Source organism: Tamandua tetradactyla, chromosome 11, assembly GCF_023851605.1.
Source record: "Tamandua tetradactyla isolate mTamTet1 chromosome 11, mTamTet1.pri, whole genome shotgun sequence".
Classification (NCBI taxonomy): domain Eukaryota; kingdom Metazoa; phylum Chordata; class Mammalia; order Pilosa; family Myrmecophagidae; genus Tamandua; species Tamandua tetradactyla.
The window spans coordinates 22783887-22897221 of record NC_135337.1 but is presented as its reverse complement, the minus strand read 5'-3'; the positions used below and the strand labels follow the sequence as shown (position 1 = coordinate 22897221).

The 113335-nt window shown below is 38.0% G+C and overlaps 1 protein-coding gene across 2 annotated transcripts; it reads right to left on the bottom strand.

Moving 5' to 3' along the window:
* Window positions 1–28729: 28729 nt before the first annotated feature.
* DBT (dihydrolipoamide branched chain transacylase E2) lies at window positions 28730–99424 on the bottom strand. 2 transcript variants are annotated; one of them, XM_077120128.1, is made up of 11 exons: window positions 99323–99424; window positions 92752–92872; window positions 80619–80694; window positions 63024–63205; window positions 50715–50836; window positions 47818–48034; window positions 46984–47150; window positions 42746–42823; window positions 40508–40699; window positions 40301–40372; window positions 28730–30284 (listed from the first exon to the last, which is right to left on the bottom strand). In XM_077120128.1, exons 1-11 carry the CDS (start codon window positions 99371–99373, stop codon window positions 30117–30119), a joined length of 1446 nt encoding a protein of 481 aa, XP_076976243.1. In that variant the 5' UTR covers window positions 99374–99424; the 3' UTR covers window positions 28730–30116. The 2 variants fall into 2 exon arrangements, with proteins under 2 accessions (XP_076976243.1, XP_076976242.1); XM_077120127.1 differs by lacking the exons at window positions 63024–63205; window positions 92752–92872; window positions 99323–99424 and having other exon boundaries at window positions 80619–80684.
* Window positions 99425–113335: the final 13911 nt, after the last annotated feature.

Here is a 113335-nt window from a genome sequence, read left to right as displayed (position 1 = left end):
ATACTTGTAATATTTTTAAATGTTAACTCAGGGACTTATTCCCTTAGATGTCTGTTTCTTATTCTGTGTCCAGCTAGTGATACGACATTCTTTTTTTTTTTTTTTATTAATTAAAAAAAGAATTAACAAAACAATTAGAAATCATTCCAATCTACATGTACAATCAGTAATTCTTAATAACATCACATAGTTGCATATTCATCATTTCTTAGTACATTTGCATCAATTTAGAAAAAGAAATAAAAAGACAACAGAATAAGAATTAAAACAATAATAGAAAGAAAAAAAAACAAAAAAAACAAAAACAAAAAACCTATACCTCACATGCACCTTCATTCAGTGTTTTAACATAATTGCATTACAATTGGGTAGTATTGTGTTGTCCATTTCTGAGTTTTTATATCCAGTCCCGTTGTACAGTCTGTATCCCTTCAGCTCCAATTATCCCTTCTCTTTTTTTTTTTTTAATTAACGGAAAAAAAGAAATTAACCCAACATTTAGAGATCATACCATTCTACACATGCAATCATTAATTCTTAACATCATCACATAGATGCATGATCATCATTTCTTAGTACATTTGCATTGGTTTAGAAGAACTAGCAACATAACCGAAAAAGATATAGAATGTTAATATAGAGAAAAAAATAAAAGTAATAATAGTAAAATCAAAACAAAACAAAACAAAACAAAACAAAAACCTATAGCTCAGATGCAGCTTCATTCAGTGTTTTAACATGATTACTTTACAATTAGGTATTATTGTGCTGTCCATTTTTGAGTTTTTGTATCTAGTCCTGTTGCACAGTCTATATCCCTTCAGCTTCAATTACCCATTGTCTTACCCTGTTTCTAACTCCTGCTGAACTCTGTTACCAATGACATATTTCAAGTTTATTCTCGAATGTCCGTTCACATCAGTGGGACCATACAGTATTTGTCCTTTAGTTTTTGGCTGGATTCACTCAGCATAATATTCTCTAGGTCCATCCATGTTATTACATGGTTCATAAGTTTATCTTGTCTTAAAGCTGCATAATATTCCATCGTATGTATATAGCACAGTTTGTTTAGCCACTCTTCTGTTGATGGAGATTTTGGCTGTTTCCATCTCTTTGCAATTGTAAATAATGCTGCTATACACATTGGTGTGCAAATGTCCGTTTGTGTCTTTGCCCTTAAGTCCTTTGAGTAGATACCTAGCAATGGTATTGCTGGGTCGTATGGCAATTCTATATTCAGCTTTTTGAGGAACTGCCAAACTGCCTTCCACAGTGGTTGCACCCTTTGACATTCCCACCAACAGTGGATAAGTGTGCTTCTTTCTCCGCATCCTCTCCAGCACTTGTCATTTTCTGTTTTGTTGATAATGGCCATTCTGGTGGGTGTGAGATGATATCTCATTGTGGTTTTGATTTGCATTTCTCTAATGGCCAGGGACATTGAGCATCTCTTCATGTGCCTTTTGGCCATCCGTATTTCCTCTCCTGAGAGGTGTCTGTTCAAGTCTTTTTCCCATTTTGTAATTGGGTTGGCTGTCTTTTTGTTGTTGAGATGAACAATCTCTTTATAAATTCTGGATACTAGACCTTTATCTGATATATCATTTCCAAATATTGTCTCCCATTGTGAAGGCTGTCTTTCTACTTTCTTGATGAAGTTCTTTGATGCACAAAAGTGTTTAATTTTGAGGAGCTCCCATTTATTTATTTCCTTCTTCAGTGCTCTTGCTTTAGGTTTAAGGTCCATAAAACCGCCTCCAGTTGTAAGATCCATAAGATATCTCCCAACATTTTCCTCTAACTGTTTTATGGTCTTAGACCTAATGTTTAGATCTTTGATCCATTTTGAGTTAACTTTTGTATAGGGTGTGAGAGATGGGTCTTCTTTCATTCTTTTGCATATGGATATCCAGTTCTCTAGGCACCATTTATTGAAGAGACTGCTCTGTCCCAGGTGAGTTGGCTTGACTGCCTTATCAAAGATCAAATGTCCATAGATGAGAGGGTCTATATCTGAGCACTCTATTCGATTCCATTGGTCGATATATCTATCTTTATGCCAATACCATGCTGTTTTGACCACTGTGGCTTCATAATATGCCTTAAAGTCAGGCAGCGCGAGACCTCCAGCTTCGTTTTTTTTCCTCAAGATGTTTTTAGCAATTCGGGGCACCCTGCCCTTCCAGATAAATTTGCTTATTGGTTTTTCTATTTCTGAAAAATAAGTTGTTGGGATTTTGATTGGTATTGCATTGAATCTGTAAATCAATTTAGGTAGGATTGACATCTTAACTATATTTAGTCTTCCAATCCATGAACACGGTATGCCCTTCCATCTATTTAGGTCTTCTGTGATTTCTTTTAGCAGTTTTTTGTAGTTTTCTTTATATAGGTTTTTTGTCTCTTTAGTTAAATTTATTCCTAGGTATTTTATTCTTTTAGTTGCAATTGTAAATGGGATTCGTTTCTTGATTTCCCCCTCAGCTTGTTCCTTACTAGTGTATAGAAATGCTACAGATTTTTGAATGTTGATCTTGTAACGTGCTACTTTGCTGTACTCATTTATTAGCTCTAGTAGTTTTGTTGTGGATTTTTCTGGGTTTTCGACGTATAGTATCATATCATCTGCAAACAGTGATAGTTTTACTTCTTCCTTTCCAATTTTGATGCCTTGTATTTCTTTTTCTTGTCTAATTGCTCTGGCTAGAACCTCCAACACAATGTTGAATAATAGTGGTGATAGTGGACATCCTTGTCTTGTTCCTGATCTTAGGGGGAAAGTTTTCAATTTTTCCCCATTGAGGATGATATTAGCTGTGGGTTTTTCATATATTCCCTCTATCATTTTAAGGAAGTTCCCTTGTATTCCTATCTTTTGAAGTGTTTTCAACAGGAAAGAATGTTGAATCTTGTCGAATGCCTTCTCTGCATCAATTGAGATGATCATGTGATTTTTCTGCTTTGATTTGTTGGTATGGTGTATTACATTAATTGATTTTCTTATGTTGAACCATCCTTGCATACCTGGGATGAATCCTACTTGGTCATGATGTATAATTCTTTTAATGTGTTGTTGGATACGATTTGCTAGAATTTTATTGAGGATTTTTGCATCTGTATTCATTAGAGAGATTGGTCTGTAGTTTTCTTTTTTTGTAATATCTTTGCCTGGTTTTGGTATGAGGGTGATGTTGGCTTCATAGAATGAATTAGGTAGTTTTCCCTCCACTTCAATTTTTTTGAAGAGTTTGAAGAGAATTGGTACTAATTCTTTCTGGAACGTTTGGTAGAATTCACATGTGAAGCCATCTGGTCCTGGACTTTTCTTTTTAGGAAGCTTTTGAATGACTAATTCAATTTCTTTACTTGTGATTGGTTTGTTGAGGTCATCTATGTCTTCTTGAGTCAAAGTTGGTTGTTCATGTCTTTCCAGGAACCCGTCCATTTCCTCTAAATTGTTGTATTTATTAGCGTAAAGTTATTCATAGTATCCTGTTATTACCTCCTTTATTTCTGTGAGGTCAGTAGTTATGTCTCCTCTTCCATTTCTGATCTTATTTATTTGCATCCTCTCTCTTCTTCTTTTTGTCAATCTTGCTAAGGGCCCATCAATCTTATTGATTTTCTCATAGAACCAACTTCTGGCCTTATTGATTTTCTCTATTGTTTTCATGTTTTCAATTTCATTTATTTGTGCTCTAATCTTTGTTATTTCTTTCCTTTTGCTTGCTTTGGGGTTAGCTTGCTGTTCTTTCTCCAGTTCTTCCAAATGGATAGTTAATTCCTGAATTTTTGCCTTTTCTTCTTTTCTGATATAGGCATTTAGAGCAATAAATTTCCCTCTTAGCACTGCCTTTGCTGCGTCCCATAAGTTTTGATATGTTGTGTTTTCATTTTCATTCGCCTCGAGGTATTTGCTAATTTCTCTTGCAATTTCTTCTTTGACCCAGTCGTTGTTTAGGAGTGTGTTGTTGAGCCTCCACGTATTTGTGAATTTTCTGGCGCTCTGCCTATTATTGATTTCCAACATCATTCCTTTATGGTCCGAGAAAGTGTTGTGTAAGATTTCAATCTTTTTAAATTTGTTAAGACTTGCTTTGTGACCCAGCATATGGTCTATCTTTGAGAATGATCCATGAGCACTTGAGAAAAAGGTGTATCCTGCTGTTGTGGGATGTAATGTCCTATAAATGTCTATTAAGTCTAGTTCATTTATAGTAATATTCAGATTCTCTATTTCTTTGTTGATCCTCTGTCTAGATGTTCTGTCCCTTGATGAGAGTGGTGAGTTGAAGTCTCCAACTATTATGGTATATGAGTCTATTTCCCTTTTCAGTGTTTGCAGTATATTCCTCACGTATTTTGGGGCATTCTGATTCGGTGCGTAAATATTTATGATTGTTATGTCTTCTTGTTTAATTGTTCCTTTTATTAGTATATAGTGTCCTTCTTTGTCTCTTTTAACTGTTTTACATTTGAAGTCTAATTTGTTGGATATTAGTATAGCCACTCCTGCTCTTTTCTGGTTGTTATTTGCATGAAATATCTTTTCCCAACCTTTCACTTTCAACCTATGTTTATCTTTGGGTCTAAGATGTGTTTCCTGTAGACAGCATATAGAAGGATCCTGTTTTTTAATCCATTCTGCCAATCTATGTCTTTTGATTGGGGAATTCAGTCCATTGACATTTAGTGTTATTACTGTTTGAATAATATTTTCCTCTAACATTTTGCCTTTTGTATTATATATATCATATCTGATTTTCCTTCTTTCTACACTCTTTTCCATATCTCTCTCTTCTGTCTTTTTGTATCTGACTCTAGTGCTCCCTTTAGTATTTCTTGCAGAGCTGGTCTCTTGGTCACAAATTCTTTCAGTGACTTTTTGTCTGAGAATGTTTTAATTTCTCCCTCATTTTTGAAGGATAATTTTGCTGGATATAGGAGTCTTGGTTGGCAGTTTTTCTCTTTTAGTATTTTAAATATATCATCCCACTGTCTTCTAGCTTCCATGGTTTCTGCTGAGAAATCTACACAAAGTCTTATTGGGTTTCCCTTGTATGTAATGTATTGTTTTTCTCTTGCTGCTTTCAAGATCTTCTCTTTCTCTTTGACCTCTGACATTCTAACTAGTAAGTGTCTTGGAGAGCGCCTATTTGGGTCTAATCTCTTTGGGGTGCGCTGCACTTCTTGGATCTGTAATTTTAGGTCTTTCATAAGAGTTGGGAAATTTTCAGTGATAATTTCTTCCATTAGTTTTTCTCCTCCTTTTCCCTTCTCTTCTCCTTCTGGGACACCCACAACACGTATATTTGTGCGGTTCATATTGTCCTTGAGTTCCCTGATACCCTGTTCAAATTTTTCCATTCTTTTCCCTATAGTTTCTGTTTCTTTTTGGAATTCAGATGTTCCATCCTCCAAATCACTAATTCTATCTTCTGTCTCTTTAAATCTATCATTGTAGCTATCCATTATTTTTTCTATGTTTGCTACTTTATCCTTCACTTCCATAAGTTCTGCGATTTGTTTTTTCAGTTTTTCTATTTCTTCTTTATGTTCAGCCCATGTCCTCTTCATGTCCTCCCTCAATTTATCGATTTCATTTTTGAAGAGGTTTTCCATTTCTGTTCGTATATTCAGCATTAGTTGTCTCAGCTCTTGTGTCTCATTTGAGCTATTGGTTTGTTCCTTTGACTGAGCCATATTCTCAATCTTTTGAGCGTGGACAGTTATCTTCTGCTGCTGGCGTCTGGGCATTTATTCAGATTTCTCTTGGTGTTGGACCCAGCAAGGTTGTAATATTTTTCTGTGAAATCTCTGGGTTCTGTTTTTCTTATCCTGCCCAGTAGGTGGCGCTCGTGGCACACGTTTGTCTGCGGGTCCCACCAGTAAAAGGTGCTGTGGGACCTTAAACTTTCGCCGTCCTGGGGGTTCGCTAGCCGAAGCGGCTTGAGCCGGCCCGGGGTCCGAACGCAGGGAGGGTTGCTGGTCGCCGCAGCCAGGGAAAGAGCCCGTCTGAATTTCCTAGTCGGCCCTGGGCAACACGCGTGGCGGGAGGGCGCCAGCGGCAGCGGCCCGCCCGAGAGAGTGCACGTTCCCCGGGAGTCACGGGTTTGGAAGGGGCCTCCCCCACCCGTCACCGTTCTCCGCGGCCTGGGGGTTTCTGATCCAATTCTCTCAGTTGGTCCGGGGGCTGCGCGTGGTGTGGGCGCCAGCCACGGCGGTTTCAGGGGACCGCCTCTCCAATTCTCCCAGCCGGCCCGGGAAGGGGGAAGGGAGTAACTCCGGCCGCTTGCCACCCCGCCCGGTAACGCCCGCGCGCCTCGGCGATCTCACCCGAGCTGCTTCTCTCAGCCAGCCAGCCGTTCCAGGATGGGGTACGCTGTCTTTTTTATCTCTGTTGTGGCTTTGGGCGCTTTCTGTATCGTTTCTACTCCCCTAGTAGGTGTCCTGGAGAAGAAACTAAGATCCGCGCGTCTTACTAAGCCGCCATCTTCCAGTAACTTCCCGACAGATTCTCTTGAGTGTCAGGAGCTAACAAAACCAAGGAGATATAAGCAAAACAACAACCAAAAAAAAAAAAAAACCCGTCCACAGACTTGCAAACTGGCTTTGTGTTAGCTGGTGCTCTCCTTCTGAGGTCATCCCTCTGATCAAGACAGTACAAAGCGCTGTCTTTCTAGGCTTGTGTCTCGTCCTGGGGCTTGTGTTTGCTAGTGACCTCAGGAGACTCTCTATTTACAGGAATCTGAATACCCCCTTCACTCTCCAAGAAACAGAACTCCTTGCTCTCTTGGGTGGTACTCTGCATGTCTTAAAGAAGGTAAGCCTTTGCCCCAGCTCACCTGACACAATCGTTTCTTACACTGCTTTCCTTACCTGAAGGTGCTTTTGCCTGGAGTGCAATTTGTGAGAAAAGGAGAACAGTGGAGAGAAGTCTCCCAGTCACACTTTCCCAGCTAGAACAAAGCCAGTGATCCACAAAAGGAGCCCTGGCCAACTCCAAATTGGAAGGGGATAAGGGAGGAGCCAGGGAGGACATCAGGATCTTTCCCTATGGCTCCCCAAAGCTGCACTTTCTTGTCTCAACACCTATCCAATAAATGAAGCTCAACTCTTCTCTGCTGCCCTGAGGAAGCATACCAGCTTTAAGTCTCCTCCACCACCTTGTCTGAGGCAGATTGGAACAATGGCTAGCCTCAGAGACAAGTCCCCAGCAATTTAAAGTTTCTAATCAAAAGTAGTGATCAGTGCTTGGACAGTATCCCCCCATATCTTGGGTCTTCATGTCTTTCTCAACACAAGCAAGCTGTGCCAGTACCTTACTGCTTCCTGCCAAATGGTTGGGAGATGGGGGATTGTTGCTGCCATGTGGAGAGAGCAAATCACTGGCATTTACTGCAGTTTATCAGCCTCTTTCTCCCACTGTTCACTGGATACATCAGAGCTCTTCTGGACTCTAGCATTTCAAAGTGGTTGATTCAGACCATTTCTGCCCATTTAATACTTAGTCTCATGGAGAGACTGATTCCTTGAGCCACCATCTTCCTTCAGTTCTCTACAGTTAAATCCTAATTTGACAGTATTAATAAGGAGCCCATTAATTTCAAAGTATTTCTTTCCTTACTCTTAGTAGTTTATCTAGCCTCTTATTTCCCATCTCCAGACCTAAGAAAAAACATGGCAGGAAATGGCAGGGAAAATGGAGAAAAGCCAATAGACTGATGAACTATTGATGGGGGACATTTGTCAGAATTCTGGAGGGACACAGAAGGTGAGAGAAGGAATAGACAAGGGAATAAATAGTAAATATTTGTCATACATGGCTGTGAAAACTCTTTTGGACATTCTGTAAGACTAAAATTAAGTTTAGCTTTCACACAAGATGGTGCAGCAATGGGCTGCAGGACGGCTCACGCCGGTCTTGCAGGCAGGAAAAGGAGAGAGCCTTTGACGCAAGCCTAGAATTGGCGCCAAATAGGTAGAAATCAGTTTAAATGAGTAACGGCCAGGGTCACTGAAATGTAAAGTGTAATCAAAAGCAGGAACCTTTGGTAGGAAATTTGAATTAGTTAGACTATCTGGATAGGCTGTAACCTCTGGAGTATCCAATCAGTGGAGAAACAGGGGAAGGACCTGCGTGCTAGGTTTAGGGAATAAATACTACTGCTTTCAGTTGCTCAGGGTGCCAGCCATCATTTTTTTCAGTTGAGCACCCATTCTTGCAAGATCATGAGTAAATTCTTTTCTTCTCCACAATCAGATGAGCATTTGTTCTTTTTCAGGTATGGCTTTCTTTCTAACAACTCTCTCCACATTTCAATAATCCCCTACATTGTGAATCCCATCTTACCAAGGAAGAATTAAAAAAAATAAAAACATAAGTCTCCCTTCCTACTGAGTTGGGGAATGTGACTAAGAGTCCACTAATCATGTACTCAATATCTTTATACTGGGATTATATTAAATATACAGATTTGCATTGTTTTCTTTCATGTAAACATATTATAAACATTTTCTCATATTATTAAAAATTCTTTGAAGGAGTTATTTTTAATAGCGTCTATGCTCCATCAATAGAAAATCACAATTTATTTCATTTCTCTTTTAGGCCCTGAGATCACTTATTTTTCACCGTTACAAATAACACTGAGATCAGTATTCTTGAACACAAGTATTTGATAACATTCCAGGTTATATATGTGTGGTTTAATATATAAACATATTGGGTGTGCCTATGCAGGAAGCATGAATTGATGCAAACTGAATTTAGACTACAATTAAATAAAATGGGGAAGATGTAGAGTAAGGTAGGCGGGTTACACCCTTGCTTCATGGGGCAACAAGAGGGGGGACAGAAAACACAAAAGGGACTGCAGTCCCAGGGTGTGAGCGACCAAAGGAGGTCTTCAGCATTTCCTGGGGAGGACCTGGTAGAGAAAGTTGGGGCAATTGGGATGGGGAGAGCAGGGTGAGTCTGTTCGGCTGTGACTCCACTGGGGTTGGGGAGGGGTGCATGGGAAAGTGTGGATCCGAGAGAACTGACTGTACCTCTGATCCAGCACACCCTCAGCAGCTAGCCAAGGAGACCTCCCCATGAAGCTCCACAGCCCGCAGCTTCCAGGGGGAGCCCAGCGGCATGCTGGGACTGATTGCTCTACCAGTTGCTGTGAATAGCTGTCCCATTGGGCGCACCGGATTCTGGGCGCTCTAATCAGCTGACCTGTTATGTGCACTGGGAGCGCCACCCCTCCTCCCCCCGACCTGTCATCTTGCCCAGAGGTGCCACAGGTCCGGGAGAGGTGGGCCTGAAGAGAGAAAGGGGGCTTGAGAGCACCATCTGCTGGAAAGAAGCGGTAAGTGCAGCCTGGCAAACACCCTATTTGCCTAGTTAATTATTTTCTTTATTTTAATTTTAATTTTTTATTTTAATTACTTTTTTTCTCTCTTTTTTTTCTGTGGGCACCAGTCTGATTTCATTCCCAATATATCTTGGGGTGTCTTCTGCCATTGATTGTAAGCCAGATTTATCAATAAAAATATTTTAAAAAATGCAAATGGCTAAAAGGCACGTGAAGACATGCTCACATAGGCCTGGTATTGCGGAGGTGTTCTTTATTTTTTATTTTGGGTTCATGGGAGAGGAGTTGAGTCCAGTCTCCCAGTAGTGTTCTGCCACTGAACTACCCATACTCTCCTGCCTAACCACTTTTTTTATTGTGAAAAAGAACATATATATATAAAAGCAATAAATTTCGAAGCACATTGCAAAAATTAATTATAGAACAGATTTCAGAGTTGGTTATGGGTTACAGTTCCACAATTTAGTTTTTTCCTACTAGCTGCCCTAGGACATTGGAAACTAAAAAAAATATCAATATAATGATTCAGCAATCATACTCATTTCTTAAATCCTATCTTCTTGGTTATAACTCCACATTCTCCTTTGATCTTTCTCCCAATGTTTAGGAGTATTTGGGCTATGCCCATTCTAACTTCCTCATGTTGGAAAGGGTTGTCAATGCAATACCAATTAAATTCCAACCTACTTTAAGACTTGGGAGAAAAGCTAGTTGTAGAATTTATCTGAAAGGGAAAGAGACCTTGAATAGCTAAAGATATCCTAAAACAGAAGAGCAAAGTGGGATGACTAAAACTTCCTAACTAAACCTTGCTATAAAACCACATGGTACTGGCATACCGATGGTTAGGTTCCGGTGTCAACTTGGCCAAATGATTAGGCCCAGTTGTCTGGTCCGGTGAGCACTGGCCTGACCATTACTGCAAGGGTATTTCGTGGCTGGTTGATAAACTGGAAGGCTGGTAGATTAAGTCATCAGTCAGTTAATTGCATCTATGGCTGATTATATCTGCGATCATCTAAGGCACTTCTCCCACAATGAGATAACCCAATCAGTTGGGGTTTTAAGGAAGAAGAGAGACTTTCACAGCTTCTTTAGCTGGCAAGCCTCTTTGTGGCATTCATCCAGACCTTTCATTGGAGCCATCAGCTTTGCAGCCTGCCCTACGGGTTCTGGACTCTTCTATTTCCATGGTTGCTTGAGACACCTTTATATATCTCATATTTACAGATCTCTCCAGTTGGTTTCTCTAGAGAATCCTGACTAACACAGGCACAAAGATAGAAGTATTGGCCAATGGAATTGAATCAAGTGTACAGAGATAGACCACCAAATCTATGGTCAAATGATCTATGATAAAGACCTCAAATCCACTGAACTGGGACAGAATAGTCTTTTCAATAAATGGGCATGGGAGAATTGGACAGCAATAGCCGAAAGAATGAAAGAGGACCCTTACCTTACACCCTATGCAAAAATTAACTCAAAGTGGATCAAAGACCTAAATATAAGCCAGTACCATAGACTCCTAGAAGAAAATATAGAGAAAAATCTTCAAGACCTAGTAATGGGAGGTAGTTTCTTAAACTTTACACCCAATGCAGAAGCAACAAAAGAAAAAGTTTATACATGGGAACTCCTTAAAATCAAAAGCTTCTGTGCCTCAGAGGACTTCATCAAAAGGTTTGAGACACAGCCAACTCAATGGGAAAAAATGTTTGGAAACCACATACCAGATTAAGGTTTGATATCCTGTGTACATAAAAAAATATATAAGTCAACAACAAGAGAAAAACAGCCCAGTTATAAATTGGGCAAAGGATATTTGCTCTTTTCTGAAGAGCAAATACAAATGACTGATGGCAACATGGGATAGAAATCCCAGGTGAGCTGGGACCCAGTATCAAGGGATTGAGAGAGCCTTCTCGATCAAAAGGAGAAAGAGAGAAATGACATAAAGTTTAAGTGCCTGAGAGATTTCAAACGAAGTTGAGAGCTTATCCTAGAGGTTATTCTTACACATTATACAGATACCCCTTTTTGGATTATGGTGTATTAGAGTGGCTAGAGGGAAGTACCTGAAACTGTTGAATGGTACTCCAGTAGCCCTGATTCTTAAAGATGACTGTATAATAATGTGGCTTTTATAATGTGACTGTGTGGTTGTGAAAACCTGTGTCTGATGCTGCTTTCATCTAGGGTATGGACATATGAGTAAAAAGTATGGACAGAAAATGAAAAAACAATAGGGGGGACAGAGGTTAAAATAAATTGGATAGATGAAAATACTAGTGGTAAATTAGAGGAAGGGGTATGGGGTATTGCATGTATGAGTTTTTTCTTTTTTCTTTTTATTTCTTTTCCTGGAGTGATGCAAATGTTCTGAAAAATGATCGTGGTGATGAATGCACAACTATGTGATGATATTGTGAGCCATTGATTGTAAACCATGTATGGGATGTTTGTAAGTTAAGATTTATCAATAAAAATATTAAAAAAAATACAAATGGCTAAAAAGCACTTGAAGACATGCTCACATTTATTAGCTTTAAGGGAAATGCATATCAAGATGACAAAGAGATATCGTCTCACGCCTATAAGAATGGCTGCTGTTAAATAAACAGAAAACTGCAAGTGTTGGAGAGGATGTGGAAAAATGAGAACACATTCACTACTGGTGGGAATGTGTAATGGGACAGGTGCTGTGGACGATGGTTTGGTGGCTTCTTTTTTGGAAAACTAAATATTGAGTTGTCTTATGACCCAGCAACACCAATAGTTGGTATGTACCCAGAAGAGCTGAAAGTGGTGCCGCAGACAGACATTTGCACACAGCGTTTCACAGCGGCAGTATTCACAATTGCCAAAAGATGAAAACAATCCAAGTGCCCATCAACAGACGAGTGGATTAACAAATGTGGTATATACATACAATGGAATATTATGCAGCAGTAAGATGAAATGATGTCCTGGGCACATGACAACATGGATGAACCTTGAGGACGTAATGCTGAGTGAAATGACAGACACAAAAAGATAGACACTATATGATTTTGCAATTATAACTCTGTTAAAGGTAATCTCGGAGGTTTACAGTGTAGAATATAGGAGTACATAGAAGCTAGAGAAGGTCTGCCCAATGAGGTTGAACTTCAGTGTAAGGGAGCGGATAGAAGTGATGGTAGCTGATTAGTGGGGTTATAAGTGACATTGCCATATTGAAGATGAATATGAAAGAGGCTGTATAGTACCATGTATCCCATTGATTAACTCCATAATTACATATGTGTTCACATGAACTCCTTCAAAGGTTTGATCTTGTACAAGAAGTCAATAATAGAGGGGTATGGGGGGAAACCAGTATTGCATGCTGCGGCCTGTAGTTAACAGGAAGACAGTAACAGTACCACAGTAATACCAGGAGTAAATAATTGTGGGGTGGGGAGAGACAAGTGATAAAGGGTAGTTTTGATTTGATTTACCAGATCAATAATTTTTCAATGTTAAGAATTATGTCTTACAAATGGCTCTGAAATTGCATTGCAAGTATTTTAAAGATTTAAATGAGAATAGGTTTTTTTTTTGCTTTAGGTTGCTTATTATTATTATAATATATATATATATATATTTGTGTATGCTGTATGGCAGGGTCACATCTCATTATTTTTCATGTGACTATCCCATTATTGCAGCACCATTTGTTGAATTTTTGTTTGTTTTGCTTGCTTGTTTGTTTTTGGGAAGTGCATGGACCAGGAATCGAACCAGGGTCTCCCATATGGCAGGCGAGAATTCTACCTCTGAAATACCCTTGCACCACACTTATTATTTTTTTAAATGCAGTTTTATTGAAATATATTCACATACCATATAATCATCCAAAGTATACGATCAGTGGTTCGAAGTATTATCATATAGTTGTACATTCATCACCATTGATTTTTGAACGTTTTCACCACTCAGAAAAACAACAAAAATAAGAATAAAAATAAAAGCAAAAAAAGAGCACCAAAATCCCATCCCCCATCCCCCGCCCCCATTCTTTGTTGTTTGTCTTTATTTTCTCATCTGTCCATACGCTGGATAAAGGGAATATCGGTCACAAGGTTTTCAATCACATGGTCACACCATAAAGGCTATCCAGTTACACCCTCATCTTCAAGAATCAAAGGTATTGGATTACAGTTCAACATAAACAAGAATATTTCCAAAGAGTTTTTTTTTTTCAGCTGCAGAACGTTTAGGAACACATCTGTTATGTGGAAATCTTCCAGTAAGATTGGGTGTATGTGTATCTGCAAGGGATGTCCCTAAATAGGAGATGACACACTTGCCAAAATATTGGTGGGCCATTCTTCTCCACATTTTGAGACCTATATTGGAATGTGAAAGTACAGACTCACTTGTGTCATTTAGTCTCACAAAACAGGGGCCATTCCTCAGGAGATGGTGATAAGTACCACCAGCTACCAAATGCCTTTCCCCTGGAGATGGGGCTTTGGACTTCAGCCCTTGGATTCCAATCAGTCTCAGGTACTTACATCACCCTTCCCTTGAAGTTCAATATTTTAGTAACTTTAATATGTAGGTTACTAAAATAAATTTGGAAATATTTCATTTTAAGTGCTAATTATTTCCTTTTCTCTCTTTTTTTCTATTATTTAATATGTGTTTTATGACTGTTGGCACCGGCCTTACCTGGCCGGCCAGCCTGGTCCTTGACTCCCCAAGACAAAGAATTGGAGGTTGGGTGAGCAAGGTGACTTACTAAAAGCAGTGAGTAAAGAAAGAGAGGAAGAAAACCTGGCCAGTAGTCTTGGTAAACTCAAGTCGAAGTTGGGAGAGCAAGGTGATTAGTTAAAAGCAGCGAGTAAAGAGAGGAAGGAATATATCCTGAGCAAGGACGGGCTCAGGTGGGGAAAAATCAGACTGGCCTTGATTACGGTTTAGTTCAGGGTTTTTTGGGGCGAGCTGATGGTTGTATTGTGCACGTGTTACTAGGAGGCTGTCTTGGGGATTTTCTTTGTGGTTTTGTGTCTTGCTTTAACAGTGTGTTCTGTTTAACCATTTAACTATCCGTTAAAGGTGGAATGTTCTGACTGCAGTTTGCGCAATTTAACCCTCCATTAAAGGTGGTTCTAGCCCCTTGGGCTGGCCTGGCAGTGGTCCCCTTTTCCCATGAGGTGCTCATGACTTCCTAACTTCCTAACATGACCAAACAGTTAATGTATTTAACTAGGAAATAAAATGCACTTCTGAACTTTAGGTTTTGTATTAGTTGTTGTTTTCACACACATACGTACATACCCTTTCCTTTAACTTCTCAACGATGGAAAAACACAAGAGAATATTATAGAGAAAACATTTATTAATAGCCTAAAGGGAATTGGCCAGAAATTAGGTCATTGACAATGATTTTTAAAACTTCCTTTGAGAAAAGCATGCTATGAATCTAAGTAACCAACATGATATTTAGCAAATGAAATGCAAGTGAACAAAATATAATTTCTCTGATGAATTAAGCAGTTGCTATAGTTTTTCCCCACATGTAAAGGTACATTTCATTGAACTACAGATTCTAAACAGTAGTAATTAAAATATTATGGAAATCTTCTAAGGAAATTTAAATCTGTAATCAGATGAGCCCAGAATAACAAGCATTATAAGTTTTGCCACAAAAGAAAGCAATACCCCTTGCACTCACCAAGTAATGATATAGTAATGGCACTGTACTTCCCATATGTTGAATGAGGCATTTTGGGTCACAAACAGATTAAAATTTGGAAAAATTCCAGGAGAGAGCCACAAAAACAGTTGAAGCATAATTTTATTTTATTATTTTTTTGGTTTTTGTTTTTTTTATAATTTTATTTTTATGTACTTGTTCTAAGATATAAAAAGCATACTGAATTTAAAACTCTTCCCCTTGATATTTCTCTATAAATGTCAACATACTTTGTTTCTAGAATATTGATCTTTGAGAAGTATATTTTCTTTACAACCTTTCAAATAGCAGCTACAAAAATTAGTTTTCCAGGATACTCACATGGAAAAAGTATGAAATGTGATCCCACCATACCAAAAAAAAAAATAGGTTTTCCACATTTCCACAAATATTATGAAGAACCTTTAATTATTTGGCAAAAGCAGAAACTCTCAGGATTTTTACATAAAAGGTATTACAAATTAAAAAGAAACATCCTTTATGCATTAAGTAGATATCACCTTGTTATTCAAGATGTAATGGAGAGGCTGGAGGGAACTGCCTGAATGGAGAGCTGTGTTCCAGTAGCCACGTTTCTTGAACATGACTGTATAATGATATAGCTTTCACAATGTGACTGTGTGATTGTGAAAACCTTGTGTCTGATGCTCCTTTTATCTGCCTTGTCAACAGACGAGTAGAACATATGGAATAAAAATTAAAAATAGGAGAGAAAAAAAGAAACATCTTATGCAAATAATGCCATTCCATTGAAATTACAGAGCATTACATTTATATGTTGATTTTTTTTATTACACAATATATTATAAAAGCAAGTGTAGTAAAGGATCATGGTTGTGGGTGCACAGGTGTGTGGTAGAATGCTCACCCATGCAGGAGACTCGGGTACAATGCCCGGCCTGTTGGTCTAATCTTGTGCCAATGGGACAAAGGCCTGGTTCTCTTCCAACTTTTTTATGAAGCCCTTGGATTGCAGAGGTCTTAGCATGGTGGCTCAACTCACCAAATTTTCTCTCTGTCGCATGTGAATATCTAATGTGTCCAATTATTAGTCATGTTCCAATTTATAGTCATCAGTGCAGTTTCCATTCACTTTATTGCACCTCCCATTAAGTTAGTTAACTTGCCTTTGTTAACACAGTATGACTAGGTGTATTTTTCCAAGAAATTAAATTGCTAGGTTTTTATAGCTGAATGCCTTTCCAATCTCTATACAGACTTTATAATTTGAGTCTTTTGGACTTTCCTTTTTATCTCATTTTTAGAATTATTATGAAGTTTTCTTGCAGCAGACTTCAAGTTAAATAGGTTTTCTGCATGTTCAACTCAATCCGATGGCTTCTTAGGGTACAGATAGGTGGAGACTGTGATACTGCCTGTGAGAAAAGATTCTGACTCCCACTTAGGTTGAGATGAACATTAATCTCTTTCTTTGACAGTCCTGACTTTCCCCCCAACATCTAACCTAAATTCTGTATCTCCCACCTGTCCTCATTTCTTCTGTCCTGTCTCTTGTTAAGACCCACAACAGCTGTTCCCCATGCTTTGCATTGCAACATTCCACCTGATACTCAGTAAAAGCCTGATATAGATGGCCTCAATAATAGAACTGCAATTATTCTCGTCATGCTTCCAGGGCTTTTATGGCTCTCTTCTGGACTTTTTCCAAATTCCTCTGCAAGCTTTTAGCAAGCTGGGCTTACTTTCTCTCTCAAAGGTCTGACTGGCATGTGAATTGGCACGTGGTTAAAGGCTCAGTAACGGGACTGCCTCATGATGAATTCATTTTCATTTCCATATAATTCTTAATTTACAAACATTAGGAATTTATGCTCCCATCATGTTCATGTGAATGGTATGACCTTCTGTAACATAAAAGAGCCAGTGGTTATTTTGATGGGATGACAATGATAGCATGAACCATCTCAAGCTTGGCACAAACATTTCAGAATTGACCTGGTGTGTCAGGTGAGATTTCAAGGAAACGTGTGGTGACCTTGAGTTGAAGAGTTGGAAATGAGGGCCTGAAGCTTAGGAGAGAGGTTGGATCCTGAGAGAAGTATTTAGGAGTCATCTGGGAGAATGATATGGTCAAATCTTTTGCCAAACACATTGTGGTTGCCTGTGAGTTGTAGGGAAGGAAGCCAGACTGCAAGCAATTAAGACCATCCATTCAAGAAGGTTAGCCAAGGCAGGGAGGAAAAAGATAGGAGGTTATTCATGAGTCTTCTTTTGGGCAGAAGTAAATTAGTTACTAGAGAAGAAGAGATTCTTTTTTTTTTTAGAAGTTATAAAAAAAAAGCCAAAAACCAAAAGCAATTCTCTAGAAGTATTTTATTTTATTATTTAGGGCAGCACTGTCCAATGGAATTTTCTGCAATGTTGGAAATGTTCTCATCTGTGCTGCCCAGTGTGGTAGCAGAACATGGAGCTGCTGAGCAATTGAAAGGTGATAGCATGATGAGAAACTGATTTTTAATTTTATATTATTTTAACTAATTAAACTTTAAATTTAAATAACTATAGGTGGTTAGTGGCTTCCGTATTGGATGCCATATAGCTCAGAGGTAGGGTATTATTAGCAAAGAGAGCAAACTAACCTCAGAATATCAGTGTCTTAAAACAATAAAAGTTTATTGTTCCCCTGCATTACATTCAGGCTAATCAGTGCTGGGGTAGGGGTGGGGGGAGTCTCTGCCCTGCCGAGTCTCTGGGAACTCTGGGTCCCTCCATTTTATGTGGCTGTCATTGTCAACATTTGGCATTCAAGTCTGCTATGGAAGGGAGAGAGTATGGAGGCTCTCCTGGGAGGCTTCATGGGCTAAATCTAGAATTGGTCTACATGATTTCTACCCATACTCTAATGACTAGAAATCATTTACATGGACCTGCCTACCTGCAAGTGAGGCTATAAAATATTTAACTATGTGTTCAGAGGAAAAAGAAATTGGTTTCTGAACATATAGCATTGTCCATGTCACATTTATCAACAGTAATTCTAAAAAAATTTAATTTGCAGAAAGTTCTGGAAATTAGTCTTAATACCTCTTCCCTGAGGAACCAGAAATGGAAAATCTTTACCAGTGTGCTAGGGGAGAAAATCTGAATGAGAGGAAGAGATTGCAAGATCAAAACGGACCAATGAGGGTGAACAATGGAGGAATCAGGAGGAAGGGATGGAATTAATAACAGAGGGTAGAAAGTTTGTTTTTTGTGATGGAGAACCTCTTTTTCCTCAGAAAAAAGAAAATGTGAAAATGCATAGAGTTTGAGGTGAAAAGAAGAGAAATTAAAGAGCAGAATTGAATCCCTTGTCTTCTCAGTAAGATAGCCCATGAGGTTTTTGGCCTAGTATGGGAGAGCTAGGGAGATATTCAGGTAGGTGCTTAAGGAGAGCAGAAAAAATTTGGAACAGGAATTGTGAAGAATGACTGGGGAATTTGCTTTAGAATTTGGAAGAGATCTGTTTCAGCCTTATATAGCATGCTGGTTTGAAGCTATTATGTACCCCAGAAAAGCCATGTCCATTAATCCTCATTCAGTATTGCTGGATGAGAGCTTTCTGCTTATTTTTATGGAGATGTGACCCACCCAAATGCAAATGTGAGTGGTAACTTTCGATTAGATAGTTTCCATGGAGTTGTGCTTCCACCCATTCAAGGTGAGGTTGCTTACTGAAGCCCTTTAACAGGGAACCATTTTGGGAAAAGCTTTAGAGCCTGCTCAACCAGAGACCTTTGGAGATGAAGGAGGAAAACACCCCTCAGGGGAGCTTCATGAAACAAGAAGACTGGATAGAAAGCTAGCAGACTTCGCCCTGTGCCCTTCCAGCTGAGAGAGAAACCCTGAACTTTTTTTTTTTTTTTAAATATTTTTATTGTAAACCTTAACAAGCATACAAACATTCCTGACATACAACATTCTATACATGGTGTACAATTAGTGGCTCATGATATCATCACATAGTTGTGTATTCATCACCATGATAATTTTCTTGAACATTTGCATCTCTCCAGCAAAAGAAATAAAAAAGAAAAAGGAGGAAACTCATACACACCATACCCCTTACCCCTCCCTCTCATTGACCATTAGTATTTCAATCTATTCAATTTATTTTAACCTTTGTTCCCCCTATTATTTATTTATTTTTATCTATATTTTTTACTCATCTGTCCATACGCTAGATAAAAGGAGAATCAGACACAATGTTTTTACAATCACACAGTCACATTGTAAAGGCTATATCATTATACAATCATCTTCAAGAAACTTAGCTACTGGAACACAGCCTACAGTTTCAGGTACTTCTTCTAGTCACTCTAATACACCATAAACTAAAAAGGGGATATCTATATAATGCGTAAGAATAACCTCCAAGACAACCTCTCAGCTTTGAAATCTCTCAGCCACTGACAATTTATTTTGTCTTATTTCTCTCTTCCCCCTTTTGGTCATGAAGGTTTTCTCAATCCTTTGATGCCTAGTCCTAGATCATCCTAGAATCTCTGTCCCATGTTGCCAAGGAAGTTTACACCCCTAAGAATCATGTCTCTCATAGAGGGGGGAGGGCAGCGAGTTTGCTTTCTATGTCAGCTTAGAGAGAGAGAGAGAGGCCACATTTGAGGAACAAAGAGGTCTCTGGGGTGACTCTTAGGCCAAATTTCCCCCCCCTAAAGCCTAATATTAAGTTGGCCTAGCCTATCCTTTTCAGGGATAAGTTTCATAGGGGCGAACCCCAAGATCAAGGGCTCGGCCTATTTCATCAGCTTTTTTTTTAGTGAGGGTGACCTCTTATTGGTGCCTTAATTTGGACATTTTCATAGCCTTGCCATAATTTGGACATTTTCATGGGCTTAAACTGTAACCTTGCAACTTAATAAATTCCCTTTTTAAAAGCCATTCTGTTTCTGGTATATTGTATTCTGGCAGCTAGCAAACTAGAACAGATAGTGACCCATATCTCTCACAGACTGTATCAGGAAAATTCGAAGGTATATATGCTTTTTCTCTTGATATATATCCCCAGGGGAAGCCAAGGAATTCTGTTAATCTTATGTTTGACCATAGAATTGACCTTTGAAAATTTAACTTATACTTTTCCCTTCTGCCAAAATAAATATGCCAGCATGAGACTAAAACATCAACACAAGTGAGTAAAATAGATTAAGATGCAACAACTTTAAGAAAAATTACTGAATAGAGAATATTGGCCTTAATAATTCATATTTTTACAGATTTGTCAACACTAAATTCTTAGGCGTTTGAGGATGAAATTACTCCTCATTAATATTGAATTCAAACTGAGAAAAAAATACAAATATTCTTTGTTGGAGAAATTGTAAAATCTTGCAATTGCAATAAATAGCCATATAATTTAATAGTATCTTCTGTATTTGTCTCCTGATCCCCATCTCACCTTCCCAGACCTTCCCTATATCCTTGAATGACTTTGTTTAGAAAACAACCAGAATTTAATATGGGGTAGGGATGGAAAAACTATATCTCACTTTATGTAGTTGATATGTTATTTTTTTAATCTTCCCAGAAATTTATCAGACCCTCACACTTGGTCCACATGGTTGAATGGGACCGATTCCAACTCCCACACTTCAAAGTTGACCACCTGCCCTGAGTAAGGTGTGCACCTACCCACTTGGAGAGGCATGTGGACCAAGCCAAACCAATCAAAGCCCTCCTTGGGATTTTGATTGAAAAGAGATGTGGGTTCTAAGAAATATACACCTGGAAGTGCATGAAGGCAAGTTTTGTCATCACACTGAGAGAGTTTGCCTACGAATGAAGTCAACCCAAGAGATGATGATATGGAGAGATGGAGAGATTGGGGAGGGGGGAGAGAGAGAGAGAGAGAGAGGGAGAGAGAGAGAGGTTCTCTTAATTGTATTAAGCCCCTAGATCTAGCCATACCTGAAACTGATACCCCTAAACTCTTCAGATATGCAAGTTGAGTTTTCTTTGTAGGAGAACCCAGTAAAAGTCACTTTTGTCACTTATAAGTGACAAAGTCCTGTCACTTTAAAACTATAGACAGACTGGGGCTGAAAAAAGGCAATAGAAGGCAACAAGAAGTCTGTACATTTTTATCTCCCTCAAACATTTGACCTTTTGGACAGTGGCACTTATGATATTCCCAACAGAAGACAAGAGTAGAAAAAACAGTACAACTCAAACTGTCTTCTCAGTTCAGGCTAGAATGTTCTTGCAGAGGCTTAGAGGAGCCCTAAGTAAGGATAAAACAAAATTTGGACTTCTTTAGGCATTTTGCTGATCATGTTTTAGCCCATCCATTACTCTTTATTGTTTATTAGCTTAAGTCAGAGATGTTGGTTACAGCAGATGTTAAGAGGTAATAAATTTAAGAAGGGGGATACTGTTAATATTGTTTAAGAAGGGGAGAAGGGAAAGTGCTTGTTTGTAAATTTTTTTAAAGTTTTAAAAAATTAAATAGCCAAGATATGACAGCGGAGATTTGGGGGGAAAAAAGAGATAATGCAACCTAGTGGCAAGTGGACCTACCTAGTCTGAATCCCAGTTCCACACTTTAAAGGCTATGTGACATTAAGATATTGTTTAACGTCTTATAATCTTTTTTTTTTTTTTTTACCTGAAAATGGAGAAAAGATCTTCTTTGGCACGGACTGGCAATTGTACCCTAATAGCCATTCTTCCCCTTTGCCCATAGCAACGCAACATTTAGTTGAGCAGGTAGCTTTTCATAATGAAGAAATCCCAGTCTACCTTGTACCTAGGTGTGACCATGTAGCTATGTTAGTCAATGAGGAGTAAGGAAAACACTCCAAAGCGGGTTCTGGGAATCTTCCTTATGGGACAGCTTTTTCTTTTCCTCCATCTTGCTACATGGAATGTGGACGTGATGGCTGCAACTCCTCCCTGGACAGTGAGGACAGGTGTGACATCAAAGGATGGCAGAACAGAAGGCAGGAAGTTGCCTGATTCCACAAGGAATTTACTGGGGCAGTCACCATCCATCTGAGGACACTTATATGAGAGAGATATATTCTTTTATTTATCTTACTTACACTTTGGGTCCCTGTTATGTATAGTCGAACCTAATCCTAATTGATATATTTTGGAGTGTTGTCATGAGGATTAAGTAAGATACAAACAAAAGTGTTTAGCATGGAGTCTGGTGGAGAGATGACAATTAAAAAGAAAATGGGGGTTCTTTCTTCCCTTCCCTTTTTTAGGAAGGGAAAAGTAGAGCACAACAGACTACTCCCATTTTGTAATGTCAGTTTTGCTTTTCACTAATTATGTTTAGAGTAAAAATACAGGCAATTTGTTGTTGTTGGAATTTTTTTGTTGTTTTGCAAAAATTAAAGGACTGTGGAAGATCTTTTTTTTTTAATTGTGAAAAATAACATACATATAAAACAGCAATAAATTTTGAAGCAGTAACCATAACAATTAATTACAAAACAGATTTCGGAGTTTGGAATGGGTTACAATTCCACGTTTTAGTTTTTCCTTCTAGCTGCTCCAAGACACTGGAGACTAAAAGAAATATCAACATAGTGAGTCAACAGCCATCCTCATTTCTTTAATCCTGTCTTCTCTGTTATAACTCCTCCTTTTCCCTTGATCTTTCTCTCACTCTTTAGGAGTATTTGAGCTATGCCCATTCTAACATTTTCATGTTGGAAAGGGCTGTTGATAATATGGTATTGGGGGATAGAACTAGTTGATGTTCTGAAGAGGCTGGCCCCTCTGCATTTCAGGACTTATCTGGCCTAGGAACCATCTGGAGGTTGTAGGTTTCTGGAAAGCATCATAGTGCATGGAACCTTTGTAGAATCTCAGATAGGATGCTAAGGGTTCATTAGGATTGGCAGGAATGGTTTTGGTTGGGGTTTGGCAAACCGTGATGAATAACAATATCTAGCTGAAGTGTAAGAGTAGCCTCTCGACTCTATTTGAACTCTCTCTGCCACTGACACCTTATTTGTTACCTTTAATTTTCCTTTTTTTTTGGTCAGGAAGGCATTGCTGACCATAGTGCCAGGCCTAAGGTCATCCCTGGGAGTCATATCCCACATTGCCTGGGAGACTTTCATCCCTGGACGTCATTTCCCATATAGGGGAGAGGTAATGAGTTAGGCTTAGAGGGAGAATGGCCACATCTGAGGAAGAAAAAAGAGGTCCTCTGGAAGTAATTCTTAGGTATAACCATAGGTAGGCTAAGCTTCTCCACTTCATAAACAGGTTTCATAAGAGCAAGCCTCAAGATCAAGGACTTGACCTATTGACTTGGGAGTTCTTAATCTTCACACAGTATCAGGGGTTTCCCTGGTGGTAAAGTTTAATAATTTCTTTTTTTTTCCTCCCGTCTCTCGAGGAACTTTGCCAATACTCTTAAATTATCTACTTAACATACTCCGGGATGTATGCGGGCATTACATTAAGCTACACAGAATTACAAGCCCTCATTCCCATTCTGGGCTCCGTGTGTTTGGGTTGTTTAAATGAGCTATCCAGGCAAGTTAAATTAGATTATGTGCTACAGAAAATTTAGATTTGGGACAAAATTAACCTTTTTTCCTTTGGTCTTATAGAATACTTGAAGTTCTAAAAGACAATGTCCTCCTTACCCTTGTACTCTGATTTACCTTAGTCCTGACCAAATTGGGTACATTCTTATCTCTAATTGAAGGCTGATCTCTTTTTCAGTTTCTTCAACAGTTGTTGTAAGTGGCAATGCTGACTTTCACAACTGCAGACCTCCTACCCTGAGTCTTAGGTGTCACACAGGCACTGTGGAAGACCTTCATCCTCCTTTGTCCTCTGCCACTCAGGAAACAACCAATTTAATGGAACAACTTATCTTAAATGCAAATCTAGGGAACCGTGGGAGGTTGGGAAAAAGTATATTAAATAATTTTAATCATAGTGGATTGAGCAGGGATATGACGTATTACTTAAGAGGTTAGCTTTGAAGAAGGTCTTGTTTTGCATCCCATCTCTGTCATTTCCTGTGGGAATTTGGGCAAGATGCTTTTATACTTTCAGACTGCTTCCTCATAATTAAAATAAAAGAATAACAGTATAAGTTGTAGTGAGTATTAAATAAAACAGTGAATTAAAATGCTTGCTTAAAAATTTTATGTAAAGGTACCTATATGGCACATCAACAATAATATTGTTCAAATGTGATTATGTAATATTCCTATAGTAGCTTTCTTAATTTCTTTCTGAAAAGAGGCAGGGCATAAATCTATAAATCATCAATAAATCAATAAGCCAATAATTAGGTTGTTTCTACTTTTGGCATAGTAGATACGCTTGTAATTTGAATTCTATTTTCTCATATAGATAATGTTGTAGGGTTTGGCTGTGTTGTTCCCCATTGGTATTGGATAAATCATTCCTATGATTAAATATGTTAAGATGGCATACATGAATAATTTATCATTTTAATTTAAAGGACAAATGGATGATCTGTGGTTGCTACATTTGCTCTTTAAAATGACAATGATCTGTGGTTGTTAGGATGTCATAGAAACCATAATCAAATGAAAGCACAAAAATTTCTATTTAAGCAGCTTAAAAAAATCCTTCCTAGAATTTCCATTTATTTAGTTATTAAGTCAATCAGCCTATACTGTGCACCAGACAACTGAGCTGGGGCTCCTGAGGGTTCACAGCCCAGTGGCAGAGACAGACGCATACTCATCTAGCTCCATCACCGCTTGATGATTCCTGTACTATATGCATGGACAAAGCAGGAGAGGGAGGAAAGTAAATACTGATTCATGTGTGGGAGGGACAGTCAGAAGAGGTCTAAAAGAGGAAATGACTTCTTCCTGGGCCTTCACCTGATGAACCACCAAGTCCGGAGTGGAGGAACAGCCCCAGCAAAGGTATTGAAGTATGAAATAAACTGCATGGTGTTTTCAGGGAATGGGGAACAGTCAATTGTGATGGGAGGTAAAGACAACAAAGAGCTTCTTCTGGCACCTGAATCCTGGCTTACCTTTGTCTAGTCTCTGAGTGTTTGTACCAAGGAGAAAATTGGCAAGAACTGAGGCCCCAATCCTTTCCTCTGGGAAGCCTTGGGATTTAGCCTTGTGGTATTGGCGTTGTGGTTTGCTGCAAACCATCGTGGACAACTGGGATGACCACCACAGGCATAGTCACTGAAGGCAGCCTCAGGATTTTACCTATTTCCTAAAAGAAGCCTCCCGTAATCTGAGAGTGCCCAATGACTCTGACTCCTGTTTGGGTTTTGATAGCTTAACTGTGGGTTCAAGAGAGAAGGATTTTGCTAGGAGTCTGATCTGGGATAACAAAACATCATGTTGCTTTACTAAACTACTGCTGCAGAGTAAGGAGCTTCAGCCATCACATCCACATTCCACGTAGCAAGATGGAGGAAAAGGGGAAGCTACCCACAAGGAAGATTCCCGGAAGCTGCTTTGGAGCATTCTCCTTACTCCTCACTGACTAACATAGTTCCATGGCTACACCTAGGTAGAAGGTAGACTGGAGATTTCTTTAATATGAATAACGCTTTCTATCAGTGATTGGAGAATATGGGAAAACTTTTGAACTGACAAGACACAGGACATATAAAAGCTCTCTTCACTTTGGCTTAATAATACCTACTCCTCAAACAGTATAAAATACTTGACAATCCAGAGCTTTTGGAACATGACATTAAGGTCTGCCAGTCAAGTTTATACATCTCTTTAGAATCTTCTCTCATGCACATCTAACTACTTAAACTCTGTGCCTCAGTTTCTCATCTTTAACATAGGGATCCTTACCTTACAGGGTTGTTAAGACTAAAAGTTAATATATGTAAGCATTAAAGTTTAGCATTATTATAGCCATTCTTTAAATTTTACTCATTTTCCCCTCACTACCCCTAGATGGAGAGCATATAGACAAGGTGACTTGGTGAGGGTACTTTAATTAGAAGCTCTTTTATGCAAATTCTGAGATAATGCAAGGTTTCCCACATTACTGCCTAAATGGGCTGAGGTCCCACAGGTGTTGCCTGTTCGTGCTTGCCCAGTGAAAAGCAACGCCTGAACCATGACCTGTTAATTAAGGTGAATGGCTTCAGTTTGGGTGGCCAAAGGATAGAGTCTATCTTAAAATTAGGTATGTAGTTTTTGAGGCAGGAGCTATGAGGAGGACCAGAGAGTTAAGGAAAAATACAATGACCCCAAATCAGAAAAGAGTTAATAGGTAAGGAATAAATCACCATTAAGAACTGGAAATACAGCTCGATTCTAAAAGCATAGGTCTTCTCCAAGTTATTGGTATAGACCCACAGCTAGTGAAGGCTTTAATGAGTGGCCAAAGCTCTCACTGTGAGGGCAGCAACTTCATCTACCTTATTCACCATTTATCCACAATACCTATCCCAATGCCGTATGTGCAAAATGATTTAATCAATTACAGGGTGAATGTTATAAAAGGCTTTGAGAACTGGGCAGGCCACGGTGGCTCAGCAGGCAGAGTTCTCACCTGACATGCTAGAGACCCGGGTTCGATTCCTGGTGCCAACCCATGCCAAAAAAAAAAAAAAAAGTCTTTGAGAACTTCAATGAAATATTTGTACACCTGATATTCTAGCACAGTACTTAACTCCAGTATCTTTTTTTCAAACAACGGTTTACTTAGAGATCAATAAAAAAATCCATCAAGTGAACTTTGGGATGCACTTTCACTGAAAAGCCATGAGAAATGCTTCATTAGGCCAGTAGGCTTCCTGAAAGAAATTGTCATTTTCATTCTCTTTATTCCTAAAGAGACACTTCTTGGACTGTTTCAATATAAAGGTATTTTTTTGGTCTCCAAAATTGAAATTAATCCCAATTCAGGCCTCAGTTCTTCAAATATTTTTCCCTGTTGTGCTTCCTTTTCAAATGTCAGAAGAATGTTCTACATAATGAATGGAACCCTGATCTTAGTGTTGAATGTTTTCAGCAATAATTTTGGCTTTTCCCCATGCATATACCTTATAGCCTCCAGACACACTAGTGATAGATTTGAATTTCAGGCACCTCCCTTTCATTTCAACCTTTAGGAATACAGCAAAAGCCTTGTTCCCACCCACCACCTTTGGATCAGAGCTGCTGGTAGGGCTGTACTTCTGGTGCTCTGGGGAATCCTATCTAAAGATCCTGCAGACAGTGGGAAGCAAATACTTTGCTGGATTCCCAGTGGATGAGACTGAAGAGAAGATGAAAATGGCAGCAGGTTGGGATAGAACAGGCAACGCAGGAATTGTTTTGGGAATGTAGAGAACATCTAGAGAGGGACTTCTTTTCAACAGCAGCATTTTTTTTTTTAACTTTTTTTATTGTATAGTATAGCATAAATACAAAGTGAAGAAATAAAAAAGCAATAGTTTTCAAATCACTCTTCAACAAGTGGTTACAGGACAGATCCCAGAGTTTGTCATGGGCTACCATACAATCCTCTCATATTTTTCATTCTAGATACTCCAGAGTATAGGAGGCTAGAGGGCTTACTTTTTTTTTGTTCCCCCTATTATTTTATTTTTAATTCATATGTTTTACTTGTCCATCGATAAGGTAGGCAAAAGGAGCATTAGACACAAGATTCTCACAACTACACAGTCACACTGCGACAGCCGTATCATCATACAATTATCTTCAAGAAACATGGCCACAGGAGCACAGCTCCACATTTTCAGGCAGTTTCCTCCAGCCTCTCCATTACACCTTAGCTAAACAGGTGATATCTATTTAATGCCTAAGACTAACCTCCAGGATAACCTCTCGACTCTGGAATCTCTCAGCCACTGACACTTTATTTTGTCTCATTTCGCCCTTCCCCCTTTTGATAGAGAAGATTTTCTCAATCCCTTGATGCTGAGTCTCAGGTCATTCTAGGATTTCTGTCCCACGTTGCCAGGAAGGTCCACACCTCTGGGAGTCATGTCCCATGTAGAGAGGGGGAGGGTGGTGAGTTTGCTTGTTGTGTTGGCTGAGAGAGAGAGGCCATGTCTGAGCAACAGAATCTTGGGGGTGACTCTTAGGCCTAATTTTAAGTAGGCTTAAAATTTTTTTAAGCCTATCCTTTGAGGGATTAAGTTTCATATGAACAAACCCCAAGATTGGAGGCTTGGCTTACTGCTTCAGCTGTCCCTACTGCCTGTGAGAATATCAAGAATTCTCCACTTGGGGAAGTTGAATTTTCCCCCTTTCTCACTATTCCCCCTAGGGGACTCAACAGCAGCATAATGATACATTTATTTATTTCAGGACTCTCTCCTAGTTTTCATACTCTTTAAGTGAAAGGAAAATTTTTACTGATCATGTCAAATTCCTCATTTGAAGTTTAGTAAATATCTTTCACAGTAGGGAATTATGGATCATCCATCCTGGCTCCTCCGGACAGGATCAGTAACCCCTAGAAGATGCTCTCAAGGCACTCTACTTTTCCTATCTAGAGGTATAATTATATTTTTATTTTTATGAATATTTAATATCTGTCTCTTCTACTACACTGTAAGCCCAATGAATACAGAGACGATGAGGGTAGGGATGGTACCCGAAAGATGCCTAATAATTATTTGAATGTAAAATAAAATACACTCAATGAAATATAATGTAACCACTTAAAATTATGATAGTGTGGAATTGTTTATTGACATATAAAGTAATCCATAACATAATGTTATATTAAAAAAATCAAATTCTAGTATAGTAGATAGAGTATGATCCCATTTTTATAAAAAGTATAGCTATGTGTACACAGATACATGGGTCAACATGTTAATAGTATTGAGATTATAGATGAAATTTCATATTCTTTATAACTCTCTGTATTGTCTGATTTTAAAAAATCATAACATTTACTTAACTATTTTCTGATTTAAAATTATTTCCATTTTGAAACAAATCAAGTATATGTTAAAACTACCATTTTCAATTGGACAAGTATTAGAAAGAACCTGGATTTCTAGATGCAAATCAAACTATTGCATAATCATTTTGATTCTATTTGTTATACCTTCATTTCTGTATCACATTCATTATTTTATTTTTTCTGCCCATAAATACCCATTAAACTCTTCTCCCTCCTTTTACTCATTTTCCTACTCAGGATATGGAGAATGGAATAGACTTATCCCATCCTGTTTTTTAGCTGAAGCTCAAGAAAATTAAAAAGCAGTGGACTTCTAGATGTAAGAAAATGCCAAAGGCTGCTATATTTCATAATTTCTTACATAAAGCAAATTAGTGAACATGTTTCTTCCTCAAAAAAATACCACCAAAATATTACCAAAATTCTAAAAAGTTTAACCATTTTAAACAAGCCTCTTCAAATGGTGTCACTGGTTATAAAACCATAATGAGACATTTTTAAGATTACCTTACACTTTACTCTATTAAAAGACGTTAATTTGAATATACCTCTGTATATCTTAAAAGTATAATCGTACATATTTTATACAACAATTTGCATTACTGTGGGGAAATAGAAAATATTTTTGTATATAAATGTTTTTTCTCAACTAAGAGTAGTTAAAAGGAAAGTTTCATTTAAGAGTCAGTTAAAAAAAGAAAAAACAGGGCAAATACTGTATATGGCTACCTGTCTTTATGTTTTGGCATGGGCAGGCTCCAGGAATTGAACCCGGGTCTCCGGCCTGGCAGACAAGAACTCTCCCACCGAGCCCCTGCTGCCCGCCTGCTACCTGTCTTTTTATAATATCAACTATGCTGTTCTTGCCTGTTTCAATCCACTGACTCAAAGACCTCAGCATTATATTTAAAAAGTCACACGACGACCTATAAAATGTAACAGGCCCAGGAAACTATTACATCATTACTCATTTTCAGGAAAAAGTCTTATAGAATAGTGGTAAGTATTTGCCTTAAAACTTAATCAGACAATACAGATCATTTGTAATACAAATTGTAGTGAAGACCACAGGCTGACATAAAGCGACATAGGCTTTATGTATTCTATGGAGGTCTAAAAGTTCAAGGATGTCTTACCAATCTTCATTTCAGATCTAGTAGCATAAAAGCTGGGTTTTCTAGGTAGGATTTCCATAAATTAGAGAAGCGTGACATTGTAGCACCATCAATAATTCTGTGATCAGCTGACCAGCTCACATTCAGTATCTGTGCCTTATATACTTCTCCCTTCTGGTTAAATCGGGGAAGGGCCTAGATACAAGGAAAAGAACAACAAGTAAATCTTCACTTGCTCAAAGCTAAAACGGAGCAGGGTTGTAAGATAAGGCCAACACCCTTCTTTATAAGTGAGAGGAAATAAGCATCCCAGATTAACTTTTAAAAATGCTAACATACTTTTCACATCATCGTTGTGTATTTGTGCTTGGAAATACTTCTCCAAAGTATTTCCTTTCTCCTGTATAACATTTTACCTACATTAAATTTCATCTCAGATTCAATTATTTGGCAAATATTTTTGAGCACCTACTACATGACAGGTCCTCTTCTAGGCACTGGGGATAGAGCAGTGAATAAAGCAAACAAGTATCCTTGCCATCTCAGAGCTAACATTTTAACAGAGAAAGACAATTAAGATAAACAAGTAAAATGTGTAGTGTGTTAGATGGTAGAAAGCACACACGTGAAAATAAAGCAATTTGTAAAGTAGACAGTGTTGACAGGGGTAGAGGGTAAGGGATAGATAGGAATTTTGGCAGGGTGGGCAGGAAAATGCAACCAAGGCTTCCTCACTGAAGGCAGTGAGGCAATAAGCCACCAAGGATATCTGAAGAAAGAAACAGAGAGGAAGCAGGGCTGGAGTGCTGGAGGAGCAGCAGAGTAGGCAGGGCAGGTACAGTGGGGGGTGGGGGTGAGTGGTGGGAGCTGAGGTCACACAAGTGGGGTAAAGATGGGGCATGTTGTTAAGGGCAGAGCTTCTCAATCTGTCTTCAGTAAAGAATCTATTTGTTTTGTGGGTTTTTTCTTTTTTTCCACATGGGCAGGCTCTGGGAATCGAACCCAGATCTACAGCATGGCAGGCAAGAATTCTGCCACTGAGCCACCATTGCACCACCCAAAAACTTATTTGTTTTTTGTTTGTTTTTAAATTAAAAAAAAATTTTTTTTTAACATAACAACATGAACATTCTTATCATATGATCATTCCATTCTTGGTATATAATCAATAACTCACTATTATCACTTCGTTGTATATTCATCATGATCATTTCTTAGAACATTTGCATCAATTCAGAAAAAAAGAAAAAAGAAATTCATACATACCATACCACTTACCCCTCCCTTTCACCAATCACCACCACTTCAATCCACTAAATTTATTTTAACATTTGTTCCCCCTATTATTTACTCATTTACATCCATGAGTAGATAAGGCAGATTGAAGGAGCATCAGGTACAAGGTTTTCACAATCACACAGTCACACTGTGAAAGCTATATCATTATACAAACATCTTCAGGAAACATAGCTACTGGAACACAGTTTCAGGCAGTTCCCTCCAGCCTTTCCATTACACCTTAACTAAAAAATGATATCTATGTAATGCGTAAGAATAACCTCCATGATAACCTCTTGACTCTCTTTGAAATCTCTCAGCCATTGACACTTTATTTTGTCTCATTTCTCTCTTCCCCCTTTTGGTCGAGAAGGTTTTCTCAATCCCTTGATGCTGAGTCCCAGCTCATTCTAGGGTTTCTGTCCCACGTTGCCAGGAAGGTTTATACCCCTGGGAGTCATGTCCCATGTAGAGAGGGGGAGGGTAGTCGGTTTGCTTGTGTTGGCTGACAGAGAGAGGCCACATCTGAGCAACAAAAGAGGTTCTCTTGGGGGTGACTCTTAGGCCTAATTTTAAGTAGGTTTAGCCTATCCTTTGTGGGGAAGTTTCATATGAACAAACCCCAAGATTGAGGGCTCATCCTATTGCTTTTCTTGTCCCCATTGCTTGTGAGAGTATCAGGAATTCTCCACATGGGGAAATTGAATTTTCCCCCTTTCTCACCATTCCGCCAAGGGGACTTTGCAAATACTTTTTTATTCACTGTTCAAATCACTCTGGGATTTATCGAGGCATCACTCTGGACAAATCTACAAAATCTCATGCCCTACTCAAGGGTCCATGTACTTATGGTATTCAATTAAACTGTTCACATAAGTTATATTAGGAAATGCACTAGTCAAAATATAAATTTTGTACCAAATAAACATTTTTACTTTAGTTAAAGTTTTAAACTATGAATTACCATCTATTTTCAACACTCTGCAGTATTGACGTTCCTTTGTTCTTCCTCATGCAAAAACATTTTTAAATTTGTACATTTAGTCACTATCATTATATACTCTAGGCATTCCTAGATTATACCATTTCAGTCTTTATTGCCTATCTTTCCTTCTGACTTTATTTGTACCCCCAGCCCACTGCCCTCTATGATTTTCACATTCAGTTGCATTCAGTGTACTAACATTATTGTGTTACAGTTTGGTAATACAAACTGTTCATTTCTGAATTTTTGCAATCAGTACTGTTGCACAGTCTGTATCCCTGCAGTTCCAATTACCCAATATCTACTATTTCTATCTCCTGACAGTCTCTGTTCTTAACTGAAATGATCCAAGTTCATTCACTAATGTTAGTTCATATCAGTGAGACCATACAGTATTTGTCCTTTTGTTTCTGGCTAATCTCACTCAGCATAACGTCCTTAAGTCCCATCCATGTTTTGTTACATACTTCATAACTTTATTCTGCTTATAGCTGCATAATATTCCATCATATGTATATAACACAGCTCGTTTAGCCACTTGTCTGTTGATGGACATTTGGGCTGTTTTCATCTCTTGGCATTGTAAATAATGCTGCTATAAACATTGGTGTGCAAATGTCCTTTTGTGTCCTTGCCCTCATGTCCTCTGAGCAGATACCTAGCAATGGTATTGCTGGATCATATGGCGATACTATACTTAGCTTCCTGAGGAACCGCCAAACTGCCTTCCATCAGTTGTACCATTTGACATTCCCACCAACAGTGGATAAATGTGCCTCTTTCTCCACATCCTCTCCAGCACTTGTTACTTTCTGTTTTATTGACAATCGCCATTCTGGTGGGTGTAAGATGATATATATGTGATTTTGATTTGCATTTCCCTAACAACCAGGGAAGTTGAGCATCTTTTCATGTGCCTTTTGACCATTTGTATTTCCTTTTCTGAGAAGTGTCTGTTAGGTCTTTTCCCCATTTTGTAATTGGGTTGGCTGTCTGTTGTTGAGTTGAACGATCTCTTTGTATATTCTGGATATTAGACCTTTATCTGATATATCGTTTCCAAATATTGTCTCCCATTGTTTAGGCTGTCTCTCTCTCTCTCTCTCTCTTTCGTGTTCATGCTTTGGGTGTAAGATCTAGGAAACCACATCCTATTATAAGATTTATAAGCTATTTCCCTACATTTTCTTCTATAAGGTTTATGGTCTTAGATCTAATGTTTAGGTCTTTGATCCATTTTGAGTTAATTTTTGTATAGAGTGTGAGGTATGGATCCTCTTTCATTTTTTTGCATGTGGATATCCAGTTCTCTAGGCACCATTTATTGAAGAGACTATTCTGTTCCAGTTGAGTTGGCTTGACTGCCTTATCAAAGATCAATTGTTCATAGATGAGAGGGTCTATATCTGAACACTCTATTTGATTCCATTGGTCAGTATATCTATCTTTATGTCAGCACTATCCTGCTTTGACCACTGTAGCTTCGTAATAAACCTTAAAGTCAGGTAGTGTGAGACCTCCGACTTCATTTTTCTTTCTCAGGATATTTTTAGCTATTCAGGGCACCCCGCTCTTCCAGATAAATTTGGTTATTGGTTTTTCTATTGATGCAAAGTAAGTTTTGGGGATTTTAATTGGTATTGCATTGAATCTATAAATCAACTTAGGTAGAACTGACATCTTAACTATATTTAGTCTTCCAATCCATGAACATGGTATGTCCTTCCATTTATTTAGCTCTTCTGTGATTTCTTTTAGCAATTTCTTATTTTCTTTGTATAGGTCTTTTATATCCTTAGTTAAATTTATTCCAAACTATTTTATTCTTTTGGTTGCAATTGTAATTGGAATCTTTTTCTTTATTTCCCCCTCAGATTGTTCATTACTAGTGTATAGAAACACAACAGATTTTTCAGTGTTGATCTTGTAATCTGCCACTTTGCTGTACTGATTTATTAGCTCTAGTAGTTTTCCTGTGGATTTTTTTGGATTTTTGACATATAGTACCATATCATCTGCAAACAGTGATAGTTTTACTTCTTCCTTTCCAATTTTGATGCCTTGTATTTCTTTTTCTTGTCTAACTGCTCTGGGAAGAACCTCCAACACAATGCTGAATAGCAGTGGTGGCAGTGGACATCCTTGTCTTGTTCCTGATCTCAGGAAGAAAGTTTTCAGTTTTTCCCCATTGAGGATATGTTAGCTATGGGGTTTTCATATATTCCCTTTATTATGTTGAGGAAGTTCCCTTCTATTCCTATCCTTTGAAGTGTTTTCAACAAGAAAGTATGTTGAATTTTGTCAAATGCCTTTTCTGAATCAATCGAGATGATCATGTGTTTTTTTCTGCTTTGATTTGTTGATATGGTGTATTACATTAATTGATTTTCTTATGTTGAAACATCTTGCATAACTGTGATGAGTCCTACTTGGTCATGGTATATAATTCTTTTAATGTGGTGCTGGATTCGATTTGCAAGAATTTTGTTGAGGATTTTTGCATCTATATTCGTTAAAGTGTTTGGTCAGTAATTTCCTTTTCTTGTAGTATCTTTGTCTGGCTTTGGTATGAGGGTGATGTTGGCTTCATAGAATGAATTAGGTAGCCTTCCCTCCTCTTCAATATTTCTGAAGAGTTTGAGAAGGATTGGCATTAATTCTTTCTTGACTGTTTGGTAGAATTCACATATGAAGCCATCTGGTCCTGGACTTTTCTTTTTTGGGAGCTTCTTAATCACTGACTTAATTTCTTTACTTGTGATTGGTTTGTTGAGGTTGTCTATTTCTTCTCGAGTCAATGTTTGTTTTTCATGCCTATCTAGAAAGTTGTCCATTTCATCTACATTGTCTAGTTTTTTAGCATAAAGTGGTCCATAGTATCCTCTCATTACCTTCATTATTTCTGCAGGGTCTGTGGTTATGTCTCCTCTTCCATTTCTGATTTTATTTATTTGCATCCATTTCTCTTCTTCTTTTTGTCAACCTTGCTAAGGGTTCACCAATCTCATTGATTTTCTCATAGAACCAACTTCTGATTTTGTTGATTTTCATCTTCTCAACTTCATTTATTTCTGCTCTAATCTTCATTATTTTTTTCCTTTCGCTTGCTTTGGGCTTAGTTTGCTGTTTTTTTTCTAGTTCTTCCAAGTGGACAGTTAATTCCTCTGTTTTTGTTCTTTCTTCTTTTTTGATAAAGGTATTTAGGGCAATAATTTTCCCTCAGCACTGCCTTTACTGCATTCCATAAATTTTGATATGTTCTGTTTTCATTTTCATTTGCCTCAAGACATTTACTGATTTCTCTTGTACCTTCTTCCTTGACCCACTGGTTGTTTAAGAGTGTGTTGCTGAGCCTCCATATATTTGTGAATTTTCTGGCACTCTTCCCATTATTGATTTCCAACTTCATTCCTTTATGATCTGAGAAAATGTTTTGTATGATTTCAATCTTTTTAAATTTATTGAGACTTGCTGTGTGACCCAGCATATGGTCTATCCTTGAGAATGATCCATGAGCACTTGAGAAAAGGTGTATCCTGCCGTTGTGGGGTGTAATGTTCTATAAATGTCTGTTAAGTCTAGTTTGTTTATAATATTATTCAAATTCTGTTTCTTTGTTGATCCTCTGTCTAGATATTCTCTCCATTGATGAGAGTGGGGAATTGAAGTCTCCAACTATTATGGTAGATGGTTCTATTTCTCTTTTCAGTGTTTTCAATGTTTTCCTCTTGTATTTTGGAGCACTTTGGCCCAGTACATAAATATTTATGATCATTGTCTTCTTGTTGAATTCTTCCCTTTATTAATGCATAGTGCCCTTCTTTGTCTCTTTTAATTGTTTTACATTTGAAGTCTAATTTGTTGGATATTAGTATAGCTACTCTTGCTCTTTTCTGATTGTTGTTTACATGAAATATCTTTTCCCAACCTGTCACTTTCAACCTATGTTTATCCTCACGTCTAAAATGTGTCTCCTGTAGACAGCATATAGATGGGTCCTGTTTTTTAATCCATTCTGCCAGTCTATGTCTTTTGATGGGGGAGTTCAATACATTAATATTTAGTGTTATTACTGTAAGGGCAGTACTTTCTTCTACCATTTTGCCTTCTGGATTTTATATGTCATATCTATTTTTTTCTTCTTTTTACCTTTACTGATCATCTTCATTTTCTACACTCCTCTCCACATCTCTCTTTCCTGTCTTTTCCTATCTGTTTCTAGTGCTCCCTTTAGTATTTCTTGCAGAGCTGGTCTCTTGGTCACAAATTCTCTCAGTCATTTTTTGTCTGAAAATGTTTTAATTTCCCCCTCATTTTTGAAGGACAATTTTGCTGGATATAGAATTCTTTTAGTTACTTAAATATATCATACCACTCTCTTCTTCACCTCCATGGTTTCTGCTGTGAAATCTATGCATAGTCTTATTGGGCCTCCCTTGTATGTGATGTTTTGCTTTTCTCTTGCTGCTTTCAAGAGTCTCTCTTTTTCTTTGACATCTGACATTCCAATTGGTAAGTGTCTTGGAGTAGATCTATTTGGATCTATTCTGTTTGGGGTATGCTATACTTCTTGGATCTGTAATTTTAAGTCTTTCATAAGAATTGGGAAATTTTCAGTAATAATTTCCTCCATTAATTTTTCTCCTTCTTTTCCCTTCTCTTCTCCTTCTGGGACACCCACAATATGTATATTCATGTGCTTCATGTTGTCATTCAATTCCCTGAGTCCTTGCTCATTTTTTTCCATTCTTTTCCCTATATTTTCTTTTGCTTGTTGGATTTCAGATGTCCAATCCTCCAGCTCACTAATTCTATCTTCTGCCTCTTGAAATCTGACACTGTAGGTTTCTATTGTTTTTTTCATCTCTTCTACTGTACCTTTCATTCCCATAAGTTCTGTGATTTGTTTTTTCACACTTTCAATTTCTTCTTTTTGATTGTTCCTTACCTTCTGTATATCTTCCCTCAATTCATCGATTTGATTTTTGATGAGGTTTTCCATGTCTGTTCGAACATTCTGAATTAATTGTTTCAATTCCTGTATCTCATTTGAATCGTTGGTTTGTTCCTTTGACTGGGCCATATCTTCAATTTTCCTAGTATGATTCATTATTTTTTGCTAGGCATTTAATATCCTTAATTAGTTTATTCTGGAGATTGTTTTCACTTTTTTTTACCTAGGATTTTTCTTGCTGGATGACTTTGTTGTTTATCTATTCTTTGACATTCATTTCCGCTTATTCTAGACCTCTAGCTTAGGTTTTATTTAACAGATCAGAATTTTTCAGTTCATGTTTTCTTGTTTCTTGCCCTGCCTGTATGGTGCCTTTTCTTTTTTCCCCTTAGGAGGGTCTACTTAGGTATTATAGACCCCAGCCAGATTTTCCCAGACCAAACTGGCCTCCTCTCAGAAGGAAAGAGTCACCTGAGTCAGTTTTCCCTGAGGGTGAGACCCAACAGGTTGAAAGGCTTTCCTGTGAAGTCTCCAGACTCTGTTTTTCCTATCCTGCCTGGTATGTGGCACTTGTCTGTCTGAGGGTCCCACCAGCATAAAATGATGTGGTACCTTTAACTTCAGCAGACTCTCCTTGCTGGAGGCATGGTTGCGACAGAGGAGAGGTTGTACACTGGCTTTAATCAGTTTGCTTTTCCAGATCCTGGGGTCTGAATTCCTTGAGGAAGGGATTCCACCAGAGCTGGACCCCTTCCCCCTCCTTGGGAAGGCACAAGCTCCAGACAAACTCTCAAATAAGCTTAATTCTGCCCATGCCTGAGGCAGTCAGAGCCTGAGAAGCCCTGTAGCTGCATCCAAAGAGTAGTCAAGCCATAGAAACACAGCCACAAAAAAGAAAAAGAAACATCCTTTTCAGAGCAGGACCCCCATTCCTCAGGTTTGCCAATCAGGAGCTTATGTTGGTATGTTGCTTTGTGTATCTCCAGGTCCTATCTGCCGCCTCCTTTCCTTTAGCGCCCAGACCCTCTCAAGTATTTTGTGCTGTCCACTCCAAAAAACCTCTGTTCTTTTTTCTTCTTTTTTCTTTTTCCATCAGCCCTGCCCCCTCTGTGCTGAGGCAAAACCCAGCAACCTCAGATTTTACTGGAGGTTCAGCTGAGCTGGGGGCTTATTTTTAGTAGTCAGAATTTGTTGATTAATTCCACAATTGGAGATTGGTTGTACTCAGCCCCTTGCTGCTAGTAAAGTCTCTTTTCTTTCCCCTCTGGGAAGCAGCCTGTGGGGAAGGGGCAGGGCACTGGCCGTGGCAGCTTGAGGAACTCATGGTTCTGGGTTGGCTTGCAGCCAGTCCAGCTGGTCCAGACTGGGGTATGCTGTGTGTCCAGTCACTGACGTGGACCCAGCAGTTGTTCTATACTGCTTCTGGCTATTTACTAGCTGCTCTGGAAGATGAACTAAATCCCACACCTCACTAAGCCACCATCCTGGCACTGATCTAATCTATTTGTTTTTACTTTCCAATCTTCCACCTGCTATTTAAAATATATATATATATATATTAAAAGTGAATTAAGGTCCTGGTCATATACCAAAAAAAAAAAAAAAGTGAATTAAGGGTGGGCAATGGTGACTCAGTGGCAGAATTCTTGCCTGCCATGCCAGAGACCTGGGTTTGATTCCCAGAGCCTGCCCATGTAAGAAAAAAAAAAAGGGAATTACCAGAAAAATAAAAATAAGAAGATTAGGTTATGTCAAAATTAAACCATCTTCATATACTTTGCAATCCATCCAGAGTGTGCAATCAATGTATGCAATGTAAATTTATCTCAATAAAACTGCTTAAAAAAAAAACATTACTAATAATTTTGCTTTAAACAGTAAATTGTATTTCAATTTTTAAATGAAGCAGCAAAATTTTGTCAGAATAAAGTATATTTCTCCTTTATTATGAAAAGTATTTTCACAGAATATGGATTTATATATTGATAGGTTTTGTTTTTGTTTTATTGCTTTCCATTTTTTCTTTAATAATTTTTATGTATGTCCATTGCCTTAAGGCTTGCAAGATTATGAGAAGTGAGCTGTCATTGTCATCTTTGTACTACTTTATATAATTTGGCTTATACTTCTGAATTCTTTAAGTTTTGGTTCTTTATAACAACTTTCAGCATTTTTTTTATGGTGTATTTTGCTATGTGGTTTGGGATGTGCGTGTGTGCATCTGTGCTTATCTTGTAACAGAATATTGTTGAATTGATGGGTGTCATTTACAGTTTTCATCAAATTTAGAAAATCAAGACTTAATTTGAAGTAAATAAAATGCTTTTATCACAAGTTATCAATTAAACCTTGTATTTCATCTCAAGAAATTCTGTTGCTTCTAAATATCTTTTGTGTTTTCCTTAGTATCATTGTTTTTCTTTAAATACTTGAGCATAATTAATATGGAAGAAAAAAATATCATTGCATCTAAATCAATATTTCCTAAATATGGCCACAGATCGCATGTGCTGGAACAATTTGACATCTTATTTAGTGTGTAAGTCATGAGGTTCCCATCCACCAAGGCCAAAAAATTGCATTTTTAGCTAATAGTCCAAATGATTCATGAACAGAGTAAAGTTTGAGAAAAATGCATGTCTTGGTTAGTTATAAATAATAATTTGGGTTGGCTTACTATTATTCTTTGGTACTCTGATAGAAACAGATTGGCTGTATTTGTGCTTATTTATGAAGACTCATATCTGTGCCTGGTATAACCCACAGTGGTTGATCAATACAGAAACAATCCAGAGCACTACCATTTAATATATGTGGAGGCAGCCACCTGAATTGTAGACCTAGATCTTATGAAGAAATAATAGGCTCACAGACCCAAACTTTAAAAATTCAAACCTACAAAGTAAGGGGAAAGCCTTGGAAATGGTTACTCTTCTTTGAGTTTACCTCTCCCAATTTTTTAAACTCTGTTTTTCAATTATTTGATAAACATACCTTAATTGATCCAATAGCCCCAATTGCTACTTCAGGTGGCAAAATCACTGGTTTGGCATAGGTACCACCAATCTAAAAAAAAAAAGGAAGAATAGAAAACTTCTTAGAGGGACAAATGGTGAATGAAATTTTACAGTATTCTTAACTGAGCATATGATCAGAATTCTTAAGTTATGGTTTGTGAATTTGAACATTATGATTACTCACTGATCCGATGTTAGAAAGAGTAAACGTTCCTCCTGTAAGATCAGTGGTTCCGAGCTGACCTGCAAAGCCCAATTTCTGGAGACGGTTCAATTCACTAGCAATCTCAAATAAAGAGCAGATCTGAACATTTTTTACATTAGGGACAATCAACCCTTGTTCAGTATCCATCGCTACCCCAATGTTATGAGAAGCCTAAAAAAAAAAAGGATAGATTTTTTGTTGTTGGCAAGAATATAAGGCAACTGTTCATTTCTTAAATTGTAGGTGGAATATAAGTTAGTATAGATTTTCTGGAGCACATCTGATAATATACTCCAAAAAATTACCATTTATAAAAATTTGTGCTAAGGAGAGAAACACAAAAGTATGTAAGAGATGCACAGCTATGTTGAGTAAAGATTGTTAATAAGTTTGAGAAACTGAAAATAATCAGAATGTTTAATAAGTTACAGTTGAAATAAACAACAGCTGTATTTATTGACATGGAATACTGTCTGTAATATATTAAATGAAAAAGATAAGCATGTATAATTCCATTTTTTTAAGGCATGTAAAACTGAAATCCTAGAAGGATAAACAGTAAATTATCTTAGGGTCATAAGATTGAAGGCAAATAATTTTTTGTAACAAGTATAGAATTAATAAAAAAATATTATATTAATACACTTATAAAGTCTTTCTAATTAAAAATTTTCAGTAGAAAAATTATTTTCTAATTTAAAAAATTATATTAGAACACCATGACCAGGTAGTTCCAATCATTAAAGTCAATATATAGCCTACATCTTACTTTTTATTATTTTTTTTTGCATGGGCAGGCACCGGGAACTCAACCCAGGTCTCTGGCATGGCAGGCAAAACTCTGCCTGCTGAGCCACTGTGGCCCATGGCATCTTACTTTTATAACTCCATTTTACTCACAAAATAGAAAATTAACTGCATTTACCAGCCTTTCTGTATTAATCATATACTAATATTTTAGATCAGACCCCTTCAAAGTATCTAAGCTCATTTTCTGGTTACATATTTCTAATAAGAACTGTAAATAAAGACTGGCAGCCCAGAAAAAGTAATGTCCTAATTAATTTTCACTCCCTAACAGGAAAGTTCACTCAAACTAAACTCAAACGCTCATATTTTTCTCTTTTAAACAATTCTTGTCTTTAAAGATTCCAGGAATTCCATTTTTTTAAATTATTATTATTATTTTATTTTTTATTATTTTTATTTTTTTGCATGGGCAGGCACTGGGAATCGAACCTAGGTCTCCAGCATGGCAGGTGAGAACTCTACCTGCTGAGCCACTGTGGCCGGCCCGGAATTCCATTTTGAGAGGGTTCTTTTTGAGGGGAGTGAGTAACATAACCCATTGCCTCACAGCTGTATATTTCCATTATTTTAAGCAGAAAAGCAAAATGTTAATAACAGGAATAACAGGGAAAACAGGGAATGGGGGTGCATAATATAATATGCAAACTCTGTACAGCCTGTATAATTTTTCTATAAACCTGAATAAAAAAATAATTTAAGAAAAATGGAAATTTGCATATCTGCCGTATCATTATTATTAACCAGTACGAATAAATACAAAGTTCTTCAAATACTTAAGTTTAATGTTCTATCCTGGGATGGTTAAGTCCCTCTGTCTTCACTAGGTTATGGTGTTCAGTTGTTTGGTTAAGCAAGCACTGGCCTGATTGTTACTATGAGGATATTTCCTGGATTTAAATGCAGTGAATGAAATTGCTTCTATGGCTGATTAAACCTAATCAAAGGAGACTGCCTTCAGCAATGAGAGAAGTCTCATCCAATCAGTTGAAGGTTTAAAGCAAGAATTCAAAATTTCAGCAGTCAAAAAGAAAAATTTCTTTCTATACTTCAGCCAGCCAGTTTCTCCTGGAGGAATTCATTGATCCCTTCATTAGGGCTCATTGCAGCCTGCCCCACAGAATTAAGACTTGCCCAAATGAATTGTGACAATTCACAATTCAGAACCATCATGTGAGCCAATTTCTATAATATATTTTATAATACTCCTCTCCCTCTTTCTCTCTTTCCCCTTCTCCCTTTCTCTCTCCCTCTCTTCTGTCTGTTTCCCTAGAAAACTCTGGCTAATACATATCCCAAACATTTAATTTTAATCTATAAAGGATCACTATTTGAAGCATTTCTAACCTACAAGCACATTTGAACCATTTCGTATTTCTAACAAGAACACTTTCACAATGCATAACAAACCTTGTATGTTATGTTCTGGCAGTTTTCATCCACAGAAGCATTAAGAATGGGGAACTGTAATAATCCCAAGGAAGCAGCCTGTTTAAAAGAAGGAGAATGCAACTTTAGCAATGTCTAACCCAGACAGGAAAGGGGATTAGAAGTTAGAAGAGGGGTAAAGGAGGGAGCAAAACAACTCCTATTTATGCTGGCTGTAATTTAAAGGCTACATGTACCCAGACATATTACTGCGAATGTAACATTCAAGCAATGTGGAACCAGGTCACTCTAATAATAAGCATAAAAGACAGAGTAGTCAGACAGCTTCTGAATCAAGGAACTTTTCAAAATAACTATATACACTGAATGAAATTTCAAAGAAAATGTCTAAATTTTAAGTAATTACTTACATCCAGTTTTAGGATTTCCATGAAAAGTGCCAGTTCAAAAATATACTTTGAATTATACACACAAATAGACAAAAACAAGTAAGCTATTTCTTAGTGAGAAAGAACATGCAATAAGGATTTTACAGTGCAGTGACCATAAAAGATTAGTGCTCTAGTCGATATCCTCTGCAAAGGGAAAGGCAGAGCTGGCTCAAACATCTACTTGTGAATCCAAATCTCCCTTAATCTCAACTATTTTTCCTTTTCTGCCTTCTTCACCCTTAATCTCTCCTTTTATACTAAATGACATAATATAAACCTAATTATTCATTTTTCCATATTTCTTATCTAGTGTTGTGTTCCCATGTTAACGTTAAAATTTTTTTCTCAGTCCTTCATTTTAAGAAAATTAAAACCTACAGAAGAGTTGAAAGAATAGTACCTACCTTCAACAACTGTTAACAATTTTCCCACTTTTCCTTTCTCTCTGAATCATTTTAAAATAAGCCATAGACATAATACTTTACTTCTAAGTACTTCAGCATGTATTTCCTAAGAAGGACCTTCCATTACCACCAAATCATCACCACTCACAAGATATTTGAGAGTTATTCAATAACAGCACTAATCCACAGGGGCCACCTGATGTCCTTGGCCAAGGGAAGGATACAGCTAGATCAAACATTCATGGTAGAGGGTGAGTCTTCCTTCATTGCATTCATTTCTTACCTCTCTATCTTCTCCCTTAATCTCTCCCCTTCCTTTTTGGCCCTTGATACCATTCCTCTTCTGTCCACAGTCAGATCTCCCCAACTGATCCTTAAATATTCTTTATGGCTTCAACCCCTACCCTATTTAGGATCTAGTCCAGGTTCACAAATTACATTTGGTTGTCATGCCTTGCATTAAAATTAAAAAACAGGAAAATAAAAGTGCTTAAAATCTTTCTTAAAAAGAGTCCCCTTCCCCACCATCCTCATCTAGTCCAATTAAGATGTCTTTATATGCATTGTGTTCATTATTATTTTTGTCTATGGGTGCATGGTCTTGACAGAAAAAAAAGTAAGTAAAATCCTCAAACTAGGGAGATAATGAAAGAGGTTCAATATATAAAGAAATTTCACAGTGATTAATTAAACTGGGTTAAGAAAATGGATCATTGAAAGAAAAATTTAATGAAAAGATGTGTTAGGAATGCCTTAACTTTTTTTTAATTAATTTTTTTAAACATAACAAACAAACACAAACATTCTTACCATATGATCATTCCATTCTACATATATATAATCAGTGTGCTGGTTTGAAAGGATGTATGTCCCTTAGAAAAGCCATGTTTTAATCAAAATCCCATTTCATAAAGGCAGAATAATCCCTATTCAATACTGTATATTTGAAAGTGTAATCAGATCATCTCCCTGGAGATATGGTTTGATCAAGAGTGGTTGTTAAACTGGATTAGGTGACAACATGTCTCTACCCATTTGGGTGGGTCTTGATAAGTTTCTGGAGTCCTATAAAAGAGGAAACATTTTGGAGAATGAAAGAGATTCAGAGAGAGCTGAGCAGAATTACATAGCCACGAGAAGCAGAATCCACCAGCCAGCGCCCTTTGGAGATGAAGAAGGAAGATGCCTCCTGGGGAGCTTCATAAAACAGGAAGCCAGGAGAGAAAGTTAGCAGATGATGCCATATTTGCCATGTGCCCTTCTAGATGAGAGAGAAACCCTGTGTTTGCCATGTGCCTTCCACGTCAGAGAGAAACCCTGAACTTCATCAGCCTTCTAGAACCAAGGCATCTTTCCCTAGATGCCTTTTATTGGACATTTCTGTAGACTTGTTTTAATTGGGACATTTTCTCAGCCTTAGAACTGTAAACTAGCAACTTATTAAATTCCCATTTTTTAAAAGCCATTCCATTTCTGGTATATTGCATTCAGGCAGCTAACAAACTAGAACAATCAGTAATTCACAATATCATCACATAGTTGTATATTCATCATCATGATCATTTCTTAGACATAATATTTTTATGCAAACCCATGGTTGACACATATTCTTCAGAAAAAGAAATAAAAAGAAAACAAAAAAAATTCTTACATAACATTCCCCTTACCCCTCCCTTTCATTGATCACTAACATTTCAATCTACTAAATTTATTTTAACATTTGTTCCCCCTATTATTTATTTTTAATCCGTATGTTTTACTCATCTGTCAAAAAGGTATCTACCTAACACAGTCACATTGTGAAAGCTATAACATGGCTACTAGAACACAGCTTTACAATTTCAGGCAGTTCCCTCCAGCCTCTCCACTACAGCTTAACTAAGAAGGTGGTATCTATTTCATGCATAAGAATAACCTCCAGGATAAGCTCTCAACTGTTTGGAATCTCTCAGCCACTGACACTTCATTTTGTCTCATTTCACTCTTCCCCCTTTTGGATGAGAAGGTTTTCTCAACCCCTTGATGCTGAGTCTTAGCTCATTCTAGGATTTCTGTCCTATGTTGCCAGGAAGGTCCACACCCCTGGGAGTCATGTCCCACATAGAGAGGGGGAGGGCAGTGAGTTTTCTTGTAGTGTTGGCTGAGAGAGAGAGAGAGAGAGGCCACATCTGAAAAAAGAGGTTCTCTTGGGGGTGACTCAGGCCCAACTTTAAGTAGGCTTAGCCTACCCTTTGTGGGGTTAAGTTTCATATGAACAAACTCCAAGATTGGGGGCTCAGCTTACTGCTTTGGTTGTCTCCACTGCTTGTGAGAATATCAAGAATTTCCCAATTGGGGAAGTTGAATTTTCCCCCTTTCTCAGCATTCCCCCAAGGGGACTTTGCAAATACTTTTTTATTCACTGTTCAAATCACTCTGGGATTTATCGGCGCATCACTCTGGACAAACCTATAAAATCTCATGCCCTACCCTAGGTTCCATGTACTCATGGTGGATCCCCTTAACTTTTAAGACTTAAAAGTTTTATTAAGCAACTGTTTTGATAATCGTAACTTTAATCTTCCTTACGTAAAATCTGTAAATAATGTTAATTTAAAGTGTTACACACAAGAACGATACTTTCAGTTTAATCCACAATTTGTACATGAAAAACAATGTCTGTATACACTGGATTAGAGGTAACTTTTTTCCCTGTACAATATTTTTATAGTGATTTCCAAAAGATCTGAAACTTATACAGACAGGGAAAAAAAGTTTTTTCATTTTAAATAAAGCATACTAAGTTTTATATTCAAAACAAAAACTAGATATTTCATTCAGGCTGGAATGATGGAGAAAAAACATAATAAAAGAAATTCAATATATTAAAGAGCTGGTTTATCATTGCTTCAAAGCAGATTTGCTGTTACCAGGAAGCAGTAAGAAGAACCCAGCAGAAACACAGAGATGGCAGTTTCTTGATTTTCAAGGTTACCTTCTTCAGGAGGGTCTTCATCTCATTCTTTACCTAATGCCAGGGTCTTGGTCCAACAATCCTTCCCACTCACATATTTTTAACTTCTCATTCTCCAGCTCTTTCTCTCAGCTTACAAGTCTGTCTGATTTTTGCTTGAGAGTATGGCATGACAGGAGCAGGGGACAGATGGAATATTTTCTCAATCTCCCCCAAAACAACCACCTTAACATACCTGACAGGATCATCCCACCAAGCTCAGAAGTTAAGGAGATATAAATATGACAGAGAAATTTCTATTTTATAAATTCCCATGAAACAAGGAAACGGTGAGTTTGCATACCTTTCTAACTATGTGATATGGTCAGACATAATATTTTTATGCAAACCCATGGTTGACACATTGCATATTTGCAAAATGAAAGTTTATATGTTCTACTCAAGCTTTGTTTGAAATGAATGAAATCTCACCTTTATGAAGAATGGCATAAAGGAGAGTTTAATACCACGAGCAAAAGCAATGGGTTTTAATTCTTCTCGTAGCTTAACCAGTTCGGTGAGGTCGACCTCATCACAATACCCAAAGTGAGGAATCTTCAGAGCTGCCGCCATTGTCTTGACCATTGCTTTATGAAAGCCTGGAAAACATTAAATCCTTTTCGCTGTTGTTTTTGTTTTTTTCAGATTCTTCCCCAAATCCTTTCCCCACTAAAACAGAAGGTAGTCTAATGTTGCTTACTTTCTTAACTAAATTCTTCCTCTTGGAGCGACTGCATTCATTACCTTATACAATTTGAGGCCACTAATGTCAGTGCTTGCTGAAGCACAACTGCAGGATGTGGCAAACCCAGTGGCAACTGTAATAATATAATAGGTTACCACTTTAAACGCTGTGGTATATACAAAATTCACATGCCAGGAAGGTAATCATTCTAAGAGTTAATTAAAAAAACAAATCAGAACCAGTTCTTTTGAAAATCTAAATAAAATAACTACTGCTTAAAATACCCTGAGTAAGTCTTCAAATAGAACAATTATTGATATAAAAGTTTATATTTCAAGAACCTTGCTACAGTAGTACTCCTCAGAAATGAACAGTATAAACTGAAGCTTTCCTCTTCAGTTATCTTATAAAGCTGTTATCTTACCATTCTTTTTTTAATTATATGCTAAATCTGAATTTTCCCTTTAGTAAGAATTAAAAGCACATATTATATGCATGAATCTCTTGAAGTAGCTTCCCCCCAAATAAATGTAAAATACATTGCCTTACAGTTTGGCTACTGTTGTTGTTATTATTATTACCTTTAATGGGTTCTGTTCTGTCTTTCCCTATGAATACTGGAGGTTTTGATATTGGTATAGGAATAGTTCTGTGTTTTGGTGTTGCTGGCGGTGGCATAATTTCGGCTTTAGGTGAAGGAGGTAATATAGCTCCTGTCTGCTTTGCCAAATAGTTGAGAATATCTTCTTTAAGTATTCTGCCATCTTTTCCTGAGCCAACAACTTCACTCAGCTTAATCTAAAAAATAAGTTAATGCTAAAAATAAAACTTCTTAAAAATGAAATCTGTCATTAAAACTTCAAGTGGAATTTAATCAATTGAAGGTAAAAATGTATCTCTGCCCAATAAATTAGTACAAGGAAATAACCATTAAATAATCTTAATAGATTGCTATAATCTACAACTATTCTTCATAAATAATCATTTGTTCTTTTGTAGATGCTGTTCATTTGTCCATGTGGTAACTACCTAATAATCAATGCTGTACATAATCCATAGCTATGAAAACTGACATATTTAAAGTCTGCTATTTTTAAATCTCTTGCCTAATTACTATTTAGTTTTGCCCTTTTCTTAGAGACTGTATAACAGGAGGGAGAACTGCAAGTTTAAAAAAGCATCAAACACTATAACAAATTCAGGCCATTGTTTCTGATTCTAGTTACCAGTTAGACAGGTAACAGTTAAAATATTCATCACATAAAAGCTCTCAAATTAGTTTTTTCTGATGCTTTGGGAAGATCAGTACGAAACATGGGAACTAGTCTTACTAAGGAGTATTTGGAAGATGAGTGGCCCAAGGTTACAGGCTAAATGGTAAAGTCAGGATTTTAAAGTGGGTCTGTGTAATGCCAACAACTGTTGCTCTTCCTCATTATATGCTGTCTCAGTAATCATTACCTTCATTATTTGAGCCCTTATCTTCCAGACATTGTACATACAGTGTCCATAATTCTCACAAGGTAGGTGTCAAATACCTGAGTTCTATTACTGCTTTCCTACAGAGTAAACAACAGGTGATAACGTTCCACTTTACACTGGACAGTTATGATACTTTGTGGAAACACATGATATGGGTTTATTTCAGTACTTTCGGTGCTTAGTTACAGAGATAAAATATTCTCAGTAAGATTTAATTATACTTAAATAAAAATAAATACACAAACTTCAATGATATCCTCATACATACTCTGCATTAATTTCTTAGGTTTAAGACCTGCTTCATTTGTACTATTACTTCTCAAAGGATGTCTTCAAAAGAACAGAGACCTTTATCATGTCAAATACTGAGTTTCTAACTTAAATGAACTATAAGAATGTAAACAAATAATTGTGGGTAATTAAAAATAACTATAAATATCACTGGCTTTTAGTTTTAAAGAAACTCAGTTCATAAATATGCAAACTACAAGAAAAGAATGAATGGTGATTTATGATAACAAAATCCACTATTTAATTTTCTAATAATTAAATAAATACTCTAGTTATTATAAACACCTTTAAAAAGTGGTATAGGGAAGCCAAATCAAGTATTTCTATGGGTGGTCTTTCTATATAATTAAAAAATACATACCATGGGTAAAATGCTTTATAGCTTTTAAAGCAATACATGAAATCATTTCATCTGATGCCCTTAAACAACCTAGTGTTGCAAATTATTATTTCTATTATGCTAAATGTCTTCACATTTGAACACATTTCATGGATACATACATTTTCATCTCTGGTTATAACATAATTTACCTAAGTATTTCCCTGTTCACATTTATTCTCCTTCTAATGTTGGGCTATATAAAACCCAGGGAAGAATGTATCCTGGATTATTTCTTTAGGCCAGTTCCCCAGTAGTAGTGTAATTGGCTGAAAGGATATGAACATTTTAATGGCTTTTATTACATTTTTCCAAAATGTAAACTTTTGTTTTTTTCCCACTGTAATTTAACCCGGTCTCTCAAAAACAGATGAAAAATATGCATTGTGGGGCAGAGTGGAAATAACTCAGGCTTTGGAGGCAGATGGACTAGTGTTCAACTACCAGTTTTCAGCCCCTTGCTTTATTTTAGATCAATTCAGTCAACCCTTTTGCCCTTTCTCATCAGCAAAATGGGGACAATGCAAACCACACTGCAGGGTTGTTGTGAGAATACGGACACTGTATGTACAGTGTCTGGAAGATAAGGGCTCAAATAATGAAGGTGATGATTACTGAGACAGCATATAATGATGAAGAGCAACAGTTGTTGGCATTACACAGACCCACTTTAAAATCCTGACTTTACCATTTAGCCTGTAACCTTGGGCCACTCAAGTCTCTAAGTCTTACATAGTTTCCTCATCAGGGGAAGACTGAGAAAAGCACCTTATCTCACAAGGTTGTTGTGCAAATTAAATGAGATCATGTATAAATACTTAAAGTGCCACAGAGCCAATTGGCCTGGAGCTTAAGCAGCAGCTAATAACTGCCTGTTACAGGGGCTCTAAAAGGCCAGCCTCCTTGCCTCAGAGTAGTACAACTCTGTGGTCCTTTCCATTCCACTGGATCAGGCCAGATCTTTGAGACCACATAGTCTTCCTCATTCCCTTCATAGGTTTTTACTCCCTTATTAAATCAATCAAATGTACCCAAATCCCTGCCTCGCACTCTTATTCTAGGGTACCTGACCTAAAACACTGGTATATACTGTTACTAAGCTCTAAAAAAGAATAATAAAACCACACTGTTCAAATGGTATAAGTAATAAATTCAAAATTTCTTATTTCTCTTTTAAGCAATAATCGCTTTTCAGTAACAGACATTTTTGCGCTGTCTTTAATCCCAAGTCAAACAATTCTATCATGGGAAAGCTGGCTAATTTTTTCAAAGATACAAATATATACTTTATATGAAATCTCATCCTTGAATATTAAGAAAATTTACATTGTTTTCCATTGCAAGGCGGCGAACTGCAGGAGTTGCCAGAGTTTTTTGGCCCTTTATCTCTTGGTGTGTGTGTTCATCATGGGACACGGCAGGTGTTTCAACAACATCTTCCTCTGAATCTGAAAATAAGGTAAAATTTTACTTTAGTTGAAAACCTTAAAAGGGGAAAAAAATAAGCTTAGTGACTTAATAATATCTAAATAAATTCAACTTTCCGTTTATAGTCAAAATGTAAAAACATTAGGTGGGCTACTTCAGCATGGGAAAACATAACTAACTGAACAGCAGTGGTGAAGGCGGGGTGGGGAGGGGTAGGTGGGTATTATTGGGTATTATTAACAACAGGTATTATTAGAGATCAGGGCCTCCCTGCTATTAGTAGTTAATATTAATGATTATTATTAACTGGTGTTTACTCTTTATTTCTGTTAAAATCATGTAGCAGTAACAAGCTAAGAAAGGAGAGTTTCTTCCATACACTTTCAACATTTTCCTAATAAATGTCTCTTTTATTAAATAGCGTAAAATAAGAATCAAATGTGAGGTAAGAAAGAATCATGTAAAATCTGTGCCAATCTTAAACATTTTCTTAAGATGATAGAGCATTGAAAAATTTCTCTGCTTTGAATATGACTTAAGGAATGTAGTGGAAGATTTTACTCTTGTTGCTAACACTAATTTGATTTTCTATTCTCTAACTCTAGAGAACTGATGTAGGAAAAATTAACTCAGGTTCTTAGCATATGTTTTTTTTGGTAATACTTCTTACTGTAAAATATAACATATATATAAAAAGTGATAAATTATCAAAGTACATTTTGACAAGCAGTTATAGAATGAATTTCAAAGTATGGCGTGAGTTACGATTCCAATTTCAGGTTATTTCCTTCTAGCTACTTTAAGACACTGGAGACTACAAATACATATCAATATGATTCAGTAGTCATACTCGTTTGCTAAATTCTATCTTCCCTTTTAAAACACTTCCTTCTCCTTTGATCCTTCTCCCAATCTTTATGGATATTTGGGCAATGACCATTCTAACATCTTCATGCTTAAAAGGGGTTTTGACATTATGGTATAGGGGGATGCAACTGGTTGATGTTCTTGGAGAGACTGGTAACTCTGGGTTTCAAGGCTTATATGGCCTAGGAACCATCTGCAGGTTTTAGGTTTTTGAAAAATAAATTTAGTGGGTGAAACTTTTATCGCATCTTAGAGGCCAGGGTATTCTTTAGGGTTTACAGGAATAATGTTGGTTGGGGCTTGGCATACCATAGCAATTAGCAATATCTAGCTGAAGCTTACATTAGAGTAACCTCCGGAATAGCCCTTTCAACTCTATTTGAAATCTCTTGGTCACTGATACCTTATTTTGTTGCATTTCTTTCCTCCCTCTTGGTCAAGTAGGCTTTGTTCTCCCCACAGTGCCAGGGCCAGGCTCACCCCTGGAGTAACGCCCCACACATACGCTAGGGAGAACATATGCCCTCGAACACCATGTCCCACACAGGGGAGAGGGCAACTTAGCATGTATTTTTACTGACAAACAAGCAGAAAGAAAGTCTTGAAAACATTTAATTGTCAAAGTCTGCTGACAGGAAATCAATGCTATCGAGCACAATCTCTGTCAGAATTGGTACGCACTGATTTTCTGCACACCAACAGGTGACTGAGTTTGTTTTGACATTCAATTCTAAGAAAATAAAAAATTTCTACTGCTTCAGCTGTGTAAAGACAGTCCACCATACCTCCTCACTAGTCTATGAATTAGCCCAGTACAGCTCTCAGAATTCCCCTAAGGGTAAGGAAAGGGGAAATAAAATAAAATCTTGCATTTAACACCTATCATGTGTCAAACACCACACTACATATGGAATACCTTAATGTAATCTTCATTCCAACTGTGTAGGATAGGTGTTATTGTCCCCATTATATAGGTAAAGTGAGGCTTGACAGAGGAAAGAATTGATCCAATCTAATACATTGAGTTGGGACTCAATCCCAGAGCTGACTCAATCTGAGCTCTTTCCATAGTTCATGGCCATAGTAAATTTTTGTTTTAGTCATATTAGCTGGATCACAGTTCCTATAGATGAATCTTTGAAGCTTTGAGAATCCCTCTGCATTTTCCACATCTGCTAAAGTTAATGGATATGATCTATACTACTTTATACAGGGAGATCAGTAAGAAAGATCAGTATTAGCAGCTCAGATTCAAAGCGAAATCAAGGGGATTTAATCGTAAGGAATATCAAATACTAATTTGAATAATACATAATACACATTTGAAGTAAGAGAAATGTATAAATATCCAAATATATTATACACCAAAATTATTATATATTTCCCACAGATCAGCTAATTTACTGCTGTGCTAGTTTGAAATTATTATGTACCCCAGAAAAGCCATGTTTTAATCCTGATGCAATATTGTGGGGCCACACCTATTATTTAGGGTAGAAATCTTTGATTAGATTGTTTCTATGGAGCTGATCCACTTAATTGTAAGTGTGACCTTTTGGTTAGATTACTTCCACGGAGAAGTGACACAACCAATTGTGGAGGTGGCCTTTTGATTAGATGGAGATGTGACTCCATCTGTTCAAGGGTCTTGATTAATCTACTAGAGTCCTTTAAAAGGGGAAACATTGTGGAAAAAGCTTCAGAGCCCACACAAGATCCAGACATTTTGAGATGCAGAAAGAAAACACCCCCGGGGAAAATGGTTTGAAACCAGAAGCCAAAGGAATAGCAGATGCCAGCCATGTGCCTTCCCAGCTGACAGAAATGTTCTGGACCCATCAGCTTTTCATGATTCAAGGTATCTTTTCCTAATTGCCTTCGTTTGGACATTTTTATGGTCTTAAAACAGTAAACTTACAACTTAATAATTTCCCTTTTTAAAAGCCACTCCATTTCTGGTATATTACATTCCAGTGGCTCTAACAAACCAAAACACTGCTACTCAATACTATCTAGAAAAGTTGTGATATATTATGCTTATAATACTGCACTTTAGGATAAATATAAGTGATAAATTTATTTGTGTGAACTCACTCATATATTACTTATAAGTCATGTAGATCTTGAAAGAAAGCTATCTTAATCAAGTAATAAAACACCTAACTATATAACACTAATTTTCAAAATGTTTTTACATATATATTTTCCTTGATTATCATAACATGTTATGAATATTCAGAGCAGATTTCTGAATTTAATCAATGTAAAACAGATTCTAAGAGGGATTGAGTCAAGACTGAATGCAATTTTCACTACTCTCACTAATTTTGGTTGATTTTCACAGTTCTAGCACTATAATATGAGAGATTTTATTTCTTGATGATTGATCTTCAGCAGAAGATTTAGACTACACAATTTTTTTGTTTTTTTCTTTTTGTTCTTGTTTTTTCTTTTAAATATACACAATTTTAAAAGCGTTAATTAGATTTTAAGAGGCAACAAAAGAAATCTTCTCGTGAAGCCTGTCAATTTAGTGTTGAGGTAATTCCTTATATGTAGCAAATTTACAATAAAACCACATTGTTTCAGACTAAAGAGTAATATGACAATAAAAATAACAAAACTGTGAAACTGCAAAATTCTTAGGATATCAAAAACTATGTCTAGTTTTGGACCAATAAATGGTCTAATTATAATTAACTCAATTACTTAAGGGAAATTCTTTTGGAAAAAAATGTTTTGAAATACCAAAGCTGTTTGAAATAGCTTGTTTTTTTTAAAGAGCATTAAACTTGTCAGCCTGCAAAAACTGCTTAGATAGCCCTTTCTTCAAATATTGCACAAATGTAAACTTTAGTTTAGGCGATGTCCAAATGATCATAAATGATCATAAATTTAGAGTAACAACCAAAACTCATGAAATTTCATTGCAATTTCATTTTCACTTTAAATTATTGAAATAGCTAATTCAATCAATTCAATGTATGAATGGCTATACTAAATTAATAGTGATAAGAATTACCAAAACTTTTAAAATATGTGTATACACTCAGTTAGAAATCCTGTCCCAGTGCTTTAGATGCAGAACAGAACTGATAACCATCCTTTATGAACTGAATTTTCAGTGTAACAAAGTGGTTAGGAGCATAGACTTTAGAATTAAACAGAACTGGGGTCAAATCCTAGCTCCATCACTACCTGCTGTTTGGTTTAAGGCTGCTGGAATGCAATATAGCAGGAATGGAGCAACTTTTAAAAAGGAAATTTAATAAGTTATAAGCATACAGTTCTAAGGCCATAAAAATGTTCAAACTAAGGCATCCAGAGAAAGATACCTTGACTCAAGGAAGGCTGATCTGGGAAAGCACATGGCTGGCGTCAGCTGGTCCTTGTTCCCAGTTTGTTGCTTCCAGCTTCTGAGGCCAGTGGTTTCCTATCTAAGCATCTGTGGGCCTTCACTTAGTTTCTCTGAGACACAAATCTGGGTTCAGTTTGCTTAGCATCTCATGGGAAGGCACATGGTGATGTCTGCTGGACTCCGCATCTCCAAACATCTGTGTCTGCATCTGTTCTCTCTGTTGGCTCTGAACTCTCTTCAAAATGTTTCCCCTTTTAAAGGACTCCAGTAAACTAATCAAGACCCACCTGAAATGGGCAGAATCACATCTCCATCTAATCAAAATGCCACACCCACAACCGTGTGTCACATCTCCATGGAAACAATCCAATCAAAGTTTCCTCCCACAATACTGAATCAGTATTAAAGGAAAGGTAGACTAGATCAGGAAAGAACATGGCTTTTCTGGGGTACATAATAATTTCAAACCAGCACACTAGCTATGTGACCAAGGAAAGTTATTTAACATCTCTTGAGCCTCATTGTGGCAGGTTTAAAATAAGAATAATAAAGCTATGTGATTAAATGAGATAATGAATGTATAGGTAACATTAGCAGAGAGAACGCACTCAATGATATAAGATGATGTTAGGTGTACATGCCATGCAATAGCAGAATATTAGTATTATAATGCATTCTGCTACAGATTATATCCCTCCCTCTCTTCCCTTAATATTTCTCTATAGTGGCAAGAGCCCTTATTTAGGGATAGTAACTCATAACTTATCAGGTGTTTGAATATCCTGGCAACTCAATCTTGTACGTAGCTTCAGGTCGAGAATATCTAACACAGCTGCCCCATACCTTCAGCATTAAAACATGCACTTGACCGAGAGGAAAATCACTTTGACCCTCAGTCAGATATTATATTCTCTTAGCGTGTACTTCTTAACAGACTTCGTTATCTGCCTCCCCAGAAAGTTAGGAAAAAGGATGATGGACTGGAATAATGACAATGCTAAGAAGTAGACTGAAAAAAGTAAAGCTCAGATGCAAAGTGTACTATGTACAGTGCAACAACGAATTTGTAACATGTCTTGCGTTATAACATAGCCTTAGGTTATACTCAATATCCTCTGTTTAAGAAGGCGTAGATAGAATACATAAAGTTGTTTTTAAATGAAACTAATGAGTCTCCTCAAAATGGTTTGTAAAAAAGTTTTGGTACAAAAAGCCCAGTTTAGAAATATGAAGTTATTTTACTTTGTTACATAAACAGGGGCTAGAAAAAGCGTTTGTCACCTAAGATTAGCTGTGCAGAGAACTCTGGAACACATTTAAACTGAGTTTAACATAGACAATGCACTGAGACATGGAATAGTTTTGATATAATCTTAATAATATTAAGTAACTGAACTTCAACTTAGTATTTTTTACTTAACAGTATATTTTTACTTATCATATCACAGATACAACTTGGCAGAATCCAGTTCAATAAACTCTTTTCAAATAGATGTCTGCAAAACACTCACATAATCCAGTCCAGTAAATTCTTTTCAAATAAATGTCTGCATATTTATTTGAAACAGTGCATATTAGCAAAACACTTAGAAGACACAAATATAATTTTCCTCATCATACTTTTGGCACTCTAGCTTCCAGGCTTAAAAGTAAGGCAGACTACACACTACCTTACAAAAGACAGTACGACATTTGAACAAATCTATTAGGAGACAGGATTTAATTTCCAATACTATTATTAATATGTCTAGTCTTGATCTCTTATACTTTCATGCCCTTGATGGTACTATGCTATAATTACTTTCATCTATAAAATAGAATGATGCATTTTATGCTTCTAAAAGACTGTGTATTACTTCTTATGTATTTGGTTTTACTAGCACTAGAACAAGGAAAAATATAAACAATTCAGTTTTGCTGTAAATTCCTATTTAAAACAAGGTACACAAAACATTTAGAAACTCTTCCTATTCCTGGAATTAAAATATCTGTTTTTTCAGTAAATTCAATCTAATTAATTTTTATAGGCCTGCTTATTTAATATGCAGATTCATGTTTCATATTTATGTTTATTCTTACAATAAAAAATCTAATAGAAATCATAAGAAAATATTAATATAAAGGTAAACACTAACAGGTAAGATAATTGTTCAAAATACATCCTGAATGAGAAATGAAACAGAATAGCTAGTAAATGATTAATTTTCCATGAGAAATACTATCAGATCATTTTTACTCTAAAGATAACCCAACCAATCTCATTAATTTTGTTTTAAGAGCTTTACTGAGGTACAACTGGCATACACTAAACTGCACATAAATAAGATATACAATATGATAAGCTTTGAAATATGTTCATACCCATAAATCATCACCACAAAAAGGCAATAAACATGTCCATTATCCTCAAATTTCTCGTGCCCTTGGTTATGGCTCTTTATCAACACTTCCTACACCTCCCCATCCTATCACCAGGTGGCCAGTAATCTGCTTTCTGTTACTATATGTTAGCTTCCATTTTATAAAATTATATTTAAATTGAATCGTATAGTTTGTTTTCTTTTTGTCTGGCTTTTTCACTCAGCATAAATATTTTGAGATTCATTTATGATGGAGTATATATCAATAGATATTCCTTTTTACTGCCAAGTAGTTTTCCATTGTATGGATATAGCACAATTGTTCATCCATAAACCTTTCAGTGGACAATTGTGTTGTTTCCAGTTTATGTCCAGTACAAATAAAGCTGCTATGAACATTCATGAACAACTTCTTGTATGCTTTCATTTCTCTTGGGTAAAAATCTAGGAGTGGAATGGTAGGTATATATTTAAATTTTTAAGAAATTGTGAAAACAATTCTATAATTCACAGTGGTTATATTATCTTAAATTTCCTCCAGCAGTATATGACAGTTCCAGTTGCTCTCCATACATGTGGTATGGTCAGTCTTTTTAATTTTTAGACATTCTCATAGGTATATGGTGCTATCACATCTTTGACAATACTTGGTATGGTCTGTCCTTTTTAATTTTAGACATCTTATGAAGTAAAGAGTGGTATCTCAGGCAGGCCATAGTGGCTCAGTGGCAGAGTTCTCGCCTGCCATGCCGGAGACCTTGTTCGAGTCCCTCTGCCTGCCTCTGCAGAAAAAAAAGAAAAGAAAAAAAAAAAAGCAGTATCTCACTGTGCCAACCACATTTATTTTTTTATCTTTTCTTTTTGCATGGGCAGGCACCAGGAATCAAACATGGTCTCTGGCATGGCAAGTGAGAACTCTACCTGCTGAGCCACCGTGGCCTGCCTCCAACCACATTCATTTTAAAGTAAATAAAATTAAGGCCAGAGAGTTTAAATGATCTGTTCATGCCTAAAAAACAAAATACCAACCGATCTTCTGCCTCCCATTTAAGTTCCCCTTGCTTTAACAAGGTTAAGGAGACATATTTTCAACTCAGAGAAGCAAGATAAACGATATTGAAGTTTTAGAGATGAGGACATACTAAAATATTGTATCAAACAGGAGACAGCACAACTTCCCTACAGCTGAAACTGCAAGTAAATAGAAGTGCTTTACATAAACTTAGCAAATATACTCATTTCCCTCCCCCCTACATAGGATATGACTTTCAGGGATGTAAGTCTCCCTGGCAACACAGGACATGACTCCCAGGAATGAGCCTGACCCTGGTATCATGGGATTAAGAATGCCTACTTGACCAAAAGAGAGAAAATAAATATAACAAAATAAGGTTTCAGTGGCTGAGAGAATTCAAATAGATTCGAGAGGCTATTCTGGAAGTTACTCTTATGCAAACTTCAGCTACATACTGCACAATGTCACAGTATGCCAACCCCCAACAGAAAACCCAGGGCTCTATCTAAGGCTCTATAAAAGTTTTACTTATTAAGTTTATTTTTCAGAAAATGAAAACCTCTAGATTGTTCCTATATCAGATAAGCCCTGAAACATAAAGATACCACTCTCTCCCAGGACATCAACCAGCGGCATTCCCCTACCCCATAATGTCAGCAGCCCTTTTCAACATGAAGGGCTTGAAGACTGAGAGAATGATCAAATGAAAGGGAGGAGTTGTAAGAGAAGTTAGGATTTGACAAATGATTATGACTATGTGCTGGTTTGAAAGGATGTATGTACCCTAGAAAAGCCATGTTTTAATCCTAACCCCATTTTGTAAAGGCAGCCGTTTCTTCTAATCCCTATTCAGTATTGTATGCTTGAAACTGTAATCAGATCATCTCCCTGGAGATGTGATTTAATCAAGAGTGGTTGTTAAATTGGATTAGGTTGAGGCATGGCTCCACCCATTTGGGTGGGTCTGGATTAAATGGAATCCTATAAAAGAGGAAACATTTTGGAGAAAGTTAGAGATTCAGAAAGAGCAGAGAAGAACAACATAGCCATGAGAAGCAGAGAGAACCAGTCAGTGACCTTTGGAGACAAAGAAGGAAAACACCAACCGGGAGCTTCATGAAACTGGAAGCCAGGAGAGAAAGCTAGCAGATGAGACCAGGTTTGCTACTGCCCTTCCAGCCGAGAGAGAAGCCCTGACTGTGTTCGCCATGTGCCTTCTCACTTGAGAGAGAAATCTTGAACTTCATCGGCCTTTTTGAACCAAGGTATCTTTCTCTGGAAGCCTTTGATTGGACATTTCTATAGACTTGCTTTAACTGGAACATTATTTCAGCCTTAGAATTGTAAACTAGCAACTTATTAAATTTCCCTTTTAAAAAGCCATTCTGTTCCTGGTATATTGCATTGCAGCAGCTAGCAAACTAGAACAGACTACTTAATAATTATATAGATATTATATTTCTATATAATATATAATATTCCTTTTTAGTTTCTAGTGTATTACACAGCCGGAACGAAATATCTGAAATAGTGAAACTGTGACCCATACTATACTTTGAAATTTGCTCTATAACCACTTGTTAAACTATACTTTGAAATTTATCGCTTTTCTGTATATATATATTTCACAATTAAAAAATGGTGGAAAAAAGAAGAAAAGTGCTTTAAAATTAGAAAGGGACACAAATCCCATTTGCTTACTTGTTCATATAAATAATTTGCTTTTTCATTTGGCCTGATCAGTATCTGGTCTGGTCTAAAGCACCTGACCTGGGTATTCTAATTTAAATGTCACCCATAATATAGTAGTGTTTAGTATCCTTGCGTGATGGCATGTGTGCCGAGAACGTGACACTCTTGTTCCTTTCTAGGTCTTAATCGAATATTTAAAAAATACATATTTCATGGATCCATCAAAATAACACTGACTTAATTTGGTAATTTTTTTTTACATGGGCAGGTGCCTGGAATCGAACCCAGGTCTCTGGCATGGCAGGCGAGAATTCTGCCTGCTAAGCCACCGTGGCCCACCCTATTTCTGGTCATTTTTAAAGGTAAATTCTCAATTTTTTAATACTACTAAATCATGCCTTTCAAAAGAAAGTTGTAATCTAAATAATAGGAAGCACCCCTAGTGCCCAGATTATGGTCTCTTATCCTTTCCACAATAAAAGGACCAAGAGCCCCTAGAGAAATGGGTAATTTCAGGTTTAGGGCAGAGCAAAAACAAAGTGAGTCCTGGAACATGTCATAGTCCCAAAAAACATAGTTTTTAAAAATTAATGTGGCCATGTCAAAAGACATAGGAACCAGTTTGAAGGGCCCCCCACTGTAATGATATGAGCATCAAAAAGGATAAAGATTGTTATGGTTAAACACAGCAAATCAATTGAAATACTCATACAGAGATTAAGCTGAAAAAATTAATATCCCCACTTGAAGAAGCTTTTTAAAGTAACTCTTTCACTTTGAAAATTGGTGAAGGGAAAGAATAAAGCTTTTTTTTTTTCTCTCTCTCCAGTAGGAACTATTTTCAGGGTAACTAGTAGCTCAGTTTACGAGGTGGAGTGGGGCTGGGGAGAACCATCTTATAGTACAGTGTCAACTAATGATGATAAAGAAATGACAGAATTCAAAATCATTCTGTAAACACTAAAACAATTATGTATTTAGATCCTGAAATGATATTCTTAACCACTTATATAGTGTCCAAGTAATACCATACAAATAACTTTCAGGTTGCAACACCGCACAATGGAGAGGTTAGGTTATCAGTATCCTAATTTAAAGATAAACTTAGTATTACCACGGCAGGTCACAGATGTTGTGCATGTTCTTGATATGAAACAATGTGAAGTACACAACATCATCCACGATCTATTCTACCAAAAATATTTAAACTGAACCCAGACTTTAAAACCTACTTTCACTTTTCAGGAAATATAAGGACTAGAGGAACAATTAACATCATGAAGAAGCAACGAGACAAATTCTGAAAATGTGATACTCTGCAAAAAAAAAATGAGCCTCTTCAACAAATCAGTGTCATGAAAAAAAATGGGGGAGGGGGCTAGTTTAAAAGAGAGTTTAGGAATATAACAACCAAATACAATGTATGATCCTATACTGGATCCTAGTTTGAACAAACCAAATGAAATTTTAAGTACATTATCAAGGCAACTGAGGAAATGTAAATATGGTGTGACTATTAGATAAAATGAAAATGTATAATCCTGAAAGCATGTTGGTCATAACTAAGCAAACAGATTAGAATGTAGGAATGTAGCATGTACAATGTGATGTTATTTTGGTAAAAATACCTATAGTCTATACATGTTTCTTAAAAAAATGTCTGGAATGATATACGGTAATGTCACGAGTGGCCATTTCTGAGTAGTAGATGCATGTTTTTATTTTCCAGCATCTGTTTTTCTGTATTTCCTAACATTCTACAATGCACATAAACTGCTTTATAACAATAAAAATTAAATAACAGGAAGACATAAATAAACCGTCTTCCAGTTTTTGGAGGCAACCTGTGATAATGAAAATATTCTGGATTAGGGTACAGGACATCCCAACTTCTAATTTGGGGCCTCTAACTGATCACTGGGCAAATTATCCAAATTTACACACCTTTCTTGAGTTTCGTTTCCTCATTTGTTAAACTAGAATACCTCATAGATAAAGGTAAGTGAAATAATAGGTGTGAAACATTTTTTAAATTGTAGAATGTGATTCTGGAGGGAAAAAAAGTGATTGTGATATTATTTATTGTTTTTGTAGTGACTGCTGAGCAATAGTAGAGTCAGACAACCACTATAATTCAAAGATTTTCCTTCTAGACTTCTGAGCTGTACTACTGAAAGATCTTTATCTCAGCCCCACCAGGATAGAAAGCTGGCCCAGGAGTTGAGTCACAGAATTTATGCTCCCCATTCCCTTATAGCAAAGCTGTTTCCTAAACAACATAACTTTGTTGTGTCACAACCATGCCATATGGAACTTCTGAGATAGAGAGCTAACTTTTACAACCATGGGCTGCCCAGCAATTTTATTTTCTTCTGCCACATTCTCATAATAAACTCCCCTTTGTCAGGACATCTACTGCTTCTAAGTCCCATCATTGCTTCTTCTGCTGAATGTTAGACTCTTTACTTTTCTTTCAGATTTTCCACCTTTTCTCTTCTACCTTTCATAACCATTACCAATAAGAATGTTCTTTACTGTGTCAGTGGCAAACAGAGCCATCCCATTATGTGAGACATAATCTTTGCACGCTTCAATTCTTGTTATTAGTGATCAGTAATCAGAGCCCAAATCTTTAATTCCTGGGGGAGTTTGTTGTTTCTTCAACACGTAAAGATTACAGTAGGCAGAACTCCAGATAAATGAGGTGTTACTATCATTATTTTTAACATGCTAACTTGTGAGAAGATAATCATGCCTCATAGAGAACAATTTTCTATTTTCCCAGTTTGGGCTTCTAAAATACCCAACTCAAATTTTAAAAGTTACTAAAAGTAAACATCACTTTTAATGGGGACCTAATAACAAAAAGACAGCAGTAATCAATTTGGTAAAAGAGATGAACACATTTACAGTACCTTTTAAAGCTTCCGTTTCTATGTCTACTAATGGCTCTCCCACATAGGCAGTCTCCTCTAGGTTATAATAGAGTTTTTTAATGACTCCATCATAACGACTAGTGATGGTAACAGAGGCTTTATCACTTTGAACTTCACAGATGCTATCAAATTGAGACACTGTATCTCCTTCTTTTACATACCTAAAGGAAAAAGACATAAGACACTTTTTCATGGACAATTATAAGTACAGACCATCCTAACAATGTAAATGCCATACTGAGTTAGTCCGGCATGTAGTCCTGGAACATATGCCACGGGATGCCAAGGAATGCTTCAAATAAGAATATCATGGCTTCCAGAGTCTCTTTGGATATACCTCTAAGGAATACCAAAAATTTTTAAACCATTCATAGATCAATAATCCAAGAAAAATTAAACCTACAGATTCTATGCCTGACCAATTTCTTGGGAAAGAAGTTCTGTAACCAAGAAATTAAGAATTAACAAATGATTGATTATTGAGTCATTACATAGATTTTTTTTTTCTATACTGTAGAATGGGCAGAAGTTAATAACTGAAATTTTTAAAACTCAACTAGTCTCACCCTTACAAATACTTACTATTATAGTGGTCAATTCTAGCCTAGTCTCAGCCCTGTTTATATTTACTATTGTAATGGTTACAACCATAAAAACCCTGAACTCCTTAGATTGGGGGAGACAGATTTTGGGGCCTTTAGGCCATTTAATATCCTGTTTTGCCTACAGTAGTAAATTTTTCTTTGAAACCCTGATGTCATGGATTGGCTGTTACGTGCATCAGGCAGAGAACCCACTTTTTTTGTTTGGTATCAATTCTAAAAGTGTATTTTTAAAGTAGTATTTCTTTTTATTATCCTACATTGGCCTTTTTCAAAATCTAAGATATGTCTATTATTTCTAAAAGTAAGTTAAAAAAAATTGATGTCCAATGGTAAGTCATCACCAATGACAAAGAGACTAGATTTAAAAGCATACATAGAGGACTTTCACTTCTGGAATGTTAGAGGATGAACCTCTGAAAATATGCTTTTCCATGAAAGCAATGCATACAGTGGCAAAAATGGTCAAAACCAATTTTTTTTCAGAATTCTGTACATTAAAAAAAGGCTTGCAACAATCAAAGGTATACCCAGAGTCAAACGGCAAAAAGTTGCAGAATTACTGGATCAAGATATTTAAGAAATTCTTTGTGTAGTCATTAGCTAACTGAGCAGAGAATTCAGTGGCAGTACATGAAAAGGAATACAGATGTTACAAAATTCATTTAGGAAGGTCACTTAAGCAGCAACCAAGACAAAAAAAAAACAAAAAACAACCACCAACGAGAAAAACCTGGGGAAGAGGGAATCTGATTTCCAGAATTCCCATATTGTACTATTTTAAATGTCCAAAAAAAAGCAGGCAACAGGAACTGTCTCTGAGGAAGCCCAGCTATTAGAATGCATAGTAATAAAATTTGGCCTCCCTAAAGAGGTCCAACCTTTGTCCTGGCTCCTGGGAGATAACCTCTAAAACTCTGGAATTTCCCAATAGAAGTGGCTTTTCTTATTCAGGGCAGACCCTCCAGACCACACCCAGTAGTTCATATGCTAACAACAGGACAGGGTGAGGCCAGCCACAGCTGTGGTCCCAGGGTAGGGCTGGCCATACCAGATAGAACAATCACATGATGAGGGTATCGAGACTTTGAGGTACATCATGTGCCTGACCCCTGGGAGGGAATGTGGGCTGGAGATTGAGTTCAACCCACTGGGCACTGATGCCACCAATCATGACTACATAATGAAAGCCTATGTAAACTCCAGGTACTAGAAACTTTAGTGACCTTCCATAATGGACAAGATACGTTCTATGCAGGAAGGGTGAGATGCCATGATTCCACAGGGAAAGGACCTGGAAATTGGCCTTCAGACCCTCCCATACCTCACTGTGTTTCTTTGTTTGACTTCTTATTTGCGTCCTCTTATTATAATAAAACTGTTATAGTAAATACTGCACTTTTCAGTGGGTTCTATGAATCATTCTAGCAAGTTACTGAACCTGGGTGGCTAGTTCAATAACTTGTATTCACAAACTTGGTTTGTACCCAGTTGGTCAGGAGTGTGGGTGGCTTGGGACCCCAAACTTGAAACCGGTGTCTGAAGGATACCTTATAGAAAACTACACTGCCTTCTATTAAATTATGCTTCCTTACATATTCAAATTTTTTTACTTTCAGACTCTATTCTGTAGGGCATTGTTGTGTGTTTTAATATTTTATAAAGTGCGATACTATTTGCATTGATGAGATTATAACTATTACGTTAGGGAAAACACAGAATTAATGATAAAACAACATTTCATTAAGAACTTCTGAAAAACTTTAATCAAATTATTAAATGAAATGAAATAAATGAAAATGAAATTTTCTCATTTATTAGATTTATTAGCACATTTATTGTTTCATTTATTAGATTTTCATAAGGGATAAGATGATTTCTTCTTCCAAGATTCTCAAACCACATACTAAGCATTTAAGTCTAGAGTTAATAAAAGGTAGAAATTAAGAAATTTTTTTTTTTAATTAAAAATCTAGAAAGGGTGGTTCTGGTCTTGGATGGTCCTGGTCTTGTGATGGTTGATATTTCATGTGTCAGTTTGGCTAGGTTATGGTGTCCAGTTATTTGGTCAAGCAAGCACTGGTCTGAAATTGCTACTGTGAGGGTACGGTACTTCATAGATTTAAATCATTAGGTGTTGAGTGCATGAATGGCTGACTACATCTACTACAATCAGCTAAGGAGATCACCTTCAGCAATGAGTAAAGTCTCATCTGATGAGTTGAGGGACTTAAAGGGAGAACTGATCATTTCAGTAGTCAGGAGAATTTCTAATTCTACTTCAGCTAGCCAGTTTCTTCTGGCGAATTCATTAAAATCTTCATTAAAGTTCCTGACTTATGACCTGCACTAGGAATTCAAACTTGCCAATCCCCATGGTCACATGAGCCAACAGCTATAATAAATCTCATAATATTTACATATATATATATATGTCCTACTGGTTCTCTGGAGAACCTTGACTAATCCAGATTTTGGTACCATTAGTGATTCTTGAGAAACAGAATCTTAAGGATGAGATGTTTGAGTTGGTTCTGTGGTTTTTGGAATTAGTTATCTCATCTGATTAGATTAAAGCTACTACTGACTCCAATTCCAATGATCAAAATGATGCTTTTAGTCCATGGCATGAATTGACAACAGAGATACATAAAATGTCACCACTGGATACTGCTACTAAACTGGTATAAGTGGCAAGATTCTGGGTGACAGTGTATTTGATGCCTCAATAGTGTTTTGGGAATTAAAAGTATAATGATGTTTTCCGGTTCTTCTAAAATATACTGGATACAGTTATTAAAGAAAGGGGTAAGCTCAAGTCTTCAAATTCCCAGCTCAAGCACTGGAAGAACATGAAAGTTTCTATGTGTGTCTTGAAAGAAACTTATTTCTTATAGTCACAGACTTGAGATTTCTGAAAACCAGACCCAGAGTTTATTGCACAAAAGGCTGAATGACAATGTAAATTGAATGGCCAACCTTGCAAGATGTCTGCTGTTCAAGTGGGAAGAAATAGGATCCTGAACATTGGAACGGGGCCATATCAACTGATAATGAAGACCCTGGGGACAATGAAACCCTAGATTCTGCCGAGTCACCTTTGCTATATACCTCTGTAGCTGTTCGCCATGAGGAATCAGTCATACTCTCTCCAACCGTAGAGATTAACCCTAATAAACTTGTAACTGCCTTCTCACACCTCTCTGAAGAAATTAATCATTTTTCAGATGAAACTGCAATGGAATGCCATGAAGCAGATGGCTTGTAAGACATGCTAATTCTTCCCATGACCCAGACCCTACCGCCTGTCTTTAATCCAGACCTATAACTAGACTGAAGTCCCAACAGGCCCAAGATGAAGTGCAAAGTGTGAGGAGGTGCACTACACTCCAAAAGCCCTCATCTTTCCAATTTATATAGACAGAATATATGTAGGAGAATATATGTAGGAATGGGTATTAAGGATTTGAGATAATGATGGAAGAAACATAAAGTTGGATCAGACTGAATTTATTGATATGGGCCCATAAATGGGGATTCTGGATTCAATGTTATAGCTCAAGGGGTCAGAAAGGGCTCAAACAGTTTGGGTGGTTGGCAGAAATATGGACCAAAAGATGGCCCCACTACCTGAGGTCAAAGTGACAGAACTGCCTGGTATGATGTAAATGAGAAGATCCAAAAAGGCTCAGAAAGATTGGAATGCTAGTGTGAATTTATCATGCAAGACATGCTAACACACCCCAGGAATAGCCAGGGGATACATCTTTCTACAGGACTTGAGAAATAATTTTTGTGAGACTACCTCCAACTTCCATGAGAAACTACATGGTTGTTCTTCTCTGTTGGTCAGATATTACTATGGGAACTGTTGTCACTGAACTGGAACCCTTAAACACAATAGGGAGGATCAGATCCTGGGTTTGCAGATGCGGAACAGCAGCAGTTAATCTCCAAAGACTAGATAGGTGTGGCCACCATAATGGACAAGCAGACTCAGAACAGCCATCAAAATAGTCTGACTCACAGAGCCCTATAGCCTTGGCTAGCAGACCACAGGGTACCTAGGAGTGAAAGAGAAGGGCAATCTATTAAATTCTTACTTGATCTCTATAAGCAGCAGAGATCTAAGTCAAGTGAACAAAGGTCTAATCTGAATCACAAGTCATGGCCCATTAATCAGCTCCCAGACTTGAGACAGTTTACAGATACAGAATCCCTTGAAAAAATGGGAAGGTCATGTCTCCTAGGGGAAGAACTTGGTTTTACTGCCAACAATTTATACTTCTACTCTTTCCTCCAGCCTTGCACAAAGGGACCTACAGGTTTTACCAGGGTAACTATGCATTCAGAAAAAAGAACTGATGAGACATTTTCAGGATTATTAGATACAGGCTCTAAACTGTCATTAATTCTAGAAGACCTAAATCACTGTGGTCTACCAGTCTGAGTAGGGGCTTATGGAGGTCAGGTGTTTAATGAATTTTAGGTAAGTCCATTGCACATTGGGTCCAGTGGGTCCCTTCCCAAACCCATTCTATTACTTCCCCAGTTTTGGAGTAAATAAATGGAATAGACATTCAGCAACTCTCAGAAATCCCAGGACTGATTTTCTGACTTGTGGAGTAAAGGCTGTTATGGTAGGAAATGCCAAACGGAAGCCATAGAACTTCCTCTACCTAGCAAAATAGTAAATCAAACACAATACCACATCCCTGAAAGGACTGAAAAGATTAATTCCACCATTAAGGACTTGAAGGATGCAGGGGCAGTAATTTCTACCACATCCCTATTCAACTCTCCTATTTGGCCTGTGCAGAAAACAAATGGATCTTTGGAGATAACAGTGGGTTATTATAAACTTAACCAGGCGGTGACTGTAATTGTAGTTGTGGTTCCAGATGTGGTATCACTGTATGAGCATATCAACAAATCCACTGGTACCTAGTTGGCAGCTCAGGAGCTGGCACATGCTTTTTTCTCAATTGTTGTTAGTAAAGACTACCAGAAACAGGTTGACCTTCAGCTGAAAAAGCCAGCAGGTACAATTTCGCTGCCCTACCTCAGGAGTATTTCAACTCTCCAGTTCTATGTCATAATCTAGTCTGAAGAGATGTTGATCACCTTTCTCTCCACAAGACACCACTCTGGGTCATTTTATTGATGACATCATGGTGATTGGACCTGGTGAGCAAGAAGTAGAAACTACACTAGACTTTCTGGTAAAACACTTGCATGTAGAAAGGGGGTGGGATAAATCCAACAAAATTTAGGAACATTCCACACCAGTGAAATTTCTATGCATCCAGTGGTATGGAGCATATCAGGATATCCTTTCTAAGATAAAGGATAAGATGTTGCATCTGGCCCCTCCTACAATAAAAAAGAGGCACAATATTTAGTTGACTTCTTTGGATTTCAGAGGCAACATATTCCTCATTTAGGTTTGCTACTCTGGCCCATTTACCAAGTGACCCCCAAAACTGCTAGTTTTGAGTGGGGACAAGAACAAGAAGAGCCTCTACAACAGGTTCAGGTTGCTGAGGAAGCTGCTCTGCTGCTTGGGCCATTTGATCCAGCAGTTTCAATGGTGCTGGAAGTTTCAGAAGCAATAGAGATGTTTTTAGGAGCATTTGGCAGGTCCCTATAGGAGAATCATAGCATGGACCCTTAGGATTTTGGAGTAAAGCCCAGTCATCCTCCACAGAAACAGCTTTTTGCCTGTTACTGGGCCTTAGCAGAGCCTGAACACTTAATCATGGGCAATCAAGTTACCACAAGATATGAGTTACCTATCATTAACTGGATGTTGTCTGGCCCACCAAGTTGTAAAGATGGGCATGCACAGCAGCACTCCATTATCAAATGGAAGTGGTATATACAAGTTCAGGGTCAAACAAGCCCTGAAGGCACAAAAGTTGCATGAAGAAGTGGCCCAAATGTGCATGGCCCCTACTCCTGACACATTACCTTCTCTCTAACAGCCCAGCTATGGCCTCTTGGGGAGTTCCCTATGACCAATTGACTGAGAAACAGAACATTTAGGCTTGATTTACAGATAGTTTTACATGCAGGTACCACCTATGGACAGTTGCTGTACTACAATCCCTTTCTGGGGCATTCCAGGACAGTGGTAAAGAGAAATATTCAAGCAGTTATCTGGTGGCTCATTTTGCTTGGAAGGGGAAATGATCTGAGGTACATTTGTATTCTAATTCATAGGCTCTGGCCAATGGTTTGGCTGTATGGTCAGGGACTTGGAAGAGGCATGATTTGAAAATTGGTGACAAAGAGGTCTGGGGGAGGGGTGTGTGGGTAGACCTTTCTGAATGGGCAAAAAAAATGAAGATATTTACTTTTGCATAATGGGTTTGCCACCACAACACAGGTGTTGTGAAAACCATCACTATATCTTAAGCAAAAATGGGAAAGGAAAAGATAAAAAAAAAAAAAAGAAGATATCATATCAACATTAATGTTATTTATTGGACATGTATTTGGGCAAGTCCACTGCTACTGGCCATCTGATCTACATTATGTGGTGGAATTGACAAAAGAAACCATTTCAAAATCTGAGAAGGAGACTGCTGAAATGTGAAAGGGGTCCTTCAAGTATGCCTGGGTCTTGGATAAACTAAAAGCTAAATGTGAGTGTGCTATCACCACTGACATCTCACTGTGGAAATGTGAAACCAGCAAGAATTATGTGACCATCATTGATGCCCCAGGACACAGAAACTTTATTTAAAACAGATTACAGGTACATCTCAGGCTGACTCTGCTGTACTGAATGTTGCTGCTGATATTGGTGAGTTTGAAGCTGATATATCAAAAAATGGGCAGACCTGAGAACATGCCCTTCTGGCTTACACAGTGGGTGTGAAACAACTAATAGTTGGTGTTAACAAAATGGATTCCACTGAAACACCTTACAATCAGATGAGATGAGGAAATCATTAAGGAAGTCAGCGCCTACATTAAAAAAAAACTGGCTACAATGCTGACACAGTAGCATTTGTGCCAATTTCTGGTTGGAATGTGACAACATGCTGGAGCCATACCTTGGAAAAGTCACCCCTAAGGATGGCAGTGGAACCACGCTGCCTGATGCTCTGGATTGCATCCTGCCACCTACTCACCCAACAGACAAGCTCTTCCATCTGCCTTTTCAGGATGTCTACAAAATTCGTGGTATCGGATACTGTGCCTGTGGGCTGAATGAAGACTGTTGTCCTCAAACCAGGCATGGCAGTCACCTTTGGTCTTGCAACGCTACAACTGAAGTCCAGTCTATTGAAATGCACCATGAAGTTTTGAGTGAAGTTCTTCCTGGGGACAACGTGGGCTTCAATATCAAGAACGTGTCTATAAAAGAAGTTTGTTGTGATAACGTGGCTGATGACAGCAAAAATGACCCACCAATGGAAGTAGCTAGCTTCTCTGCTCAGGTGATTATCCTGAACCATCCCGGCCAAATCAGTGCTGGCTATGCACTTCTGCTGGATTGTTACACAGCTCACATTGCTTGAAAGTTTGCTGAGCTGAAGGAGAAGATTGATCACCATTCTGGTAAGAAGCTGGAAGATGCCCCAAAATTCCTCAAATTTGGTGATGTACCATCATTGATAAGGTTCCTGGCAAGCCTATCTGTGTTGACAGTTTCTCTGACCATTCTCTTCTGGGTGGTTTTGCTGTTCGTGATATGAGACACACAGGTGCTGTGGATATCATCAAGGTAGTGGACAAGAAGGCTGCTGGAGCTGGCAAGGTCACCAAGTCTTCCCAGAAAGCTAAATGAATAGTAACACCTGCTACCCCAGTCTACTCAGTGGTAGAAGAACTGTCTCAACTGGCCATTTAAGTTTAATAGTAAAAGACTGGTTAATGATAACAATGCATTGTAAAACCCTTCAGAAGGAAAGGAATGTTTCGTGGTCATTTGTCTTCATGTGGTAGTTTTAAGTTATTAGTTCTTAAAATCAATACTTTTAAATGAAAACAACAACCAAAAATCTGGCATAGAATTTTGAGACCCATTAAGACAAAGTTTAATGAGAAAAAAAAAAGAAGATATTTGTGTCCCATATGAATGCTCACCAAAGGGTGCTTCAGCAGAGGAAAATCTTAATTATTAAGTGGACAGGATGACCTGTTCTGCAGATACCAGTCGGTCTCTTTCTCCAGCCACTCCTGTCATTGACCAAAAGGGCTCATGAACAAAGCAGTCAAGGTGGTAAAGATGGAAGTATGTACGGGCTCAGCAACATAGACTTCTACTCATCAAGGCAAATCTGGGCTATAGTCATTGCTGCGTCCCCCATTTGGGAGCACCAGAGACCTACACTCAGTCCCCAATATGGCACCATTCTCAGAGATGATCAGCCTGCTACTTGGTGGCAGGTTGATAACATTAGACCACTTCAATCATGGAAGAGGCAACATTTTGTTCTAACTGGAATAGACAAATTGCAGATAGGAATTTGTCTTCCCAACATGTAATGTTTTTGTGAAACTACCATCCATGGACTTGCAGAATGCATTATCTACTGTCACAGTATTCCACAGCATTGCTTCTGACCATGAATCCACTTCACAACAAATGAACTGCAGGAATGGGCACATACTCATGGAATTCACTGGTTTTGCCATGTTCTCTGTCATCCAAAAGCAGCTACATTGACAGAACAGTGCAATAGCCTTTTGAAAACTCAATTACAGTGCCAATTGGGAAGTAATACCTTGCAGAGCTGGGCAGTGTTCTCCAGGAGACTGTATATGCTCAAAATCAGCATCCATTCTGTATTAGTCAGGGTTCTCTAGGGAAACAGAACCAGTAGGAGATACCTGTAAATATGAGATTTTATAAAAGTGTCTCATACAACTTTGAGAATACCTGAGTCCAAATTCTGGAGGGCAGGCTGCAAGCTGGGAAGCCCAATGAAGGTTTTCAATAAATTCCCCAGGAGAGGACAGCTGGCTGAAGCAGAGGTGAAAATTCTCCCTTTTGACTACTGAAGTCATCACTTCTCCTTTTAATGCCTGCAACTGATTGGATTTTATGTCTCATTTCTGAAGACTCTCTCCTTAGTTGATTGTAGACGTAATCAGTCATAGATGTACTCAATTTACTGATGATTTAAGTCCACAAAATGTCCTCACTGTAACAGCAAGTGCTTTCTTAACCAGACAACCCACACCATTACCTGGCCTAGTTGACACACAAACCTAACCATTACAGTCTACCCCCTTGTCAACTTGGCAGCTATACACATCACCTGAAACCATATATAATCTCTAAGTAAAATACACTAACAGACATATTTTTCACCTAACAACACTCCACTGTCCTGCATACAACCAGAACACACTAAATCTCTCCAGAATACGGTACAAGTCCTTGGGTAATCACTCTTAAACTTGATATCCTATAACTTAAATACTATAACATGAACAATACACTTAAAAAGAAGAAAACATATTTGATTTATGTACAAATACAAACATATTCTTAATAAAACAAAGAAATAGTCATACCATTACAGTTCTTGTTACAGACCAGTTTCTATAACTGGTCTTATAGTTGTAGTTCATATTTATCACTAACTTCTTTACTTCTCATTCCATATTCCCTTTATCCTCAGCGAGCACTTTAGCTAGCTGTGGTTCTTTGCCTGATAGGGTAACCCAAACCTTCATTCCTAAAGTTTCTGGGCCAGTGGTAATCCTGCCTGGAATGGGTTGTTGCAGTGTTCCATTGACTTACCACAGGGCATTGGCAGTACCAAGAGACACCCTAGGGGATCTCCTGTATTCCACAAAAATTCACTAGGGGTAACAGTAACTGGTGCCACTTCCATTTCAAACCCGTAATTCCTGGACCTGTGAATCTTGGCTATGGGAAAAAGAGGACTATAAAGTGGATGCTGTTTCACAACATACACAGCTTCCTGAAGAACACTGCCTCAGCCCTGCAAGGTACTGCCACCTAGTTGGTGCTGTAATTGAAACTTCAAATGGCCATTCCACCATTCTATCAATTCAACTGCTACAGGATGATATAACCAGGGAACAAGATGAGGCCTGATAATTCTATGAGCATGTGCCCATTCCTGCACTTCATTTTCTGTGAAGCGGGTTTCTTGGTCAGAAACAATTCTGTGTGGAATACCATGATGGTAGATAAGGCATTCTATAAGTCCATAGATGGTAGTTTTGGCAACATTGTGTGCAAGGAAGTCAAACCCATATCCAGAGTAAAAGTCTATTCCACTTAGAATTAACTGCTGCCCCTTCCATGATGGAAGTGGTCTAGTGTAATCAACCTGTCACCAGGTAGCAGGCTGATTGCTTCCGGGAATGGTGCCCATATCAGAGACTGAGTGTGGGCTCTGCTGCTGGCAAACTGGGCACTCAGCAGTCCTGTAGCCAGGTCAGCTTCGGAGAGTGGAAGTCGATGTTGCTGAGCATGCATAACCTCTATCCCTACCACCATGGCCACTTTGTTCACAAACCCATTTGGCAATGACAGGAATGGCTGTGGAAAGAGGCTGGCTGATAGCTACCGAATGAGTCATCTTATCCACTTTAAAACCTTTGTCTGCTGAAGTCACTCTGGTAAGCATTCTCATGGGACACAAATGTCTCCCTATTTTTTGCCCATTCAGAAAGATCTAACCACTTACCTCTTCCCCAGACCTCTTTGTTGCCAATTTTACAGTCATGCTCCTTCCAAGTCCATGAGCATCCAGTCAAACCATTAGCAACAGCCCATGAGTCAGTATTCAAAACCACCTCTGGCCAATTCTTCTTCCAAGTAAAATGAACAACCTGGTGTACTGCTCAAAGTTCTGCCCACTGCGAGGATTTCCCTTCACTACTGTCCTTCAGGGACATCCCAGAAAGGGGCTGCAGTACTGCAGCTGACCACTTTTGGTTGGTACCTGCACATTGTGCAGAACCATCTGTAAACCAGACCTGAGTTTTCTCTTCCTCAGTCAACTGATTGTAAGGAACTCCCCATAAAGCCATAGCTCTGGGCAGGGAAAGAGAAGGTAATGTGGCAGGAGTGGGAGCCATGGGCATCTGGGCTACTTCCTCATGTAACTTTACTTGTATTTTCAGGACCCACTCAAGCCCCATCTTGTATATATTATTTCCATTTAATGATGGAGTGCTGCTGTGCACTACTTTATAGCTTGGTGGGTCAGACAACACCCAGTTCATGATAGGCAACTCAGGTTTCATGGTAACGTGGTGGCCCATAGTTAAGCTTCCAGTCTCTACTAAGCCCCCATAACATGCCTAAATTGTCTCTCGAAAGGAAAGTAGTTATCTGCAGAGGATGGCAAGGCTTTACTACAAAATTCCAAGTACCTGCATTGTGATTCTCCTACAAGGGCCTGCCAAAGGCTCCAGACAACATCTTTAATTGCCATTGACACTTCCAGCACCATTGGATCTACTGGATCATATGGCTCAAGTGGCAGAGCAGCTTGCTCAGCAAACCTGGACTTATCGCAAAGCCTCCTACTGTTCAAGTCCCCACTTTGAACTAACAGCTTTCCTGGTCATGTGATAAATGGGCCAGAATAGGACACTCAAATAAGAAATACATTGTCTTCAAGAGGCCAAGTAGGCGATGAGCCTCTTTTGGGTTAAAGGCAGGGCCAGATGCAACAGTTCATCCTTCACCTTAGAAGGGATATCTTGACATATTCCACACCACTGGAAAAGTCCTTGACGGTGGCACTAATCTCTGAAATTCCACCAGGAATCCAGTATTGCTTCTGATTTACTATTTTGTTAATTAGGTATAGTTCTTGTGGCTTCCACTTGGCCTTTCCTGGCATAACAGCCTTTATTCCATGAGTCAGAAACCAATGTAGAGATTCTGACAGTTGCTGAAAATGTCTATTGAAATTATGCATGCAGAAACCGGGGAAATAATCACAGAATGGGTCTAGGGACCCACTGGACCGACTGTAAGATGGACTTAAGCTAAAACTCCATCAATTACATGACCTCCCTGAGCCCCTGCTCTGACTGGTGGGCCAAAGTGATGTTTTGGGTCTCCTGGAATTAATGTCACTTGAACCAGTGTCTAATAATCCCCCAAATATCTGATCATTTCCTCTTCCCCAATGCAGTTACCCTGGTAAAAGGTACCTCTACCCCTTCTTTTGGGGAAGGCTGGGAGGAGTATAAATTTTTGACAGTGTAACAGAGTCCTTCCCCAAAGGGACCTGGCCTTCACCTCATTCAAGGTGGTCTGGGTCTGTAAACTGTCTCATGTCTGGGAATTGATTAAGAGGCCGTGACTTTCTATTTTTATAATTCAAGTTAGACCTTTGTTCACTTGACCAAGAGCTCTTCTGATTATACAGACCAAGTAGGAATTTAGTAGACTCTATCTATTTTACTTGTAGGTATGCCATAACCTACTAGCCAATGCCATAGGTCTCTGCAAGTCAGATTATTTTGACTGCTGCTTTAAGTCTGCTGTCCCTTATGGTTAGCCATGCCTACCTTGTTTTTGGTGATTAAGTGCTGCCACGTGGCTTCTGCCACCTCAGAATCCTATCATCCCTGTTGTGTTTAAGGATCCCAGTTCAGTGATCAGCAGTTCCCACAGTAATATCTGACCTACAGAGAAGGGCAACTACAGAGCCCTTCAGAGATGATGGAGTCAGTCTCACATATTTATTCCTTACAGTCCTGGTGAATAGTGTATCCTCTGGACATTCCTGGGGTGTGTGAGCAGATCCTCCATAATAAATGCACCCTACCATTCAAATCTCTCTAAGCCTTTAGATGCCTTCACCTACATAATACCAGGGCACTTCTGTCATTTTGGCCTCAGGTAATGTGGGCCATTTTTTGATCCCTGTTTCTGCCAACCATCCAAACAAACTGTTAGAGCCTTTTTTAATCCCTTGAGCTATAACACTGAATGCAGAATCTCTGCTTATGGGCCCATATCAATAAATCAGCCTAATCCAACCTCATATTCCTTCCACCATTATCCCACAGTTTTAATATCTATTCCCACATACATTCTCTTGATTTCTGAATCTACAAATTGGAAAACTCATGTGGTTCTTTTAGAGCATAGCATACCTCCTCATGGGTCTCACTTTGTACCTCACTTTTCGGGACCTGTTGGGCCTTTAGTCTAGTTATAGGTCTAGAAGAAAAGAGGAAGAGTGAGAGTGAGTCATGAAAAAAATTAGAAGTGTCTTTCAAAGCCGTTACCTCAGGACATTCTGTTGTAGTTGGTTTAAGGAGATGTGTGTAATGCCAAGTTATCAAAAGATGAAATGTAATGGTTAAATTCATGTTATCAACTTGGCTAGGTTATGCTGTCTAGTTGTTTGATCAGTCTAGCACTGATTTGATTGTTACTGTAAAGGTATTTTCTGGATTTGAATCGTTAGTTGCTTGATTGCACCATGGCTAATTGTATCTACAATAAAAACAGGAGATTGCCTTCAGCAATTGAGAGAAGTCTCATTCAATCAGTTAAGGGCCTTGAAGAACGGATGATTTCAGTAGTCAGAAAGAAGAATTTCTATCTCTTTACTTCGGTCAGCCAGCTTTGCCTGGGGATTTCACTGAAATCTTCATTAGGGTTCCCAACTCGCAGCCTGTCCTATGAAATTTGGACTTGCCAATCCCACAGTAGTATTGGCCAATTTATATAATAAATCTCATAATATTTACATGTATAGATGTATTATATCCTCTTGGTTCTGAGTCTCTGGAGAAACCTGACTAAAATAGAAGGTGCATTATTTATTAAGCTGCTGGAATGCAACATACCAGAAATGCAATGGCTTTTAAAAAGGGAATTTATTAAGTTACAAGTTTACAGTCCTAGTGCCGAGAAAATGTACAAACTAAGGCACCAACAAGCGTTTACCTTCACTCAAGAAGGCTGATGCCATCCGGAACATCTCTATCAGAGGGGAAGGCTGACATCTGCTGGTCCCTTGCTCCTGGGCTTTGCTGCTTTCAGGCTGTTTCCTGTGGGGGTTCCACTTGGCATCTGTGGGCTTTCACTTAGTCTCTCTGGGATACAGCTCTGGCTTCTGGCTTGCTTAACTTCTCATGGGAAGGCCCATGGCAATGTCTGCTGGGCCTTGCTTCTCCAAATGTCTAGGTCTTATGGTGGCTCTGTCAGCTGTGAAGCAACTGTTCTCCAAATGTCCACATCTACTCTGTCAGCTCTGAAGTTTCTCCAAAATGTTTCCCCTTTGAAAGAACTCTAGTAAACTAATCAAGATCTACCTCAAATGTGTGGAGTCACATCTCCATCTAATCAAAGGATCAAACCCACAATTGGACAAGTAGTATCTCTGTGGAGACAATCTAATAAAAAATTTCTGCCCTACATGGACAGGATGAAGCCAAGAAAACGTGGTCTCTACAGTGTCCCCCAAGGTTACATGTGGAGAGAGCTAGTTCATTGTGTAGGCCCTTGGAAAGGGTGGGACTGCTGCTTTCTAAAGCCCCCAAGGATAAATGACTCTCATACTTTGAAATCTAATGGAATTTGCCTTGCAGGTTTTCAGAACAGTTTGGATCTGGTGATCCCTGCGTTCCTTCCAGTTTTCCCCTATGGAAACGGAAACAAGCATCCTATGACTGTCTCTCCTTTGTATGTTGGCAGCAGATAACTTGTTCTGAGTTTTACAGGTCCATAGCTAGAGAATAATTTTGCCTTAGGACAGGCCATGTGTGTAGCTGACTTTGTTGAGATTTTTGTACTGTTTCTGACTTTGTATTGTTGTTTGTATTTTTCCTGAAATACTTTAAGAGTTTGTGATATTGTGATGGAATGAATGTATTTTGCATTTGGAAGAACACGTCTTTTGGGCATCCAAAGGGTGGAATGTGCTTATTTGAAACTGTTATATACCCCAGAAAAGCCATGTCCTTTAATTCTCATTTATTATTTCTCGGTGGGATCTTTTTTATTGTTTCCATGGAGATGTGACCCACCTAATTGTGGGTGGTAACTTTTTGTTAGATGGTTTCCATGGAGATGTGTCTTCACCCATTCGAGGTGGGGTTGCTTACTGGAGCCCTTTAAGAGGGAACCATTTTGGAAAAAGCTTTAGAGTAGACAGAGCCCATACAGCCAGAGATCTTTGGAGATGTAGAAGACAAATGCCTCCCGGGAAACCTTATGAAATGAGGAGAGAACAGATATCACCATGTGCCCTCCCAGCTGAGAGAGAAACACTGAATTTCATTGCCTCCTCTTTGGAGTTAAGTTATCTTTCTCTGGATGCCTTAATTGGAACATTTTCATGGCCTTGGAACTGTAAAACTGCAACTTAATAAAATTCCCTTTTTAAAAGCTGAAAAAAAATGTTTCTGCCCTACAGTAGTCAATCAGAATCAAAAGAAATGGCTACCCCCCACAAGATTGGCTCAGGATTAAAACATGGCTTTTCTGGGATACATAATATTTTCAAACCAGCATAGAGGATAACAATAACTTTAATATGCATAGTACTTTGCAGATTTTAAAGGCATTTTCTATAAACTGCATTATTCAATCCTTTCAACAACCCCTTTTAGATGGCAAGGCAATACCAGAATCCTTGTTTTACACATTAGGAGGCAGAGGCTAGGGAGAGACCAAGTGAGCCACAGGTAAGAGTGCTAATAAGTTTCTGATTTGAAGTTCATTGCTCTTCCCATAATCCAGTAAGCCACTAGAGACATAACTGTAAAGTACATTTATGTTATAGTTGTCTTCTAATGTAATAATAATGAGAATTGTGGAAAAATAATGTTCAGGTGGCTGATTCAGATTTTTAAGAGGCTCTTTAACACTAAAAATATGGTGGGAAAGAATCTCAATGTTACTTCTAAAAACCTTTAAAAGTTAGTTAAACACCCAGAAGGTTAAAGAAAGAAGAAAGGGGATAGAAGCATGGCTAAAGTTTTAATTTTTTGTTGCAGGCCATTTTACAGTATAATTTTTTAACTTTTGTAAAAAGTATTTTATTTTTTATTTCATGCCTTTTTGTTATGGATTGAGTTGTGCCCTCCAAAAAGATATGTTGAAGTTCTAATCCCCAATACTTGAAAATAAGGCCTTATTTGGAAATAGAATCATTACAGATGGAATTAGGCAAGGTAAAATGAGGACATAATGGGATAGGGTAGGCCCTTAATACAATATAACTGATGGCTTTAAAAAAAAAAGAGGAAATTGGGACACCGAGACAGAGGGGCAAACACCATGTCATAATTAAGGTAGAAAATACCACATATTGCTGGCAAGGCACTGGCAGAAGCCAGGAGAGAGGCATGGAATAGATTCAACACTACAGATTTCAGAGGAAGCACGACTCAGCCAGACACTTTGATTCCACACTCTAGTCACCATAACCATGAGACTAAATTTTTGTTGTTTTAAGCCAACCAGTTTGTGGCACTTTGTTACGGCAGCCCTAGGAAACAAAGATACTTTGGGTATAAAATTTTATCCTTTCCCCAAAATATAGGCAATTATGTCAAGTAATGGCAAGGCAAATATATCTATATTCTTACTGAGCTCATTTCAGAATAGTAGAGAGAGATTAGTCTACATAATTTTAAAACAATTTGGGAAAAAAGTACACTTTCATATATTAAATGCTTTTAAAGGCACATAGTTTTATATAAATTTAGCGTCTTTTAGGGGTTAGTTTTTCTTTTTAGCTGGAGGAACAACTGGGCAGTGAAAGAATTTTTTTAAACAGAGAGGAAAAAAATTCTTATTAAGTACAGTGAATAAAATATCATGATTATGATATTCTGTCACAATCATATTGTCAACACCAACTAGTTATATTTTATTGGTTTAAGAAAGCATTACATATTCCATCAAGAAGTTGTTCAATTTAAATAGATTCCTAATTATTTTTAGTCAAATTATTTAAAAATTTACTGAAGAACTTTTTTCAAATTCACTTACCATTCTTTGACAGTTACTTCTCTAATCCCTTCTCCAATGTCTGAGAGTTTGAATTGAATAATCTGTCCATGTAGAGCTTTAAAGACAAATAAGAAACTATCTCATTAAATGCATAAGATGTTGAAGCTTTTACATTTAAAATTAGAAAATGTTTTCTCTGCAGGGGAAGAAGTTATTCTATCTTTGAAGAGAAAAATGGCATTTTATAAATTTTTTAAAGCATAATCACCACTCAGAACCATCAGAAATTTAAATAAATTATTCAGTTACTGGGAGCTACTGATGCTGCCACAAAACTAATATTTTCCAACTTCTAAAATAATGCCTTTTACAAGACTATTCTGATGGTTTGGAACTTTTGCAAGGCTTTTGTGATGCACCCGGAAGTACATGTTCTTAAAGATAATCCACCCTATGGGTATGAATCCACTGTATGTAGGACTTTTTGATGAGGCTACTTCAGGTCAGGAATGACCCACCTCAGTCAGGATGGGTCTTAATCCTATTACTAGAGTCCTCTAACAACAGAATAAAATCCAGACAAAAAAAAAGAGAAAGCCAAGGAAACAAGAAGCTGATACCATGGAAATGAGGATGAGGAAGAACAGCCAGTAGGTCCTCCCAAGTGCCTTGCCACATGGCAGAGGAGCCAAGGATTTTTGGCAACCATCATTGGAAAGAAAGCATAGCCTTGATGATGTTTGATTTGGACATTTTCCCGGTCCTAAAACCATTGTTTAAGCTGGAACATTTCACGGTATTTGCTTTGAGCAGCCTAGGAACTAAAATAGCTATAAAACGCCCTTTTAACAAATTAAGAAGCATCTGAAAAATAGTAATGAACACAAAATGAAACAAAGATATGATACAAAGGGAGATCCAGGTAGATCTCCTTGTTTCTGCGTGTAAGATTTTTTTAAAACATTTTGATTGAGAAATCTTCACACACATACATTCCATAAATAGTGTACAATCAATGGCTCATAATATCATCACAGAGTTGTGTATTCATCACCATGATCATCTTTTCAAACATTGTATCACTCCAAAAGAAAAAAGAAAAAACTCATACATACCATACCCCTTACCCCTCCTTTGCATTGACCACTAGTATTTCCATCGTCCAATTTATTTTACCCTTTATCTTCCCCTATTTTATTTTTTTATCCATATTCTTTTAGTCATCTCTCCATACCCTGGGTAAAAGGAGCATCAGACATAAGGTTTTCACAATCACACAGTCACACTGTAAAAGTTTATCTTTATAATGTCATCTTCAAGAATCTAGGCTACTAGAACACTGCTCAACAGTTCCAGGAACTTCCTTCCAATCACTCCAATACACCAAAAACTAAAAAGGGATTTCTGTCCCACACTGCCAGGGAGATGTCCTTGAGAGTCATGTCCCATGTAGGAGGGAGGGCAGTGAGTTCACCTGCTGAGTTGGCTTAGAGAGAGAGGCCACATCTGAGCATCAAAAGAGGGTCTCAGGGGTGAATCTTAGACCTAATTTTAAGCAGGCTTAGCCTATCCTTTGCAGGAATAATTCCACAGGGACGAACCTCAAGATCGAGCGCTCAGCCTATTGATTTGGTTGTCCCGACTGCTTGCAAGGGTATCAGAAATCCTCCAAATGGGGAAGTTGAATATTTCTTCCTTTATCCCCAGTCTCCCAAGAGGACTTTGCAAATACTCCTTCATTCACTGCCCAAATTTCTCTGGATATATCCAGGCATCACACTAACCTGGACAAACCAAAAAAATTTCATGCCATATTCAAGAGTCCATGTACTTATGGTATTCAACTAAACTGACCATACAAGTTAAATTAGGAAATGCGCTACCAAAAATATAAATTTGGCACCAAATAAACATCTCTCCACTTTAGTGTCACATACAAGTTGAAGTTTAAAAATTTGAACAATATCATCCTTTACCCTGTATTGTGATCTACCTTATTCCTAACCAGATCAGCTTCATTCATATCTCTACTCAAAGTCCGGTTCCTTTTACAACTTTTTAAACAGTTCCTGTATAGGATAGTGCTGACTTTCATAGCTTCAGAGCTCTAACTCTAGGTCTCAGGTGTCACATAAATACCCCAAATTTCTGGGAATGACTAGGTTATAAACAAACAGCTGGTATCTCAGAATTTAGAATAAACAGTTACACCTCTTGAATATATGTGACTGCTGAAAGAGGTTACAATCTAGGATCCTTCACAACAGCCCCCAACCTGATAACCTATGTTCTTGATTTCAGTTTACTGAGTTTTTATATTATAGTTAGTCCATAGGATTGAGGCATGATAATATTTGTGTTTTTGTTCCTGACATTTCATTCAACAAACAGTCCTTAAGGTTCACACACCTAGTTGCATGCCTCACAATTTCATTCCTCCTTGCAGTCACTCAGTGGTCCATTATATGTATACACCTTAGCTCCTCCCATTTCTCAGTCATTATACCTTAGGCCACCTCCACCCATTGTGAATCATGAACACTGCTGCCTTAAACACTAGTGTGCAAATGTCCATTCATATCCCCACACTCAGTTCCTCCACGTATATATTGAGCAAAGGGGTTTCAGGATCATAAGGTAAATCTACCCCTAGCCTCCTGTGGAACCACTACACTGCCCTCCAAGGGGCTGTACCTCTCATTTCGCTACCTAAAGTGAATAGTGTATCTCTTTCTCTGCAATTTGTCTAGCACTTGTTTTGCTCTGTTCATTTTCAAACAGTTTTATTCATACATCACACAATCCAACCTAAATGTATAGACATGCCTTCACCACCATAACATATGTGAAGATACTTCCTTTTCTTCCACAAAGAATCCATACCCTTTCCTCATGCCCCACTCCCCGCCCCCAGCTACTGACATTTAGTTTTGGCAAAATGCCTGCGCTACACTGAGTGGAAGTATATTACAAAGTTACTGTTGACTATAGACTCTAGCTTGCAACGATTGTACTTTTTCCCATATACCATTTATGGGCAATACTGACATTCATCTGTTCTTCCTCATGCAAAAACATTCTTTTATTTGTACATTTAATCACCATCATTGTGCACTCTAAGCATTCCTGAGTTTTTATCATCTATCTTTTCTTCTAATTTCATATGTGACCCCAGCCTTTCTCCTTCAATCATACTCACATTCAGTCATTCAGTGTTGTCATATTATTGTGCTACAATCAGATAATATTGTGCTATCCATTTCTGAATTTTTACAATCAGTCCTCATGCACAATCTGTATTCCTTCCACACCAATTGCCCAAACTCTATCCCATTTCTATCTCCTGGTAACTTGTATCCTTAACTTCAATACTCCAAATTTACTCATTAATGTTAGTTTTTATTAGTGAGACCACATGGTATTTACCCTTTTGTTTCTGGCTAATTTTACTCAGCACAATGTCCTCAAGGACCACCCATGTCATTACATGCTTCATGACTTTATTCTGTCTTACAGCTGCATAATATTCCATCACATGCACATACAGCAGCTTGTTTAGCCCACTCATCCACTGAAGGACATTTGGGCTGTTTCCAGCAATAATGCTGCTATAAATATTGGTGTGCAAATGTCTGTTTGTGTCCTTGCCCTCAAGTCCTCTGAATATATACCTATTATTACCTAATATTGGGATTGCTGGGTCATATGGAAATTCTATACTTAGCATCCTGAGGAACTGCCAAACTGCCTTCCAGACTGGTTGTAACATTTTACATATCCACCAACAGTGGGTCAGTGTGCCTCTTTCTCCACATTCTCTCCAGCCTTTTTTTTTGATAATGAACATTCTAGTGGGTGTGAGATGATATCTCATTGTGGCTTTTATTTGCATTTCCCTGATTGTCAGTGAAGATGATCATCTTTTCATGTGCCCTTTAGCCATTTGTACTTCTTCTTCTGATGAAGTGTCGGTTCATGTCTTTTGCCCATTTTTATATTGGGCTGTTTGTCTTTTTGTTGTTGAATTGAAGAATCTCTTTATATATTCTGGATACTAAACCCTTATCTGATATGTGGTTTCCAAATATTGTCTCGCATTGCATAGGCTGTTCCTTTACTTTCTTGACAAAGCTCTTTAAAGCACATAAGTGTTTAATTTTGAGGAGTTCCCACTTATCTATTTCTTTTTTCAACACGTTTTGGATGTAAGATCTAGGAAACCACCTCCTATTACATGTTGTGCAAGATATTTCCCTACATTTTCTTCTAAAAGTTTTATGGCCTTAGCTTTAATGTTTAGGTCTTAGATCCTTTCTGAGTTAATTGTTCTATAGGGTGTGACATATGGATCCTCTTTCATTCTTTTGCATATGGGTATCCAATTGTCCAAGCCCCATTTATTGAAGAGGATGCTCTATCCCAGATGGGTGGCTGACCACCTTATCAAAGATTAATTGTCCACAGATGAGAGGGTCTATATCTGAACGCTCTATCAATTCCAATGGTCAGTATACTTATGTTTATGCCAGTACCATGCTGTTTTGACCACTGCAGTTTCATAACTGCTTTAAAGTCAGGTAGTGTGAGACCTCCCACTTTATTTTTCTTTCTCATGATATTTTTAGCTACTCAGTGCACCCTTCCCTTCCAAATAAATTTGGTTATTGGTTTTTCTAGTTCTGCAAAGTAAGTTTCTGGGATTCTAAATTGGTATCACATTGAATCTACAAATCAATTGGGGTAGAACTGACAACTTCACTATATTATATAATCTTCTAATCCATGAACAGAGTATGCTCTTCCATTTATTTAAGTCTTCCATGGTTTCTTTTAGCAATTTCTAATGGTATTCTGTGTATAGGTCTTGTGTATCCTTAGTTAAATTTCTAAATATTTGATTCTTTTGATTGCTATTGTAAATAGAATTTTTAAAGTTTCCTCCTCAGATTGCTCATTACTAGTGCACAGAAACACTAGTGATATTTGGGTATGATCTTGTACCCTGCCACATTGCTATACTTGTTTATTAGCTCTGGTAGCTTTGCTGTAGATTTTTTTGGATTTTTGACATACAGTATCATGTTATCTGCAAACAGTGAGAGTTTTACTTCGTCCTTTCCAATTTGGATCCATGAACACCCAACTGCTCTGGCTAGGACTTCCAGCACAATGTTGAATAACAATGGTGACAGTGGGCATCCTTGTCTTATTTCTGATCTTAGAGGGAAAGTTTTCAGTCTTTCCCACTGAGGATGATGTTAGCTGTGGGATTTTCATAAATTCCCTTTATCATGTTGAGGTTGTTCCCTTCTATTCCTCTCCTTAGAATTGGTTTCATCAAGAAAGGATGCTGAATTTTGTCACATGCATTTTCTATACAAACTCAGATGATTATGTGATTTTCTTCTTTGATTTGTTGATATGGTGTACTACATTAATTCATTTTCTTATGTTGAAAAAGCCTGGCATACCTGAAATAAATCCCACTTGGTTATGGTATATAATTCTCTTAATGGAGCTGCTGGATTTGATTTGTAAGGATTTTGTTGAAAATTTTTACATCTATATTCATTAAAGAGATTGGTCTGTAATTTTCTTTTCTTATAGTATCTTTGTCTGGCTTCGGTATTAGGGTGTTGGTTTCATAGAAAGAGAAGGTAATGTGCAGGAGTGGAGACCATGGGCATTTGGGCCACTTCCTCATGTAATTTGCTTGTGCCTTCAGGACTTGCTCTGGCCCTATCTCGTATATACCATTTCCATTTTATGATGGAGGGCTGCTGAGCACGCCCAACGTTATAGCTTGGTGGGTCAGACAACACCCAGCTCATGATCGGCAACTCAGGTCTCACGATAACTTGGTGGCCCACGGTTAAGCATTCAGTCTCTACTAAGGCCCAGTAGCAGGCCAAAAGCTGTTTCTCAATAGGAGAGTAATCTACAACAGATGGTAACACTGCTCCAAAATTCTAAGGGTCTGCATTGTGATTCTCCTATCGGGGCCTGCCAAAGGGCCCAGACAGCATCTCTATTTGCCACTGACACTTCCAGCACCATTGGATCTGCTGCATCATATGGTCCAAGTAGCAGAGCAGCTTGTACAGCAGCCTGGATGTGTCACAGAGCCTCCTCTTGTTCAGGTCTCCACTCAAAATTAGCAACTTTTCTGGTGACTTGATAAATGGGCCAGAGTAGCATACCCAAACAAGGAATATGTTGTTGCCAAAATTCAAAGAGACCAACTAGGCATTGTGCTTTTTTTTTGGTTGTAGGAGGGGCCAGATGCAGCAACTTATCCTTCACCTTAGAAGGACTATCTCTACATGCCCCATGCCACTGGACACCTAGAAATTTCACTGAGGTGGAAGGCCCCTGTATTTTTGTTGGATTTAGCTCCCATCCTCTGACACACAAACTTCTTACCAGTAAGTCTAGAGCAGTTGCTACTTCTTGCTCACTAGGTCCAATCAACATGATATCATCAACATAATGTAGTGTGATGTCTTGTGGGAATGAGAAATGATCAAGGTCCCTGAGGACAAGATTATGACATAGGGCTGGAGAGTTGATATACCCCTGAGGTACGACAGTTAAAGTATATTGCTGACCTTGCCAGCTGAAAGTAAACTGTTTCTGGTGGTCCTAACTAATGACTATTGAGAAAACAGCATTTGCCAGATCAACAGCTGCATACCAAGCACCAGGGGATGTACTGATTTCTGCAAGCAATGATACCACACCTGGAACAGCAGTTGCAACTGGAGTTACCACCTGGTTGAGCTAACGATAATCTACTGTCATCCACCAAGACCATCTGTTTTCTGCACAGGCCAAATAGGAGAGTTGAATGGGGATGTGGTAGGGACCACTACCTCTGAATCCTTAAGTCCTTAAGAGCGGCAGTAATCTCTACAATTCCTCCAGGAATCCGGTATTGCTTCTGATTTATTATTTTGCTAGGTAAGGGCAGTTCTAATGGCTTCCACTTGGCCTTTCCCACCATAGTAGCTCTCACTCCACAAGTTAGAGAGCCAATGTGGAGCCAATGTGGGGATTCTGCCAGTTGCTCAGTATGTCTATTCCAATTATACATTCCGGAACTGTGAAAATAGCTGCACAGTGGGACCAGGGGGGCACTGGACCCACTGTGAGATGGATCTGAGCTAAAAACTCCATCGATCACCTAACCTCCATAAGCCCCCACTCTGACTGGTGGACTTGAGTGACATTTTAGGTCCCCTGGAATTAATGCCATTTCTGAACTAGTGTCTAATAATCCCTGAAACATCTGATCATTTCCTTTTCCCCAATGCACAGTTACCCTGGTAACAGGCCATTGGTCTCCTTTGGGAAGACTTGGAGGAAGATTAACAGAATAAATTTGTGGTAGTGTAACAGGGTCCTCCCCCAAAAGGACCTGGCCTCTCCCTTATTCAAGGAACTCTGGATCTGTAAACTGTCTCAAGTTTGGAAATGAAGGGACCGTGACTCTATTTTTGTAATTCAAGTTAGACTTCTGTTCACTTGACCTAGAACTCTTTTGTTTGTACAGCTCAAACAAGAAGTTAATAGACTGCCCATCTATTGTACTTCTAGGTACCTCATGATTTAGTAGCCAATGCCACAAGTCTCTGTGAGTCAGATTATTCTGACTATTGTTTTGAGTCTGCTGTCTATTACGATAGCCATGTCCATCTCATATTTGGTGATGAAGTACTGCCACCTGGCTTCTGCCAACTCGGGATCCAGTCATCCCCATTGTGTTCAAGGATTCCAGCTCAGTGACAGCAGTTCCCACAGTAATATCTGACCTACAGAGAAGGGGACTACAGAGCTCTTAAAGGATGATGGTGGTAGTCTCACAAATTTATTTCTCACAGTTCTGGTAAAAGGTGCATCCTCTGGACATTTCTGGGGTGTAAGAGCAGGCTTTGCATGATAAATCCACTCTAACTGTCCAATCTCTCTAAGCCTCTGGAATCCCACATCTACATTATACCAGAGCAGTTCTGGCATTTCAACCTCAGGTAATGTTGGCCACCTTTTGATCCATGTTTCAGCCAACCATCCAAACAAACTGTTAATGCCTTTTCTAACCCCTCGAGCTATAACACTGAATGCAGAACCTCTGCTTAGTGGGCCCATATCAATAAATTCAGTCTGATTCAGCTTTATATTCTTCCTACCATTATCCCACACACTTAAAATCCATTGCCACACATATTCCCTTGATTTCTGTCTATATAAATTGGAAAACTCACACAGTTCTTTTGGAGTATAGCGTATGTCCTTATGTGTGATTTTTGCACCTCACCTTTAGGAGCCTGTTGAGACTTTAGTCTAGTTATAGATCTGGAAGAAATGAGGGGTGGTGGGGGTGGGACATGAAAAGAATTAGAGGTATCTTTCAAGTCATTTGCTTCAGGGCATTCATTTGCAGTTTCATCTGGTGAAAAAGGAATAATCACTCTAGCGCTAATCCCTTCAGGTAGAGGTTGGGTGGCCAACTCCTCAGGGGAGGCTGGAGGTAGGGTGGCTATGTCCTCAGGGCAGCCCATTACAGGGTTATCTAGAGAAGACTCTGCATGACCTAGTGTTTCAACCTTTCCACCTGTATCATTATCAATCCATATCACCATTCCATTTTTCAGGGTCCCACTCCTTTCCAATCAATGCCCTCACTTTAAAAGCAGACATCATGCAAGATTGAGATTTCAGTTTATGTTGTAAAGTTGCTACTCTAACAATAAGATTCTGAGTCTGATTTTCAGAGATCTCAAGTCTACAGCTAGAGGAAATAAGATTTTCCTTCAGGGCACTCATAGAAACATTTACATCTGTCAGACATGAGGCTCATTTGAAGCTTTAAGCCCATTCTTTTCACTCATTAATGTACACAGTGTATCTATAACAACAACTAGCCAACATCTCTATACCTTCTATTTCCACAAAACTCTGTAAAGATGTCAAAAACATTATCCCCCAGAGCCTGGCTTCATACAAGTGAAGCATTAGAAGAATTTAATGGTGATATTTTGACTATCTCTTTTGCCAACTCACCCCATGGACTGGCAGTATCATTCTGATTATGGGAATCAGAGTCTTTAGTGTCTCTGAGTCCAGTCAGAGTAGAAAACCAATTGTAAAAACCCATTTAAGATTCTGTTTCATAAGAACCACTGCTGGTACCAAGTTGTATTAGTCACAGTTCTATATGAAACAGAATCAGCAGGAAATATCTGTAGATATAAAATTTATTAAAGTGCCTCACGTAACTGTGGGAATGTAGAGTCCAAAATCCATACGGCAGGCTGTGAACCTGATGACTGCAATAGAGAGTCTAGATAAACTCCACAGGAGAGGCTGACTGGCTGAAGCAAGAAGAGAGCCTGTCTCTTTTGAAACCTCCTTAAAAGGCTTCCAGCGATTAGATTAAGCATCACTCATTGCAGAAGACACTCCCCTTGGCTGATTACAAATGGAATCAGCTGTGGATGCAGCTGGCATAATCATGATTTAATTCCATGAAATGTCCTCATAGCAAAAGACAGGCCAGCACTTGCTAAACCAGTAAACGGGTATCAACTGACCAAGCTGATATATGAACCAAACCATGACACTAGTAATCACAAATCTACAAGTAAGTACGTTTTAGCACCTCTATATAAAATAATATTATGCCAGGAACAGCACATGCAAAAGCATGGGAATATGATGGAACATGGCACAGTTAGGGAAAAATAATTCAAAATGGATGAAGATAGTGTATGTGGTAAAAAAAAAAAAAATTGGCCCCGATTTAAAAAGGCTTTTCATGCCATGCTGAGGAGTTTGGCATTTATCCTACAGGTGATCAGGAGCCATTGATCGATTAATATGGCCATAAATTCTTTGCAGTCCCTTCCATCAAGAGGTATTTCACCACCTCTTAAATTTTTGCCGACTTGTGACTTACCTTGACCAATAGTATGTATCAGAAATGAAGCTGTGAAGTACTGGAGCCTAGGCCTCTAAAGCCTTGCTGCTTCCACATTCTCCTTATTGAATGGTGACCTGAGATCCACCTATCCAGAGATTGATCTAGTCCACTGGAGGATGAGAGGACACGTGGAGGAGAAATGAGGCACCCCAGATGAAAACCATTACCAACTACCAGACATGAGACTAAGACCATCTTGGACTTCCCAGCGCAGATGAATCTCTAACTGAATGTAGTCACATAAGTGGGCCCAGGCAAAACCAGCAAGGAACCACCCAGCCAACTCACAGAATAATTTATTATTGTTGCTGGAAGCCACTAAGTTTTGGAGTGCTTTGTTATAGAACAGTAATTAACTGATACAGTCTCCCACCTGCAATTTCAGATCTATATTGTCAGAAAAAAATATCTCTGGCAGTAACATGGTGGATGGAGTTGGGCTGAGGATAGTAGAGGCAAGACTAGAGCTAGGGAAAGCTGTTAGGCGCTTACTATAGGTAAGAAACTGATGTATGGAACTTAAATATCTACATATTTTTCAAAGTTGTCTGAAAAGGACAAATTAACAAATGCATTATGGTACCTCTATACAAAGTATCAAAATATAACATGTAAAACTGATTCGCCAAGGTAATCAATTTGAGTCGACAATGACTCCAGGTTTGTAGCTTAACTATTTACTAAGTAAAGGAAAACAGGATGAAGAGATTTGGAGAAGACAGACTGAGGTTGAGGAGTCTGAATTATACTGGAGATGTTCAGGTGGCATGATGAAAGGCAAATGCTATAGTTATGGATTCAGAAGTGTTCACTGCATAGATGGTAGGTGAATGTATGTGTGTAGATGTGGTGCAAGAAGAAGACAGGGCAAAGGATGGATCTTAAGCAAAACTAAAATTTAAGAGAAAAAGAAACCTTTAAAAGAGAATGAGGAGTGGTCAGAGAAAGCAGGTCTGTTCTATGTTCTTTGCATATTCTAATTTATTTAATCCACTAGAGTGTATCTTCGCTTTGTTTCCCAAACACCCACAGTAATATCTTTGCACATAGTAGGTGATCAATAAATATCTTTTGTTGAACGAATGAAATCTTATAATCCAAAAAGGCAGATATTATAATTACTCCCATTTTACAAATGATGAAACAGAGAGAAATTAAGTAACTTATTCAAAATTAAAATAGCTAATAACTGGTATACCAGAAATCAAAAAAGTCTGCAATTGGTAGAGTCAGGAATCCAAACCTCATGATAGCTGTTTAGAGGCTAAAGCAGGAAGTTGGAGTTTCTGCTTGAACCATCTCTATTTTCTTTGGGATATAAAGAGAAAAGATCATCTTTTAAAAACAGAAATCTTTAAAAAAATGATAAAGGAAAGGCTTACATATCTTAAGTAAGATATACATGTCATCTGTGACAGATGACATGTAAAAGGCATGAAAAACTGATCTCAAGGGAGAGGTCTGTCTGAAATTACCCTACTTTTCCGTAGTAGTACAAACCAAAACTCATGTATCTGCCAAAAGCTTAATGCTGCAACAAAAGTCTGTAATACTTTATCAGGGTTCTAAACAGAACATGAGCTAGAAATTTTAGTGCCCTTGTCAAATCAAGTATTTAAGGCCACAAGTTCTTTACAGGAGGTAGAAAAAGGAAATGTCTTTCCTTTTTAACTTGTGAGTTTCTGGAAAGCTACTCCTAAACAGTTGGGTGTAAAGGTAATTAAATAGTAAAAGCCAGGGAACTTTCAATTAGGAGCACACTGCAGACTGGTTTCAATATACCTTCTTAATACGAAAGAAAGATCAAGTGCTTCATCTACCAAGTAACAAGGTATGAAACAAAAGGACACAAAGAAACTCCTATTAAATCAACAAACAATTTATCTTGTCTGAGAAAACTGTGTCAGTGCTGACTACTGCATTTAGAGGACTCAGACGATAAAGAACAGAGGGGCCCAAGACACCCCATCTCCAATATTATGAAAACATAGATTATTAAGAGAAAGTATATGAGGAAGGAGGCTAAGAAAAAAGATAATGAAAAATGGATAGATGCAAGGAGATAGGTGGGGGATGGGCTAGAAAGAAAAGGGCCAGCTTTTTTTTACTTTGATAAGTCTTAATCAAGTACTAAAAAAAGTGAATAAGCTACTCAACATTATTTTATATATGCTATTTTGAGATCATACTTACCAGCAGTTGTTTTCAGGGATTGATGTGGACTATACTTGAATGAAGGATAACCAAAGAAACACATAAATTTTGGCTTCAAAACATGAACATTACAACATGTTTGAAAATAACGAACACAAATCTAAAGGTAGGAAAACAAAAAAGAAAAGCTTTTATAAATGATCTTAATGGCTTATCTCCTTAAGTATATATTGAATTTCAAATCTACTGTAAGAGCAGAACAATCATTATCACAATATAAACAATATGAAATTATCTAGGCAGAAACTAGAATAGATAGCAGCAGTGACAACTGAGCTTATGAAACCTGGTAATTTTCTTAAGTATTTCTGTTCAAGAAATCAAACTCTACTACATAGAAAGCTGTTCTTTTATTTAGTAATATCATAGCCTTAGAGTCAATTGGTTCATGTTTATGACCCTTGTCCAAATATTTTATGAGAGAAAAGAAAATTTTAACAATGTATTCTGTATAAACACATCAACTTATAGGTGTACTTAAGTCATTAAAGACTTCCTGAAGTGAATCACTAGAAAATTCAAAAGTGAATTGCTAGCATATAAAGACACTGAAAATTGTTTAACATTGCACCCAAAGGTTTTCTTATCATAATTTATATGATTCTTTAATTTCAACTATTTTATACAATATCCTGCATAATACAAGACATATATTATAGAGGTAAGTAGACCTGAATATATTCATCTCCATATTTCAAAGCCTAAGTGTCTGGAAGTTAGAATATTTTATTTTTAACGTTAATATTGCAATATTATAAATACCTGGTTAAATGCATCTTATTTTTAAACATAAACTATAGAAATAGAGTTTAAAAAACATATTTTCTAACCTTTTTAGTATGTAAGACAGTTACTTTTATTTTGAAAAAAATTACTTTTTCTTGTATTTTATAATTTAGTGGCGATTAGCCCTTAAAAAATTAAAAAGTCGGGCGGGCCACGGTGGCTCAGCAGGCAAGAATGCTCGCCTGCCATGCCAGAGGACCTGGGTTCGAGTCCTGATGCCTGCCCATGTTAAAAAAAAAAAAACACAAAATTAAAAAGTTACCCTACTCATATTACAATATATATTTAAGGACAAGATGAAAGAACATTGCTCTTTTTCTGACAGTAAATAATACAAAATCAAATGTTTGGTTTATTGACAGGAACACATTTAAATTCTTAAACAATTTTCACTTTAATTTTCAAGCTGTTAACGGTTTCTGAAGGCAAAGAAAAACTGAAGACTTCTTTGCTAAAACAAGAATAATCTTAAATCAGTCAACTGAGCTTTATTTTAAAGAGACCATCCTAAAATAAATGACCTTCATAAAACCTATAATTATTCTTATTCACATCAACATTCAGGAATCAAAGCCCAGTTAGGATAATAATAACAGTTTAAAATTCAAGCAGTCAGTGAAAGAATTCTCTTTTCCAAACATTTCCATTTTGTTTGTTCTTTCCTTCTCCTTCAACCTCCACCATCCTGGCTCTTGGCCAACAGCAGAATCACATGAGTAAATATATTTCCGTTTAATCAGACATTGTAAAAGTTAGGGACAAGAAATGCAAGTTTTGAATTACGTAGATTCATTGTAATTTAAAATAGTTCATGTTTTTAAAACCTTTGAAAGAAAATTAAACTACTAGAAAGCTGTACATTCAACAACAATACAACTTTTACTGAGGCACTATTAATGGTCAAGGGAGGCAAAAACTAGCAAACAACATTTATGAATACCTACTATGTGCTGGACATTTCACATGCATCATCTTTTTTGTATCTCACAATTACTCTCTGGAATAGGCCTTCTTTAACACATGAGAAAACTAATGACCAGAGAGGTGAAGTAATTTGTACAAGGTCACATGGTAAAGAAGTGGCAAAACTAAGCTTTGAAGCCAAATGAATCTGACTCCAAAACCAAAGCTCTTTCTACCATATCACACCACAATAAGTAGAAGAAAAAAATCCAGGTTTTCAAGAAGTTTTAACTCTTTAGTTGAGACAAAACACAAACACGCAAACACTTGCTCAAGAGTGGGCATGCATGCTCTAATTTTTTGTAATAAGAGTGTAGACAATAAGTGCTAAAGGAGTTGAAGTAAAGAATTTTGTTTTTTTTTTCAGATTGGCATAACCTAGGAAATTTTCTAGGAGGAAGATTTGAGTTGGTCTTTGCATAATGGGTATAAGTAATAAAAGAACCAAAGGACATTTTTAAGACAGAAGAAACAGAATAAGCAAAAACTTCTGCTTTAAGCAGAAACTTGCATATGTCTGGTAGGGTAGTAAGCACCTTGATTTGCTTTGATCAAATTTGTAAAAGGGAACAGGAGAAGTAGGTTAAGGGACAAACTGATAATAATTTTCAAAGTCAGACTAAGGAGCATGAATTCATACATAAGGGGTTATTGAGAACATGATTAGAAAATTAATCAAGTAATAGTTCACTGAATAAATTATAACAGGTAAAGACTTGAAGGAAGGGAAGAAGTTGAAACTTACAGTACTTTAAGCATGAAGTTGGAGGCTCCTCACTGAGGTGACTGACAGTGGGAAAAGAAAGTAACAAAAGTGTGACAGGCATTATGTGATTAAAAGTGATGGTATGGCTAAGAAGAGACTAAAACATTAATCAAGCCACTAAAATGGGAGGATAAAAAGGCAACAAAAAGGGAAGGGGAAAAACAATTTTTAAAGCTAGGAAGGACATAATTCTTTTGTCTAGAAACAGATTATTTGACTAGTAAACTAAGGATTAGTCTTCAAATCACTAATTTAAAAAGGACACAACACTTATGGAATTACCATAGTTTTATAGATTTTATACTCAAAGCAATTGTGAATTCACCTATAAACTAGAAGACACCAAATTCTAGGGGTATCATGTATTTCAATTTGCCTGTGACAATCCCAGTTTACCCTTTATGACTCAAGGTAATCATTAATGACACTTTCACTCTCAAAAATGTCCCAGTTTGGGTAATTACACATGCACTCTAACTCCTAATTCACTTATGTGATTAAAATAGGTCTTTCATTGAATTTTTTTCAAATTAATAATTAAAAATATATTTTTCTTGGGGTGGGCCGCGGTGGCTCAGCGGGCAAAGTGCTTGCCTGCTATGCCGGAGGACCTCGGTTCGATTCCCGGCCCCAGCCCATGTAACAAAAACGGAGAAACAGAATACAATAAAAACCAGAAAATGTTTAAAGATGTTTCCCTTTCTTCCTTCCTTCCTTCCTTCTATCCTTCCTTCCTTCTCTCTGTCTTTCCTTTAAAAAAAAAAAAAAAAAAAAAAAAATATATATATATATTTTTCTTGACAAAACAACATACAAACACGAACATTCTTAACATACGAACATTTCATACTTGGTGTACAATCAGTGGCTCACGATATCATCACATAGTTGTATATTCATCACAATGATCACTTCTTAGAACAAAATTTTTAAAAATTAATAATTTTACATGGGCAGGCACCGGGAATTGAACCCAGGTCCTCGGGCATGGCAGGCAAGCACTCTTACCTGCTGAGCCACCGTGGCCTGCCCTAAAATTAATAATTTTAAACCTATAACCAGAACACACAAAAAATAGAGATGAAAAGTTAACAAATTAGCATAATAAGGAAATAATAATAATTCAACAAGTAGTTGTTGTATATTCCTAAGGCCAGCGATTGTGATATGAGCTCAGGGAAAGACAGCTGGATAAGAGACAATATCTAGTCCCTAAATTCAAGCTGCTTACGCTTTACTACAGGAAGATAGACACAACAGAAAAGTTCAATATAATAGGGCAAGTTAATTAAGAGTCAAATACACAAGGTCCTAAATAGTGGCATAACAAGTACAACATAATAATAATATATTAATTTACTTTAGGTGCTAAGAGAGTTCTTGTTGCTTACAACTATTAATAACAGATAAAAATCAAGATTTTTTTCACTGAGTTGTGAACAAGTTTATTAAACATGAACACTATTTGGCAGGAACTGGGAATTATATAGAGAACAAAAGAGACACACAGTTCCTTCCCTTATAGAACGCACAGTGAAAGATACAAACAGGTAAACGGGCAACTATAATGCAATATGATAAGAGGGGAAACAGAGTGCTATAAAACACAATGGAGGGGAGCCTGCCTAGAAAATGTTATCTGGAACTAAGATCTGAGGGATGGATGAATAGGAGTAATCCAGGGGATAAGGAATGTTGCAGATAAGGCCATAGGGAAGAAAGGCAAAAATCTTTAAAACAGAAGAAATACTTGCGGAAGGTCTGGAGTTGTGATAGAGTATGGTGTGTGTGTATGTGTTCAATAAACTGAAATTGTGCAATACAGCTCTAGCACAATTTTGCGTGGGGTAAGGGTAAAGGAGGTGGCAAAGTGGGGCTGGGATGGGTGAGTTTTAGCAAGAAATGATGTCTGAGAAAGGGGATAGGTTCAGATCATAAACCACCTTACAGGTAACTTGAATTTTGGATATTTTGCTGTAGGAGGTTTTAAGCAAGGAATTGGTATCACCAAATTTGTGTCTTACTTTATAAGATCATCCTGGCTACACTATGAACAATGAGTGGGAGAAGGGCAAGACTGGAGGCAGAAAGTCCAATGAGGAAGCAGCTGCCAATGTCTAGGTAAGAGATGACAATTAGCAGGACCAGGATACTTGTAGTGGGGGGTGGGGAAGTGGAGAAAAGAGATTAGATTTCAGAGAGATTTTACAGAGCAGAAATAGGTGTGAGGGTTCTATTCTGGAGCCTAGAGTCTAATATGCCTTGGAGGCACATGGCAGACACTATAAGATGCCTAAAGCCCAGCTTTTCCAATCTTCCTTGTGCTAGCAGTGACTAGGTAACAGGTCTACCCAGTCAGTCTGGCTGGTACCACTAAGAAGTTGCAGTAACCCCCCTGTGATCATGACAGAAAGGCCAAATGAATGACTGAAACAACAACCTTGATGATGTTAAGCCTATACATCAATCAATGCCAGTTGCTATGTAACTGTCGGCTGCTTTTAAGCACGGATACTCAATTTCCTATTTATTTCTTGGGTTTTCACCATGTGCTGCTGAAAATTACCTAATACACACAGAACTGGAGATTTGTAGAGGTGGTAGAATATATAGGTCTTGAATACACTTTGATGGATGATTCAGGAATTTTAGTAATCATCAGCGTTTGGACTAAAGCCGAAGTACTGGATGAGATCACCTAGGAATGGGAGAAGTGCAGAGGACCGAAGTCAGAGCCCATAGAGACACCAATATTTAAAAATTGGGAAGGTAAAGAGGAGAAGGAGATTGGGAAGAGATGGCCAAAGATGTAGCAAGAAGAGTATCAGGAAGCTAGTATCACAGAGGACAAGGAAGAAAGGCCAAAGTTTTGGTAATGATTGTGTTATGACACGTGAATGCAATTAAAAACACTGAATTGGATACTTGAAAGTGATTAAAATGGGAAATTTAATCTTGTATGTATGTAACCACAATTTAAAAAAAAAAGGACAGAGGATAATATTTCTAAGTGCTGCTGAGAAGAACTCTTTTCTCTGGTTATGTTATACATCCTTCACAAGTCTCAAATACAGCATCCTCTGGAAACTTGTCTGACCCCCAAATACATAGTAGGAGTCCGTTCCTATGTGTTCTTGTAGCTCTATGCACTTGTTCCATTATAGCACTTCTTATGCTGTGTTGTAATTATTCACTGTCCATCTCTACTTCCTCTGGCCCCCTCCCCTACAAGGCTATAAATTCTGAGAGGGTCTATCTTACTCATATTTGAATCTCCAGTGCCTAGCACAGTATATGGTCCACAATATGCTCTTGAAAGATTTTGTAAGATTGGGGACGACTACTTTAGGAAGATCTTGGGAAAGGGACCTAGAGAGTAAACCCAGTGCAAAGAGGACGAAACAGTATGATTACTATGATGTTCAGCGTTTGGTGCTAAAAGACTGTGTATGTGTGTGAAAGGGGGTTAGCACAGATTGTAGTAAATTGTAGTCCGGATGATGACAGAGTTGGAATTATATGGGGTGCAGGTAGAGAAGAGAAGTACAGACCAAAAGTGAAGCACCAGCCTCTCTGCTCAACCGAGGGAAGGACCCGCGGAGTTTTTCTTTGCTTCTCTGGTCTCCTCCTGTAGACTGTAAGTTCCCCGGGAGCAGTGACTGGCACACACTGGGTGCTCGGTAAATACTGAGTGAATATACTTCTCTGTGTCCCAGTGCATTGTGGCCGGCAAGTAGAGTACTCAATGAAAAGTTAAACGAATGGCTAGCGGGGCTTCGGGTGGTGAAGGAGCGGGAGAGCGATCACGTCACTGCAGAACAGCGCCGGGTTAAGGGGAAAGAGTGGGTCTCCAGACCTGTAGGCTCGCACCCTTCTCTGCCCTTCCTTTTGCATGCATTCCTACACTTTTCCGTACCCTCGGGGAACGCGGGGCATTCGCCCTGGAGCGAGATGAGGTGAAGGTAACACATCCCCCTCGGACGACCTGGGATAAACCACTCCGTCCCGGCCTCACGCTTACACAAACCTCCTTACCAGACGGCGAGAATGCCAGACGCAAGTTCGCAGAATTCGCACTGCCGCCATCTTACTCCGGAAATGACAGCTGCTCCCCTGTTGGAAGAGGAGCTTCCGCGAAGCGACCTATCGGGAGCAGGAAAACGCACCGCCCCCATGAGCGGCCAATCAGGAACGAAGGAATGAGCCTCCCAGTGAACAGCCAACCAGGAGGCGGGGGCGGGGCCTCAGTGAAACTGTTGTACGGCGGGAACCCTGGCTGAGAAAAAGGCGTGGAAGAAGGGAGAAGTGGGAAGGCAGCTCAAATTTAATTTCAGGGGACAAAGCTTGGCAAGGAACTCAAGCAAGGAACTCATGGTACTGCTGTGTAAGTACATGTGCAACAATGATGATCTTTTTAATCCATGTAATGAACGAAATAGTGTTAAGGGAGTACAAAGGAGGCACCTACCTGGAGAAAATCAAGTCTGAGCAAGACTTGAAGGATGCGTGGGTGAAAACGCCTTGTAACCGCCTTGAGTAGAGAAAATGTGACATTTCTTTATTTCATAGCAAGGGTCTTTACCACTAGTTGATTCACCAGTCCATACTGGAATACTTTTCAATGACAGGCATTTCTTACTCACATTTAAAATTCTTGAGTATTAATAATTGGCTTCGATTTTTTTTTATGAAAGATGTACAAGATTACACTAGTGTCCAAAATAAACAAGCCATCACCATTTTCTTCCCTTCTTAGAGACTGTTTTCTGATGCAACTCTCTAGCATATTTGTCACAGACACGTAACTTTGGTTTTACTTGTCTCTGGGTAGAAAATGTCTAATTCAGGTCACGAAATGGAAGCAATAAAGAAAACGTCAGGGTTTAAACAGGCTTCCTCAGAACATCTTGGAGGCCACTTTCTAAAAATGTTCAGATGGACATTGGTCTGCTCTTAGTTTTTACATGGGAATAAAGATATGCACCGATGTTTAAAAAATTACAGAGAAAAACATTACAGAGGCAATGTTATAAACATTATAAATTCTCAAGATTGAAGACTAGTGGCTGTGAAACAAAAATCTCAGGTATTTCACAAACTCACTGTTTAATATTAGAGAAATTTGCTCTTGTTTACCTCATTTGCCTATCAGTGTATTTCACATTAAAAAAAACTACTGTAAGCAATACTCTAAATCACTTATTTAAAATGTGGACTAATGAAAAGAACCAAAATTTTAAAAAATTTCCCATTAACAAAACATTTTATAGGCATTGTTAATATATTTGATAATTCCATATGCATATTTGCATAAAAGAAAGATGCAGTAGTTGTGTCTTTTCTTTATTGCTTATAGATCATGTCTATTTATATATAGAGAGAAGCATATAAATCAATACAAATGGTAACCCATTGAAAATGGACAAAATATATGAAAAGACAGGAGATACATGAATGGCTAATTAACACAGGGAAAGGTGCTCAACATCTTTATCACAGAAATGCAAATTAAATCCACAAAAAGATACAACTACTCATCTATCAGAATAGCTAAAAAGTCAATAACAGCAACAGAACAAAAGAAAAACAGAATAACATACCAAATTCTGGTGAGTATCTTAGCAACTGAAATCTCATGCATAACTGGTGTAAATGTAAAATGGCATAACCACTTTGGAAAAATTGTTTTGCAGTTTCCTAAAAAGTTAAACATTCACCTGCAATATGACCCAGGAATTCCACTGCTAGGAATGTACCCAAGAGGTATAAAAATATATGCTTACCCAAACATTTGTAAAAACATGTTTTTAATAACTTTTTTCACAATAGCAAAATATTTGTAACAATGAAATATTCACTTACAAGAGAATGGAAGGGCAAATTGTGGTGGGGGAAGGTAAATTGTAGTATATTCATACAATGAAATATGACTCAGCAGAAACAACAGTAACAAAAATTACTGCTAAACATAACAGCATGGAAGAATCTCACAGACATTATGTTAGTGGAAAAAGCTGGATACAAAATAACACATATTGTATGATTTCATTCACATAAAGTTGTAGAACAATCCACCTAATTTAGAGTGATAGAAATAATAGTGTATTCCAATGGGAGGCTGGGCCCTTACAGGGACATATGAAAATTTTCTGGAGTTACCAAATATAGTTTGAATGGGGTGTTGCTGGTTGCATGGGTGTATACATTTGCAAAAACCCATCAGTTTGTATGCTTGAAATCTGCTAATTTAGCAGTATTTACATTTTATCTTCATAAAATGTGCTGGTTTGAAAGGAAGTATGCCCCCTAAGAAAAGCCATGTTTTGATATAAATCCCATTTCATAAAGGTAGAATAATCCCTATTCAATACTGTATATTTGAAACTAATGAAATCATCTCCCTGGTTGATGTGATTTAGTCAAGAATGGTTGTTAAACTGGATTAGGGGATGACATGTCTCCACCCATGTGAGTGGGTCTTGACTGGTTTATTGGAGTCCTATAAAAGAGGAAACATTTTGGAGAAAGAGATTCAGAGAGAGCAACACTACGAAGCAGAGTCCACCAACCAGCGACCTTTGGAGATGAAGAAGGAAAACGCCTCCCGGGGAGCTTCATGAAACTGGAAGCCAGAAGAGAAAGCTAGCAGATGACGCCGTATTCGCCATGTGCCCTTCCAGCTGAGAGAGAAGCCCTGACTGTGTTCACCATGTGCCTTCTCACTTGAGAGAGAAACCCTGAACTTCATTGGCCTTCTTGAACCAAGGTATCTTTCCCTGAATGCCTTTGATTGGACATTTCTATAGACTTGTTGTAATTGGGACATTTTCTTGGCCTTAGAACTGTAAACTAGCAACTCATTTAATTCCCCTTGTTAAAAGATGTTCCGTTTCTGGTATATTGCATTCCGGCAGCTAGCAAACTAGAACATAAAATAAAAATAATGTGTTGAGGTAAGAAAGGAGAGATAATTGTAGGGAATTTTCCAGTCTGAATTATTGACCACGTCCTGAGCATGATAAATAGAAATGAATCCACATCTATACCCTTAATTATATAATTGCAGAATTCTAGGATAAGTAATATCTTTAAAAGTTACCAAAACAAGATAGATTATCTCCACAGAATATCTACAAAGGAACAATAACAGACTGACCATAGGTAGACAAACTGATCATCAGATTTCATATTTTAAGTATTAGATGCCAGCAGACAACAGAGCAGTAATTTCAATTCAGAGGGAAATGATTGCCAAGCCAAATTTCTGTACTTTCCATACTTCCATAGACAAAGTATCATTCAATAGTGAGAGTGAACTATGTACATTTTCACATCCCATGGCAAAATTATGGAAAAATGTATTTTAGTAAGAAGAAAGATAAACTTGAATGAAAGGATGGATATAAAAAGCAATGATAACCGAGGAAAATTTTAAAACAATTAGGTAAATCTTAGTAAGTATTGATTATAACTATACATACGCAAACACACACTCTTTTCTTTAAGAGAGAAATAAGGTGGGACTAAAATAGTATATAATAATAGAAGATGAGAAGTTAGAAGAAAGTTAATGTGTTTAACTGCTTACCAAGTTCAAGAGATTAAAATACTGACTAAATGAAGACTTTAAGAAAAAAAAAGCACAGAGTTAAGTATAGTTATTTTAAGTATTATACTTTAATAAAAATATAATTTATAAATATCAATACATTCCATTGTGTGGGTGTATATATTAAATTATTAAAGTATCTGGGAATGTATTTCCTTATTGAATTCCATTAATAATAAAGGCTCTGACTTTCAAATACATTAAACATGAATTTATTTCTGAGATGACAATTGCCCTACCTATTTAAATGAAGAGCAAGATCTTGATATTTTAATTGAAATACTAGTGGTCAGTGAGAAGGAGGAGTAAGGGGTATGCTATGTATAAGTTTTTTCTTTTTTCTTTCTTTTGCTGGAGAGATGCAAATGTTCAAAAAAATGATCATGGTGATGAATACACAACTGTGTGATGACATTGTGAGCCATTGATTGTACACCATGTATAGAATATATGTCAAGAATATTTGTATGTTTGTCATGAACAATAAAAAGTTTTTAAAGATATTAGGATATCAATATATTTAATTTAATCAACCCCTTTTGGTCTAGAAAAACCTGCACAAAAGCAGGTCAGTAAGTAAACCCATCATATTCTTTATAAAAAAATTAAATTAGTCTTGGTTCTGATTACAAAAATCACAACAGTCAAAGGTACATTACATATATCATTTTAAAAATTTTCAGTGATTGTGTGGTTTTTTAACTTTTTTTAAAATTACATAATATACCAAATATACAAAGCAAAGAAAAAAAGTGATAGTTTTCAAAGCACTCTTCCACAAATAGTTACAGGACAGATCCCAGAGTTTGTCTTGGGCTACCATACCATCCTCTCAGATTTTTCCTTCTAGCTGCTCTAGAACATAGGAGGCTAGAAGGAAAAAATATTTGTTTATCATCACAATTGACTTTTTTGTGAAAAATAACATATATACAACAAAGCAATAAATTTCGAAGCATAGCACAACAATTAGTTGTAGAACAGATTTCAGAGTTTGGTATGGGTTACTATTCCATAATTTTAGTTTTTTACTTCTAGTAAAACTAGATACTAGATACTGGAGAGTAAAAGAAATATAAATTTAATGATTCAGCAATCAAGTTCACCTTCTCTGTATGACAGTAGTTGTGTCTTTAAAGAAAATTATTTTTCCCCAGAGCTTCTATAGTATCTTCTTTTATCTTTCCTTTTAACTCTAACTTCTCCACAGAAAATATCTAGTTTACTTATTTCCTTTACTCTTATTACCTAATTGATTTGCATTTTCAGTATACTATATGAATATTCTGTATAACATCCTTCTTGCCTGTTCACTGGTTAATCCCTTTACGCTAGCCAAGAGAAACGAAAACATGCCCACACAACAACTTGTACATGAAAGATCGTTATTCATAACAGCCCCAAACTAAAGCCATCTGAATGGATAAACAAAATGGTGTTTACCCATACAATATTATTCAATTATATAAAGGAGCAAAGTACTTATACATGCTGCAACATGGAGAATCCTCAAAACACTATGCTGCAGGGGTGCACGCCCCCATCCCCTGCCCCCATATGCTCCCGCACTATGTGGACTCCTCCCTTGGTGCTTGGTCCAGCTGCCCCAGGAAGGATGCTCTGCAGACTCCTCTCCTGACACGGAAGATGGCCTCAGAAATGTAAGTTGCCAATGAAGTGTGACACATTTTTTTTTAATGACACGAAAGTTCAAGTGCTCGATTCCAGAAAGAAAAAAAAGAAAGTTGTCACTTGTCTGTCTCAGTGCAGACAGAAAGTGCATCACTGTGGAAAGCAAGGAGATCTTGGTTGGAGATGCTGGGGTGACCATAACCCCAAATCCTTTCAAGCATTTTGTGGCAATACTTCCTGAAAAAAAAACAGTCACTATGATTTGTATGATGCAAGCTTTGAAACCAAGGAATTCAGAAAAGGAGTTGACTGGGGGGTGAGAGAGCTCGAGCTAGCACCTCTGAAATTTGAGGTGAGCTCCAAGGATGTGATGAAAAAGAAATTTCAAGGCAGAAAGTGGAATGTCAAGCAAATAGAGGCCCTCATTTCAGGTTCGTGTTACTAAAAACTGGGTGGATCCTTAATAGTAGCTCTTGAACCAAGCCCAGTATAGATTATCATCAGTGCCATAAATCAAAAGCTTCGGTGTTTGATGCTATCCTCTTGCTGTATAAGTAAAGCAAATATATTTTGATCAGAATCTTACTGAGAGGAACCTATGCTTATTTTCTAGATCAAACTAAATGTTCAAAAAAAAAGTACAAATGGCTCTAAAGTCTAAATTAAGCTTAATTGCTGTGAAATTAAATTCTGACTGATCAAATGCCTGTTTTATTGAGTTGGCTTCTAAAGATTATTGTTAAGCTCAGGATTTGTAATGATGCAGTTCACAAAACAATACCAGGTCATATGAAGAGAATTATTATATCGTTGTTAACCTTGGCAGTCCCTTTGCGTTTTTTGTTTAGAGAACTGGTCATAACCTGGTTATAATTTTGGCCATAATTCTTTACTCCTCCTTGAGCTAAACTGAAAAAGGGAAAATAATTCCTCACAACATATAATAGACTAATATACTTACTAACTATAGTAGGATTGTCAGGCAGTCTTCAATTCTACCAAATGTGTTGTGGACACTGCCTCAAAAATGTGTACACTTATGATAAATGTGGATCTTGCAGAGCACACTTCAGAAGCATAGTAGTAAATCAGGAATTAGCTCCCCATACCTGAGCTCCCAACTTGCTAGCTGAGAGACTGTCCCAATAGAATGACTTTGCATTTTGAAGATCATGGTGTGTGTATTAGTTAGGGTTCTCTACAGAAACAGAATCAACAGGAAACATTCACAAATATAAAATTTATGAAAGTGTCTCATGTAACCGTGGGAACACAGAGTCCAAAATTCATAGGGCATGCTGTGAAGCTGACGATTCCAGTGCAGGGTCTGGACAAACTCCACAGGAGAGGCTTGCTGGTTGAAGCAGGAAGAAGAACCTGTCTCTTCTGAATCCTCCTTAAAAGGCTTCCAGTGATTAGATTAAGCATCACTCATTGCAGAAGACACTCCCTTTGGCTGACTACAAATGGAATCAGCTGTGGATGCAGCTAACGTGATCATGATTTAATTCTATGACATGTCCTCATTGCAACAGACCGGCCACCACTTGCCCAACCAGACAAACAGGTACCACACTTGGCCAAGTTGACACATGAACCTGACCATGACAGTCCACCCCTTGCCAACTTGGCAGCTATACAAATCACCTTAAAACATACCTAATTTCTAAATAAAAAACAGTAAAACACATGTTTTTTTTCTTTCACCTAACAATACTCAACTGTCCTGCATATAACTGGAAACACATTAAATCTTCCAGAACAGGGTGCAAGTCCTTGGGTAATATTCATTCTTAAACTTGATATCTTACAACTTAAATACTATAACATGAACAAAATGGCATTACAGTTCTTGTTTCTGTAACTGATCATATGGCCGTAGTTATATTTATCACTACCTTCTTCCACTATTCATTCCATGTTCCCTTTACCCTCAGCAAGCACTTCAGCTGGCCATGGTTCTTTGCCTGGTGGGGTGACCCAAACCTTCATTCCTGAAGTTTCAGAGACATTGGTAGTCCTGCCTGATTCGGTTGTTACAGTTTTTCATTGATTTTAATCACAGTGCATGGTAGTACTAAAAGAGGCCCTAGGGGATCTCATATATTACAGGAAACCTCTTCTTTACCTTCATTGTGTAGTTGCAGTCCTATTTCCCCCGATAGTCAGGGTCAAATACCCCAGCCAGTAAGGTAATCCCCTTCTTGGCTTGTTGATCCAGGGGCATGATTAGCCCAAAGTGACCAGGAGGCCGTCTTAGATTCCAGTTCAATGGAATCATTGTTGTTTCTCCTGGTGGAAGCACAACCCATTTTGGAATTAAAACCTCTAGATAGCAGAGCTCAGGGTCACAGGGACAGGAAGCAAAAGTTATCTTAGTGGATCATAGGGGTAATAGTAAATAGTACCATTCGCATTTCCACCCCTTTGTTCTTGGACCCATGGATCCTGGCTATGGGAGAAACAGCACCATACAGTGGATGCTGATTCAGAACATACACAGCTTCCTGGAGAACATTTCCCCAGCCCTTCAAGATATTGCCACCTGGTTGGCACCATAATTGAGTTTTCAAAAGGCCATTCCACCGTTCTATCAATCCAGCTGCTTCTGGATGACAGGGAACATGGTGAGGCCAGAGAATTCCATGAGCATGTGCCCATTCCCGCACTTCATTTGCTGTGAAGTGTGTTCCTTGATCAGAAGTTATGCTGTCTGGAATACCATGACAATGGATAAGGCATTCTGTAAGTTCATGGATGGTAGTTTTGGCAGAAGCATTGCATGCAGGGAAAGCAAACCCATATCGAGAGTATGTGTCTATTCCAGTTAGAACAAATTGCTGCCCTTTCCATTAATGGAGTGGTCCAATGTAATCAACCTGCCACCATGTAGCTGACTGGTCACCTCAGGGAATGGTGACATATCGGGGCTGAGTGTGGGTCTCTAATGCTGGCAGATTGGGCACTCAGCAGTGGCTGTAGCCAGGTCAGCCTTGGTGAGTGGAAGTTCATGCTGCTGAGCCCATGCATAACCTCCATCCCTACAACCATGACCACTTTGTTCATGAACTCATTGGACAGTGACAGGAGTTGCTGGGGAAAGAGGCTGACTGGTATCCACAGAATGAGTCATCTTATCCACTTGATTATTAAAACCTTCCTCTGCTGAAGTCACCCCCTGGTGCGCATTCACATGGGACACAAATATTTTCATGTTTTTAGCCCACTCAGAAAGATCTATCCACATACATCTTCCCCAGTCCTCTTTGTAACCAACTTTCCAATTATGGTCTTTCCAAGTCCCTGACCAGCCAGCCAAACCATTAGCAACAGCCCATGAGTCAGTATACAAACGCACCTGTTGCCAGTTCTTCTTCCAAGCAAATGAACAACCAGGTGCACTGCTCAAAGTTCTGTCCACTGAGAGAATTTTCCCTCACCACTGTCCTTCAAGGACACCCCAGGAAAAGGTTGTAGTGCTGCAGCTGTCCACTTTTCGTGTGGTCCCTGCATATTGTGCTGAACTGTCTGTAAACCAGGCCTGAGTTTTCTCTTCCTCAGACAATTCACTGTAAGGAACTCCCCAAGAGGCCATAGCTCTGGCCTGGGAAAGAAGATAATGTGGTAGGAGTGGAGACCATGGACATTTGGGCCACTTCCTCATGTAATTTACTTGTGACCTCAGGACCTGCTCTGGCCCTATCGCATACATATATACCATTTCCATTTGGCAATAGAGTGCTGCTGTGCAAGCCCAACTTTATGGCTTGGTGGGTCAGACAACACCCAGCTCATGATAGGTAACTCAAGTCTCATGGTAAGTTGGTGGCACATCGTTAAGCATTCAATCTCTACTAAGGCCCAGTAGCAGGCCGAAACCTGTTTCTCAAAAGGAGAGCAGTTATCTGCACCAGATGGTAAGGCTTTGCTCCAAAATTCTAAAGGTCTGCATTGCGATTCTCCTATAGGGGCCTGCCAAAGAGCCCAAACAGCATCTCTATTTGCCACTGACACTTCCAGCACCATTGGATCTGCTGGATCATATGGCCCAAGTGGCAGAGCAGCTTGTACAGCAGCATGGACCTGTCGCAGAGCCTCCACTTTTTCAGGTCCCCACTCAAAATCAGCAGCTTTTCTGGTCACTCGATAAATGGGCCAGTGTATGGCCCAAATGAGCACACCCAAATGAGGAATATGTTGTCACCAAAATCCAAAGAGACCAACTAGGCATTGTGCCTCTTTTTTCGTCATAGGAGGAGCCAAATGCAGCACCTTATCCATCACCTTAGAAGGGATATTTCGACATGCTCCACACCACCGGACATCTAGAAATTTCACTGAGGTGGAAGGCCCCTGTATTTTTGTTGGATTTATCTCCCATCCTCTGACACGCAAATGCCTTACCAATAAGTTTAGAGTCGGTGCTACTTCTTGTTCACTAGGTCTAATCAACATGATATCATCAATATAATGGACCAGTGTGATGTCTTATGGGAGGGAGAAATGATCAATGTCCCTGTGGACAAGATTATGACATAGGGCTGGAGAGTTGATATACCCTTGATAGAGGGCAGTGAAAGTATATTGCTGACCTTGCCAGCTGAAAGCAAACTGTTTCTGGTGGTCCTTACTAACAGCCATTGAGAAAATAGTATTTGCCAGATCAATACCTGCATACCAGGTACCAGGGGATGTATTGATTTGCTCAAGCAATGATAACATATCTGGAACAGCAGCTGCAATTGGAGTTACCACCAGGTTGAGCTTATGATAATCCACTGTCATCCTCCAAGACCCATATGTTTTATGTACAGGCCAGATAGGAGAGTTCAATGGGGATGTTGTTGGAATCACCACCCCTGTATCCTTCAAGTCCTTAAGGGTAGCAGTAATTTCTGCAATCCCTCCAGGAATCCAGTATTGCTTCTGATTTACTATTTTGCTAGATGGGGTAGTTCTAGTGGCTTCCACCTGGCCTTTCCCACCATAATAGCCCTCATAGCATGAGGTAGCGAACCAATGCGGTAATTCTGCCACTTGCTCAGCATGTCTGTTCCAATTATACATTCTGGAACTGGGGAACTAACTACAGAATGGATCCAGGGGCCCACTGGACCCACTGTGAGATGGATCTGAGCTACAACTCCATTGTTACCTGGCCTCCATAAGCCCTCACTCTGATTGGTGGACCAGAGTGATGTTTTGGGTCCCTTGCAATTAATGTCACTTCTGAACCAATGTCTAATAATCCCCGAAATATCTGATCATTTCCTTCTCCCCAATGCACAGTTACCCTGGGAAAAGGCTGTCAGTCTTCTTGGGGAAGGCTTGGAGGAAGATTAACAGTATAAATTCATGGCAGTGTAACAGGGTTCTCCACCAAAGGGACCTGGCCTCCCCTTCATTCAAGGGGTTCTGGATCTGTAAACCGTCTCAAGTCTGGAAATTTTTTAAGGGACCGTGACTTTGTGTTTTTGTAATTCAGGTTAGACATCAGTTCACTTGATCTAGAACTCTTTTTATTTATTTAGCTCAAACAAGAATTTAGTAGACTGCCCTTCTATTGTACTTCTAGGTACCCCATGATTTACTAGCCAATGCCACAAATCTCTGTGAGTCATATAATTTTGACTCCTGCTTTGAGTTTGCTGTCTATTATAATAGTCACGTCTATCTTTCTTTGGCGATTAAGTGCTGCCACCTGGCTCCTGCCAACTCGGGATCTGGTCATTCCCATTGCGTTTAAGGATTCCAGCTCAGTGACAGCAGTTCCTATAGTAATATCTGACCTAGAGAGAAGTGGAACTACGGAGCTCTTCAGGGATGATGGCGCTAGTCTCACAAATTTATTTCTCACTGTCCTGGTAAAAGGTGCATCCTCTGGACATTACTGGAGTGTAAAAGCAGGCTTTGCATGCTAAATCCACTCTAACATTCCAATCTCTCTAAGCCTCTGGATCCCCTCATCTACATTATACCAGGGCAGTTCTGGCATTTCAACCTCAGGTAATGTCGGCCACCTTCTGATCCATGTTTCAGCCAACCATCCAAACAAACTGTTAATACCTTTTCTAACTGCTCGAGCTATAACATTGAATGCAGAATCTCTGCTTAGTGGACCCATATCAATAAATTCAGCTTGATCCAGCCTTATATTCCTCCCACCATTATCCACACCCTTAAAATCCATTGCGACATGTACTCCCCTGATTTCAGTCTATATAAACTGGAAAATTCATGATTACTTTGGAGTATAATGTACCTCCTCATGTGTGATACTTTGTACCTTGCCATTAGAGGCTGTTGGGACTTTAGTCTAGTTATAAGTCTGGAGGAAATGAGGGGTGGTGGGGGTGGGTCATGAAAAGTATTAGAAATATCTTCCAAGCCATTTACTTCAGGGCATTCATTTGCAGTTTCATTTGGTGAAACAGGGTTAATCACTCTAGGGCTACTCTCTTAAGGAGGAGGTTGGATGGCCAACTCCTCAAGGCAGGCTGGAATTGGGGTGGCTATGTCCTCAGGGAAAACTATTACAGGTTTATCTACAGAAGACTCAGCATGACCTAGGGTTACAACCTCACCCCTGACATCATTGTGAATCCATATGTCACCATCCCTTTTTTTCAGGCTCCAATCAATGCCTTCACTTTAACAGCAGACACCATGCAATATTGAGATTTCGGTTTATGTTGTAAAGTTGCTTACTCTGACAATAAGATTCTGAATCTGATTTTCAGAAATCTCAAGTCTACAGCTACAGGAAATAAGATTTTTCTTCAGGATACTCATAGAAACTTCTACATCTGTTGGATGGCGCTTAAGCTTCTCCTTTGAAGCCTTAAGCCCATCCCTTTCACTCCTTAATGTATCCAGTGTATCTAACAACAACTAGCCAACATCACTATACCTCTTATTTCCACAAAACTCTGTAAAGGTGCAAAAAACATTATTCCCCAGAGCCTGGCTTCACACAAGTGAAACATTTGGAGAATTGAATGGTGATATTTTGACTATTTCTTTTGCCAACTCACTCCATGGATTGGGAGTGTCATTCTGATTATGGGAATCAGAGTCCTTAGTGCCTTTGAGTCCAGCCAGAGTAGAAAACCATTCATAAAAACCCATTTTTAAGATTCTGTTTCTTAAGAACCACTCCTGGTACCAAGTTGTATTAGTTAAGGTTCTCTAGAGAAACAGAATCAATGGGAAACACTTGCGAATATAAAATTTATAAAAGTGTCTCATGTAAACGTGGGATCGCAGAGTCCAAAATTTTCAGGGCAGGCTGGGAAGCTCACGATTCCAATGAAAGGTCTGGACAAACTGCACAGGAGAGGCTTGCCAGCTGAAGCAGGAAGAGATCCTGTCTCATCTGAATCCTCCTTAAAAGGCTTCCAGTGATTAGATTAAGCATCACTCATTGCAGAAGACACTCCCCTTGGCTGACTACAAATGGAATCAGCTGTGTATGCAACGATATGATCATGATTTAATTCTATGACATGTCCTCATCACAACAGACAGGCCAGCATTTGCCCAACCAAACAGATACCACCACTTGGCCAAGTTGACACATGAACCTGACCATGACAGTGTGTCCTCAGGAAAATGTTCAATATCTGTAATTAATTGACTTATAATGCTAATTAGTGTTCTATTATGGCATATTTTGTTAAGGTAAAACAATATGTTGATAAACTAGGATGTCTGTGATAATTGTAATTGTATCTTCTTTAGAGCTTTCTGCTTCTGGGTGTGGAGAAAAAATAAGTAAATATTTACCTTGGAGCCTGGGAGAATATCTGAGTTTCCTAGAGCAGTTTGTTAACTCAATGTGAAATGGGGACCAAGAATTATATATTACATTCACATGAAGCAACTACCTGATGAAACTGTGAGGTGAAGTATCACAGGCATTATACTTTGCACAACATAGAAATGTACAACTTAAAGTAGCAGTATTGGGTTTATGTAATAAAAGAAGCAACTACCTGATGAAACTGTGAGGTGAAGTATCACAGGCATACTTTGCACAACATAGAAATGTACAACTTAAAGTAGCAGTATTGGGTTTATGTAATAAAAGAAGCATTTTTAACTTTAAAAAAAAGATTAAATAGATTATGCTATGTGAAAGAAGCCAGACACAATTATTTGAAATTTCCACAGAAGGCAAATCTACAGAGACAGAAAGCAAGTTAGTGGTTGCCTAGGCTGGATGTGGAAGTGGAGATTGACTGCAAAGAAGCATGAGAGAGCTTTATGTGATGATGGAAATTTCCTAAAACTGGTTGTGGTGTTAGTTGCATAACTCAATAAATTTACTAAAAATCATTGAGTTATACATGTACAAATTTTATGGTATGTAAAGTATATCTCAATAAAGCTGTTGAAAATTGCATTAGATTTGAAACCTATAAAAATAATGTAACATTTATACGTCACACATAAAAACAGCAAAAACCCTTGAACCCAACACAGTTAACCCTATTGTAAACAAGGGACTATAGTTAAAAGTACAATTGTAAAATTGTTCTTTCATGAATTATAACAAATGCACCATATTTAATGCAAGGTGTTAATAATATAGTGATATATGGGAAATCTGTAATTCTATGCATGATTTTTCTGTAAACCTACCACTTCTCTAATAAAACAAAACAAAATGAAACAAAACCTTGAACCTACTACCCAACTTAAGAAACAGAACCTTTTCTATGCTCGTGACAGTTATAGTCTGCTCCTCCCTTTACTCCTCCTTCTTCCCCAAGATAAGGATTATCGTGAATTATGTTTATCATTCT

Excerpts from the sequence above, each read along its gene's own strand:
- DBT (XM_077120128.1), bottom strand. The coding sequence starts at position 99,373 with ATGGCGGCAGTGCGAATTCTGCGAACTTGCGTCTGGCATTCTCGCCGT. Across the intron at positions 50,837-63,023 it reads AGAAACGGAAGCTTTAAAAG|ATTCAGAGGAAGATGTTGTT; the intron begins GTACTGTAAATG and ends CCTTATTTTCAG. Across the intron at positions 40,700-42,745 it reads GCCAGAACATAACATACAAG|GCTTCTCATAACATTGGGGT; the intron begins GTTTGTTATGCA and ends TTTTTTTTTTAG.